The 144,179-nt window shown below is 42.5% G+C and overlaps 6 protein-coding genes across 8 annotated transcripts in view; all 6 read right to left on the bottom strand.

Annotated features, from left to right (window-relative positions):
* Positions 1-1,505, bottom strand: part of LOC142489569 (uncharacterized) — a 51,667-nt gene extending 50,162 nt beyond the window's left edge. For both annotated transcript variants that reach the window (XM_075590578.1, XM_075590586.1), the window contains exon 1: positions 1,225-1,505. In XM_075590578.1, the coding sequence (XP_075446693.1) occupies positions 1,225-1,303 (79 nt within the window). In that variant the 5' untranslated portion in view covers positions 1,304-1,505. The remainder of the gene's footprint in view (positions 1-1,224) is intronic.
* Positions 1,506-9,394: 7,889 nt separating this feature from the next.
* LOC142469168 (G2/mitotic-specific cyclin-B1-like) lies at positions 9,395-17,070 on the bottom strand. Its single transcript, XM_075576129.1, has 9 exons — positions 17,050-17,070; positions 16,598-16,741; positions 16,396-16,482; positions 15,554-15,733; positions 12,425-12,583; positions 12,021-12,257; positions 11,275-11,415; positions 10,894-11,004; positions 9,395-10,250 (listed from the first exon to the last, which is right to left on the bottom strand). Exons 1-9 carry the CDS (start codon positions 17,068-17,070, stop codon positions 10,149-10,151), a joined length of 1,182 nt encoding a protein of 393 aa, XP_075432244.1. The 3' UTR covers positions 9,395-10,148.
* A 35,766-nt stretch (positions 17,071-52,836) lies between these two features.
* On the bottom strand, positions 52,837-66,121 carry LOC142468107 (G2/mitotic-specific cyclin-B1-like). The gene is made up of 8 exons (XM_075574683.1): positions 66,044-66,121; positions 60,385-60,501; positions 59,329-59,508; positions 58,128-58,286; positions 57,353-57,589; positions 55,386-55,526; positions 54,251-54,361; positions 52,837-52,938 (listed from the first exon to the last, which is right to left on the bottom strand). The coding sequence occupies exons 1-8, from the start codon at positions 66,119-66,121 to the stop codon at positions 52,837-52,839; spliced, it is 1,125 nt and encodes a 374-aa protein (XP_075430798.1).
* A 1,826-nt stretch (positions 66,122-67,947) lies between these two features.
* LOC142467432 (G2/mitotic-specific cyclin-B1-like) lies at positions 67,948-75,917 on the bottom strand. Its single transcript, XM_075573536.1, has 9 exons — positions 75,897-75,917; positions 75,231-75,374; positions 75,009-75,137; positions 73,820-73,999; positions 72,800-72,958; positions 71,994-72,230; positions 70,127-70,267; positions 69,021-69,131; positions 67,948-68,034 (listed from the first exon to the last, which is right to left on the bottom strand). Exons 1-9 carry the CDS (start codon positions 75,915-75,917, stop codon positions 67,948-67,950), a joined length of 1,209 nt encoding a protein of 402 aa, XP_075429651.1.
* A 3,737-nt stretch (positions 75,918-79,654) lies between these two features.
* Positions 79,655-96,991, bottom strand: LOC142489551 (G2/mitotic-specific cyclin-B1-like). Of its 2 annotated transcripts, XM_075590545.1 has the most exons (9): positions 95,183-96,991; positions 93,314-93,457; positions 93,150-93,227; positions 90,969-91,148; positions 90,232-90,390; positions 88,752-88,988; positions 87,721-87,861; positions 83,641-83,751; positions 79,655-79,858 (listed from the first exon to the last, which is right to left on the bottom strand). In XM_075590545.1, exons 2-9 carry the CDS (start codon positions 93,452-93,454, stop codon positions 79,757-79,759), a joined length of 1,149 nt encoding a protein of 382 aa, XP_075446660.1. In that variant the 5' UTR covers positions 93,455-93,457; positions 95,183-96,991; the 3' UTR covers positions 79,655-79,756. The 2 variants fall into 2 exon arrangements, with proteins under 2 accessions (XP_075446660.1, XP_075446669.1); XM_075590554.1 differs by lacking the exons at positions 87,721-87,861; positions 95,183-96,991 and having other exon boundaries at positions 93,314-94,035.
* A 7,216-nt stretch (positions 96,992-104,207) lies between these two features.
* On the bottom strand, positions 104,208-135,904 carry SLC30A5 (solute carrier family 30 member 5). The gene is made up of 16 exons (XM_075590530.1): positions 135,607-135,904; positions 131,660-131,782; positions 127,164-127,230; positions 126,579-126,664; positions 125,179-125,266; positions 119,774-119,861; positions 118,928-119,004; positions 117,113-117,283; positions 115,450-115,738; positions 113,124-113,332; positions 112,450-112,607; positions 111,285-111,414; positions 110,731-110,962; positions 109,568-109,794; positions 107,581-107,709; positions 104,208-104,860 (listed from the first exon to the last, which is right to left on the bottom strand). Exons 1-16 carry the CDS (start codon positions 135,675-135,677, stop codon positions 104,690-104,692), a joined length of 2,316 nt encoding a protein of 771 aa, XP_075446645.1. The 5' UTR covers positions 135,678-135,904; the 3' UTR covers positions 104,208-104,689.
* Positions 135,905-144,179: the final 8,275 nt, after the last annotated feature.

Genomic DNA, 144,179 nt, shown 5'->3' with positions numbered 1-144,179 from the left:
GACTAAAATCATACCAATAATTCTCAAAAAACAATGTTTTAAAGAATCAGAGGAGGGACTGACGAAGTTGAGACATTAGGGGGTCTGGCATAACAACATAACAGCATTTAGGATGAAGCCATTTTGTGTGAATATTTCAATCCGCCATCTTGTCTTTGTGAGTCTAATTTCTGTGTTTCATTTCTGTATAAACAAATGTGTGAAGCAGAGGAATGGAATTTTTGCTCCTAGCTAAATTTATTGACTCTTCCTCATCCAATCAGCTTCAAATTGAAAGTGTAAACAGGCTAAAAGTTATGAGAACCCATGAGATAAGTTTAGATTCTTGCAGTAGAATTTATTCTCATAACATATTGCTAGGCGACAGAATAGGCACATCCCATTTAACCCCAGAATGGTTTCTAGCTGACAGGTAGTTATACAATATTGTTATGTATTACAAAATGACATCAACTTTAATATTGTTATGTATTACAAAATGAGGTAATGTTTAGTGACGTGCAAGCCCCCCCATAAAGGGGTGGAGCTTTAGGATTTAGGGTATAAATATATGGCATATCGTGTTATTATTTAGAGAGCTTTTGTTTTGAAGCTGTCTCCGTTGTGCACTTGACTTGAATAAATTCACGTGTTATTCTGTTTCAAAATAACCTCACACTGTGTTTTTTATTTACGCTTTCCACAGTGAGTCTCAACATTTACCCCCTGCGCCTACCATCCAACTGAACTGGAAACCTGCGCACTGGCCTCTACTGGACTTATATTATTTTATATGTAAGTTTTTACTTGTTACTATTTTATTTGTATATTACATGTACCTTGACCTTTGGTGCGCTTCTGTGCTTTTTTTGCATTACTATCCGGCGTTGGAGTCTTCCCACGGCGGCTACTGGTGAAGGAGGGGTGCCTTCACACCACAGCAGCAGCAAGAGGGGAGAGCAGATCTACTTCAAGATCCTTTTTAGGAAGCATGAGCGCGGTTTGACTTTTCATGAAGCTTTAAAACAGGTAAACTACACTTTCATCTCTATGCGGAGTGAAGAAGATGCACTCTACAGCCTCTATACAGTTTGCTTTGGAACGGTCTTACCCTTGCTCGGGAGATCATTTAGGCTGCATTAGTTTCAAATTAATTAAAAACTTCCCGCACAAGTATGCATGTTGCCATTATGATACCCAGGTCATCTGTGTTACTGTACATATGCAGATAGGTGTTATACTTACAATAAACTGGCTGCTCGTTGAATGTAACTTTCTTTTTGGATGTGTTCATTCTGCGGGGCAGCTGGTGCATGCAATGCATATTTCCTCCGAAGTAAAAATACCAGCAGTATCTGACAAGTCCAATAATTACTGAAGGGGTTGGCTACGGTGACATCTCCAGTGCGTGGCTTCCTCATGCTATTAATAATGTGCTCTTGAAAGATGTCCATTCCAAGATCCAAACATTACGGTGAGAATAAGGCTCCAGTCTGGGGAGATATCATTGCCCGATGTTTGTGCTACTCAGGGAGTGCACTGTTGCTATGAGAGCAGGGAGTGCCCAGTTTGAAAGAACCCATCAATAAAAGTTGCCTAGCAGTGTTACAGTATCTCACACTGTATGATTCTTTTAACCTGAGATGCACCTTGTTTATCTGCTTTTGTTTGCTCCTGCTTCCTGGTATTTACATTGAGTTGTACCTGTGTTAACCCTTTGACTGCTTGTTGTGCTGTTCATTTGTGTAAATCAGGTTGCAAATGTTCACTGTGTTTTCTATTTTTTTGTAACAGTCAGAATAAAAGAAATATATATATATATATATATATATATATATATATTTATATATATATATATATATATATATATATATATTTAGCCATGATTAACAGTAAAACAAATCTTATATTTTTCAACAGCTCGTTATCTTTATTATCTTTTTATCAGTAGTTACAGAAATATTTCAGTTTAATTTAAATTGCCAGTCTATGTGTATATTCAAGAGTTTGCTTGTGAAAGAAACAGTGGGGGAAATTATGAGAATTATTTTGTCATTGGAAGTTTATTATCTGTTAAAAACGGAATGTAAAGAAATTATATTATGATGCACCAATTTATCTTTAATTACTGCGGAATATATGTAATGTACTAACTACGTTCTTCCTCCCAGAAAAATATTAATGCAGCCCATGGTAAATCGGTCGCTTTTTTCAGATTAAATTGTTGCACTGTGGGCCGTGTTACAGACATTATCAACCGCCACAAATGCTGGAAAAATGAAATAAGCTTATAGGTATCCATGTTTGAATGGACAAGAAGCAGAAGGTGACATACTGTGTGCTTATTCGCATGTCATGACCCAGAATCCCGGGCTGCAGTGGAAGCATTGTATGCTAAGAGATAATGGGGAATGACAGGGTTGTAGACCTGTTTGAGACAAGTAATTTGTCTTGTGTGCAAATGGCTACAGTTGTGTGAAAAAGAAAGTACACCCTCTTTGAATTCTATGGTTTTACATATCAGGACATAAAACAATCACCTGTTCCTTAGCAGGTCTTAAAATTAGGTAAACACAACCTCAGATGAACAACACATGACATATTACACCATGTCATGATTTATTTAACAAAAATAAAGCCAAAATGGAGAAGCCATGTGTGAAAAACTAAGTACACCTTATGATTCAATAGCTTGTAGAACCACCTTTAGCAGCAATAACTTGAATTAATCATTTTCTGCATGACTTTATCAGTCTCTCACATCGTTGTTGAGGAATTTTGGCCCACTCTTCTTTACAACGCTGCTTTAGTTCATTGCGGTTTGTGGGCATTTGTTTATGCACAGCTCTATCAAGGTCCAGCCACAGCATTTCAATCGGGTTGTGGTCTGGACTTTGACTCTGTCAAACACCTTGATTCTGTTCTTTTTCATCTATTCTCTTGTAGATTTGCTGGTGTGCTTGGGATCATTGTCCTGTTGAATGACCCAATTTCGTCCAACCTTTAGCTGTCGGACAGATGGCCTCACATTTGACTCTAGAATACTTTCCAAAGGTGGATTGAGCACTAAAAAAAAAATATCCGGCCGGATACATCCGAAGCCGCCATCTAATTAAAGCCGAATAGTTTTTGTGGAACCCGTGTTTGGATTTGATCTTAAATGAGAGACAGCTCTCTCGCTCTCTCTCTCTCTCTCTCTCAGTATATTTAAATGACTCACATCCCACACTTCCTAAAAGGATTTCCATAGGAACTTTATTGACAAATCATAGGCATTGTGAGGAATGGGGTACTGGTGTCCTCCTTGCTGCTGCCCTACATCTACTCTCAAATGACGCCGCAGACGTCATCAACGTGACAGCGCACGACATCGCAAAGTCATGACGTTATTTGACGTCGCGTTGGGGTGTCCGCGGAATCATTTGATGCTGGGATTCCAAAGCCAATGAAGGGGGAACGTGGGAACCTGGGGCAATTATATTAAGAGTAACCTTGTACTCGGTGCAGCGCCTCCACCTGCGATGGTTCCTAGCAGAGCAGGAATTGTTCCCCGCAGGACACATACAAATAATCACACACCATAGGTATGATAACTAATACCTTTACTTGGGAAACAGCATACAACACAAATACTGTCAACATAGAATAACGGGTGTCCCTCTCTAGAGGCAACACTGACTACGGCGTCATGCAGGACGCTTCCCCAACACCTGGTGATCCCACCCCGTGTCCATAGGATCCCCACCCAATGTCCCGCACTCTTGCAGAGAGAGGATATGGGTGACTGCGCAGTCACTATTAAGCTAATGGGCCCGTTGGTGCACTTCTGGATTTAAAGTACCTGCCGAGCACTCCAGTGCTCGGATCAGCAACGGCTTCGCAAAGGATCTGTCGCTCGGTGATTCCGTCTGATCCCAAGCTGGTTCCTTGCACGAGGACCACCAGGGGCGATCCCACCCTGGAGATAGTCTCTGTGGGCCCCGACTTGAGTCCGAACCTCTTCACGGGAAACGCAGCATCCGCTGTGTCCCTATCTAACTCTAGCGATACTGTGACAGGATCCCTAACCTAGGGCCTGTCCCTGTAGCACCACAAACTGGGGAGTGAGGACCTATCTGGGACTTAAGGGGTTAATAGCCTGCTCCGCTCCCCTAACTCTTCCCGGTCCTGACTCTAACTGATAACTAGCACTCGCAGCCACGCGCTACAACCTACTGGGTGCGTGCAGCAACCGTGCTGCACAAACCCTATGCCTTCTTGTCAGACCTCACAGCACGGACAGCCGTGACCCTGACAAAACAGCACACACACTCTCACTAAGGGCAGCGTCCCTAACTTGGGCCGTCCCTTAGCAATTACCCACTAACCTGGTGGGGAGTTGGGGCCTACCTGGGATATGGGGGACCTTACGCGGTGCAGGAGCTTCACTCGCTCCCTGCACCCTCCCTTCCCCTTCAGCTCCCCAGCTCCAACTGCCGTCTCGTGGGCTCAGCGCGCGAAATGTATCTCTCTGCAGGGAGATCTTAAGCCCTATTGGCTCCCTGGCGTCACGTGGGGTGTGCAGAGGCTCACGGGACTCGTAGTCCCTGCTCAGAGCCTTCCCTGGTAGGCTAGGGTTTCACGGGCTCCTATCTGTGGGCCTCCCAGTACTCCTAGGCCCTGCGCCTGTGCAACGCACTTCTCAATGGCGGCGCCCTGCTCCGCAAGCTGCTGGGACCCTAGCGACGCGACCGCGGCCTTAGCAATGGCCAGATCACGTCCCCGGCAACCGGCCGCATACCTGAAGAGACGCGCTGCTCCCTGCTCCGGCCCCCACCCTTGGAAGCAGCCGTCGGATCCGTCGCTGGCAATGGCGACACCCGCGACCGCGCTGCTCCAAAGGAGGGGGGTCTCCAGGAGCCGCTGGAGACCAGGGCTACATATATATATATATATATATATATATATATATATATATATTCCACTACTGTGTCTGTTATGTGAAATTTGAGGTACATGACAAGTGACCCCTGATCAGTGTCACTTATGTACCTTGTGTGTATCTTTGCTGATGGGTCCAGCATGTCCTTTCCCTCCAAGGTCTCCACACTCTTCCACCTGAATAGCCTGTGCCTGCCTACTATGTAATATTCACAAATCAATCTCCAAAACTATACACTTTGATGTCCACAGTTTGTATAATCAAAATATACCACAATTCCCTGAAATGTATACTAAAAAATAAATAAAAGTTACACCTCTCGTGTCCGAAGTGTGTGGGCACAAACCATCACAGTAAACATGAAATCTTAAATGTAGCACTGAAACAGGAATATGTCATGTATTAGCACACTTTTGAGTATTACTTTCAAATGTCATATGTAACGTGCCCTTAACTAACACTTGACTATATAAAGATGTAGCAGACACTATTACCCTGTTAACGTGATGGACTGTGCTAATGCTGGTGGGTTAACAGAAGGGGCATTCATGACAATGGTAAGGAGAGAACGCGTGCAATATTTAACTTTTTTGTGTGCGTTATTCCACATTAATGGGGGTAATGTTTGTTACAGTGCATCTCTATCTTATCAGTGGAGTATCAAAGCATAAGAATTTGTAGCACGTTTCTAAAGGAGAGAAGTGTATGCAGTCCTTACTTCCTTAAATTGAACTTGTTTGTAAAGGGATACTGATCTTTGCTTGGCAGTATGGCGCAAACAGGGGAATTATTGTTATCAGAACTGGCTCGACTGGTTCTGGGACATAAGTGTTTGCACACGTAAAGACTGGCTTGACTAGTACCAGCACATGACTTTGACTCCTGTTGCGGTCATTTATCTTACCCCATCTCACAGTACCACAATCTTTCTCATAACAGCACAGAGTAAGTGTACTTCTTGGTCAAGGCTTCAAAGATTACTTGATCAAACTGTGAAGCATCTTTATGCGGTCTCTAACTCCATGGCCAACTGCTGATAATGAATGTCTCTCAACTGCCTCTTCCATTGTGCATGCGTCACCACACTCCAGGATGCTGGCTCTCCGCCAATAACTATTTCAAGGTCCACCCCATCTCTCCTACAAACAACCACCATACTTGAAATAACTTGCCATGAGGAGTGCTGTCACAGCCCACAGATAGCGGCACATTTCCCTGTCACCACAAAAGATGTGATCTGCGTGTGAAATGAAAGTGAATTAAAATTTCATAACAGAAAGAAAAACATGGGATTAAAGACTCATGCAAATTGTTGATACATTGAATACAGAACTCAACAGGGGTAAAGCATTAGTCTGATTATACTATAAAAATACATTGTAAAATCTTTACTTCAATGAAAATGTGCTATGGAATGAGGTATTGCAGCCTGCAGCCCATGCTCAAGTAGCCGATTTTAAGTAGCAAGCAAAGTGGAGTTTAAAATGGAGTTCAAAAGAAGTGAACAAGTGGACAGCACCTACTAGCCCTGAATCCTGGATTCGATCTACGCTGGAAAGGAGGATATTATCTATCCCAAACTGCACATCTCAGCACTTTACTATTGTTTTGATGCTGCCTTTACTATTTATATTTGATATGGCCTCACTTATTTTCAAATTATGCACTTCCTTCTACCAGCCTCATTATGTCTCCAACAGTATTCATATATATCTCCATTTCTTCTCTCTTCGCCACTTCTCAGTTCACATGAACTCCTTTCTTACCTGCGCCCTCTGACACTACACAGCTATATCCCCTGCACTAAAATACACCCCTACAAATCATCCTCACTCATTCTCTTTCTATCCATAATTATCCTCCTTGCTTCTGGAGATATCTCTCCCAATCCTGGTCCCTGACTTATCTCTACATGCTCTCATCCACACCTGCCAAATTAAACTTCTACTCATTCTGGTGTCAACCACTCCAAACCTCATACCCATCCCCTGCCACCCTCCCTCCTTTCTCCTGTGCCCATTGGAATTCTCGCTCCCTAACAAGTTCCTCTCTGTGCATGACTTCTTTCTCTCTCACTCTCTGCTCCTATTTGCTATATCGGAGACCTGGCTCACTCAGTCTGACTCTGCTCTGGAAGCAGCCCTCTCTTATGGTGGCCTTTCTTTCTCCCACACTCCACGCCCTGATGGCAGGGGTGGAGCTCCTCCTCTCCTCTCTCTGCCGTTCCTGAACCCTTCCTATTCCTCCCTCTCTTGCTTTTCCCTCCTTTGAGGCTCACACTGTCCAGATCTTCTCTCCTGTCCACGTAGTGGTCACCTATCGCCCACCTACCTCTACTCGTGGTGCTTTAGGTCCCTTTTCCAGAACATTTGATTTTCTCTCTGGGTGAGAGTTTGGGCCAGCTGCAGGGAGAGATTAATTCATTGATTTATTCAAGATAGTCATGTGTATATTCTGTTATCTGTTTAGAATATATTTTTTGCGCAATTCTGTTTTCTTTATTTAGTTGCCATATTGTATATGGACAGGAATCGGGATTGTAAAGCGAGTGTCTAATGTACTTCCCTTCATTAAATATATTGCCTCCCCTAATGACCAGAGAAAATCTTTCTACACCTCAAAAAAAGAGACATGATAAACTAGTATTACAGTACACGCGGTGATGAAGTGTTTGGCTGCGCCATATCCTTGTTCTCAAATATGAAGTGTTTGCAGTGCCTCTCCTTTAGAGAGCATGGGGTGCACCCTATGTATGGTGTCCTGCCAGTACACACATTTGAGTGGATTACCAGTGTAGCCCTGGGTAAGTTTGGGCTATGATGCTTTCTCCTCCTGGCAGTAATCATCCCTGGTAAGGGCAGGTTTGCCAGGAGTAATCATGGGTTTCCCCCACACATGCTGACCATATATAGAGACACTGCATTTTTACCTATACCTCCTGCCTGAGATTGGAGTATATTAGGAGGGGAGCATCATTCTTTTGCAGATACTTCACCCCATACATCTGGGGGCTGCACGAGATGGAGGCGCTGCACCAGTAAGTATCGGGAGAGGTTTTCAGCGTAACAGAACTGGAAGATTAAGGAGTACACTTCCAGATCAAGTGCTGAGGAAGGAAGGGCATATAGAATCTAGGGGTAGTCAGGAGAGGAAAGTCCACTCGCAGAGCACACCCTAGGTGCCCTTAGAGTGTTTAGTATATCTGGACACAAGGCTATAGCTTTCCTAGTCACTTTGAGGCAGATAGTTGTAGGATGCCTAGGGGGTAGCCTCGTTTACTTGGGACAGGAACTTCTGATAGGCTCTGCACTATGAGTGGCCAAAAGTAGGTCGACGCCCAAGTACTGGAGGGAAGCCCGAGTACACTAGCCAGAACACTAACCGCAGAGTACTTGCAATGGACCGTCAGCATGTGCGGTGTACAAGAAGAGTTTTGCCAAGCCAGGGGGTATGCCATGATTTTATCACTGGTTAGAGCTGAAATGGTGTAGTTTGTACCCAAATGTGAGTTGCCCTGAAGGTAGTGAAAGTTGCGCTACTGTGAGCCTAGTGGGTTCAAAGACGTCGGCTGTATGTAAAAGTGCCCCACAAGGCACAGAGGAGTTTAAGATGGTGACTGCTGTGTCAATGCAGAGAATCCAAAATAGCGACTCCCGCCAAGCCTAGATCATGCTGCATGCAGACAGGCTGTGAGACAAGTGTTTGCAGAAATTTGCACGGGTCTGTGCAAAAGCCAGAACCCCACCGGAGGGAAGTGCGAAAACCATGGCCGCGCCACCCTGTCATGTGATTGGACCACCAGAAAGTAACCGTTACACAGAGAAGCCGAGTACCCCTCCTCTAATCTCCAGAGGGAGGGGGCACGACAAAAGCCAATTATAGCGTTCCAAAAGTTGAAGGAACAGGAAGTGAGCAACAGAACACTCACTCGTTTGGCTGGCGACAGAGGGCACAAATTGTCAAGCTGATTGATTCAACCCCTGTGAAAAAGATGGCCGAGTGAAAAAGATGGCCGACTAATCTATTTACATTTGTAGCTCCCAGGAGGCTTCCTGGTTGTGGAGGTTGAGGGCCGCGAGTACCTTCGGTGCCTGTGTCTACAGTGCAGGTTACCGGGGCCAACGCCAAGTACTACAGCACGATGCCAGCAGTGTGGCATATTCTACCTCTAAGACATGCAGTCAGAGCAGTATGGTCCTAGAGACAACTCTGAAGGAGACAGGGCAACTAATGAAGTCTTAAATTGTTTTGTCCTGTAAGACCTGCGAGAGATTACGATAGACATTGACTTAAGCAATCATGCCTCACGAGCAGTATAAGGGCCGTTCTATACTGTGTGCGGCATGCTGTGTGTAGGCTGTGAGTGAAGGTAGTATGTGAAGAGATTGAGTTATGTATTAAATAGTTTAAAAATAAAAAAAATAAAGTTGTAATAAAAATAATTTTTATTTTTTTAACTTTGACACTGTACAAACATACATAACAGCACGAAATCATTCATTTCCTCATCTACTCCCTAGTCGGTCTTCTCCAAGCTCCCTGCCCTATTATAGAATGGCTGGCTATCCTCAGCCAACTAAAATTGCCGTGTGCGCAGCATAGCACACCCGCACTATAGAACCAGCCTAAGGTACCAGTGCTCGCGGCTGCACACAGTGACTACAGCCACGATCCTGCCATTGGCTTCGTGCCATCACATGATCACGGCACAACAAAATTCTTGTCTTCCTGCCAGCGTACGCATCACAGCGCTTTGCGTGCCCACAGCCACTGGGGCCTGCCCCATTGTGTGGTGCGCACACTGGTGCTACTCAGCCTAACTGTATATATGAGGGATTTTGAACTTTTGGCTTAATAGGGCGCTTGGACTCTGCCCATACTAGTTGCTTAATAAATGTTTCACACTGAAAATCACTTTAAGTAAAATCTATGGTACAGATTAGAAAATGTTAGCAAAAATGTTGAAATACATTGCAAGCATCTAAAATGATATTGCAATAAGTGCGTAGTTGTACAAGGAATAGAGGGGCTGAAGTGACAGTTTCTTGTAAACCACTTTACAAAATATAACGTATCTGCTGGAAAACAAACACAATTTACCTTATGTCCAATCAAACACAGTACATGCGAATACCAATTTTAAAAGTGGAAGTTAAATAATTAAGACTGCAATTAAAAGAAAAGTAAGAATGAATAAAAGTGTTGCATCAAGAGCATAAATCACATTAAAACGTCTAAAAATGTCAATTTAATTCACAGATTTAGCCAAATTTTCCATGAGCTCAGACTTCAGCTGTGGCAAACTGCTAATCTTCATCTGGCGACATCCGGCATATTTGTTCTTGACAGTCTATAAGAAACCAGGACAATGATCAAGACAAGCTCCCAAAAACACATTGGCCATTAGTGCAGTCTTGTATGGCCCAAAGGATTATGTAACTACTGTATACCAGAACAGGCCACACATCTATAGTAAAGGTTTGTGCAGTTAAGTCAGATTTATGGCACAATTTTAATTACAGTGTACATTAGCAAGTTTGATTAAAATCTTAGCCACAGGTTGTTAGTATCTATACCTCATTCCTTCATTTGAATATTAACCAATCTTATTTCAATGTGATCAATGGACAGTTCCTTATATTGGCCATGCCCAATCCTGATGAAGTGGCTTTTTTTTGGTGGTAAACAAAGTTGTAAAGGGCAGTCTGCACCCACAATTCTGAACCAGAGAGAATTACTGTGCCAACAGCAGAGCGAGGAGCAACTCAGCTGGCACACATCAGCTAACTGCACAACAGTACAGCATCTCCTTGTTAGTGTGCCTGGAATGCAGAAATGCTTGTTAAAGAATGACGGCAGGATTTGTGACAAGTTGTTTTATTCTTAGTGTGCATGCCTTACCTCGTCTAAAATTATACTACACAATGAGCTGGTGCGCAATTAAAAAAAAAAAATTTGACTTGGTGTTCCCAAAAATGTTGGATGTTTCTTACCATGTGCCTTGTAAGTCTTCTATTCACCTTCACAACATTCTTGGCTATCTGCCGCATAACAGGGACAAGGGAGTCTTGTGCGTAAAACATGTAATGCTGAAGCGTAGGAGTCTGCAGAAAGATTAACAGTTATGATAGAAAAGGGGAAGGACATACTCCAAACAGATGAAAACATTTTAGTGACGATTAGTGTTTAGCAAGACATTCCTTTAATTCAACATTTAAAAGATGAAGTAATAACTGACCAGCGTACAATCAGGGCTCTGGTTCGCAACAGCCAAACAGAGGGGAGGTGCAGGTATATACAGTAGTACCGCAAGTGTCAGGTAACTTTTAAAGACTTAAATTCTCATCGACAATCTGATCACAAGACAAACTCACCCATTCCCCAACACCAAGAACTTTCAGAGCCAGACAGAAAGCTGCCGCCGCCACTTGTGATGGAGGGATGTGCACCATATTGTAGTCAACCATAACCAGCTCCATCAGATACTTGGCTAGGAGGTGCAGTTCAGAGTCCACCTATAAAATGAAGTTCTATGTATTGAACCAACTGCAATATGCCTACATATCAACCCTCCCTATTTTAGGGGGGACTCCACAAATTCTGGGGTCAGTCTTCTTTCCCTGCAGAGGGCAAATCAGTAGGTCTCATTCAGGTGTAATTGATCTCCAAATTATAGATTAGGCCTGCCTGTAGCACACCAGATGGAGAGGCTAGTACGAGTGACTTTTTTCGTGCAATGTTAAGGACAATCTGGAGGCGGAGTAGAATCAGGAAATATTGGCATGTTTGAACTTGCAAAAATATAAAAATTAAAAAGCAAACAATGCTATCTGTGCTGGAAGTAGTGTTTCTGCATCACTTTACCAGCAGGTGAATACTAGTTAAAACTTGTATATTGGAATCATTTAATTTAACGACAATAAATTTTATGCAGTTATTGCAATGAATAGCTGCATTTTAGACATGATGCAAATGACACCCATTAAGGTATTTGAAAATCCAAGAGTCTCACAACTACATATGCCATGTAAACCAGGAAACCTAGCAAACCTTCCCATGCCCACATCAGGATGTAATTCTCATATATCTTCATAAAGATGCTCTTATTCAGTTACCTCACCTCCATAATTTTGGATGCCCTCCTCAGGAAGTGCAGGGGTAAGGGTCTCCCAATAGCAAAACCGAGCACTCTCAGGATCTGCATTTCCATGTTTCGGATCTGGGCCGTGGTGTAAGTGTGATCAGTCACAAAGGCAAAGTCACCGATGACTGGTGGATACATCTCCTCATATTTACATGCAATGAACATTGAGGTTACGCCCACCAGTTGCAACAGCTTCTTTGGCACAGGGTTTGCCTGTAGAAATGATATACCCTGTTAAAATCAACCAACATTCTTTAGTTGTGTAAATAAGTGGAACATGGTAGTTGATCCAGTTGTACAAGTACTTTCAGATGCCGTGTAACCAGCACCTGCATATACCCACAACCTGCTGGCAGAGGGTACCATTTCTATAATCATACCTGCAGAAACTGATCCAGAATAGCCACCGTCATAAACAAGGTCTCCTGCAGCAGCTTGAATCTCACCTGGACCTGCACAAGCCAGTCTACCAGTATGGCTCTCATGTGGCCAGTAACTTCTTGGCCTTCTAGGTAGTTTGGCCTGACTCCCTGCTCCATCTGTAAGAATAGGCAACAAGCAAACACTAGTAATGCCATAAAAATTACAGATATGAGGCTGTGAATATTGCTAGAGATTTGTATGGCATTTAAAGATGTATAGTTTACACCAAAAAAAAAAAAAAGTAAACTTCTATACAGATATTAAACTAATGTGGTGGGTGGATAAGACCACCATTGTGAAGCAATTACAAAATACATACAGTATACACAGCCATACCACCAACTAATGTTGGTGTAACCGAATTTGACCCCCCCCCGACAGGGCACACATTGTTCATTTGAATGGAGACACTCCAAAATATCATGTTACGAATTTCACATGGACCAGGGGGTACAACAGCTGCTACATCTAGTAGTACCTTATTGTCCAACAGGAATTAGTATCAAAAAGCCCCTTATCGATGTAGCCAGGTCTCCTTTGTCCCGCGACCCCCTCTCTTACCTCCGCTGCCGGGGGTCACTCGACAGACCCGCCGGCACTACTGGAGGGTGGGGGCCAGTGCAGGGAGCGCTTTTGCCGTCTTCGAGTTCCCGACGGCTCCCGAGCAGGGCGCCGCCATCTTTGTTTAGTTCACGCATGCGCCGTGCCACAATTCATGCGGCGGCCAGCCACATTGCGCATGTGCAGTGATAACGTGTGAATGCTGGCCAATAGGGAGAGGGCTCTAAGCAGGGACTACAGCTCCCATGAGCCTTAGGAGCTCCCACATGACCCCAAGGGAGCCAATAGGGCAAGAGTATCTCCCTGCACAGAGGGATTGATACATTTCGCAGGCTCTGAGCACGTTAGTGAGTCAGGACCAGGAAGAGCTAGGGGAAGGTGGCGAGTGCAGGGGTCAGTGACCCACTGCATTGGGCCAGTAACCCCCTAGGCCCCAGATAGGTTCTGAACTCCCCAGCTTGTGGTGCTACAGGGACAGGCCCTAGGCTAGGGACCCTGTCACAGTAGTACTAGTGTTAGATAGGGACACAGCGGACGCTGCGCTCCCCGAGAAGAGACTTGGGCTCAAGTCTGTGCTAAAGAGATAGTCTCTATCTCCAGGGTGGGATCGCCCCTGGCAGACCCTCGTGTGAGGAAGCATTGGATGACAGACGGGATCACCAAGTGGCAGATCCTTTTTGAAGTTGATTGCTGGCCTGAGTGCAGGAGCGCTCACCAGGTACCTTCCTAAGTGCACCAACGTATGTATGTATGTATATTCATTACACATAGTGGCAGCGCTGACCACGGGACAAAGGGGTTAGGCTGTGGACACGGTGTGGGGATACACAGTGGTGGGTAGGTATGCTCCTAGTGGAGTGAAAGACACTTTGGACCGAGTTATATTTGTGGAGTTACCCTCTAAGGGAAGTATTACTATTATCAAGGTGTGTGATTAACCTGCATTACAGTAAAGTGGTTAAATACATTCCTGTGTACAGGCATACCCCGGTTTAAGGACACTCACTTTAAGTACACTCGCGAGTAAGTACATCTCGCTCAATAGGCAAACGGCAGCTCACGCATGCGCCTGTCAGCACGTCCTGAACAGCAATACCGACTCCCTACCTGTACTGAAGCTGTGCGAAAGCGGGGAGACTATAGAGCCCGTTACAAATGCGTTATTTACATCAGTTATGCACATATATGACGATTGCAGTACAGTTCATGCATCGATAAGTGGGGAAAAGGCAGTGCTTCACTTTAAGTACATTTTCGCTTTACATACATGCTCCGGTCCCATTGCGTACGTTAATGCGGGGTATGCCTGTATGTGTTTATTGTATATGTGGGTCCTGTGTAGGCAACCTTCTACATTTCTAGAACCCTACACAGGTGGAGGCGCTGTGAAACAGATCGAGCTGAAGGTCTCACCCCAGGTTCCCAGCAAGCAGAGGCTTAGGTCTCTTGTGAACCTACAGGTATATGCACCACACCTGGTAACACATAGGTTCCCACACACACACTATATCTGTGATTGGGCTGGAGGGAATAACCGTTACATCTATGTTGTCTGAAGTTGCCATATGGACCAACTGTGGCAAAAATAAATATCCCAATTGGTCAGATATTTTACCCACTCCCCAAAAACAATATTTTTGCTATAGTCTCATGCTGTAGTTGAGACAAGATTGCTCTTCCAATGATGGGCCAATTAAGCAGAAAAGCACACAAATAGTATTTCTGTCACAGGTGCAGACTGGGGCATAAAGTCCAATCTATATTTTTAATATATAATTTAAAAAAAAAAACCCTGCCCCCCTTTACCTCGTGAAGGAACATGCCCTATATAGTTAGCCCCAATAGTAATGGGCCAAGATTAAACTCCTGCCAAGAACCTGCATGAGAACTGAGTAGTATCTGAAGCATAAAATAGGATCGCCCTACCGGAAGGTCCCTAGAAAAACACCCAATCTGATATGCAGGAGATTGACAATCTAAGGCTGCGCTTATAGTGCCAGCAACATTGCTCAAAAACAAATGCATTGTCACGTGCGCGTATAGTAAGCGCGACGGAAATTTTTGAAGCTGGTCAAATTTGATTTTTCAGAGGCTGTCGCCACATGTGAGCCTCTGAATCAATCAAAGACCTGGTCGCCCGCGACGTCGCCGGAAAGCGAATTACAACTGTTGCTAGCGGCGACGGGTGACGTCACCGGCACTATAAGCTCGGCCTAACCAATACTAAAGGGAAACGAGCATAAATACCTCCCCAGTTTATGAGTGAGGAACCAGGGGAAGAAGCACAGAGTAACCATGATTTTCCTCCAGTAAAAATGTTTAGGGTGAAGTCTGTCCTTGTGGGGTGAGCCTTTAACGGAATACAAAGGTTTCCTGGTAGCCATCCGTCTAGCTGTGCAGGCTGGGTGTGGATGGGAGAATGAGCACTGCCATGTATATATTCAAGTCACTGTAAGCTACTTTAGAGCCGGGCAAGGAGGGTTACTGAAACATTTGCTTTTCTCAACTGAAGTATTACTACAAACCTCCAGGCGTCTCAGATAGCTGTATATGTCCTTCACATAGTCACTGCACAGCATGGGGTTGTCGGCATCATCTGCATCCACATCCTTCACCTGAATCAGGATATTGGAGAAAGCCTGGGACAGTTCTTCTGCTGGAGAACAGTCAGAGGTCTCCATGGGGCTGGGAGAGGCCAAGATTGGCTAACAAACAAGGATTTAGATAATTCCCGCTCTGGCCAACAATTTTGTCACTAAAACTTTACATATTGTCAGTACCCATTAAAACATTAATGTAACAATAAGAAATCTTAAAGATCAAAAGGTTTCCCCAACATGGGGGCTTGATGTATTAGAGCAGGCCTGCCCAACTCCAGTCCGAGGGCTGCAAACAGGACAGATCTTCATGATATCCCTAGTTTAGTTACACTGAGTCACCAATTGAGCCAGCTGTGCTGAAGTAGGGATATCCTGAAAACCTGGCCTGTTTGCAGCCCTCGAGGAATGGAGTTGTGCAGGCCTGTGTTAGAGTGTCAAGAATTATAAAGGAGGCCCACTGTATTAGAAGTGACACTGTATAAGCTAGAGAATAAGCTATAGAAAGTGGTAGAGTAAATGTCATTTCCCTGCATCAATCACCCAAATGAATATATTAAATATACAAAGTGAAATATGTATTAAACACGAGTGGGGGAGCGAGACCCATTCCGTGGTTATCTAGCATTGATGAGTAAAAATAATGGGGGTCCCAAAAGTACTTTTTGTGCAGTGGGAGGGGGGCAGAGAGGCAGGGCATTTAAATGGTTTGGAAACCACTATCCACAAACTGTACAGAGCGTGAACCAGACAAGCATACACTGTAGCACCTTTGCAGCTTTCTTAGAAACATCCTTCTCTAATATAGCGAGTTTTTCCTGTCTTTCTGCAAGAGGCTTTTGAACAACTTTTGTTTCCTGAGGGAAAAAATAAAAAGCCCTAGCTAAATATAGCCAACATACATGCATATATTATAGACTATGTATCTAAACACAAATATTACACAGAATCAGATTTTCATGGAGTCTTTACCTTTTTCAGAGGTACTTTAGTCTTTCCTATTTGGTTCCCAATGTTCCCCAAAGCAGTTCTGGTTCTCAGTCTAGGTTTGGGCACCACCGGTTTCTTCCCAACCATGGCCAGCTCCATTATATTCTCAGAGTTCAGCCGCATACTCTGAGCAAATGGCAAATACTACTGGTTAAAGAAGCATGGGAAATATGCTGCACTAGTAACTGCTCCAGGACTACAGAATAGACAAGTCTAAGGGGAAGAGGTGCAGGGAGAAAGCACACATTTCTAGCACTACAGGTAGCATGGGGCTGAAAGGTTAGGATCATTAACCACTACAAATCTACATTTCAACTACATACATTTAAGCTTTAATATAATCTATTTCCAAGAATGATCTAGTCACTAAAACCCAACCAGCTATAGACAAATCTATAGCAACAGTCCAATGTTAAAAACAAGTTCTTGATCACCCTGGTCATAACTGCTGCCATGACTGCCAATCTGCTCTTCTAGACCACACAGCAGCACTGCAAGAACTAACTATCAAGCTTCCCTCTCCTGCTGCTTAAATCCCAGAGACTGGCCTCCTGATTGGCTCCTTCAGACCATCCATCTATAGCCCACCAGGTGATTTATTTTGTAATCATTTACTTTTGACTTAACAGTAATTAAGGCTAAATGAGAGTGTTTAAGCATAAAGGCTTATTTACATTAGCTCATTCAATGTTAACTGCACATAATGGAGTGTATTCTGTTATAGAATTGTCATGTTAATATCTCATATCCTGTAACATTAAAACGAATCTCTTTTGTTCATGCATTCAACAGTGATTACCCTCTCCAGGGCACTACTAAATGATGAGGATTTGAGAGATTTCACATGGCTCCAGATTGGGATCAGACACTCAAGGTTTTAACCCCTGCAGAGGGACCTGCAGTGCAATGGCTGATTGGAAGAGAAGTTAAACTTAAGTGGGGAATTTGCAAATCTGAACTTTTTTTAAAAATCTGAATTATGTCTCCATATTCTAATCTGTATGGATTAAAATGTCTTTTTTTTTTTTTGTATGAAGACCTGTGGAGTGCCAGTTCCTTCTTGTTTTAGGAGGATGTGTCCTCCATATTCTGAAATACAGCTTCAGTTAGATTTTTATCTTTAAACATGATCAGCTCATTGGAACTGCTAAAAAAAAATATGGAACTAGGAGAATAACACTTTACTTAGTCATAATAAACTGGCGAATGTTATGTTGCACTTCACCACATTTGGTCTTTGCATGTCATTTCCCAGAATCCCTTGCTGCAGTGGAAGCGCTGTATGCTGGGTGATAATTGCAGACCTGTCTAAGACATGCAAATGAGCACGCAGTAATATTTCCATTTGCTATATGCTTTGCTGTGGAGGGTTTTTGTCACTTTTTTTACCCACCATAACTTAACCAAGTGTGGTCTGGAAGCAATACACACAGTTTTGCTGCGCATTCTCTCCCACACGCTTTTGTTTATTTATTTTTATTCTTTTTACGACACTACAATATCCCCCCATAATTATGAATCTCGCCAGTGTTTCCTTGAAACCTTTGTATGTACTGCATGGATGCATAGCTTTATTTATATAGAGCTTCACAGCAGTAACTCAAGTGACATAATAATATAACATATATTAGGAGTAAGCACCAGCGGCATACAAGTAACAACAGGAAAAACAAGTCCCTGAACCGAAGAGCTTACAATATCTGTTATCAGAGACATGTAAAATTCATGTACATGAGCAGGCTGAAATTTGGCAGTTTGGGAGATTATAAGAGGGTCATTTATCAGACACCTGGCCAAAAAAAAAAAAGAAAGATAGTAAAACTGCACCAAATTTAGCAATAATATTTTCCATTGAAGATGGAAATCCAAAAGTGTACTGTTTTCCCCCTGTTTTGCAGCAGTGAGATAAAGAACCCCCTGAATGATTTGCCAAATGTAAGGAAGTTAAGGTTTGTAGTTTTACATAATTTTACATGTTTTTGCAGATCTTTAGTATCCATAATAAATGAGCAAATTGTTACCAAATAAACCCTGTGATAATTGAAAGCTGCACAGGAGGGTGTGACCTGCTCATTATCATTCTATTGTTTGTGACCGGTTTGGTCCTACTAAAGTTTGCAGAGGTGATGGCTGCATATGTCACCAGGGTCATTTTTGCTCAGAAATTATAGTATTTGCGTTGTTTGTTTCAAGCAGCAATATTAGTTTAAAAAAACCCCCATATAAATCCATAAAAAGTCAGGATTTAATTACATTTGGTGTACAATTGAATGTCATTACTCAACACCTCTTTGCTAAGCAAGCTAAGCTTTAACAAGCTGTCGCTCTTAACCCCTTCAGTGCTGAAATGTCCAGCAGCACAAGGAATGTGCACTGTGTTGCTGACCCCATCAACACCCAAAAGGGTTAAATGTAGCTGCTGGAAATGAAATGTCAGTTAATCTTTATCCAATGGTGCATGTGACTTTACTATCTGTTCACTGAATTGTCTTGCTTTTGATTTATTCTTTCCGACCCAAATAAAATAATGACTGATCAGCTTTAGTTACAGAGCAACTTTAATATTTCCTGCACTTTAGATTGTTTGACAATTTTATGGTCTGTATCCGTTGGCAGATACAGTGAGATCCCTATTGTGGCGCACCGCAGACCTTTATATTATACGTGTTAGCAAAAGTTAGCAAAAGAAATGTATCTAAAATCAATTTTATTCGCATTCATATGCAGTATTTAAAAATAGACATATATGAGTCTATGTGTTCTACTGTAGTCACCTAGCAGATCCTGATGGTTTACGGATGAGATACGGATTGTTTTATTAGATGCCATCCTGATATATTTAGAGAGTCTTTACTGCTGGTTGTGTTGCTGTTGTTGCTGTTTTTGCTGTAGTTATTTAAATAACTAGTGCCGGTGGGAATGGAGCTCAAGTACTAAGCAGCCATTCACCTCTCTGTCGTCACATGACCGCCCGCCATGGGTTTTCTTAACCCTTTCCATGATAAAGTGATCAGCAACACATTAGCATAGATAAAAAAGTAGAATTTGACAGCAAATATGAACTACTTAATCTACTACTTAAACCCACAACTACTTAAAACCACAGATCCTATTTGATCATTGACTTTTCTTACATTTTTGGGCTACCCTTACGTTTATCCTACACATTGGCTTTATACTCTGTAGTGCAGCAATGAGCAGAATTGAGAATGCCACTCAATGCACAACTTGCCACATGTTGTCAAGTTGGCAGCAGCTGGTCCAGGGAGCAAACGGCTGTGAGAAGTGTGAGCAGGTGCTCCCTTGGGAGTCTCAGGCCCGGGCCATAAAGGGGTGAGGAGAGCGGAGGCGCGCTAACGTTGAGGCTCGCCTGCTTCAGTCAGCGCAATTCCACGGACTTGCAGGCGAGCCAGCATGCGCGAAGGGAGCCGGGGGGAGGGGGTTGGAGGCGGGGCAGTGACGTCACTGGGCCAATTACCCACGACGCACTGACGTCAATGTCACGGCGCCATGACGTTGACGCTGCTTAAGGCTGATTGGATGTTTGCAGCCGACAGCACGCTGAAAAACAGCTTGGCGCTCGGCTGAAAACTCCAAAGCCTCCGCACGCCTGCAGACGCTCGCGTGAGCCCCCTCTCAAGGCATCCTCATTGAGGATGCAGGGGCTCAGCGCAGAGCGTCCGCACGCCTCAGCGCTGCTTGTCCTTCTATGGACGCAGCCTCAGATTGCTGATTTGAAGAGGCAACTTGCAACATTGAGGGACATTGACAATCTTGAAAGGAGTTTAGTGCTCACTGAGCAGGCCCTGGCTCGGACTAGTGGTGCAGAGCTGTAAGTGAGGACCAGGAACAGGTAGGTAGCTGGGCAACAGAAGGTGAAGCAAAGGGAAGAGGAAGAGGCAGGCCAGTTTTGAGCTGACCCATTCCAATAGATTTGCCACATTGAGTGAAGATATTGGGAATGTCAGGACAGGAATGGCAGGGCTGAGGGAGACTGATTCCTCTTGCAGCCAGGGAATAGTTCCTCTGGGACCGAGGGGATTCGGGATACTCAGGGACCAAGAAAGGTTGTGGGTAGGGGACTCCATTATTAGGAGGGTAGAGAGCGCAATCTGTTGCCGTAAACGCATGAACTAAACAGTTTGTTGTCTCCAGGGGGCTCGAGTTTGGTACATTGCGATTGAGTAGACAGGTTGTTGGGAGGAGCTGGGACTGACCCGGTGGTCGTGGTACGCGTTGGCCCCAATGACAAGGTTAGAGAAAGATGGAGTTTCCTAAATAATGATTTCAGGGATCGAGGCTGCAAGTTTAAGGCAAGAACCATCAAGGTAGTATTTTCTGGAATAGTACCAGTGCCATGCGCTACCCCAGGGAGACAGTCACAGTTTAGGGAGGTCAATGTATGGCTAAGAAAGTGGTGTCCGAAGGAGCGTTTGGGTTTTTTAGAGCACAGGGACTCCTTTTCTGAGAGGTGCTATCTTTATGGTAGGGATGGATTGCACCTCAATGAAGAGGGATCTTATATGCTAGGGGGGAGAATGTTAAAAAGGTTGGAGGAGATTTTAAACTAGGAAGGATGGGGAGGGACAAGAAACATATAAGTAACTAGGCAGAATAGATAGGAATGGGGAAATAGCAAGGGGTCATAGAGGTAGAATAGAGGAGAGTGGGAGTTTGGCCAGCAGGGAGACACCCCTATTAAATACAGATAATACTGGAAAACGTCTAAAGACTAAATCCAATTGGAGTAGAAAGGCCGGAGCAGATAAGATAACAATAGCACAAACTGGTAACAACCGTAAATACATGCTTGCTAATGCAAGAAGCCGGACAGATAAAATGGGGGAGCTTGAATTAATAGCTACAAGGGAGCAGGATGATATCATAGGCATTACTGATACATGGTGAGATGGTCAGTGGAGGCGGAGTATGTTTGTATGTTAAACCGGATCTAAAACCTAATATAAGGGAAGATGTTTATGAAGGGAATTATGAAAATGTAGAGACCTTGTGGATAGAAATTAACAGGTTAGGTAAAAGTACAAAGAAAATGTTTGTAGGGATATGCTACAAACCACCACATGGAAAAGAGCGACCCCCACTCAGCTAGATAATATGTGTGGGGAGAAGGTGCACCTCTGGGTAGAGGGGAATATAGTAGACCCATTAGGGAGCTTGATATTCTATAAACCACCAGATATCTGTCAGAAAGATTAAGCCAAAATACATTTGGAAATGGAGAAGGCATCAAAACTGGGTCATGTTTGCATAATGGGTGATTTTAATTATCTAGACATAGACTGGGGCAATGAGATTAGCCTTACAACTAAAGGAGGTTTTTGGCGGTACTAAAAGACAATTATATGACACAAGTGATAGAGGAAACAACCAGGAGAGGGGCAATACTGGCTTTAGTAATATCAAAACATGTAGAAGTAATAACAAATATGTACATCCGGGAACATTTAGGTAACAGTGATCATAACATGGTCTCAATTGAAATAAAATATCAAAAATCATATTATATGATTTCAACAATGACTTTATATTTTAGGAATGCAGATTTTAATAAACTGAGGAATAATCTACAAGATATAAATTGGGATAATGTTTTTGCACGGAATGTGGAAGATAAATGGGCAGTCTTTAAAACATTGTTAGAAAAGCACACATATCAGTGTATACCCTTGTGTAATAAATATAAAAGAAACAAGTCTAAACCAATGTGGCTAAATAAACAGGTAGGGGAGGAAATGGAAAAGAAGAGGCAGACGTTTAGATTCTTAAAGTCAGAAGGGACAGAGACATCGTATCAGAATTATAAGGAATGTAATAAAAGTTGCAAAAGGGCAATCAGATTAGCAGAAATGAAAAAAGGATTACAATAGAAAGTAAGATCAACACGGAAAGGTTATTTAAGTATCTTAATAACAACATTACAAAATAACAAAAAGGGAGGAAGACGCGGACGGTGATATCCATTACTATCAGCACCGGAGACCCCCGGCATGAATCAGATGCATGAAAAATGCATTTACAGGCAACTTCATTACTTTAGCGGTTAACCGCTAAAGCAATGAAGGGATTAATCACCAGTGCCAGGCTTATTGTGGTTAGCGGGTGTGGGTGAAGGTAGTATTTGGCCCTTGGTAGGTGTTTAGGCCTTGCGGGGGGTTGCAGGTGAACCTAACCACTTCATTACCTTAAGGTTAATACCACTAAGGTAATGAAGGGGTTAACACCTCCAGCTACCCACCCGGTAGGCCTAAACAGCCATCCTTGGGGCTAATACCCCCTTCACCCACCCCCGCTACCCACAATTAAAAAAAATACACACAACAGCCCTACTACACACCTCCTAGGCCCCCAATAAATCATTACAATATCTAATAAACACAATACACAACCCACCCCTTGTGCCCCCACATAAAATCATAATTTATTTTTGTACACTCACAATTAATACCCCATGCTGGTGGGGGTCCCCAGGTGGTCCCGACAGGTGTGCGCAGGCCCCACAGTGCACCCCAAGGGGTACCCATGGGTGTCTGGGGGCCTTTGGGTGGTCCCCGCTAGGCTCTGTAGGCCTCCAGGTGTCCCCGCTGGTGTCTGTGGACTCAAATGGGGTCCATGGGTGGTCCTTGCGGGTGTCTGGGGGTCCCCAGTTCCTCCCCGCAGGTGTCCGTGGGTCCTCAGGTGGTCCCCATGGGCGTCCGAGGGTCCTCGTTGTGGTCCCCGTGGACATCCGGGGGTCCTCGGGTGGTCCCTGTGGATCCCCGCAGGCCTGCGGTATCATTCCTGTATTTAAAAAAACAAAAACATGGCCTACATTTCAATAAATACACCCCCCCCCCCCACAAACACATATAGTACAGTAATGGGCAAAATACCTATTATCCAGATATGGATAATAGATTATTTGCCCATTATTAAACACAACTTTAGCTAGCCAGCATAAATAAAGTAAATAAAATAATTTCTACTTACCCCTGGCAATGTGAGGGGCATCCTCGTCAACTTACTGCAGGGCCATGTCCTCCGATGTCAGCAAGAATACATAATAAATACAATCTAATGGTCCCTAGCCCTTAAGCACCGTAGCGGTTAATAACCGCTATAGTAATCAAGGGGTTAATCAACCCTGCCCCACTACCCACCCGGGAGGCCTAACCACCCACCCTGGACCCACTATACCCACCCTTCACCCATTCATTGGTACAGTGGGTACATCATGCTCAGTGGGTCCCTGAGCTGAACCGTTTTGATTTCAGCCTCAGGGACCCCGTGATTCCCGAGTTACAGGCCCTGGTATGGGGCATCGGGTGCCGGTACCGCCGCCATTTTTAAAGCGTCCACGTGAAATAACCAGGGGATTTAAATACCAGGGCCTGTAACTCAGGAAGCAGGGGGTCACCGAGGTTGAAATCAAAGCAGTTCAGCTCAGGAGACCCCCTGCTCCCACACACTATTAATACAAATTACAATAAAGCAGCTGCATTACAATAGCAGATAGCCGCTATTGTAACAAATTTTTAAATTGTTTAAATTTGTGTTTTAATACTAGTGTAGATGAGCAAGTGGTCTCCGGAGCAGAAACGCATTGATTTCAGGTCCGGGGACCCCCTGCTTCCAGAGATACAGGCTCCGTTATGGGGTGCCGGTATCTCCTATACATTTAAATGTCCCGCGTCACGTGACCGTGGGAATACAAAGCATAGGAGATACCGATACCCCATAACGGTGCCTGTATCTCGGGAAACAGGTGGTCCCTGTACATGAAACCAATGCGGTTCTTCTCCGGAGACCCCCTGCTCATCTACACTATTATTAAAATAGTAATGAAAAAATAAAACATTGCCGGGTAAGGCCTTTTCAGAGGGCAGATCCTATCACCGCCGTCTACTCGCCATTTGCCCAGGACATTCTTGAAAACGAGAGGTAACTCTCAATGTATTACTTCCTGTTAAAAAATTTGTGCAAATGTTGTTATCACTGGTATTCGGGCCTTTTTGCATACCGTGATAGCAACACTGCCAAAAATGGGGATTTATTTTTTCGGCCTTTACTGCATGAGGCCCTAAATTGTGTAAGGTAGTAGAATCAGAGCAGGATGTAATTTCCCTCCAGAAGGACTTGGAGAGACTCGAAATTTGGGCAGGTAAATGGCAGGGGATGTTTAATACAAATAAATGTATGGTTATGCATTTGGGAAACAAGAATAAACAGGTGACTTACAAATTAAATGGGGAGAAATTAGGAGAATCCTTGATGGAGAAGGATTTAGGAGTGTTTGTAGACAGCAGGCTAAGCAATAGTGCCCAAAGTCATACAGTAACTGCAAAGGCAAACAAGATCTTATCTTGCATTACATGGGCAATGGATGTGTAGCCGGGATTCCTTTGCGCGCATGTGTTGTATTACAGCAGAGCAGGGAACGCTCCGGTTATTAGAGGTTCCGCGTTGAGGGCGCCGCCATTGTTGGGAGTTGGTGCAGGCGCAGAAGGTGTGCAGGAGGAGGTTGTGCATGCGCGGGTATGGCAGCAAGCCTGCGAAGGAGGAGCAGCTCTCATTGGGTGAAAGAGGGGGAACTACGAGTCTCAGCAGCCCCTCGGGGACATGTGGCGTGTGAGGACCAATCGGGTGAGAGGGAAGGAGAGTGGATAGGGGGAGAGGGCGCGCACGTTGGGCAGAGCGAGCGAGAGGAGGAAGGAGACGGAGCTCCAGGTGTAGGGAGGCCATCAGCCCCTACCTAGGCCCTATGCCCCAGGCCCAGTTAGGCCCTGAGCCCCGGTAGTGTGCAGCAGAGATAGGGATTGGCCCTAGATAGGTTCCGGTTCTCTTATTGTGCTGCCAAGTGATCGCGTGATAGACAGTGTGTATTCTGCAGGAGCTCTGGGCTCAGACCCTGCCGTTGTTGCTACCGTCTGTCTGGGTGGGATCGCCCCGGACGCCTATTGCTGGAAGTCACCGCGCATCTGACCCTTTGTAAAGATCCGTGGCAGGCCTGGGCACTGGAGTGCCCGGCAGGTAATCAACAAGTGCACCAACTATACCATCATTACACAGGACACAGTGGCTGCGCAGTCACCCGTACATATTCTTTACCTCACTGGAGGGTGGGGACATAAGGTGTTGGGGAACTGGACACGGGGTGGGATCACCCAGTGAAGGAGGGGAATAAGCATCCTGCGAGACGCAGAAGGTAGTGTCACCTCTAGAGAGGGATACCCGTAATATATATCTCTGCTTTTGCCAACAAGTAAAGTCATTCGGTTGTTATATGCTGTGTGTGTGTGTATTGTTATACATATTGTCCTGCGAGGAACCACTCCCCCTCTGGTGGGAGCCATCGCAGGTGGAGGCGCTGCACCAAGTATCAGGTATCATTAGTATTACGTGTGCCCCAGGCTCTCCGTGGCAGAAGCTTAGGCCCTGTGAGCCTACAGGTTATACAGCATATGGTAGCGGTCTGTGTTCACTAGGAAACAGGGCTACATTTAGAGGCGCTGCTGAGATCTTAGACCTGGGGTGCCTCCCATACATGCATACACCACCATGGCCCTCCCCTCGTGCCAAAATGTGCGCGAGTGGGCACAGCAAATGCAAACGCCCGCCCGCCGCGTGGTGGCCGTGACCCAAGTACCAATGGCCTTACCACTAGAGACATTGCAAACGGCCTTACGACTACTGCCTGGTTTTGCCAAAGCTCGCCTGGTAGACGTCCTCATAGACAAAGACGCTAAGTGGAACACATTGCTAGTTGATTGCCGGCGAGATCTGGTGGTTCTTGAGCCTGCCGTACCTCAATTCCTGCAGCTTCCCAACTCCCCCCCCCCGGCGGAAGTCCCTTTGTCTACCCACTCAGAGACCCCCCCCTGGAGGAAATGGGTGATGGCTGCCCAACCCTCACCTCCGCTCCCTACCCGGCTAGTGAAGCGGGCAGTTGTCGGTCAGGATTTAGCTATCAAGGGTCTAGTATCTCTGAAGAGGCTGAATCGTGTAGTGAAATGTTACAAAAACTCACTGACAAGGTAGGCCAGTTAACCGCTCCACCCATCTTACCACCGCGAGTAGAAGCCCTCACCCTGGGCACGCATTCTCAGAATTATCGGAAATTGAAGGCCTTCTCCGGGACCCTACCCGTCCCGACGGGAGAGGATGGGATAGACCTCTGGAAGGAGCACACCCGGGGCGTGATGGAAGAATGGTCCTGTACCGACGCCGTGAAGCGTCAACGCATCATGGAGTGCTTATGGCCCCCAGCATCCACCCTGATTAGTATTCACAGAAAACAGCATCCTGATCTGACCTCTCGAATGATGGTCGAATTCTTAACCGAAGCCTACGGCGTGACCGAGGATGATGGAGCCCTGTGGGCCAAATACTTTGCCATCAACCAAAAAGATGGAGAAGACTTATCTGCCTACATCCACCGAGTGCAAATTGCGTTGGGGCCCTTACTTCACCATAAGTACATAACGGCCTTGCAAATGGACGAGTATCTCCACAAGCAATACCTGCGGGGCTCCAGTCCCAACCACCCTATTGCAAACATGATCCGCGACAACCTCACTCGCGGGAGCCCTCCTTAGTTTACCAAGCTATTGCAGCAAGTCAAGGAACATGAGGCACATCTAATGCTCCATTCCCCCCAGAAAGCTAAAGTCACTGGCAACCCCAAACCCAAAGGGGGTAGTGAGAAAAAGGAAGAACCTCCAGACAAATCCGGCCATGAGCGACCGAAGTACGCCGGCCGAACCTTGCCTCCTTACAATCGCCGCACTCCGCCGAGGGATCTGTCCTGCTACAAGTGTGGGAAGAAGGGTCATATATCCTATGATTGCTGGATGGGAGAATCCCGTGATTGAAGTCCCTCACCCAAGAAGTTCACGCCTAACGCTATGGTGTGTGGTGCCTATGCGGCAAGCGTAGACGACCCGGCAAGCGGAGACGACCCCTTTACCAACCGCAGTGGTGAAGGTCCCAAGGATGAGAATAACCGATTGGGGCCGGTAGCCCTTATACGGGTGCTAGTAGACGGCATCTATTCCTCCACCCTGTTGGACACCGGATCGCAAGTGACCATCATCTATCGAGGCTTCTAAGATCAACACCTCCAGAAGCGGCCACTGAAGTCGGCCGAGCATATCAAAGTAAGAGGGCTGAGCAATGAAGATTACCCCATTGATGGCATAGTAACAGTGTCCCTGGAAATTCAGCAGCTCAACACCGGGAAGACTCACCCCATGAATGTAGATGCTCTGGTATGCCCGGAACCCAAAGACCTGCCTAAATACCCGATCATTCTGGGCACTAATGCAGACATTGTACAAGCGGTCATCCGGGCCTATCTGCAAGAAACCAATGAATTACCCATGTCCAGTCTCCATTTGCAGCTGGTCCAGACACAACCGAGCCCCCCACCTCCAGTCTTGGAAGATTATGGGCTGCTCTTCTGCGGCTGAGCGGGTCTAACCAGAATCTTGCCCGGGGAGATACAGAGGATGCCTGCCTGGTGCGCCTACGCAGAACGGGTACCCACAGAACAGCTCTTCTCCCTAGAAAGTACAGCGGAAGAAGATACCCACAGAGGATACCGACTAGTACCTGAATTCCGGGATTGGCCGTCCGCCATTCCTCGCCGCATCTATGTGATGGTTCAGAATCTATCCCCCTTCCCCATGGACATCGACGCGGGTCAACGAATAGGCAGAATTTACCCCGTCAGCTCTGTGGATGAGGTTGGGCATGTCAAGGCTACCCGAGTGGAATGCTCCGGCGCAAGACTGGACTTTGACTTCAGCTCGGAGGGGTTACCCGAGGAGTGGAAAGAGAGGCTGCGAGCCCAATTGGAAGAATGGCGAGATGTATTCTCTACTGGGGAAATGGATGTGGGGTTCAGTCGCAGCGCCCAACACACTATTCGGATAAACGATACGAAGCCCTTTAGAGAACGTTCCCGCCAGCTCGCCCCTAGAGATGTAGACGATGTCCGGGCCATCCTACAAGATATGGAAGAAGCCGGGATCGTCACCGAATCACGAAATCCTTACGCCTCACCCATAGTGGTGGTGAGAAAGAAGAATGGGATGGTGAGGCTATGTGTGGATTACAGGACACTGAACAATCGGACGGTGCCAGACCAGTATAATCTTCCCCGCATAGAGGAGATCCTGAATGCTCTCCATGGAAGCAAATGGTTCAGTGTGCTGGACCTGTGGTCGGGGTATTACCAGGTACCCATGAGCCCAGAGGATCAGGAGAAAACGGCATTCATTTGTCCCCTAGGGTTCTATCAATTCACCCGCATGCCCCAAGGTATATGTGGGGCCCTCGCCACTTTCCAACGGCTAATGGAGAAGACGTTAGGCGACTTAAACCCCCGAGAGTGCCTAGTGTATTTGGATGACATCATTGTCTTTGGGAGGACACTGGAAGAACATGAATCTTGACTCCTGAAGGTACTTGACTGGTTAGCCCGAGAGGGGCTCAAGCTCTCCCTAGACAAATGTCGATTTTGCAGAACGTCTGTGACCTACGTGGGACACATAGTGTCCGCGGAAGGAATTGCCATTGATCCCGCTAAAATAGAAGCCGTAGTAAACTGGCCTCGACCCGACAACGTGGGGGAACTGTGCTCATTCTCGTTTTATTTATTTATGAAAAATTTTACCAGGAAATAACACATTGAGAGTTACCTCTCGTTTTCAAGTATGTCCTGGGCATAGAATTTCTGACAAGCAGACTTAGGGAGGATTTGTTCCTGTAAAGTACACCTAGTTTGGCATAGGTTTTGGATGTCAGGGTATCAATGTGCATCCCAAATGTTAAATGGGAGTCAAACCATATGCCCATGTATTTAAAACTAGTAACAGGAGTTAGGGTGGTGTTAGTGTTGGTTCTAATGTGGAGCTCAGTCATTGGAAGCTTTAAAATGTAGCCTTGGTCCCAAATACCATTGTTACAGTCTTGAAAAACAAATACAAACCAGCGCCCACAGTGATAGTGCAATGTCCACTGAGTCCAAGATAAAAAGTCCAATCAGATGTGATGTACGATGGAGCTCCACTCAGTGGATTCATGACATGTGGAAAAATACAAGAAAGAAATTCATAGTGCGTATTGTAAACACAAATTACATAAAACAATACTAACTAACAACAACATGGAACATGAAACACAGAAGCTGATAACATAAAACTAATTTATTAAAACAAAGAAGACTGTTGTAGCGGATCATCAGGGGTTAAAACCCAAAACCCTACTTACAACAGGACCGGAACATCAGCGTGTTGAACACCAAACAATGGCAAACAGTGGCAAATCTTCTGGACGGGGCAAGTCCCTTGCGAATGCCCAAACATCAGGAAGTGACGTTATCACGAAACGCGTAGGGTCAGAGATCACGGCGCCTTGGAGGAAGTCGGAATTGCATTACGTGTTGAATTCACCTCACAGCACACGTGGCCTGGGCAGGAGAGGTCTCCCTTTACTACGGCATCATTGCTGAGGTCTAAAGACAGCCGAGGAAGTGCGTCGCTTTCTCCTGCTGGTTTGGGCATTCGCAAGGGACTTTCATATCCATGTTGTTGTTGTTAGTTAGTATTGTTTTATGTAATTTGTGTTTACAATACGCACTATGAATTTCTTGTATTTTTCCACATGTCACAGACCCACTGAGTGGAGCTCAATCGTATATCACATCTGATTGGAGTTTTTATCTTGGACTCAGTGGACATTGCACTATCACTGTGGGCGCTGGTCTGTATTTGTTTTTCTGTTTTGCCTTTGGTACTGGTTCTACCAGTTTTTTTCCTGACTATTTTATTGCATATATTGTTATAATTCTACTATTGCCTGTATATATTGTGTTATTGCACTGTATAGGGATTAGCGCTGTTAAGCACATCTGTGGCAGGACAGCCTGTAGCCGAGGTCAGGGAATAGTCCACATGGGTACTTTCAGGTTAATGAAAACTTTGAGTGGCTTTATTTTCTCCACAGCATAACATAACATGTGGGCACACTGTCCCTTTAATCACCAAAACAAAACCTGCTCCACATTGGGAGAACTAACTAACACTCCAGGCCTACCTATCAGACTGGCTTGCTACACCATTTACCAAACCGTAAATGTATATTAAGCAGTCAGGAAAACAAATTAACAATTCTTACTTTGGTTGAAAGAGTTAGTTGGGAAATCCGTCTGGCTAGCAGCTCACATAGCAGAGTTCTGTGATTTGAGGCAGCAGCTACTACCAGTAACAACATTCTTATATACCCTGCTGGTTATCAGGTGTCTGCTTACATCCTGATTACCCAGCTTCTCCTCCTGAGTTAACCTTCTGAGTGCTGGATGAAGCACTCAGATGTATGTCTCCCAGGCATAACTGATAGGGGATGACTTCACCCTGTCACATACCTCCCCTGTTTGTGTGTGGCTAGGGCCCCACATGGCTGAAGCCCGACCCTCCACTCCTTCTCTTGACAAAAAATCGGAATTTCCATGGTCCTTCCCAGGCCTATGCTGTATCTCAAAAGAGAAGGGTTGGAGGGCCATATACCACCTGGTCAATCTTGAGTTTGTGTCCTTCATGGTGTTTAACCATTTCAAGGGCTCATGGTCAGTGACCAGGGTGAAGTGTACTCCGGCAACATAATGTCTCAGGGCCTCAATTGCCCATTTTACAGCGAGGCACTCCTTCTCAATGATGGAATACCTTACTTCCCTTTGGAACAGTTTCCGGCTGATGAACAATATGGGGTGTTCAACACCATCAAATTGTTGGGACAGCACTGCTCCCAGTCCTACCTCGGAGGCATCCGTCTGGATTATGAAGGGCTCTTAAAAATCTGGGCTCCGAAGAGCGGGGCCCTCTGACAGGCACTTTTTTAACACGTCAAAGGCGTTTTGACATTCCCAAGACCAACTAGCTTGGGTCGGGGCACTCTTTTTTGTTAGATCTGATAGGGGTGCAGTAATTTCTGAAAAATTTGGTATAAACCGCCTGTAATACCGCCTGCTAACCCCAAAAGGGAGCGGACCTGTGTCTTTGTCTGTGGGGTGGGGACTTCCTTTATGGCGGCCACCTTGCTGGCTAGTGGCCTTACTATCCCTCCCCCAATGGCATAGCCCAGATATTTTGTAGTGGCTTTTCCCAGGGCACATTTTTTTTGGATTGGCAGTGAGCCCTGCTTCTCTTAAGGACTTTAGGACTGCCCTTAACCTTTTTATATGGGACTGCCAGTGCCTGCTATAGATGACAATGTCATCCAAGTAGGCTGCGGCATAGGCCCTATGGGGTTGTAGCACCTTATCCATTAACCTTTGGAATGTGGCTGGAGCCCAATGTAACCCAAATGGCATAGTGACGAATTGGTATAAACTGAGAGGGGTGGCGAAGGCAGTTTTGCATTTGGATTCTTCCGCTAAAGGTATCTGCCAATATCCTTTCGTGAGATCTAGGGTGGAGATATACTCTGCTTTGCCAAGAGAGTCAAGCAATTCATCCACCCTATGCATCGAATCTGGATACAGCATTTACCTTTCGGCGATCCACGCAAAAACCTCACCTTCCCATCTGGTTTAGGAACCAATACTATAGGGCTACATCATTCGCTGTGGGACTCCTCGATCACGCCCAATTCCAACATGTCTATTATCTCCCTCTCTACCAGGTCTTTTCGGCCCTCTGGCAATCTATAGGGACGGGACCGTACTTTTATGCCAGGTTCTGTCTCAATCCTATGGGACACTAAATCAGTCTGCCCTGGCAGCTAAGAGAAAATATCTGGGAACTGGTCACATAATTCGTTGTTAACTGCCCTCCCATGGGAACCTGATGGTCATTGTAAGTACTACCCTTTGGAGGCTGTGGACCCAAATCTGTCTCTCCTTCCCGAGGGTGGATGAACAGCGATCTCATCGTTTTCCAGGGTTTTAGGAGGTTTACGAGGTTTTGTTTTCCCTTCCTGGACCCTGGTTGAGAGATCTCATTTTTCACCTCCCCGGTGCGGCGGAGAACTTGGAAAGGACCGTGCCACTTCGCAAGGAGTTTACTCTCTGATGTCGGTAGTAGTAGCATCACTTGGTCCCCAGGTTGAAAGACCCTCAAGCGGGCATTTTGGTTATACTGCCTCTATCGACGTTCTTGAGCAGATTTGAGATTTTCCTTAGCAAACTGACCTATCATGTCTAGACGGGTTCTAAGGTCTATGACATACTGAAGGGTATTCTTGGAGGGGGAGGGCTCCTCCTCCCAGGATTCCTTCAGTAGGTCGAGAATACCCCGAGGTTGGCGTCCATATAGGAGCTCAAACGGGGAGGAGCCTGTGGATGATTGGGGAACTTCTCGTACCGCAAGCAACAGAAAAGGGAGAAGTTAATCCCAAGCTCGCTTTTCAGTGTCCACAAACTTCCTAAGCAAGGTTTTGAAAGTACGGTTAAACCTCTCTACCAATCCATCAGTCTGAGGATGGTAGACTGAGGTCCGGACGGATTTAACCTCCAATAACTTCAGGACATCCTGCATTAACTTCGCCATGAAATTTGTTCCCCGGTCAGTTAACATTACTTGGGGAAGTCCTACCCTAGAGAACAGCTCTAACAGCCTGTGAGCAACCTGTTTAGCAGTGGCTGATCTCAGAGGGAAGGCCTCAGGATATCTGGTGGCATAATCTACGACAACGAGTATGAACTTATGTCCCTTCGCAGAGGTTTCTAAAGGTCCTACCAGATCTACCCCAATCCTCTCGAATGGGACTGCTACCAAGGGCAGAGGGACCAAGGGAGCCGGCTTTTGTCCTTTTTGGCTAGTTAACTGGCATTCAGGACGTCTCACATAGTTTAATGATGTCACCATGTATGCCTGGCCAGTAAAACCGGGACGAGATGCGGTCCGTGGTCTTATCTCTGCCCAAATGACCACCCCATGGGAGAGTATGGGCTAGGGTAAACACTGTTTTAATCAAACCTTTAGGGACTAGCATCTGTCGAATGACCTCCCCTGTTTGTGTAACCTTATTCACACGATATAGGATGTCATTCAATAGTTCAAAATGTGGAAACACTCTTACACCTTGTTCATCCATTATCTTGTCGTTGACCCGTACCACCTTCTCATATTGTCTAGCCAGAGCTGGGTCTTCCCTCTGCCTCTGACGGAAGTCAGGAAGATCCAGGTCTGGCAAAATTCCCGTATCTATCTGTCCTGCCACACATGGCAGTTGGGGTCATTTCACACCGGAGCCGAGCAGGGAAGGAGAGCAGGCAGGGGGGCGCAGTGGGAAAAGATTGCACACCCCTGGTTTAAGGTATGTCCTGTGTCATTTGTACTGCCCTTAGGATGAATAGTTCTTTTGAAAGCTCCTTGGATGGACCCCAAAGATATTTGTATATAGTTATCATATTCCACTTCTGACACCACCTGTGGCAGGACGGCCTGCAGCCGAGGTCAGGGAATAGTCCACACGGGTACTTTCAGGTTAATGAAAACTTTGAGGGGCTTTATTTTCTCCACAGCATAATATGTGGGCACACTGTCCCTTTAATCACCAAAACAAAACCTGCTCCACATTGGGAGAACTAACTAACACTCCAGGCCTATCTATCAGGCGGACATTGCTTTGGTTGCTATTGCTGGTTGGGAGTCATCACTTGGGTATTGAGAGGACGCAGTGATTGGAGTCTCTGGATCTCCGAGCTCAAAGTGGAAGCAGGTGACCGCCCATAGTCCAACCCCCTGATCGACGTCACGCGCCGACGTCACGAGTCAGCTGACGCGGAAGTGGAGTGACTACCGATCGGAAAGAGGAGGAGGGCTGAACATCACCGTACCCAAACGAGCAGAAGAGTCTAAGCACCCCTGTTCCTGCGGTCATTATTGATACCGAAATGCTTGTACCAACCTTTTTTCTGTGAGTTTTTATAACCGTTTTTATTTGACTATAAACTTAACTATACTACTCTATGGGCCTTGCGCTTTTTTCTTTTCTCTTCCCCTATCTATCAGGCAGGCTGGCTACACCATTTACCAAACCGTAAATGTATATTAAACAGTCAGGAAAACAAATGAACAATTCTTACTTTGGTTGAAAGAGTTAGTTGGGAAATCCGCCTGGCTAGCAGCTCACGTAGCAGAGTTCTGTGATCTGAGGCAGCAGCTACTACCAGTAACAACATTCTTATATACCCTGCAGGTTATCAGGTGTCTGCTTATATCCTGATTACCCAGCTTCGCCTCCTGAGTTAACCTTCTGAGTGCTGGATGAAGCACTCAGATGTATGTCTCCCAGGCATAACTGATAGGGGTTGACTTCACCTTGTCACAACATCCTTTTTGTATAATCATTGTTACAGTCTTGTCACTGTTTAAAAACAGTTTGTTTTGGGAAATCCAATTTTCAAGTCTCAAAAAGTCATATTAAAGTATGTGTTCAAGGTCGGAGAGGATAAGGCTGTGTGCATATAAGATTGTGTCATCTGCATACATGTATATTGAAGCTCCCTTACAAGCTGTAGGAACACTGATGAACACTGAGAAGAGTAGGGGCTCCAGAACAGAGCCTTGTGGGACACCACAGGTGATATTCAAGGGGTCGGAGTTAGAGCCTGAGATAGACACATGTTAGGATCTACCTGATACAGTAGGTAGGAATGAAACCAGTTTAAAGCATGATTCCCTATTCCAGAGCACTTGAGTTTGTTAAGCAAGATAACATGATCAACAGTATCAAAAGCCTTTGCAAAATCTAGGAATATTGCACCAGGGGGTTGTCCCAGTTCCATTCCACACTGGAATTCATTGCAAACGTTTAGCAGGGTAGTTACCGTGGAGTGTTTGGGGCGAAAGCCAGATTGGAATTTGCTAGGGAACATGGGAAGGATGTTGATCCAGGGAGTAATCTTGGAGTCAGGAGCCAAATATTGGAGTAAGGAAGGAATTAATTTTTCTCCTTATGAGATATCATTGGATGATATGTCACTGAATAAGTATAGATATAGGATAAAGTATCTGTCGTCTAAATTTAGCATAGGTTGAACTTGATGGATACGTCTTTTTTCAACCTTATCTACTATGTAACTATGTAACTATGTAACTATATAGGACATGTCGATGCCAATTTACCCAAGGGGGGTCCAAATTTGGATGCTGACACACTAGACAAAGTGGCGGAGACCCGGATGCTTGACCCATTCCTAATTAATTTGGCCAATTGGGCTCACGAAACAGCTGGACATAGAGGCACACAGACCACATGTGAATTGACCCAACGGCGGGAGTTACCTATAACCCTGGATATGTTAAAAACTGTACAGAATCAATGTCCTGTGTGTGGTGTTCTGAAGCAATGGCTGTTGGAGAAAAAAGTCCAAGGGGATTTGCGAAAGGCCTCTGGCCCAGGCCAGGTCTGGCAAATAGACTTTATAGGCCCACTGCCAAAAGGCCAGGGAGGACTACTCTACTGCTGCACAGCTGTGAATACATTCTCAGGACTTGTAAAAGCACTGCCTAGCAGAAAAGCGGACCTGGCCGCTACTCTGTGAATGCTACAGCAGATGGTGACTGCGTACAGTATGCCCGAAGAAATTCAATCAGATCAAGGAACCCATTTTACTGGCCACATTGTACAAGCATGGGCTAAGGACTGTGGGGTACAGGGGACATTACATATCCCGTATCATCCATAGGCGGCTGGTTTGGTGGAGTGGAGTAATGGGTTGTTAAAAAAGCAAATTCATAAACTCACCACAACACAGACACTAAAGGGGTGGGATGGAGTCCTTACACAGGCATTATTCTTATTGCACACACACCCAATAGGGTTAAGAAGTACCCCATACAAAAGAATGTTGGGACAGGGGGGAGCCAAACCCCATACACAGTCAAGTCTAATGTTCGAGGGCCAAACCCCCTGGTGCTGGCACCACAACTGGTATGAAGTTAGAAACAAAAAATAGGGTAGAGGCGGTCAGAGCAATTGGAGTCCATCCAAAAGATGAATGAAGATCAAATCAGCTTTAATAATACATGCTGTACATCACAGCAGGGGAACTCTGACGCGTTTCGTCCCTGTCCGGGACTCTATCAAAGAGTAAAGAACCCTTATCACACAGACTCCTTAAATAGGTGAAAACTCAATGTAATTGGATATTCTTAATCAGAGACCTGTAGAATACAATCAGACTAATGAGCTGACAGTCTTTGAGTGAAACCCATTCAGTGAGTCTGCGTGAAACAAATAGTATAAAACACAAGTGATAATAAAAACACATGTAACACAAACATTATTAAAAACAAGAAGAACAATGTGATATAAAGCATGATCAAAAATAAGATATTTAGAAGTAAACACATATGGACCTAGAATAGAAAAAGGTATATATAATATAACCCATAAAGAAGGATAAAGATAATAAACAAACAAATCATTCTATAATAATAATTGAAACTTATAATAAATAATAAATAATGAATAAATACCATTGGTGAATGAAACTGTATATACTATCTAGAGACAACACCTATACAGATCATGGAAGGGGTTAATATAATATATGTGAAGTATATATAATAGAAAAAAAGGAATATCGATATGCGGAATACATAATGTATTGGCATACACTCTCCCTACTCTTCCAATCCTCGGTTCAAAGGAAGTGTTTTAACTCCCAATCGGTGTTCATTCCGTATGGGTGGAGAGTATCGAGAGTGTATATCCAATACATCTCTTGTTTGTTAAGTGTGTTCTCTCTATTGCCCCCCCTAGGGTGACAATGAATGTGTTCAATAGCAGAAAAGGTGAAATTTGCAATGCCTCCCTTAAGGCATCTTGTGAAGTGTCTTGCTACCTGATGAAGCAAATCACCTTTCTTAATGAGGCGTACATGTTCTGCTATTCTGACCTTAAGATGTCTTGTAGTGCGACCCACATATCTTAGTCCACACTTGCAATAGAGAACATATATGACATTACTAATATTGCAGTTTAGAAAGGTCTTAATATTATATTTCCTTGAATTATTATTAAACATTATGCATTTGGTCGGAGACGCATATTGGCACATTGTGCATTTGCCACATTTGAAAAATCCTTTTGGAATGCCTCTGACATTTGGGAAACTGGACCTACTATCGTACATGCTTGGTGACAGATGAAAGGCCAGCGTTTTGGCCTTGCGGTAGGTGAATCTCAGTCCACCTTTAACAATTGGGCGAATGTCACTGTCCAGCAGAAGGGTATGCCAATGCTTGTGAATGATATTACAAATCTGTTGTGATTGTTGACTATATGTTGTAATAAAATAAGGACTTTTTCCTTCATCAGAATTCCAAACATTGGCCTTCCCCCTGTTGGGCAGTGATCTTTTATCGTTTACAAATAAGAGATTTTCTGTCTATAACATTTGCCTTATCAAAGGCTGCTGATATATCTTTGGCAGAATAGCCCCTGGCAAGGAACCTTTTGGACATCTCTCCTGATCGAGACAAGAAGACCTCATTGTCAGAGCACAGTCTTTTTAATCTCATAAATTGCGCCCCAGGAGTATTCCTAATCAATGACCGCGGATGACAACTTTGTGCGCTGAGGAGTGTATTCCTGGAGTTCTCTTTCCGATAAATATCTGTTTGTATATGCATATTGTTGTCAATGTACAGGACCAAGTGTAAATAGTGAATATGATTAAGATTTTGTTCAAAAGTGAGTTTTATGTTTACATCATTAGTGTTTAAATAGTCAATAAAAGAAAAAAGTGTATGTTCATCACCCCTCCAAATCAATATATAAAAGACAATATTTTGATGAAAAGAATTGTCACTGTGAAAAATAAACCGAGACTCCCAAAACCCATAAATAAATTAGCATACGAAGGTGCGAAGCTTGTGCCCATTGCAGTGCCTAATAATTGTAAATAAAAAAGTGAATCAAACATAAAATAATTGTGAGTGAGTAAAAATGAAATAGATTCTAATAAGAAAGTGCAATGTGAAACAGAAACAGAGTGGAAAGATCAAGATAATATTCAATAGCTGTGAGTCCATGCTTGTGTTCTATAATAGAGTACAGGGAGGCCACATCAAGTGTGACCCACCTGTAATCTTGGTGCCACGTGAAGTCCTGTAAATTGACAATCAAATCTGCTGTGTCTCTGACAAATGAGGGCAATTGTGCTACCAGGGGCTGTAGGAACCTGTCCACATACCGCGACAATCCATCTCCCAAAGACCCAATACTCGCTACTATTGGTCGACCAGGAGGGTCAACCAGCGACTTATGGATCTTCGGGAGATGGTGGAAAATGGGAGTCACGGGGTGTGGACAGTTAAGGGATTCAAATTCCTTATAACTGATAACATTAAGAATTCTGCCAAATTCCAACATCTCTAATAATTCACAACGATATTTAGATATAGGATTGCCCACAAGACGCCGATAAGAGGTGGCATCCTGCAACTGTCTCAATGCTTCTTTTCTATACTGATTAGAGGACATAATTACAAGTGCACCCCCCTAATCAGTGTGTTTAAGTACAATATCATAGTTCTTTTTGATACAATCAATCTGTCGGATCTCTGTGTGAGTCAAATTACCAGAATTTACATTCGAACAAGTAAAACCTTGAGCTAATAAACGTAAGTCCCGTTCCACTAAATGTTCAAACATAGTAATGGAAGGCCCTCTGTTATAATTTGGGCAAAACAGTGATTTCTTACGATAGCCCGAATCTTCATGGCCAAAAAATGGTTGAGTGAATGTAGATAAATGTTCACCTTGTGACTCAAGTAATGTGTCCAAGTCAGAGAGGACACAACATTCTTGAAAAGTCAATACGTCGGGCTCATTGATGGTAGACAAAGGTAATGTTACTGGTAAATTACCACTAATATCAGATTTTTCAAAACCATTTTTTGAACCAAATATTTTCTTTAGGGACAATTTTCTGGTAAATTTCTGGAGATTGATCACTGTCTGAAAAAGTTGGAAATTTTGTGTAGGTGCAAACCCAAGTCCCTTATTGAAGAGTGTCAATTGATCAAGTGAGAGGTCTATACCAGACAAATTAATAACATTACCGGGATCCATCACTCGTATTTCTTCCGCTTGGCCTTGCCTTGTCCCTCGTTTCCTTTTGGATCTCCTTGTTCTCCCCGCCCTTTGGGGCCTGCCTGTAAAAAAGCTGAGGAGGGTTGACCTGAAGATTTAAACATTTTAGTTTGGGAGGATGAGGTTGAGGCTTTGTTGTCATATTTGGAAGCTCCCCGGTTCTCTCTAGAGTAATCCACAGACCTATCAAATGAGACTATATGAGATCTGTATTCTTGATCCGAAACATCGGAATCAAAGCTAGAGGTCTCTGCTCTAGAATTTTTTAAGATAGATTTATTGGGAGGATTTTTTGTCCTTCTCTTTTGGTGGCGTTGTGGGCCTTTCGGTGTACTGGAACCAGTAAATTCTTTAATAATTATGCGCTTCTGCCAACAATATATTTGACCTTTGCTGTAGTCAACACGGTCTCTTTCAAATTTCACATGTTTTTTGTCACTAATAGTGTCCTCAATTATTTCAATATTAGACAATAAGGTCTTATCATTTTCAATAAATTGTTCCATTTTTGAAAATGGCTGCAATTTAGTCTGAAGTGTAGTAATTTCCGACATTAATAGTGATTTTTCTGCAGTCTTTTGCTGAATAATAAGATCCATTAGTTGCAATGAGCAAGTATCTAAAGCCTTAACCCAGTCCTGTTCAAATTGTTTATTCAGAAAGCCAGAAGATGGTACTTTTTTGATTCGTAATCCTCTAGGGATTCTATTGCATCTGATGTAATTCTCTAGTGAGGTAATATCCCATCAGAGCCTTAGATTCTGAACCAAAAGTTTCTCCAGCTTAACAAAATGATGGGTTAGGTCCGATGGTTCATCACATAAAATGTCAGAAATACCGTCAAAAAGATGAGCAGCCTTTCTAGATCTTCTTTTGTTGTCACCACATGTGTGTACATAAGAACTAATTTCAACATCTGATATAACATTTTCATCTCCACTAGATTCTTCCATAGTGTTAAAAATATTTATGAAAAAAATTAATTAATAAGTAATAAACACAAAAAGTAGTCTTAGGCTGTAAACTCTTGTTAGTGGATTAGGTTAAATGTAAATATATCAGAAAAAGGGAAGGGGAAACACAAAATGAATGTGCCCCCTAAAAGAATTCACTAAACTGCACACCAACAAAGTGTAAAAGTTAACTTTTAATAGATTTACTTAAAACATATATTACCAAAGAGTTGTGTACTGTGAGTTTAAAAATATATTAAATCAACACTACCAAGCATCCGTGTCATCAAATATATGATTATGCTATCCCAGTTGACAACTTAATGTTGGTGGGATATAGAGGACAGGGGATGCTGTGAGTCAGGGTATTAACCCCTCTGGAGCAACTGTGAGACCAGATGGTAAGTGTGTATATATATGTACAAGTCAGCGACCGGTTGATTGAATAAATATCCAGCTATCCTGCTATATTTGATATCACTAGGCACTTCAATGAAAAATTAACAGTGTGTTTAAGTGCAAGTGCTTAAGTGATAGAGCTGCACATGCGGTGATAATGATAGTAAATTCACAGCATAATGAAGCTGACAACCACAGCAATATAATGGTGAGTTCACAGTAAAGGTTCTGTGAAAACACCTGTCATGGAGAGCAGGAAATGCAGGCACACTGACTGTGGAATTAAATAACTGACTCTTGGTATTCGTAATAAAGCTCTATCCTGGATCTCCTCTTACCGCTCCCATCGTACTTTCAGTGTCTCTTTTGCTAACACCTCCTCCATTGATCTCTCTGTGGGGGTACCCCAGGGCTCTGTCCTGGGACCCCTTCTCTTTTCACACTCTCTCTAAGTGACCTAATCACATCTCTTGGGTACAAATATCACCTCTATGCCTCATACTTCCTCCCAAGCCCTACTGCCCCTTCTCCTACAGCACTATCATACACCCAGAGACTGCGCCAAGAGAGAGTGAGAGACTTTCAACCAGTGAGTCACCGAAACATTGTGAGATGGGATTAGCATCTTACATGATGCGGAAGCACTCTGCGCTGGATACCACAGGTGCTGGACACGGAGGCAGTCAAGCAGAGCAGACTCCGTTCCGGTTACTAAATAGTGATTACTCTGTGCACTATCTACCATCAATTTGTGAGTGCAATGTGCATTTTTTATGTTTTAATATTGTATTAAATCGGATTAGACTATGGTTTGCCTCTTGCCAAATCTCTTCATATATACAGTTATAAACCTCTGAGATGATGTCCCATAGAGGGGAGATAAAACTCAGCAGTATCGGTGTCTTATCTAATTAGTCAAATCACCTGATCAAGACGAAATTCTATGCAATTGGACCATTAAATTGGGATTACCCATTATCCTTCCAGGCTATACTATGTTCTATTTTCTTTCTTGCACGCTATAGGGTTTTTTTTCCTGGATTCTATCACAAGTACGCTGCCTAGATGTCACATTTGATTTCTCCCTCACATTCATGTAGCCCTCACTGCCCTGCTCCCTAGGGAGGTTACATCAGTGTAGTGGTCTATTGAACATTAACATAGATTTACCTTGGCTCAGGGTGCTATCTGTGGTCAGCTGGGAGATGGAAAACAACTGTCACACAAATAAAACATTACAGGTGTAGGGGAGATACGGTACAGGCATAGGCAATACAGGCAAGTTTTTAAACATTTTCTCTGACGGCTGGGCAAAATTCTGCCACACATTTTATGCACAGCCGTCATTTATTTATTTATTTTTAAGTAAAAACACACCTCCACTTATCGCACTACTTTACCATTAAAGAACACATTAAGATATATATTTTGTTAGACAGGAAAGGCGTCACTCTGGTCACCCCTGCGGTGAACATCCAGGATGCTCTTCACCTCCTCCGCAGGTTCAGTTTCCCGGCAGTTTTTACATTTTAAATAATGCACACGGGAGGAAGTTACAAAAATACGTTAACCGATTTTACATTGCGGAATGGATTTTGCAGGAAAATCACAGGAAATTGATAGAGTGTTGAAGGCAGCAGAGAGACCCTTTGTGCGACATGAACCTTAGACTTAGCTGCGTCGTAGGTCTTTGGCCAGAATTTAAAGACAGCATGTACTTGGCCCACTAGTACGCCCCTTTCCTTTGTATTAAAATGTCACACCCCATTTGATCTAATATTATCTAGGATAGCCATGTCTGGTCCAAGCATTTTATTCAACTCTTTAAAAAAAAAAAGGGGGAAGGAAGCGTGTGCCCTCAGTGCAATCATTTATTATAATTAGATCAAACTTTTATTTTTTTAATCTTTGTGCACTAATGCTAGCACAGATAAAAGCAAGACAAATGAACAGGTAAAATGCATTTTTTAAGAACAAAGTGAACAACTGCAACAATCCAGAAGCTGAAGAAATAGGCTTTAGGCTTGGTCCATAGTGTCGTAGCACATGCGCACGCCCATCGCCTTAGCAGTCGGCGGACACAGATCGCTCGCGACAGGGAGGCGTGGCCGTCATGAGTCTGCTTCGCCCTCATTGGCTGAACCATTCACGTGACACGAAGAGACAAAATTTGTCTTTTAAACAATCTGCTGCGCCGTCGTGCTTCCTCGTGTGCACTATGGCTGGCCCCATAGATCTACTGCATTTTGTTTGCATCGCACACGCCATCGCTCACACTATGGACGCAGCCTTACTTGGATGTTGCTAGTTCACAAGCATGAGGTGGAGATCTTTCTCCAATGGTGACTGATATCACAGCGACCCCAGCATTGGTGTCCTGTGGTTGACCCGTTAGACGCTCGATGTCTCACAGCTGCCTCATCTAACGCTTCCAAGAGGCCGCCATAGATCGGAGGGGTGACAACGAGATACATAATGAACATCCCAATGCATTTCATTGCCTAGCAATATCAGGTGTTTAAGTTGCTAGTCAAAACAAAACACGTTGGGATGTTCATTATGTATCGAGTCACTGACGTTGACACCCCCTGAACTACAGAGAGGACGGCCCGTTGGAAGCGTTAGATGAGGCAGGCGCAAGACACCAACTGTCACGGTGAGATTATGGCAGGCTGTATAAGTCACACATAAATATATATAACAGTTGATATATATTTATCACTGGGTCTGAACTGGGACGAGACTTAGATATGATAAAATATAATTTATTCCTTGATAAACCTTGATTGAACACACAATAATGTACAAATAACAGGCAAAATATAGACACTTACTTAAAATGGAAATGATGAAGCAGTCATATCTGGACTGGCAGTTCATATAGCACTCTTCATAGTCATCAAGACCCCAAAGACATGTAAAGACCTCTGGCAGGAAGACAGTGCATAGCGTTTCTCTCAGCAATCAAGATGGTATAGAACAGACTGAACACTTGAAGAACTTGAAGAACATGAACAACACTGGATAAGGGCTTGACCACAGATTATATACCTTTTGTGGCCCTGTCCTTAACCTTAAGTACAGGTGATTGGCTTTCAATTACCTCCAGCCACTCACTAACGTGGGAAAGCATTCTGACCCATGCCCCCCTGCTAGTTAGCACATGCGCAGTAGAACTCTGGGGTCTCATTTCTGAAGCCCCACATTTGCATCAGGAATGCCAGCCAGTCTATCCATTTGGATCTCTGGCAGGAAAACCTTTGTTGGAAGGTGTTAAATGGGACACTTAAAAACTGCTCTGGTTTGAGCCTTCTCCGCCCTCAAATAAACAGGGAGGGTGACAAAACACTTTGAACAATACTTAAGTCCTAGACATTGGGTTGCCTCTAGGGCCATCTGCTACCCTGGTATGCAAAGGAATTTCCTCTGCGTTTTTGTCATACGTTTTTGTCCATACCTTGGGACACAGTATTAAACATAAAACATAAACGTATTAAAATATCCGGTTCCGTTGGGTCTAGCAGGTCCAAACTGCTGACCATATGGTCCAAAAAGTGACTTGCTACGACCTTCGGAACCGGAGATACACAAATGCACATTAAATCATTTTTCACTTTAATACAAAAATCTCCGCTAAACGAAATCTCAGCTTTTCACTAAATCCCCATTGAAAACAACGGGCTCCGCCGCCATGGGTTTCAATGGAGCAACTCCGCCGTTGTAGTCAATGGGGTTTCCTGCCATAGACTTTCAATGGGGAACCGCCGCCATTGAAGTCTATGAGAAAATCCACAAATCTTTACATTCGTCCATACTCCGTCTGGTTGATCTGAGGGGGCTGGAAATGGGCATGCATTAAAGCCGGAACCTTGGCTACATGTCACCCAAATCCCATCCCTCTGGGCATTCAAGAACCGGAGATATGGACTTACACATTTCAACATTTTACACTTAGTCATTTTTTCACCATGCGGCTTTTCCCCCATTAGAATCAATGGTAAAAGTCCCGAAATTTCAAGGGGGTCCATACTCCGTCGGGTTGGTCCAAGAGGGTCAAGGATGGTTCTGCAGTAATGCCGGAGCAGTGACTACAGATACCCCAAACCTTGATCCTCTGGTCCCTCCGGAACCGGAGATATGGATTCCTAAATTACAGCATTTCACACTTAGTCATTTTTCGGAGCTGTTTCTGCCGCCGCCATTGAAGCCTATGGCGCGACCCGCTCTTCTTGGTTCGACCCTTATCGGGGGTTCAGGATTCGGGGACCCGGTTGTGGTTGAGTGGAGGGAAGCCTAGGAACTAGGGGCAAAAAGAATTTTATTTCTAGGTGCTCTAGAACTGTTTATTCCCACGCCACTTGTCGTTAAACTTGACTTGTAAGTGATCAAAGCTCTCCTATTGAAAATGTATCCGCTTTGCGGTTAAGCGGTTTGGAAGACAGCCAACTCGTTCCTGAAAAGCTCTTTCGAGGGTTTCTCCATTGAAGTCAATGAGCCCATAGACATTCAATGGGAAACCGCCGCTCTCCCTCTCGGACGCCATCTGCTGGTCTTCTCAGGAACCGGACTTCACAGCAAGATTCACCATTAAAAAGCATTGAGCCCTAATGGCGGCTTATGGGAACCTGCAAAATGGTGCCTGAAAAGGCGGGAAAATTACACAAAGGGCTATAATCTCTATATCCCTATTAACCCTTGTGCTCCCAGATGGATCCCAGTGTGTGTGATGCAGACACTGATTAACAATAAAACATGGGGGAACAGGGAATATACATTTTCAGGTTATGACAAGGGTTAAATCACACGTCTGGGCCTCAGCCCAGTTAACCCCTTGTCTCCCTGGTGAGGTTAGAGGGTGGCCAATTGGGGTGTAACCCCTTTAATCCCGGGCCAAATCCTCTCCATCGTCACACCGACACAGCGCACCTAATGGGGCGACTGCAGGACATGAACGCTGGGATGCCATTCTACGGCCCACCATGGGGGAATTCAAAACCATTGGCGAAAGATCTCCACCTCATGCTTATGAGCTAGCAACACCAAGTAAGCTCCTGGATTGTTGCGGTTGCTCGCTTTATTCTTAATACATGTTTACCTGTTCTTTATTTATATATATTTTTTTATCTGTGCACAAAGATCAATTTTTAAAAATCTAATTATAATGAGATTTATGCACTATGCAGCACACTTTTTTACTTTCAGATTCTGTTTGGATCTGGTTGTCACCCGGTGAAGCAGCAGCAGCAGCCCCCAGTGATTTACCATTTGGGAACCCCACCTGATGTTCTAATCTAGGGGTTTAGCATTTAGAGCCCTCGCTCTCTTCCCCAAGGCATTCAAATTAAATGCCAGGGGATTGCGAGAGGCCGACTAACTCCCCTTACCTTGGGTCCGGCAATGAAGGGTCAAATGACCCTGTGTCGTCATGCCGGAGACAAGGGGAGGAGGTAAAGCCGACTGACAAGTTTGCACACCCGTTCCAATCCATCTGATCAAGATTTATCATCAACTTAGATTGTAAATTCTTCAGGGCATGGATTTCCTTTCCTATTGTCTGATTTTTCTGCACTTATTGTATCATAATTCCCTGTACTGTATTCTTTGTGAAGCACTGAGTGCACTTTGTGCTATATAAATACAGACAGTATAACTAAAACATTTAATTGTATTCCTCATTTGATTGGAATACTTTTTATTAATTGGAACTGTTAATCAGGACCATCTTCTAGAGAGACTGTTACAATACTATTGGGACTGAACATTGCATAGATTACCCTACTTTTCCACTTTGTTTCTTCTATAACATAGTTACATAGTTACATAGTAGATGAGGTTGAAAAAAGACGTACGTCCATCAAGTTCAACCTATGCTAAATTTAGACAACAGATACTTTATTCTATATCTATACTTACTTATTGATCCAGAGGAAGGCAAACAAAAAACCCCATTAAGGGGAAAAATTAATTCCATCCTGACTCCAAGAATTGGCAATCGGATGAATCCCTGGATCAACATCCTTCCCATGTATACTTATCTGGTATATCCCTGTATACCTTTCCCATCTAAAAAGATGTACCTTTTTTTGAACAAATCTATTGTATCTGCCATCACAGTCTCCATGGGTAATGAATTCCACATTTTAACTGCCCTTACTGTAAAGAACCCTTTCCTTTGTTGCTGGTGAAATTTCCTTTCCTCCAACCTTAAGGGATGGCCCCGAGTCCTTTGTACTGCCGGTGGGATGAATAGTTCTTTTGAAAGCTCCTTGTATTGTCCCTGATTATATTTGTATATAGTTATCATATCCCCTCTTAGAGGCCTCTTTTCTAATGTAAATAAATCTAATTTAGCTAGCCTCTCCTCATAAGTTAGAATGTCCATCCCCTTTATTAATTTGGTGGCTCTTCTCTGCACTCTCTCTAGTTCCATAATGTCTTTTCTTAGGATTGGTGCCCAAAATTGTACTCCATATTCAAGGTGTGGTCTTACTAATGCTTTGTAAAGGGGCATAATTATGTTTACTTCCCTTCCATTGCCTGTTTGATGCAAGATAAGATCTTGTTTGCCTTTGCAGCTACTGCATGACATTGGGCACTATTGCTAAGCCTGCTGTCTACAAGCACTCCTAAATTCTTCTCCATCAAGGATTCCCCCAATATATCTCCATTTAATTTGTAAGTCGCCTTTTTATTCTTGCATCCCAAATGCATAACCTTACATTTATCTGTATTAAACCTCATTTGACATTTACCTGCCCACGTTTCCAGTCTCTCCAAGTCCTTCTGAAGAGAAATTACATCCTGCTCTGATTCTGTTACCTTACACAATTTAGTATCATCAGCAAAGATGGAGACTTTGCTCTCGATCCCAACCTCAAGGTCATTAATAAACAAGTTAAAAAGCAGGGGTCCCAGTACCGATCCTTGAGGTACTCCACTCACGACTTTAGCCCAACCTGAAAAAGTTCCATTTATGACAACCCTCTGTTGTCTGTCCTTTAACCAGTTTTCAATCCAGGTGCATATATTATTACTGAGTCCAGTTTTCTTTATTTTGTACACACCTCTTGTGTGAAACCATATCAAAAGCCTTTGCAAAATCTAAGTAGACCACCTGCATTACCCTGGTCTAAATTCCTACTTACCTCCTCAAAGAAACAAATAAGGTTAGTTTGGCAAGATCTATCCTTCAGAAATCCATGCTGACTATTACTAATAATTTTGTTTTCCATTAGGTATTCCTGAATATTATCCCGTATTAAACCTTCAAGTAGTTTCCCTACTATTGAAGTCAGGCTTACAGGTCTGTAATTCCCCGGGTGTGATCTAGCTCCCTTTTTAAATATAGGCACCACATCTGCTTCACGCCAATCTTGTGGTACTGAGCCTGTGGAAATGGAGTCCCTGAATATTAAATTTAATGGTTTTGCTATTACTGAGCTTAACTCCTTGAGAACTCTTGGATGTATGCCATCGGGGCCAGGTGCCTTATTTACTTTAATTTTTTCAAGTCGCTTATGAACTTCTTCCTCAGTTAACCAATTGGTCATTAATATGGAAGTTGTGGCTTCCTCCTGTGGCGCTACTATTGAACTTGATTCTTCCCTGGTAAACACAGAGGCAAAGAATTTGTTTAATACCTCTGCTTTTTCCTTATCTCCAATAATCTTCCTACCCATCTCACACTGAAAGGGTCCTATATTTTATTTTCTCATTTTTTTGTTATTAAGGGACTTAAAGAACTTTTTTAGGGTTGATCCTACTTTCTATTGCAATCCTTTTTTCATTATCCATTTTTGCTAATTTAATTGCCCTTTTGCAATTTTTGTTACATTCCTTATAATTCTGATACGATGTCTCTGTCCCTTCTGACTTAAAGAATCTAAACGTCTTCCTCTTCTTGTCCATTTCCTCCCCTACCTGTTTATTTAGCCACATTGGTTTTGACTTATTTCTTTTATACTTATTACCCAAGGGTATACAGTGATAAGTGTGCTTTTCTAACAATGTTTTAAAGACTGCCCATTTATCTTCTACATTTTTCCCTGCAAAAACATCATCCCATTGTATTGCTACTAGATTAGACCTCAGTTTATTAAAATCTGCTTTTCTAAAGTTTAAAGTCTTTGTTGAACCTAAGTAATCTGTTTTTTGATAATTTATTTCAAATGAGACCATGTTATGATCACTGTTACCCAAATGTTCCAGGACTTGAATATATTTGTTATTACTTCTACATTGTTTGATATGACCAAATCCAGTATTGCCCCTCTCCTGGTTGGTTCCTCAATAATTTGGGTCATATAATTATCTTTAAGCACCCCCAAAAACCTGTTTCCTTTTGTTGTAATGCTAATCTCATTGCCCCAGTCTATGTCTGGATAATTAAAATCCCCCATTATGCAAACATGACCCAGTTTTGATGCCTTCTCTATTTGCAAAAGTATTTTAGCTTCCTCAATCTCACAAATATTTGGTGGTTTATAGCATATTCCCACAAACATTTTCTTTATACTTTTACCTCCACTGCTAATTTCTATCCACAAGGTCTATACATTTTCATCACCCCTTATACAGTAATAGGTTTTAGATCTGGTTTAACATATAGACACACTCCACCTCCCCTTCTATTTGTTCGATCCTTCCGAAAAAGAGAATACCCCTTTAAATTAACTGTCCAGTCATGAGTTTCATCCCACCATGTTTCAGTAATGCCTATGATATCATACTGCTCCCTTGTAGCTATTAATTCAAGCTCCCCCATTTTATCTGTAAGGCTTCTTGCATTAGCAAGCATTTAAGTTTTTTTTTTTCAGCCTGTACTATCTTATCTGCTCCTTCCATTCTGCGGCCACTTTGTTTAGTCTTTAGAAGTTTTCTAGTATTATCTCTATTTACTATGGGTATCTCACTGCTTGTCAAACTTGCACTTGCCCCCATTCTACCTCCATACCACCTTGTATCCTCATCTATTCCATTTAGTTCATTATCTGCTTCATTCCCCTCCCCCCTCCTTCCTAGTTTAAAATCTCCTCCAACCTTTTTAGCATTCTCCCCCTAGCACAGAAAATCCCTCTTCATTGAGATACAATCCGTCCCTAGAATATAGATGGCACCTCTCAGAAAAGGAGTCCCAGTGCTCTAAAAACCCAAACCCCTCCTTCCTACCCCACTTTCTTAGCCATGCATTAACCTCCCTGATCTCTGACTGTCTCCCTGCGGTAGCACATGGCACTGGTAGTATTTCAGAAAATACTACCTTGGAGGTCCTTGCCTTAAGCTTTTGGCCTAGATACCTGTAATCATTTTTTAGGACCCTCCATCTTTCTCTAACTTTGTCATTGGTGCCAACGTGTACCAAGACCGCCGGGTCAATCCCAGCCCCCCCAACAATCTGTCTACCCGATCCGCAATGTGCCGAACCCGAGCACCCGGGAGACAAACTGTTCGGTTCATGCGGTCATGGCAACAGATTGCCCTATCTACCTTCTTAATAATGGAGTCCCCTACCACCACAATCTTTTTGCATCTGAGCATCCTGGGTCCTCACTGTGCTGGAGGAACTATTCCCCTAGCTGCTAGAGGAATTAGTCTCCCTCAACCTTGCCATTTCTGCCCCAACATTCCCAATATCTTCACTCAACATGGCAAATCTATTGGGATGTGTCAGCTCAGAAACGACCTGCCTCTCCCTATTGCCCCTGCTTCCCCTTCTAACTGTCACCCAGCTACCTACCTGCTCCTCACTAAAAGCGCCACCATCTGCACCACTAGTCGAAGCAAGGGCCTGCTCAGTGAGCTCTAATTCCCTTTCAAGATTGCCAATGTCCCTCAATATTGCAAGTTGCCTCTTCAGATCAGCAATCTCTGATTCTAAAGAGACCACCTGCTAACACTTCTCAGTGGTATGCTCCTTGGAACAGCTGCTCCAAGTGCACATACATGTGGCAAGATGTGCACTTGGAACAGCTGCTCCAAGTGCACATACATGTGGCAAGATGTGCATTGAGTGGCATTTTCAATCCTGCTCATTCTAGCAACTGAAGTTTAGAAGTACTAACAGTAAGCTGTACATCAATAAACAATACCTTGTTTAACTGCTTCCTTGTTCAAACTGCTTCTGGTAACACCATTAACATCTATGTATTATCTGTTATTTGATTACCACATGTATTACTACTGTGAAGCGCTACGTACATTAATGGCGCTATATGAATAAAGACATACAATGTAGACATGCCATCTGTGGCTACTAGTCTTCTCTCCTGGCAGAGAGCCCTGCTACAATCAGGCTGCAAGTAGTTATGGGGTTTTCCCCTCCTTGATGCTGCACTTTAGTGACAGCGGGAGGCGGTGACATCAGGCCTGGGCCTGTGTAATCATGAGACCTGGTGCCCTCCTGCCTGGCTGTACTCAAGGGCAGTGCCACCCCAAATTCAGCAGTGCCTTTCCCAACTAGAGAAAGGCAAGTCACACATTATAGAGGCCTGGTATTGGCCTTCCAGTCCTCTTCCCTCCAGGAGAGAGGGTGGACCATACCTCTGCTAGAGAGGCAGGGAAGAGCCAAGATGGCTGCGGGTTCCCTTGGCCTGTGGTGACGGTCCAGGAACCATCCTTCAGTGGTAGCTGAGTTACTGCATTGGATAGAAGCCCGCCTTGGTACTGTGCTGTACAGAAGAAAAATCATTCCTGTTATACCTCCTGCCTGACCTTACTGGGGGGGGGGGGGGGGAGGGGGAGGGGGGAGAGAGAAAGGTTCTACCGTGGGTGCTGCACTGCTAAAGAGATGTAGGGTATACACCCGTGTCATGTGTCCCCACTACCACCGGCATACATCTCAGCCCTCCTGTTACCAGCAGGTATCATGCACCACACTATCTGTAATGGCCACATTATATGGGAAGGGGGGAAAAAAAAACTGTTATACATCTGTTTTTCCTTGCTATACACTTTTTGGTAATTTATACAAAACAGTAAGCTTGATAATTAGCACACATTTTTTGAACTACAATTGCATTTGTCTACTGCCTGTTAGTAATCTTTCCACAAATACAATTCCAAAGTGTGGGGAAAACACACAGGTGAGGTGAATCCTACAACAGAGTGCAGGTCTCTTCAAAGACAGATACAAAATAGAGATCTACTCACAGGTTCATAATGAAGTTATTTAATGTGACAGCCAGGAACAGTTTCAGGTTGATGAAAGGTCCATATGGACCTGAAATGTTGTCCCACTGTTCTTGGCTGTCACATTAAGAACTTGTGACTAGATCTCTACTTTATATTTCTGTCTTTGAGACCTGCACTTGGTGGTGTATTTGGAATTAACAATTTCCCCTCTTAGATAGCCTGACACTCGTTTAGAGCAGGACTTCCAGCACTCAGCTGAAATATGCTGCCATTCGGACCTGTACTTTGTAGAAGCCCTTTGATTTGAAAAGTTTGATCATATTACTCTTCCGTCTCCCCACCACGCTGTAGATTTTGAAGTCCTGGTAAATGTTGCAATTTAGACCATGCACGATTTTAGTAGCCATTTTTTGCATTCTAATTTAGGTCTTTCTGGTTTGTCCAGAACAACTATTTTTGGTGAATGTGGATTGTCTCCAAAAGTGTCTTTACAGGAAGAGCTAGCTGATTTATGTTAAAAAAAGTTAGCAAGTAAAATTTAAGAAATTTATTCAAATTAAAAATTACATTTACAGTATTATGAGCATAAAATCACATTATAAATACAGGTTTATAAAAAAACAATAGTCCAACTCAGGACACTGGCAAAGCTAGATTCGCCACGAGCTTGGATGTCAGTTGTGGCAAGCAGCTCATCTTCTTCTGTCGACTGCTGGCATATTTGTTCTTGACAGACTGGAGGGTGAAGAAAAAACAAAACCCCCACGTTATCAGGACATTGTCCATCTAGAGATTTCACCAAGTTTGACTGCTCTGGTAGGCACCAAGAGTGCATATCTGGTCACCCAGTCGTGATCAAAATTGTATAGTATTAGTGTGCAAATGTACTATATATTGCCCCATATGTGTCAGCTTTTGATGTACCAAAGCCATTTGAACGTTTAATGGTGTCAAATGAAATGGAAGGTACACATTTAGATGCAACAACATGTCATGGGTATGTACTGTACAATGACTATGTAATAAGAGCTTAGAAAAGTGTTAGGTCATGTCCCAGATTTAAAAAAAAAAAAAAAAAAAAAAAAAAAAACACACTTCTGAACGGTTTCAGATACCCTGCTCTAGAAATTGTAATCCAGTTTGGTATTCACTGGTCTGAATAACTATATTAAACAGCTAATTTAGAAGAGTTTCCTCTTGATCTACTTGAACTCTGGTAGTCTGGTAGTCTGGTAGTCTGCAAGCAGATTAGGTTTTGACAGTTAATGTCTAGAAATAGTCTAGCTTTGCACTAGAACTGTTCAGTTTTCTACAGTCAAAGATCCACGCAACTGGCATTTACAGCTGCAGTGGCCGTTATTCTAACAAATCACAACGCCGATTTAGTGCATTGCTGTACTCCACGCGGCCAATTGCCCCAGGCGCTGTGTTTTAATTTAATGGATTCTGTTTTTGGTTGCAATGAGATGAATTAATTGTAATGTGTCCAGTACAGGTGGTGTTTAAAAACCAGAACTCTAAAATGCAATTTTCTGCACTTGTGTCTTAAGGCGAGAAGGTTGGAAGAAATCATGCGCCATGACATGGGTATTCCGATGTATACACTGCGTGAAGTGTTCCAATAACGGCCGCTGCAGATGTCACTTTACTGTACTTTCTTGGAAACATAACAGGTAACAAGTGCTTCAAGCAGTCTCAATACATTGTTTCATACGCATCTGACCAAAAAGGAGTGAAATAATCTGAGACGCCCCCTGTCTTTACATACCCTGTTGATACAGGTCAATCACCTACTTTCATGAGCATCTGTCTGACTAAACCTAGCCTACATATTCCGCAATACCTTAGTCAGATGCACAGGCAAGTCAGCGACTCATGGCACAAGTCCGTTTCTTCAGCCGATTCCCATTGCCTGGCATCGTCGCATGCATTTAGTAGATTCACTTTTCCCAGAAAATAAAATTCCACAATGATTACATGAAATTAAAATAGAACTGTAAAATGGCCCGATTAAGTTAGAAAGCATTATAAATGGTTAGTTCCTTACCATGTGCTTCGAGAGTCCTTGATTCACCTTCAGAACATTCTTAGCCATGTGCTGCATGACTGGAATAAGGGAGTCTTCTGTGTAAGCCATGTAATGCTGAAGAGTAGGCGTCTGGGGAGGGCAGGTGGGGAAGAGTTAAAGAAACACTCACAAGTTTAGTTAAGGAATCAACTGCATTAAGCTTCTAATGACACCATCCTTCAGGATGAGTACACAGATGCAGTACAACTGGAATATGAATGGAACGGGTAATAGGTCTGTGCTGAACATTTACTCTTTCCATACTTCCTGCACACAACACTTTGCAAGCTTCACTACAATGGGGGTAATGAAGAGGCAGGAAAAAAGTCAAAAGCCATCTCTTGTAAAAGATTACTTTAAGAACGTTGGTTCTCTGGAGCTGAGCCATGCCATTTAATTCCAGCGATACCCTTTTTGTTTTGACCCCAATTTGGGAAATAAAGATAGCTGCCAAATGCTGCAGGCCTAGAAGGAAGCTGCAGCTTCCTACTGCATGCCAGGGCATCATCTTTGAAGAAGTAAAGCGGCAACTAAAAGCAGTAAGCATCTCAGGAACCAGGGTGTTACCAAAGCTAAAGTAGTGCAGTTAAGATAGAGGACCCCATTTGTTCAAATTATGTATAGTCCCAAAGTGGGCAAGATTGCCATTTTAAGCATGTTACAAGTCATCCCTCATGTGAAAGGTTTGCAAATATAATGCACTTTACGGCAGCTTTTGCATGTCTACATCCAAATATGAAGGCAACTACTTACAAAGAAGAAACAAAGATTATGACTTTACTATGGCACCTATAGAATATACTGTTGTAAGGCCTCATCCTGAGCTGGATAGGTTTGTCCCATACATTTAAGTACCACTGAAAACTGCCAGCACCAGCAATTAGCTACAAGTTGTAAAAATCAGCAAATGCATGGTTACCAAAACACCAGCATCCCAAATCACAACTACTGGTCGTTTTGTTTTAATATATATCCATCTATATAAAACTAGTCTTCGTTCACTTTGACAGCCCACCTACATTGTAAGGGATTACTTTAGAGATCTTGTCCCAGCAACTTAAGGACACATTTAAGGCATTAACACATACATCCTAATACATACTGTAAAACTCACCCATTCTCCACCACCCAAAACTTTCAGAGCCAGACAGAAAGCTGCAGCTGCCACTTGTGATGGAGGGATGTGCACCATATTGTAGTCAACCATAACCAGCTCCATCAGATACTTGGCTAGGAGGTGCAGTTCAGAGTCCACCTACAAGTTAAAACATTGTTACATGGTAGAGGAGCCAAAGGTGACATTGTGAGCAATGTTGTATTTCAAAGTAATTAGTTCTAGACTCCAATCCAGTAGAATCAAATATGCCATTTAAATAATATTCTCATTAAGAACTGTACTTTAAACAAAAAATGTCACTTTGCAAACAACTTAATGCCATGACTAGTAATTACCAGCCTCACGTGACAATCAGTAATCAGCTAAATATGAGGCCAAAATTACAAGACAAGTGTCCTGACAAGTCTGGATGGGAGTAAAAAAAAAAAAAAAAAAAAAAAAAAAAAAAAAATATACAATGAATCTTGCTGAACAAGAGTACAAAGTCAGTCAGAATGTGATTAGTGTGTCTATATAGGCAGAGAGTACACAATGTTTCAGGGTAACATTGTCAGGGTTAAAAAAATTTTTTTTTTTTTTTTAAAGTAGTTACCAACAATATGTGTGTTAATGTCCCTGTGGAAAATTGTGGGGCAGACCTGACGACCAATTAAATTAACGTTATATGAAAACAAAATGTGACATTAGGAACCAAAGTAATGAATCTGCAGATCTGAGATACTTTGATCTACTGTACATAAAACAATCTCAAGTTTGTATTGTTGAAGAAACCAGAAAGAGTGGATAAGAACATTGTTCAAAGAGATGCCAACTCAATTCAATGAAGGGCATGAACAAAGAACGTTCCTTGCTTTAGAGTTGAATTTGAGGAACTCCTGTGAAGAGATCCCTGGCTGGAGTTTCTTGATCTACATAGAAGGGACCTACATACATATATGAGGGAAGCCTTCCAGGGAAAACAGCCTACACTTACCCGTGTCCTACCTTTCGTAGTATTTAAGCCTCTTTTAGAAGGGATAGCCTCTACCAAGGATAGCTTTATGAGTCCGAGATCACTTAATTAGAAAAGTTCTAATGCTCCAACTAGACAAAAACCACTGGATCAGTCCTCTAAGTAAATCACAGAAAGGAAGGAAGAAAAAAATAAAAGTGCAATGTTTCAAGACCCCCTGGCCCCATCAGGCTTAACAAAGGGGCGATAAGGCCTGGAAACATTACTCTATTTTGCACATATAAGACTGGTCTGATTGTTTATTTTTTGCTACTTTTGATATAAAGAAACCTGGTGACACCAAAAAGGAAAATGCAAGTCTTTGATTTACTTTGAGTGCAGGTCCAGTTTGTGTTTTGCATAGTTATATGCATCTTGCGGTATAGATGCTGGACCATAGCACCATCATCTAAATTGTAGTAGACAGTGCTAGTTTATTCTATATTTTTTTTCCACACTCCAACAAGAGGCTTATACTGTATTGTCCTATAATGGACAAGGACAATTACAAGTTACGATGCCCTATGTTTAAAATGACATGTAGGTCACGGACCTATACAATTCTAAGATCTACTTTATGAAGCAGACTTGTGTAGAGGCCCTTCCAATTATTACTTCCCAAGGGGAGTCAACTCCTTGTTACATATGGGAATTGGTATATCCATAAAATATATAATTTGGGACAACTATTTTGATGGCCACTAGGTTTAACATGACGAAGGTATTATCCCAAAATGTTATGCACCATTGGAATAGGTAGGTGTGTGTATGTGTAGAGAGAATACACACATTCTGACTGAGAATGTACTCCAATACAGAAGTATTAATTGCATATTGAGCGGAGGCATTTTGTGGATTCCCACCAACAGTACTCACCATTGTAAGAAACTGCCATTGCCACCATTTTATTCAGGGATGGGGAAGAAAAATAAGATATAAAAAACAGACTATAGTACACGTATTCTTAAATCACCTCCCCAATTTTGGATGCTCTCCTCAGGAAGTGCAGGGGTAAGGGTCTCCCAATAGCAAAACCGAGGACTCTCAGGATCTGCATTTCCATGTTTCGGATCTGGGCCGTGGTGTAAGTGTGATCAGTCACAAAGGCAAAGGCACCGATCACTGGTGGATACATCTCCTCATATTTACATGCAATGAACATGGAGGTCACGCCCACCAGTTGCAACAGCTTCTTGGGCACAGGATGTTCCTGAGAAGAGCCACAAATCTATCTTAAGCAAGAATTGGAATAAGCCAACAACTTCCAACATACTGAATTGCAGAAATGCTTGTTTAGAACAAGCTATTATGTTGAAGGATTTTAGTTAACACCGAAAAAAACACCAATACTGATAATGGAAATAAAACATTCTATTGAGTTGTTACTCTTGTAGCAGCTCAGCCACTAACAAATACCTAAATGGAATTTGTATACCACTGATTGATCTGCCATCTATGTTATTTTTAAGCATAGGCATATACTACACTATACACAACCTTAAACTGCTAGATTGTCTGGTCTGACATTTAGGAGGGATGTTTAATGATTCACTGTTATTTTAAGTGCAATTAGGACTTTTTATCCAGTTTTATTTTAATTTGGAGAACTCACTCTGAATTAGAGTGCAGCTCATTAAAGGGGTACTTGAGTTCTGAACAGCTCGTAATTAAAAGTGCATTAACAGAAATGCAGGATTAAAGCTGCACAGACGACTTACTGAAAGCAGATCACAGTTCCATGCTCTCACCTGCAGAAACCGATCCAGAATAGCCACTGTCATGAACATGGTCTCCTGCAACAGCTTGAATTTCAGCTGGACCTGCACAAGCCAGTCTATGAGTATGGCTCTCATGTGGCCAGTAACTTCTTGGCCTTCTAGGTAGTTTGGTCTGACAGGTTGCTCTGCCTGTAAGACATTACATTTGAACACATTTACACAAATGCAAACTCCATCTCTTCCCCCCCCCCCAAAAAAAAACCAGGCAAATGGGGAATTACCGCTTTCAGAATGTGAAATTAAGGATTTCATACACCAGAAGTAGATATTTGGTGTAAGCTCATTACTGAACATCTCTTGCCAAAGCTACAGATGTAGCAAAGGTTATTGCACTCAGTGGCTCCATAGTGGGATGTTCTATATCGCCACTTGCATTGAAGCCTATAGAAAATTGTGATTTTTGTATGATAGTATTTCAGCATTAGCATGTGCAATAACCTTTGCTGCATATGTAAACAAATGTAGGGTTCAAGGCTCATTTTATAGCCATTTTTGCAAGATAAGCTCATAGGTTTTATGAAACGCAATGTACATTGCATTCACCCAAAAGCAGTTACTTCCCAAACACTAAATACTGGTTTCAGGGGCATAGCACCAATATCAGCAATTAAGCAGGTCTGCTTACAGGTTCTGTAATTGAGAACTGTACACAAGCATGCATAGCTTTTTGTGCACGCTCAGGTGTGGGCAGTGTGTTTAGACTATATGCATGAAGGCACATGTGCAACAGTCCTGAGGTGGCAGCCAAAGGTTGTCATCTGTTTGCTACCGTTGGAGATGTGCTGTTACAATCTAATCCCCCTGTACCCCATTTTTTCACTTGCCCATTCTTATAGATTGCAAGCCCCTTGGGGCAGGGCCTTTTTACCTAGTGTTGGTATTTCAAGGTTATTTCATTGTTTTTCATGCCCAAATCCTAATATACTGTGCCACAGAATATGTTGGTGCAATATAAATTATAACAGCAGGTTAATCAGTTAAGATTTACAGTGGTTTTTAGGAATATCAGATGCTAGCATTGGGAGGGCACCATGTCTAGCAATTAAGGTACTCACCCTCCGTCTCCCCCAATTCTCACAATTAAAAACACATTTTGGCGAATACAGTTTACAATGCAGGCAACATGGTCATGTTTAGCACAGCCAAAGTGCAAAGATGAAGTCACACAGACCTCCAGGCGTCTCAGATAGCTGTATATGTCCTTCACATAGTCACTGCACAGCATGGGGTTGTCAGCATCATCTGCATCCACATCCTTCACCTGAATCAGGATATTGGAGAAAGCCTGGGACAGTTCTTCCTCTGGAAGACAGCCAGAGGTCTCCATGGGGCTGGGAGAGGCTGGGACTGGCTAAAAGCAGAAAAGGTGACCACAACAGCAGTTTTACCATTTTGATTTTCCTCCACTTCTGAAAATTGTTACTGGCACCTCAGTTCCTTATGCCAGCAGACATACAGTAATAGATCTGCCTATGGTAGTGGATATTCATACACCATCGCTAGTAAAAATGTGATGAGACCACACCGATATATCCAACATTTCAACCTATGGCATTCTCCTGCAGTTGAAACAGGTTGGGCCCACCCCCTTTAAACACAACTGATTAAAAAAAAAAAAAATAATAATAAAAAAAAATAATGGCTGCTACTTTGTGGACATACCACAGGTTACAAAGTCATTAACCTGTACGCCTGGAGACAGTTATATGATAAATTAAAATACATTGTAGTGAACACTGCCCCCAGTCCTCCTTTGAAACTGAACGGTAGTAAAGACTCATGGGTCTATTTTTTTATTATTATTATATTATATGGAGTGGGGAAAAAAAGGACAAATTCCCCATGTAATACAAAACAGTATAAGGATATGTAGAAGGATTAAGAGACCAACCCTCACCCAAACAATTCTCAATAGGTAAAAAAAAGCCCCACAAAGACCATACAACAACAATTGATTTCTTGCAGTCAGTGCTTATTTTTCATACACCTGTATTACCCCAGTTCGAGCTAAAAGGTTTTCATAAATAGTGATACAGAACCTTTACAGCTTCCTTAAATTCTTTCACCATCACAGTGGGTTGGTTTGATCTTTTTCCAGGGGGTTTCAATGGAGCTTTGCCTTCCTTTAAAGCAAAAATATATATAAAGCAGCAGTTTGATTGAAATTGGTCTCATTCTGACAATTTGAGCTCCTTTTGAACTTTTTCAGCAGTACTGTCATCTTTACCATTTGGTTCCCGATGTTCCCCAAGGCAGTTCTGGGTCTCAGGCCAGGTCGGGACACCACAGCTTTCTGCACAGCCATGGCTGGCTCCATGCTGTTCTCAGAGCTGCACATCATAGTCTGATGAGAATAAATATTTGGAATAAAAGCCTTATGCACCAATGTAATAGAGCAGCAAGTCCAAGGCAACATGTTACTCAAACTGTCTGGTAACTAAATCACTCCCATTGCTGTAAAAAGCAATTCAACTGAAAACCCAATACCAAGTAATGGTTGAAACACCAGCTTGTGACTGTGCTATTAATGTACAATACAATTGACCCACACAAATTAAATGCTACAAACTCCAGATATACACTTCTAATGCACATTTTACTTCTGTGGCTACAAAGAGAACACTTAGATTATAAACTATGGGGCAGGGTCTCAGCATTGTTACTCATATTCTCATTGTTTGTAGTGTACATTACCACCAATTGTAATGTTAAGCCCTGTATACATGGTTGTCACTATATAATTCAAATTATACATACAGTACATTTAAAAAACTGCACATCCAAAGAAGTGATAAATTCCATAAGCAGACAGACGATTTAAGAAATCAGACGTTGAATGGACAAATAGAGAAGCTACATGTGCAGACAGAATTTAAAAAACAAAAGCCACATGCTCTGCTAAACGTTAGAGTTACCCATATAATCTTCCAGATAACCCATTCACAACAGTTTTCAAAAACATATTGATAACCAGATAAACTATAAGCTTCATAAAAGTTTATCCATTATTACCCTGGTGGTATAGACAGCCATCACTTCTGACTGATCCCAAAGGAAATCACTAACTAATGATGCAGCCTTCCCATGTGGTTTAAATATCCCAGACTCCTCTTCTGATTGGCTCCTTTGTAGCACCCTTCTCCCAGGTGATTGTTCTTAATGAATTATTTAATTATCTAATTATAACTAATTGTAGGCGCACTATACACATATAGAAGGGAATGAGGGGAGAAAGATTTAGCACTTTCAGTGATGGGGCTTCGCAGTGTGATTTATTGAATTCTAATGTTTCCAAGCAGGCTAATTAATTAATTATTTATCTATTAATTGCAGATCATTGGCCTCTCACATTCATTACTTTACTCCAGATTGAAAAACTCACACAGTCCCGGCTGATTTTATGGGAGTTTATTATCAAAGTCTTACTGCAATGTAGCCTCATATTTATAAATCACTAGTTTCAAAGCCAGTTTCCCTCGGTTATAACAGGTCCATTTTGGCACTGTTCTTATACACGTTTTGCAGAGTTTGATAAATGCCTTCATGGTTTTATTTTCCACTGCATCAATTAGTAGTAGCGTCGGAGATGGGTTAACCCTTTCACTGCCGGAAGGGAATGCAACAAATTTCATTGTATGGTGAGTTCATACAAAACAATTTGTACATGAGATTAGTGCAGAGTAAAGGAGTACATCAGCATTAGGTGAGACCTCCTTATTTGGACTAACAATTTGTATTGTATTTTAAGACAAGCTTTCAAGAGTTCTCTCTCTTCCTCAGGTCAGCAATATTGATTTACAAAGATTCCAGGAGTTAAACACAGATGCAAAAAAACAAACAAACAGGACAGGAAATGTGGAGAACACAAAATAAAAATGTTTTACCAGGAAATAATACATTGAGAGTTACCTCTCGTTTTCAAGTATGTCCTGGGCATAGAGTTATGATGACAAAAAATACATGGTTACATAAGTGAACAGGGTTATACATTATATACATACAAGGCATTGCATGCACAGTTAAAGATCATACATGTTATAGGCATTTGTAACAGTTACAGACCAGATTACTATGTGCGACAGATTTAGTTTTGAAGGAACTTAGACTGGTGGCGGATGTGAGAGTCTCCGGTAGATTGTATGTACTGTGTGTATGTATGTATGTATGTCTTCATTTATATAGCACAATTAATGTATATAGCGCTTCACAGCAGTAATACACGTGACTATCACAAATAACACGTTCAGGGAAGAAGTGCTTCAGACATAAAAGTAATTGTTCAACTTGTGGGGTGCACGGTAGGAGAAGGTGGAGTGGTTGGATACTTTGTTGAACCTTGGGACCATGAACAGTCGTTTGGAGTCAGATCTCAGATGATAAGTGCTGCATGTGGTAGGGGTGAGGAGCTTGTTCAGATGGGTTGGTAGCTTGCCCAGAAAGTATTGAAGACAAGACAGGAAAGATTAACTTTGTGCCTAGAATCAAGGGATGACCAATCTAGTTCTATGATGATTTCGCAGTGATGTGTTGCAGTTGCATTGGAGGACAAAGCGGCATATTGAATCGTAGAGGGTATCAAGCTTGCGGAGATGAGTTTGGGGTGCTTGGCATTAGCATCTACTGTGCGATGCCAATGGCCCCAAATACCATTATTACAGTCTTGTCAGTGTTTAAAAACAGTTTGTTTTGGGAAATGCAATTTTCAAGTCATAAAAAGTCAGTTTGAAGTATGTGTCCAAGGTTGGAGATGCTAGGTCTGTGTGCATATAAGATTGTGTCATCCGCATATATGTACAGTATACTGAAGAAGCTCCCTTACAAGCTGTGGGAAGATTATTGATGAAGGCTGAAAAGCATAGGGGCCCCAGAACAGAGCCTTGTGGGACACCACAGGCGATATCCAAGGGGTGGGAGTTGGAGCCCGAGAGACACATGTTGGGATATACCTGATAGGTAGGAATGAAACCAGTTTAAAGCTTGTTTCCCAATTCCAGAGCACTGGAGTTTGTTTAGCAAAATAAGATGATCAATCGCATCAAAAGCCTTTGCAAAAATCTAGGAATATTGCACCAGTGAGTTGTCCCCGTTCCATTCCACACTGGATCCAATTGAAAACTTTTAGGAGGGTAGTTACCATGGAGTGTTTGGGACGAATGACAGATTGGAATTGGCTAGGGAAATTTGTCTTGATATAGTAATCTCTTAATTGGGAGTGAACAATTTTTTCCATAACTTTGGATAGTATGGGAGAAGAGAGATTGGCCTGTAGTTTGAGACAGAGTTTTTGTCCCCACTTTTAAAGATTGGGACAACTCCGGCAGTTTTCCAGGTTTTAGGGATATGGCCCTGCAGACAGAGTAGAGTTGATTAGGGAAGTTGTAGGAACTTAGATTGCAGTAGGTCAGGTCCACATCGGTTGCTTAGTTTTAAATTGAGAAGCGCTTGTGTAATCTCCTCTTCAAATGCTGGGACAAATTGAAAATTGTGGGCAGTGTTGGGAGAAGGTGGGGCTGTAGGGGTACTGAGATATTGGGAGAGCATGTAGGACCATATATCCATCAGCAGTGTGAAGGGGGTGTGTGCAGCGTGGGAGAAGGGTTTGGAATGAAAATTAAAGCGGTAGGGAGAAACATTACAAAAAGTTCTGATGGTTATAACAGGCCTGCACAACTCGTAAAGCGAGAAGGGCCGAACTGCTCCAAGGAAAAGAAATTTGGGCCACACGGGTAAAATCATCATCATCATCTCTACTCCAGCACCTCTCATCATCATCATCCTCATATATCTCCCCCAGCACCCCCATCATCATCCTCATATCTCCCCCAGCACCATTCATCATCATCCTCATATCTCATCCAGCACCCTTCATCATCATCCTCATATCTCACCCAGAACCCCTCACTATCAACCTTTGCGATACTCCCCATCTATCTCTCATATCCCCATCTCTCCCCCTCACCCACACACATAATACTCCCCCTCCACATCAAACACACAATACCCCCCTGCACACCACACACATCCCATCCCCCCTGCACCTCACATCATTCTCCCCCGTGCACCTCACATCATTCTCCCCCCTTGCACCTCCAATGACCACCCCTGCACCTCCAATGACCCCCCTGCACCTCCAATCACCCCCCTGCACCTCACATCACCCCCCTGCACCTCACATCACCCTCTCCCCCCCTGCACATCCCCCTCTCCCCCACTCCACATCACATCTCCCTCCCCTGCACATCACCCTCTCCCCCACTCACCCTCTCCTGCACCTCATATCACCCTCTCTCCCCCTGCACATCACATCACCCTCTCCCCCCTGCACATCACTCTCTCCCCCACTCCACATCACATCACCCTCTCCCTTCCCTGCACCTCATATCACCCTCTCCCCCACTCCACATCACATCACCCTCTCCCTCCCCTGCACCTCATATCACCCTCTCCCCCACTCCACATCACATCACCCTCTCCCCCCCTGCACATCACCCTCTCCCGCACATCACCCTCTCCCCCACATCACATCACATCACCCTCTCTCTCCCCTGCACCTATCACCCTCTTCCCCCACTGCACCTCACATCTCCCTCTGCTAGAGCGTGGGGGGCGCTCCTTTCCTAAGTTGTCGGCAGGCTCAGGGGGAGGGGGGGAGAAGGAGTGCGTCACCATGCTGGCGCTCCTTCCTCATGTGTCGGCAGAGCGGGAATTGGTCGGCAGAGCAGGCTCGGGGGGAGCGCGTCACCATGCTGGCGCTCCTTCCCTCCTGTGCCTGCAGAGCTGTCTCGGGAGGGGGGGGTGCACAGGGAGCCATCGCGGGCCGTATGTTGTGCAGGCCTGGTGTATAAGAAACCCCATTTCGCTTTCATTTTCATTCCAAACCCTTCTCCCCCATACACCCCCTTCACGCTGCTGATGGATATATGGTCCTACATGCTTTCCCAATATCTCAGCAATCCTTCCATCCATGTATTGCCCTGCCTGTTTATTTACCCTCTGCAATGTATTCTCCACTTCTCCTGTCTTAGATTGTGTTAAACTCATGGAATCTCTGTTAATCAGTATTGCTCGACCAGAGGAAGAGAGAGAGAACGCTCGAAACCTTGTCTTATAGTATCAATTGTTAGTACAAATAAAAAAAAGTATTAACTAATGCTGAAGTACTCATTTACTCTGCACTATCGCAACTTGATTAACAATAGCAATAGATATGATGACAGAAATCCCTATTGAATGACAATGTTTCCTAACCTGTGGCACACTTATCACTGTTACTGTAGTTCAAAAAGTCCTATAAAAGAGGCTTTTTACAATATTGTGACTGACTTTGGTGGCCACGGGGAGAAGACAGAGGCAATGAGAAAAGATTATTCTCACTAAAAGGTAGTAATAATTAATAAAAGGTCAGGTAAATGTACAGCTATTAATACTTTTGTACACCTGTAAATAGGCGATGGAATCCAGAATTAATTTACGTTGTTAATAAATAAACTTGGTAACCCTAATGTTATATGTTGCTGAGATTTTACAGGCTTGCAGAACCTGTTACCCAGGTAGATACAATGTTCACAATCTTCTGTCTTCACTTTAAATGGTGGTGAGATTTTATAACGGTTTGCCTATTCTAATCTTAATATGTCTAATTCAGGGTTGGGAAAACCTTTTTTTAGGTGGACAAATAAATGGACACTTTTGGGGGTGGGGGAGTGGGGCACTTTCCTTGCCTAATTGCTGCTGTCAGACAGCAGCAGCTGGGTACGACGGCTGCTGCGGAGCGGGCAGGGCCGCCGACCGCTTTCCGTGCTCAGGACTAGAGTTTTCACCTGGGTTCCCAGTGAGCTGCTTCCATCCCTCTCTCACCCCTCTCCCCCCCCCATATCTTTGTTTACCTCTTTTCTCCACTCCATGTATTTCTCTCCAGCGTCTCTCTCATTCTTCTCGTCTCTCCTTTCACTCGCAAACCTCATCCTATTCTCTCAATTCCTCACTTAAAATTCCCCCCCCCCCCAACCCTTCACACAAATCCTTCCCCCACCCGCTCCACTCAAATTCTTCCATGAATGGACGTGCTTTAATAAAGAGCTGCGTCTTCTTGAGTCTGATAGAAACTCTCCTCCTTTCCAGCACAGTTCAATTCAAGAAGCCAGGCCCAGTACATGTGAAGTTTAACTTCTTTTTTACTTCTGTTGAACTCCACATTGTATGCCAACTAAAAAGGGCCACTTTCAGGAAGGTGTTTTGCCACTGCAGTAGGCAGCTCCCCTACGTCTAAGAAGTCCTCTGACTCAATTAAGTTCTGCCCAGTACCCAGTTTTCCAACTTTATCTTTCCGTGATTTGACTGTATAACCATGTTCTTTTAATGTAACCATATATTTCTTTTATAACTCTGTGCCCAGGACACACTTGGAAACGAGAGGTAACTCAATGTATTACTTCCTGGTTAAACATTTTTATAAATAAATAAGAAAGTTACTCATTTGTATTTCACAACGTCTTTATATATTCGTTGTGCATTTGTAGGAATTCATGTTGACAACCCAATGTTAATGCTTTAGATGTACTTAAAGGTTGATTGCGGTTTTAAGTACATTTCTTTTTACTGACCTGAACCAAAAACAGCCCTTTGAAGATGATCTGTGGACCCCCAACCTCCAAAATTAGCGGGTTAGTGTGGGAGGCAAACATAAAATATCAAGATCCTCTCCCACTGATGTTGGAACAGCAAGAGAGCGCCCTTCACACCATCAGGCTGCTGCTTTAATATTATAATCCAGAAACTTACTAATTTTTTTTTATTCAGCAAAGTCAGAGTGCAAAAGACCAGAACTGAGGTCTGTTTGATTTGTCCTAATATTTTTTGCATTGGGAAGATAGTGTATGCAATTTGAATAAGTGCCTTAAATACTGTTTCTAATGTAATGTGTATAATTATTTTTTTTGGGGTTGTGGGAGGTTTGGTGAAGAGAAGAAAGAAGGTGGAGAAACACAAACCTAATACAGTAATTAAGTCACTAATTAAAGCTACCAAATAGTCTATGTTTCTGGGTACAAAAACCATCTCCCTAAGCAATTTGAAGATCTGTTAACAAAGTGGTAAAAAAAAAAAAAAAAAAAAAAAAAAAAAAAGTAAACTCAAAGATTCATTTAGTTAATTGAAAACCAGAATAATCACAAGATTAGAGACATTACTACATTAAAAACAGCCAGGTATTTAGGGCTCTATTCCATTGGTCAACTAAAAGACCACCATACACACACACACACACACACACACACACACACACACACTTCCACTTCTCCATCTACCTGATAATTCAATGTGGCCTACGTCCTGTCAGAGATACCAGGTACAAGTTGCAATGCACTATACACCTAGGTAGATTTACACTATTATACAAGAGGGGGGTGATCTAGACTACCCTTTGGGGGAAACACATCTTCCCCAAATACACCATTGTCTTACATTTCCCCCAAAGTCTGCCAGTCTGAGCACAACTTCTAGCACTTTGCTTCCATCCTGGCCTGTACATGTTGAAGTCCTGATCAGTGTTGCGATTTAGACCATGCAGCACTTCTTTGCACACTAATGTAATGTCTCTGGAGTCTCTACAACCCCACACTATTGTAGGTGACTGTGGATTGATTCTCAAATGTGTCTGTAAGGGAGGAGATAGCCAATATATTCAGGAATGTAGCAGGTAAAATGCAAGTGCTTTATTAAAATTGAATTACATTTACAATATTAAAAAAGGAATCCCTTAAAAAACAGCAATTAAAATACAAAAGATTTGCTAAACCAATATCACAAGCTCAGACTTCAGTTGTGGCAAGCAGCTTATCTTCATCTGTCGACTGCTGGCATATTTGTGCTTGATAGACTGGAAAAAAAAACAAAAAAAAAAAAACACATTATCAGAATTTCGTCCATCTAGAGGGTTAACCACGTTTTAGACTAATATGGTAGGTGCCAAGAGTGCATATCTGGTCACCATATCACAAGCACCTGTATGATAATCAAAAATTGCACTAGTGTATCAAGGACATTTTGCACCACAAGTGCAAGCACCCAACCTAATTTAGGATTTAATCTGGTACCAAAACGTTTCTAGCCAAGTCAGGTAGAAATGCAAGAAAGCTAATGTAGTAAATCAGTTTCATTATATTGTATTTGTACATAGACACACAAGAGTTTAGGAAAGTTTGTCATGTGCATAAATACATATAGAACATGCATGGTGTTTGAATCAGTTTTGATCAACAGTTTCAGATCCCCGTTATAGAAATGGAAATGCAGTTCGGTACTGGACTGGTACAAGTTTAGAGAACAAACAGCTACTTTAGAGGGGAGGTCTGGTAGACTAAAATAGATAAAGTTTGACGTGCAATTTATAGATCTACACCATTTTTACTACATTCAAAAAATTTTTTAAAAAATTTAAAATTCCTGCAACTGTCATTTTTCTGTGGGGGAACGCGCCAGGTAAATACTTAAAGCACCGTGTCAGGTTTAATTTCATCCTCTCACATACATCCGACTAAAATGCAATCCAGCGATAGAAACCTAGTCTGAAACCTGTCCCAGCATGACGCTTTGGATACAATGCAAAACTTCCCTCTCCTTCCATGAGCATCTGTGTCGAACAAACCTATTCAAGGCAATATCACTCGATGCAAAGGAAAGGCAGTGCAAATCTCTGCACGAGAGATTTGAGCGAGTCGATTTTCATTCCCCGTCATCTTCATTTATATTTAGTAGATTTTTTCCACAAAACATAAGAGATTTCACAACAATTACATGGAATGAAAATAGACCTTTAAAATGGCCTGATGAAGTTAGAAGACATTATAATGGGCGGTTCCTTACCATGTGCTTCGACAGTCCTTGATTCACCCTTGTAACATTCTTAGCCATGTGCTGCATGACTGGAATAAGGGAGACTTCTGTGTAAGCCATGTAATGCTGAAGAGTAGGAGTCTGGTGAGGGCAGGTGGAACAAGAAGAGTTAAAGAAAACCCGGCAACAGTTGTGTTAAGGAATCACGTGCATTAGGCTTCTAATGGTCTACCATCATTAAGGATATGAAGCAGTGGACAGAGCAACCTAGTCAATTCATATTGCAGTACTTTTGTGCTAAACAATTACCCTTTCCATACTTATCGCATAGAACACGTTACAAGCTTCTCTACAGTGGGGTTACTGAAGAGGCATTTCCAGATAACAGTAGAATTCATGGCCATCACCTTTTGAAAGTAATATTTTACAGACCTTGTGTTCCTGAGATGAACCATGCCATTTTTAATCTCAAAGATATTGTCATTTCAGCCACAATGTGAGAAAGATGGTTGCCAAATCCTGCTGGCCTGCCAGGAAGATGCAGCTTCCCCTTCATGCCTGGGCATCATCTTTGAAGATCTAGATCTCAACTAAAATCAGTGACCAGGGTGTTCCCAAAGCTGAAGTAGTGCAGTTTAGCTTGAGAGGTCCCCATTGATCAAATTCTGTACAGAGTCCAAAAGTGGGCATGATTGCAATTTTATGCATATTACAAGTCATCCCTCATGTGAAAGGTTTGCCAATATAATGCACTTCTGGGGCCGAATATGAAGGCAACTACTTACAAATGGAGAAACAAAGATTATGACTTGTCTATGGCACCTATAGAATATACTGTGAAGCATCAACCTGATCTGGATAGGTTTGTCCCATACATTTAAGAAGCACTGAAAACTGCCAGCATCAGCAATTAGCTACAAGATGTAAAAAAAAGTTTGCTAATGCACCTACCAAACTACACCAACATCCCAAATCATACCTACAGGTCAGGTTTTCTATATACCCACGTGTCTTGGTCCACTTTGATATCCCATTCAAGTGCCCTCATTGTAAGGGAATACTTTATATAGATCTTGTCCCAGCAACTAACACATTAACACCAACATCCTAAAAATCGATACATAAAAAAAACTCACCCATTCCCCAGCACCAAGAACTTTCAGAGCCAGACAGAAAGCTGCCGCCGCCACTTGTGATGGAGGGATGTGCACCATATCGTAGTCAACCATAACCAGCTCCATCAGATACTTGGCCAAGGTGTGCAGTGCAGAGTCCACCTACAAGTTAAACCAATGGTACATGGTAGAGGGAGGAGCCAAAGGCGACATTGGGAGCAATGTTTAATTTAAGAATTGGTACAAGACCCATATTCAGTAGAGCCAAATTTGTCATTTAAAATTTACATTTTCACACAAATAATTGCAACACTAGTTATAGCATTACCAGCACCACAAGTCAGAATTAGTAACTAGCTCAAACCAAGTTCAAAAAGCACAAAAACATGTATCCTGACAATTTTGTACTGGAGTGGTCAAAGTGACCCAAATAAGCACAAATTTGGGGGGACCAAGCCTAAATATGGAAGTCAAACGGGAACACCCTTTACTGAAGTAGAAAATTATAGCCATTAAGCAATACTGGAAAGTTCATTGAGATGGGAGGAGTCCAAGTTTTTTTTTTTCTGGGGAGGGAGAAGAAAAAATAAAAATAAATAAATCTTGCTGCACTAGAGTACAAATTCAGTCAAAATGCCACTAGTATGTCTATATATGCAGACAGTGCAGTGTCTTGGGGTAATCCCTTTGTCAGGTACAAAATAGTAGAGATCAACAATGTACAACTAGTGGTACTGTACATACAGTGCAGACGAGGTGAATCCACCCCCTTAATAGGCAACTAAATAGGGTATTTTCCCATATGTAAAGATGCATATTAACTTGTGAGAACATATGATTAAGTGTAAGTATATACATATGGATCCCCACAAAGGTACATCCCTTGTTGGATTTGTTCCTGTGGGTAATGGTGGGAAAGACCAATTAAATTAAAAAAGTTACAAATACAAAATGTGACATTAGGAACAAAATGAATCTGCAGTTGCTAGATACTTTGAGCTACATAAACACAACGCCTCAATTAAAGTTTTTATTGTTGGAGAAATCTTGAAACCAGAATGAGCAGATAAGACAGAGACCCTGTTAAGAGGCATGGTAGATGTAAAAACTCAGTACAATGTATCTGCAGGGCATGAACAAGGATAATTATCTTCATTGCTTTATGTAGGCTTTACATGTGAGGAACGCCTGTAAAGAGATCTGTGGCTGGAGTTCCCTGGACCATTTACTGTATATGGTAGATGCAGCCCCTCTATGATTGAAGTCTCCAAGGTAAAAAAAATGTACACTTACCAGTGTTCTAATTTTGGTAGCATTTAAGCCTCTTCTAGAAGGGAAGCCGAATGCATGGCTCATATCCTCTACAGAAGGATAGCGGTATGAAAGTCTGAGATAACTTAATTAGAAAAATGTGCCTACTCTAACGGGACATGAAAATAGTTGATAATTACGAATTACCATTTCCTGTAGACATAGTAGATATTGGTTTGAAATGTTATGCATGTCACAGACCTATACAATTCAAATATCTACTTTACAAAGCAGACTTATGCAGAATGGGCCTCAATACATAAGGGTAGTCAAAACTCCTTGTTACATACAAGAATTGGTGGCTACCTAAATCTTTCATCTATTTTGGACAACCACTTGTGTTTTCAACCTGACGTGATTACCCCAAAACATTGTTCACTGTCTACACATAAAACACTCAGATTACCAGAATGTGTACTCTAGTGCAACAGGATTCATTGCATATTGAACAGTGGCATGTTGTGTATTCCCACCAACCTATTCCAGCATCAACAGTACTACAGTGTAAAAAGAAACTGCAATCGCCCCCATCTTACTCAAGGGGGAAATAAAATTGGTACATGTATTCTTAACCCACCTCCCCAATTTTGGATGCCCTCCTCAGGAAGTGCAGGGGTAAGGGTCTACCAATAGCAAAGCCGAGCACTCTCAGGATCTGCATTTCCATGTTTCGGATCTGGGCCGTGGTGTAAGTGTGATCAGTCACAAAGGCAAAGTCACCGATCTCTGGTGGATACATCTCCTCATATTTACATGCAATGAACATGGAGGTCACGCCCACCAGTTGCAACAGCTTCTTTGGCACAGGATGTTCCTGTAAAGAGCCACAAATCTGGTTTCAGCAAAAATGTAGGTAAACAATTTCTAAAATACTGAACTGCAGAAAAAAAGTCCAAACTGTATTATGCTTAATTGTTTAAGTTTTAACCAAAACAGTGGGAAAAAAAAACAAAAAACAACAACATCAGCTGATCTTACACTTGTAATCAACACTGACAAATGGAAATAAAGCATAACTTACAATTGGGTTCCTCCTCCTGTAGCAGCGAAGCCACCAACAAAAAATACCTAAATGGAATTTCTGTCACTGGGGGCACTCTGGACTGACATTTAATGCACGGTTATTTTAAGTGCATTATTGATTAGGACTACCCAGTTCCATAGATTTAATTGTTAGAACGCATTTTCCATTAGAGTGCAGCGCATTAGGGGGGTACTTGGGTTCTCTTAACTTACAACCCAAGAGTATAAAATAAATCAGAAAAACAAATCCCTAATTATGAACAGCTCATTATTAAAAACTCTTAACAGAATTTCAGGAATATAGCTGCACACGGCTCCTACTGTAGGCAGATCATAGCCTGCACAGCTCCATGCTCTCACCTGCAGAAACCGATCCAGAATAGCCACTGTCATGAACATGGTCTCCTGCAGCAGCTTGAATCTCACCTGGACCTGCACAAGCCAGTCTATGAGTATGGCTCTCATGTGGCCAGTCACTTCTTGGCCGTCTAGGTAGTTTGGCCTGACTGCTTGTTCTGTCTGTAAGATATTACATGATTACACCAATGAAAAACCACCCACAAAAACAGGAAACTGGGGAATTAAAATGGCTGCTTTTTGGAGTGCGGTATTAAGGATTTAAGCCAACAGGAAAACAGCTTTCATATGCTTGTAGTAAATATTTGGTGCAAGCTCATTGCTGATCACCTCTTGCTTTTGTCAAAGCTACAGATGTAGCAAAGGTTATTGCGCTCCTTATTGCGAGATATTCTGCATCGCTGCCATTGAAGCCTACATAATGGACATTTGATAATATTCCAGCATTAGCAGGTGCAATAACGTTTGCTGCATATGTAAAGTGTAGTTTAAAGCCAATTTTTTTAGCAATTATTTTGCAGCATGATCAGTTGGTAGTTTTTACAAAACGCAATGTACATTAGTTCACCCAAAAGCAGTTACTCCCCAACTACCAAATAATGGTTTCAGGGCCATGCACCCATATCAGCAATTAAGCATACTGTAGAGTGGCTTATAGTTTGCCATTGAGAACTATACATAAGCATACATTGATTTCTATATGCGCTCAGGTGTGTAATGAGTGTTTAGACTTCTGCATAAAGGCATGCGCAACAGTAGTTTGATCAGTTAATTAAGTTGTGCGGTGGGGTTTGGAGCATCAGTTGCCAGCATTTGGAGGACATCATTACCCTATTTGCTGCTAGAGGGACCCTGCAATGCAATGTCTCTGGCAATGAAGGTGTTCAGATTTGTGCTTTGCAGTATTAGCCCCCTCAATCCTAATTGCCACGATTTGGTTATTACCGATTACAATGCAGGCAACAGGAATTCATGTTTAGCACAGCCAAAAGGACAGCATTACAAAGATGAATATTCACAGACCTCCAGGCTTCTCAGATAGCTGTATATGTCCTTCACATAGTCACTGCACAGCATGGGGTTGTCAGCATCATCTGCATCCACATCCTTCACCTGAATCAGGATATTGGAGAAAGCCTGGGACAGTTCTTCCTCTGGAGAACAGCCAGAGGTCTCCATGGGGCTGGGAGAGGCTGGGACTGGCTAAAACCAGAAAAGGTGGCCACAACAGCAGTTTTACCATTTTGATTTTCCTCCGCTACTGAAGATTGTCATCAGCACCTCAGTTTCCTTATACCAGTATAGATACAGTAATAGATCTGCCTATGGTACTGGCTTAAAAATAAAATTTCATACACCAGCTCTAGTCAAAAATAACGAAGGGATACCTCCAACAGAAGTGCAAACTGTAGTAAAATGTGAAAGCTAAACTGCCAACCCAGTCCACTTATGCGGTGCATGTCCATTTCTCTTCTGCTCAACTCAGAGCTCCAGCAAGCCAAGCAGAGATGGGTTATTCAAGGCTCTACCATTTTAAGCAAGGATCCCACCCATCAGCAGTAGGATACACCTGGATGGATCCATGCTCAGGCACACCAATAGTCAGCACCAACTCACCGCCACTTGTTCCCATCCAGATGCTCCTACCACTGATAGGCAACATGCCCGAGAACCCCACTACAGAATGCATCCTCCAAGCACACCGGAGCCCGGAATTCCCCATGTCTGCCTAGCATGACGCAGAAGCTACGCATATTTAAGTTGCCTATTATACCTTGCGCCATTTAACACTATTAGGAGCGCTTTGCACTTTTACTCTTTCCATTTCACCAGCTGTAATCAAACATTAATATTCCTTTTTAAACAGTTTGCCAATTCTCTGTAGAAAACACGCAATGAGCTCTACAGGAATAAAGCTACCCATGACACAAAATGGACAAAGGAACATCAGGTTACCAGGTGTTTAGTTTAAACGTAAAAACCAATGGTTCAGTTAACAGTAAGATTAGAGATAAGAATTTACAATCAAGAGCAAAAAGGGACATCTTAAAAGCAAAAACGTGTAGGGCATTGTGGTCCACAGCTTTCGAAGTCAGGGCCTGCAGTAATACATATTCACCATGAGCACCCCAAGAGGGGCGCTACTGCAAACTAATGTTATGCACCAAGTTGTGCGGGTCCCTTCCAGACTCTTGGATAGATATAAAAATACCATAACCAATTGATTCCATGCAGTCAGTGTTAAGTCATACAGAACCTTTACAGCTTCCTTAAATTCTTTCACCATCACAGTGGGTTGATTTGATATTTTTCCAGGGGGTTTCAATGCAGCTTTGCCTTCCTTAAAAGCAAAAATATATAAGCAGCAGTTTGTCAGAACAAGACCCACTTAAAAAAAAAAAAAAAATCTGTATTTATCCGAGCTCATTTTTACCTTTTTCAGAGGTACTTTTGTTTTTCCCATTTGGTTCCCAATGTTCCCCAAGGCAGCTCTGGGTCTCAGGCCAGGTCTGGACACCACAGCTTTCTGCACATCCATGGCTGGCTCCATGCTGTTCTCAGAGCTGCACATCATTCTCTGAGGAAAATAAATATTGGAGATAAAACCCTTATGCACCAGTTAATAAAGTTGCAAGTCTAAGGTAACGTTACGCAAACGGTCTTTAACTAATCACTTCCACTGCTATAGAAAGCTACAACTCACCAAGTGAAAGCCCAACCCTAAGAGGAAATGGTTGAAACTCCAGCTTGTGCATAAGTGCCATCATATACTGTACAACTGAAGTAACCCACATTAACATCATAAATACAAACTACAGATGCACTTGGCTTTAGCAATCTGCACTTACAATATTGCACATTTTAGCCCAAATGTTTCCTTTAGTTTGATCTATGAGCAGAGATTACAGGATGTTTTAAGTGAAAGAAGCTGGATGAACAAATGCAGATTCTACATGTGCAGTCTGACAACTTCCAAAACAAAAACCACATGAGTTGCTTGAAAGTTAGAGTTAACCATATTATCCATTCACTACTGTTTCTCAAAGACACATTGCTAATCAGATGAAATATAAACTTCCAAAAATGTAGCCATTATTACCCTGGTTGCATTGACAGCCATCACTTCTAACAGATCACAAAGGAAATCACTAACTAATGATGCAGCCTTCCCATGTGGCTTAAATATCCCAGACTCCTCTTCTGATTGGCTCCTTTGTAGCACCCTTCTCCCAGGTGATGGTTCTTAACAATTTACTAATGACCTAATTGTAACTAATTGTAGATGCCCTATATACATATAGAAGAGTATGAGGGGGGAAAGATGGATCACTTTCAGTGATGGGGCTTAGCAGTGTGATTTATTTTATTCTAATAATGGTTATAGTGGGACATATTAATTAACCATTTATCTATTAAAGGATCAATTACTTGGCTCCAGATTGAAAAACTCACACCGTCCAGGCAGGTTTTATGGGAGCGCACTAGCAAAGTCTTACTGCAATATAGCCTCAAATTTATAAATCACTAGTTTCAAAGAAGGCCAATTTTTGCAGTTACTTATACCATTTTTGCAGACTTTGATAAATGCCTTTTAAGTTTTATTTTCCATAGGGGGAAACTGCATTGATCAGTTGCAGCATCTGAGACGGGTTAACCCTTTGACTGACAGAAGGGCCTGCAACAAATTGTATTGTATGCTAAGTTCATACAAAACCATTTGTATATGAAAACAATAACATAATAATATTACAGAGCAGCAGATATGATGATATAAATACCTATTGTATGACTGTGGTTCTCAACCTGTGGTACAAGTATCTCTGGTAATTCTCAAGGTCCTGTAGCAGGGTTCCCCCTGGGCCCCCTTACCTGCGCTCAGTAGCGGGGACCCCCGTGGCATGTCGGGTAGTTGCGGGGACGAGTGTGTCGCCAGAGGCTCCCGGCGACATCGGAGGCAGGGCGCCGCCATTTTTGTTGTGTCCGCGCATACGCAGAGGCTTGCACATGCGCAGACGCGATGCGGCAGCCATTACAGAAAGGGAGGCAGGACCCAGATGGCACTCCGTAGTGCAGGGATCCCTAAAAGTCGCGCATGCGCTGTTAGGGCGATACGGCGGCCATTACATGGATGCGCAGGGACAGGGAGACTCGCGCATGCGCAGTACACATCGCGCATGTGGCCCCAATGATAAAGAGGGCCATGGAGAACTACAAGACCCAGAGTACTTAGGGGCAGACAGGCCACCTGACTCCAGGGAGCCAAGAGGGCTTGCAGCTCCTCCTGCTGGAGAGATACATTTTGGCACGCACAGACAGGAAGAAGTTAGTCAGAGCTGGGAGCAGGTTAGGGAAGGGTGTGTGTAGAGAGCAGTAGCCCCTTCACTAGGGCAGGTTAACCCTCCCCCCCCCCCCCTAGGCCCTGAGTCATATTCTAGATTGTGGCTGCTGCAGGGAAGGCCCCTTCAGTTAGGGACCTTTACCCTTTATTCGTGTGTAAGTTCAGGGACAAAGTTCATCTGCTGTGCAGCCCTGATTATCGTGTCTGGACGCAGGCCATCGCTCAAGATAAAGACTATCTTCCTGCTGGGATTGTCTGGCGGGACGCCACCCCACGCGTCAAGAGCGGAAACATCGTGGATCACGCTTTCGGATCCATCAGCAAGTACAGCATCTACGCGCACCTCATATTAGTGGGCAGCGCTGTTCCACACTTTTTGTGGGACTTTTGAGACACTTGGGTGGTTGGTGGTGGGGTTGAGGCCCAGTGAGTCCAGGTTAAATGGTGACACTACTGTGATGCTGTTGATGTTATATTGTGATGTGTTATAACTAAATTGCATATAGTAAACTGTTATATCCATAACCTGGTGTAAGTACTTACTGAATGTGGTTCCTGTGTCAGGGGTTATTATACACACTAGAATCCCTGCACAGGTGGAGGCGCTGTAAGCAGTATGTTCCAGGATACACCCCGGGCTCCCAGTGGTCGAGGTTCAGACCTCCTGTTAGCCTGACAGGTAATGCACCATACACCTGGTAACATATGTAGATTTCCTGCACATGGTCCCTATCTGCAATTGGGGGGGGGGGGGGGAGTGTGTTATAGTCCTATAAATAGACTTTTTACAATATTGTAACTGACTTGGATGGCCACGGGAGAGAAGACAGAGGCAAGGAGAAAACAAGACTATTCTCATTGAATACACATCAAATGGTCATGACATCATCGCGTTGACGACTGCAGAGGCACGTGATGAACCGCCCCTACCCTCGTAGAAACTGGTTGTATACCGCCGCGTTGCATTACATCAGCTAATATATGAATTATAATCTATGCGGATTGGATCATATACAATTACTAGATGACCCCCACCTCTTCTCCAAGGTCCAATTCTAGTAATGTTTCTACTCTATTCAAATGCTTTCTCTCCCCCCCACTGCAAGTAAATCTTACATTTTATATATGCCTTTTCAGAACACTGTTCAATGCACCCAAAGAACCACTTTTGGGTGATTACATACTTGTATTCACTAATATATATATATATATATATATATATATATATATATATATATATATATATATATATATATATATATATATATATATATATATATATATATATATAAAAATTAAAAATGTAACAGGTAAAATGTCCTGAAATGTATTTTTTTGTGTATTTTTAAACTAGGGTTTTCAAAGCCTGCCTTGTACTTTGCATCCTCTCATCTCCTTGTGCTACCTGAAAACACTGCACTGGATAATGCATTGGGGTTATACACTATTTACATTTTACCAATACATCCAGGAAGGAAAAGCCATGTTACATAAAGAATGTGAAACAACCAATTCATTAAGTAGAGCATTTTAGTCAAATTGGCACATTTATCAAGCTTTACTGTAGGTCATATGTACAAGTCGCATTACCATGCGCATGCCATATTAAGCATGTGAAGGAATGTTTGTATAAAAAAAAAAAAAAACACCTGCATATTTCACAACCCTAGCTCACATCTCTAGATCTTTGCATGAGAACATGTAATGACATTTATTCCTTACTTGAGAACTGTTCTTGCCAAATTTATTGAAAAGTATTGTTTCTAGGATACACTAGGGCAGGGGTTATTTCACAGAAAATTTGTATGCATTTAGCATAGGGACCTGCTACTGAGACTTGCCTTTTTGGTTAGCAGGCTTGGCATTATTTGATCGAAGGATGTAACCAAGTCTCTTTTGTCTTACAGACTTATGTTTCACTATGTATATTTCCCCATTTATTGCTATCCCAATGGGAGAAGCACAGGGATTCACTTTGTTTTTTCCTATTGCCCCTATGCCTGCCACTAGTCTTAGTAATCGTGTTCTAGCATTTCTTGAAAATATGCAATAATAATAGCATGTTTTTGTATAGCGCTGCTAGTTATACGTAGCGCTTTACGGAGACATTTTGCAGGCACAGGTCCCTGCCCGGTGGAGCTTACAATCTATTTTTTTTGGTGCCTGAGGGACAGGGAGATAAAGTGACTTGCCCAAGGTCACAAGGAGCCGACACTGAATTGAACCAGGCTCCCCTGCTTCAAACTCTGTGCCACTCAGTGTCTTTTACTCACTGAGGCACTCCCTCTCCCATCCTGACCTGTATTTTGTTGAAGTCTTTGATGAACTTTAATAGATCTCCCTTCTCCCCTCCAAAAACTGTTGTGGTCTTGTGATTAACACCATGCAGGATTTTAGTAGCCCTTTCTACACTCATGCAAGTTTCTGGGGTGACCAGAACTGACTTAGGAGAATCAATCCACATTCATCTAATGTGCCAGAAAGAGAAAGGCTCAATGCATGTTGAAGGGAAAGACAAGTAAAATGTAAGTGCTTTATTACAATTAAATTACATTGACAGTATTAAGAGCATAAAATAAAATTATGTAAAAATAAATAAATATAGGTAGTCTTTAAAAAACTCAGGATGTTGTCTTGGCAAGAGTCACAATGAGCTCTGATGTCAACTGTGGCAAGCAGCTAATCTTCATTTGTCGTCTGCTGGCATATTTGTTCTTGACAGCCTGGAGGAAAGAATAAAAAAAAAAAAAACACACCACATCAGGACATTGCCTAAAACAGGATTCCCCCTCCAGAGGGACAATGTTCTGTTAGGCACCAAGAGCACGTCTGGCCACCCTATTACAAGTCTTGATAACCAACTGATGCTTCTGCAATTTTGGTAATTTACCAAATCTATTTTAGGGTTTAAATGGTGTCAAAGGTATCTGGCCTCAGATTAGCTAGAAATACAAGACACATTTAGATTTAACAATATGGTTGTTATATTATCAGACCCACAATCTTAACATAAGCCTTCTGCTCAAATACATGTAGTGACAGTAACAAAAAAAAAAGTGGCTTTACGGCACTCCTTATTTAGGGTAGTTAAATAGTGCCAAAGTGAAGTGAATAAAATGAATAATCAATAGTGCAATTGGTGATATTAGTTCGTGAAAAGAACTCAAACACAAATAAAGTGATAGATGTGAAATGCTGCTCAAACCTCTTGAAGAAAGGTTTCTATTTTCTTCTTCTGTGTACTGGATTCGGAACTTTGGGGAGTTCAGATGTCACCATGAAATGAAAATAAAGACTACACAGTGTAATCAATTCCCAATTATTCTTAATCTAGGATATCAGCCAAATGAAAACTCACCCTTTCTGCAGGATGTATTAAAGCCTTTCCCACTATAAATGTGGTGTAGATGATAGAGATGAGGTATTTGTCTCATTTAGTGTGCGTGGTCACTGGGTGATGTGTCCTCGATAGGAGAAATTATACAAATAGTGTAATTCTGTAGTAAATCACATCTATATTGGTCACAGTATCGGCCTTACATAAATCCCAGAAGTGTAGACACATAATAATTAAAGATGAGTGGCACGATCGGTAGCGCTCCTCTAACCCGGTCTGCGTCTCCATCCTGTTTGACGGGTTCCCGGTGAGCGGTACGTCACATCCGGCGTTGAACAGTTTCTCCAAGTGAAGCACAGCCCATTCGTCTGCACTAGGCCTCGTTCAGTGTGCCGGAGGCAGGAGTTGGAGGGCGGGCGGCAGTCTGCTGGGCGATGTGTGTTCATCCTCCCAGCAGACTTTTTCTTCAGGAGTTCAGGAGGCGGGGAGGGGGCGGGGCTACAGACCTGAGGTTAGGGATCCAAGTTGCAGTCTGGAAATCATTCTCAAGAATGATTTCATTGGCTGCCGAGGTCCCAGTGATGCTGCTGCAGCTTCAAAAAACGAATTGGTTTATTGAAACTGTAGCCAACGTCAACTCCGTACTTCGGAGACAGTGCAGCTGCTACCCTGACAACCAGTATTCAATTTGAATACATTGTGTCCCACGGCAGCACGCCCTCCCTCCGAAGCCTGCACCCTGAATGAGGCCTTATCCCGACGCCGGAGGCACCGGAAGTGACGTGGCACAACACCGGATGTGACGTACAGCTCATCGGGAACCCGGCAAACAGGACGGAGAGACGCAGACCGGGTTAGAGGAGCGCTACCGATCGTGCCACTCATCTTTAATTATTACTAGCTGATATACCCGGCGTTGCCCGGAGGCCGTGAGGGGGGGTGTGAAAGGCGGGGGGGGCGTGAAAGGCAGGGGGGGGGCGTGAAAGGCAGGGGGGGGGACACACAGTGTCACACACACACAGTGTCACACACACAGTGTCACACAGTGACACACAGTGACACACGTCACCTAGAGCGACACACACGCGACACCTACCTCTACTTCCGGCTGCCGCCATCTTCTCACTCGGCGCCGCGAGGGAAGAAGGGTGTCCTTCCGGTTGCGCCGCTATCTTAGGCGCCGCGAGGGAGGAAGGGGGTCCGCTGCCTGTTCCTCCGCCGGGGATGGAGATGAGGGGAGCGCCGGGAGAGGTGAGCGGAGGGGGTGTAATGTGCGCGCGTGTGCACAGGGACAATAAAGGTAATGGACGCGTGCGGGCGGTGTAATGTGCGCGGCGGGCATATATGAGCGGTTTAGACGGGCATGTGGCCAGAGAGCGGCCGGTGTAATGTGTGCGGCGGCAAGAGATGATGTGCACAGGGACAATAAAGGTAATGGACGCGTGCGGGCGGTGTAATGTGCGCGGCGGCGGGCATATATGAGCGGTTTAGACGGGCATGTGGCCAGAGAGCGGCCGGTGTAATGTGCGCGGCGGCGGGCATATATGAGCGGTTTAGACGGGCATGTGGCCAGAGAGCGGGATGAAAAAAGATGATGTGCACAGGGACAATAAAGGTAATGGGTGAGTGTGAATGTGTGGAATATGTAAGATGTGTGTGTACACAGGGGTGAGAGTGTGTGTGTGTGTGTACACAGGCCTGACAGTGTGTGTGTGTGTGTACAGGTTGTTTGACAGGGGTGAGTGTGAATGTGTGTGTACACAGGGGTGACAGTGTGTGAGTGTGTGTACAGTGTTGAGTGTGACACTGAGTGTGTGAGTGTGAGGGGGTGACTGTGTGTACAGGGTTGTGTGTGAGTGTGGGGGGTGACAGTGTGATATGTCAACTTACCAAGGAGTCCTCAGAGGTTCTGGGCGTGTGGTGTGACTGCAAGTGTGTGAGAGTGAAGGAGGTGATGTCACAGTGGGGCGTACCTCTTGGCCAATGAGAGTCACGGACCAATCAGATTCACCGCAGATAGCACTAACCTCACTAACCATTCGATTTTATATATTAAGATGTGCCTACACTTCTGTGATTTATGTAAGTGCGATACTGTGACCAATATAGATGTGATTTAATACAGAATTGCACTATTTGTATAATTTCTCCTATCGAGGACACCTCACCCAGTGACCACGCACACTAAATCAGACAGAAGAAATACCTCATCTCTATCATCTACACCACATTTATAGTGGGGAAGGCTTTAATACATCCTGCATTTGGCTGATATCCTAGATTAAGAATAATTGGGAATTGATTACACTATGTAGTCTTTATTTTCATTTCATGGTGACATCTGCGCTCCCCAAAGTTCTGAATCAAATACATGTAGGGCATGCATTGTGTGACTAGAACTTCGGAATGGTTTCAAATCCCCTGCTCTGGAAAAGGAAAGTCAATGTGGTATTGGATAACCAAAACAAACACCTCAATGGAGAGGGGAATAGAGATGGGTTAAATGTTCAAAATACGGTTTGTGGCATTTCACGAGGTTTCCATTCAAAATCTGGTGACTGATTGAAACTAACAATCTGTGCGGATTAATCCAAAACCACCATTTGATACAATACAATCTGGATTCTGCAATCTGTTAGATGATTTTACCAATCCTTTTATTTAGCAAACCACTAGTGGATTTTAAGAACCCAATCTGGACTTCAGAATTCATGTATTGGATTCTTAAAATCCACCAGTGGTTTGCCAAATCCACAGATTTGTTCGGTAAAATCCTTCAATGGATTGTAGTCCTTGGATGGGTTTTTTTTTTTAAATTTGCCCATCTGTAGAGGTGATTTTATGTTCTACTAGCAGACTGCAAGTAAAGCAAGTTTGTAAAATTCTAGACCCAGTCTAGATGGTTCCCTCCCATCCAACAATTGATAGATGCTCTTGGAAGGTGACTTAATGCACTGTCATGAGAAACCTACGCGATAAGCCAATAATGCAGAGGGAGTCCCTACATGTCATTTGTTCTTCAGTTCATGTCAAGTATATGATTTTACATGTATGGTTTGTACAAAAATGAATCTGCTAAATGTACAAGATTCCAAAATGGTTACTTGGAAAGTAAATATAACCAAGGTTGCCTGATTAAGTTAAAAGGCATAATTGTCAGTTCCTTACCATGTGCTTCGAGAGTCCTTGATTCACCCTTGTAACATTCTTAGCAATGTGCTGCATGACTGGAATAAGGGAGACTTCTGTGTAAGCCATGTAATGCTGAAGAGTAGGAGTCTGGGGAGGGCAGGTGGGGAAGAGTTAAACTAAAACTCCACAAGATTAGTTAATGAATCACTTGCATTAAGAGTAATGATCTACCATCCTTTAGGATAGGAGGTAAAGGGCAGCTACTTTTTTAGCTCCAGGAGATGCCATTTGTTTAGTTGCAGCTCCAGTCTGCATTTCCAGGAGAACCCAATGATATATAGTTACATAGTAGAGGAGGTTGAAAAAAGACGTACGTCCATCAAGTTCAACCTATGCTAAATTTAAACATCAGATAATTTATCCTATATCTATACATACTTATTGATCCAGAGGAAGGCAAACAAAAAACCCCATTAAAAAGGGGAAAAATTAATTCCTTCCTGACTCCAAGAATTGGCAATCGGATTAATCCCTGGATCAACATCCTTCCCATGTATACTTATTTGGTATATCCCTGTATAGCTTTCCCATCTAAAAATATGTCCAACCTTTTTTTGAACAAATCTATTGTATCTGCCATCACAGTCTCCATGGGTAATGAATTCCACATTTTAACTGCCCTTACTGTAAAGAACCCTTTCCTTTGTTGCTGGTGAAATTTCCTTTCCTCTAACCTTAAGGGATGGCCCTGAGTCCTTTGTATTGCCCATGGGATGAATAGTTATATATATTTAAATTAAACAATCCTGCCCACTTTGGTTATATTAACATTCTTATCCCAGCCTTTTAAGATGCCTGCTGTGTGAATCCTACCCAGCTGCATCAGTCTAAGATGCGCATTGAGTAGACTGAATCATTCATTCTTCCTGTGCACCTATAAACAGGCGATCATGCAACTTTTATTTTAAAAATCACAGTATTGAAGCAGGGAGTCTCCAGAACTGAACCACATTTCAGCCTCAGGGAACCCATGCTTCCAGAGTTACAGGCCCTAGTATCTCTGCATTCTTTAAACGTCTCAGTCACGTGAGAATTTAAACATGGCCGAGATACTGGCACCCCATACTCCAAGCAGGGGATCCCAGAGGATGAAATCTATGCAGTTCAGCTCTGGAGACCCCGCTTCAATATGGTGTTAACAGAAAAGCCACGTGATCACCTGTTAGAAACGCAGGGAGTGACGGATTCTGTCCACTCGCAATGCACATCTTACAGAATGATGCAGCCAGTAGGATTCCCAACATGGGAGTCATTCAGAAGCAGGGATGCCTGTTGTGTTAATCCTGATGGACAATCCCCCTGCCATGAATGCTCAACTGTTCGTGGTTCACCAACTGCAGCTGCTGCTAAATACATCCGTATATGTACTTGAATGTTTTGCATACAGCACAGTGCCAACTCAAAAGAGGAGAAAATGGGTCTTAGAACCCAATGGCGTTGAGGATGGAATTCTGGGGGAGAGATTTTGGGAATGTCCACATGCAGGCTGCAGAAGGGGAGGAAATATTTTTAGATATGAGCCACAAGGATTCCAGAAAGACTTCTCCCCTGACCATAGGTCGACTACCATGCCTGCGAATTCCCCCTTGAATGCCACCAACGATGAGACGGAGTAGAGTGGATGCCATCATACAAGGTTGTGACAGAAACCAGAACCATTGGGCAGTGTAAACAGCACTAGCTAGGTAACCTTTTCCATCACTCAGGCCCCTATACTCAGTAGGATTGCACGATGGAATCTCTGCTACACCCCCAGTTTTGGTATGAATGTTTTAGAATGTACAATTGTACTTTAACACATCAAGCCTGCAATGGTAAGCTGGTTCTTCACACTAGTTTTAGTGTACTATTACCACCCCATAACCATTAACCTCATCTGTGGCGTTACTGGACTATGTTCTAAACAGTGTCGGGTTACAGAAATGGTTATATTGTTAGATGTAATCGGGAACTACTAAATATATGCATGTCATTATTACATAATCACCTCTGCTAAGAAGTTCATATCATGGTTAAGAGAAAACTATGTGGTCTGCATTCCAAGTACTATTATCTATTCTGTATCAGGTGTATTCCTGTAGGGGAACCATGGAGTACCATACCTGTACACTCGGCCCCTTGTAGGTGAAGGCACACCATAGTCTAACTAAAAGGATATCCTCCCTGGGTGCAAGATACCAACAGGTTAACTCAGGCCCTGAGGTTAAATGTACTTGTCGCTTGATTTTTGTAACTAACTGAAGCATACAAGGCCTTTAGAACATGGGATGCAATTACATTATTGAGCTGGTGAGGTTTTAGTCCCATTAATTTACCTGGATCGGAAAACGTTGGCAGTACCAAGAATGAGATACAAGTTATAAAACCTGCTCAGCATTAGCAAAACCCTGTCAGGTTTCAAAAATCGCACACTGGGGAACATTACTGAAGGGAATCCTGATAGATTTCATCCACTATAAATGCATGCCCTTTCCTTTCACTTATACAAACTGTCCAACCATCTACATCTATTTGCTACTCCCTTCTCTGCCAAACCTCCTTTTTTATCCTAACAAATTGAGACCTTGCCACCTACCACAGACATTTCTTCATAGCAAGCACCACCTACCACCCAAATCAAACCTTAGCGCTCCTCTCCCCCTACAATCTGCCCCTTGATCCTATTCACTCACATCTCCACTCCCTTTGATGCACTGAGCCCCACATCTTTTAAACATGCTCAAATCCATTCTAAACACTTGACCCAGTCTCCCTCTATGACTACTGCCCTCTTCTCCCCAAGCTACTTGTTTCAGAACTGCTTCACTCACTTTCTCCTCCAGCTCCCTCCTTGACTTTGTAATCTGGTTTCTGCCCTTTACATGCCATGGAGACAGCACCAACAAAAGTGGCTAATGACCTACTCACAGTCAAGTCAAAGTGTGACCTGCAATCCTAGATCTCTACTGCCTTTGATACGGTTTATCTCCACTCCATTGGCCTGTGACTTAGCCCTCCCTGGTTCACATCCTACCTATACAAAACACTCATCCAGTGTTTCCTTCTCTGGTGTCTTCCATTTTTTTTGTTGGGGTCCCACAAGCCCATCCGTGCCCTCTGCACTTCTCACAAAACCTTTTGATGAAGCAATACAATTGTTTGTCTCCCAGTATCATCTCTATGTAGAAACCCAAATGTGCCTCTTCCCCTCGTTTCATTAACCATTTCTGCATTTCCAGAGAGCCAATGATCCCATTTATACTGCCACCCCTATACCCAAACTCTCCTTCATCTCAAAATCCCAAGCCTGTTGTCCAAGTCATTTTATCTCCCTCATATTCAGTGCCTCACCAAGTCCTGCCGTCCCCACTGCCAAAATATTGTCAGGATATGCCCTTATCATGCATCTAAAATAAGTATTTTACTCACTCACGTAATCACACCTCAACTACTGCAACCTCGTTATTGGCACTCCCTTGTCCACCTATCCCAAATGCTGGTGCCACATTATGCTACCTCACCCACCGGTACACTGCTCCATTACACAAACACCTACACCAGCTTCCCATAGCCGCAGTAAGTCAGAGCTAGAGCTTTAAATTTGATTCTAAAGCCCTCAAGACTGCTTGTCCACAGATATCCCTAAATGCCCCCTACATTCTGCCCATGATAATGAAACTTTCTTCCTCACTCCTGCCTACAAGACTTCATGCTGTACTCTGGAAATCCTTGCCACATACCAACAGACCACCCCAGCTATCAGACATTTAGAAACACCTTGAAGGATTCCACTACCTCCCCCACCCCCCTTTATTCCCTCTGTTGTAAGTTCACAAGCAGGGCCCCAATACTTATCTATTTGTGCACGTCTGCTCTTGGTAAGAAACTTACTTCTGAACCGCTAGAGAACAGTGCTAGAGAACACACACTTTTGTCTGAAGACCCACCCTTCAAGGGCCCTCATAAGGAAGCCTTTACATAGATTTGGTATCAGAATTTAAAGTACACATTTAATGCATTAAAAACAATCTGAATACATATAATAAATTAAAAAAAAAAAAAAAGAGAAACCCTCACCCATTCCCCAGCACCAAGAACTTTCAGAGCCAGACAGAAAGCTGCCGCCGCCACTTGTGATGGAGGAATGTGCACCATATCGTAGTCAACCATAACTAGCTCCATCAGATACTTGGCTAGGATGTGCAGTTCAGAGTCCACCTACAAGTGGAGCCAAAATGGTAAAGGAAGCCAAAAAAAGTGATTGGAGTAATCTTCCATTTCAAAGACTAGTGGTACTATACCCATATTCAGAAGAGCCACACAAAGTTAAATATGCCATTTAAGTTGTGAAGGCTTGTACTATATTCACCAAAAACAGCCACTTTACCAGCTATAACATTGTAATTTGCAACCACCACCATCTTCACAATTCAGAATCAGTAACCAGCTCAAAACAAGTCAGAAACTAGTTGTTTGGCAGCTTGTGATACTGTACTGGAGTCAGTAAAAAGCAAACCAGTAAGCACAAGTCTAGGGATATGATTAAAAGGAAAGAGCCGTAGGTAATGTGGCAAAGCAAATGGAACAAACCTAGACTGCTTAAGGGAGAGGAAAAAATAAAAAGCCACACAAGTCAGCATGACCAGTAATCCATTAAGGCTCCAGGGGAACATGGAAGTCAAACTGGAAAACATTTTAATGTTGAAATATATTATGGCCATTAAACAATATTGGAAAGGGCACTAGAAATGCTTGACAGGATGAGTACATATTCCAAAAAACACAATATTTGAATAAATAAAGACTGCAGTGCATGTATTCTTGGGCCGCGTTTAGTGGCAGCGATGGCATGCGCGTCACGAACAAGCTTTGTCTACGAGGCAAACTATATATAGAGCGTGCGAGCAATGAAGCGCGACCCTGGAGAAGACAAACAATTTTGTCTTTGCCGCATGATGGCTGGGTTGCGTGCTTGGTTCAGCCAATGAGGGCTAACCGCTCAAACATGACGTCACAGCCACACTTCCTTCGCACAAACCCAAAGAGCAGAAATTGCTTGAGCGACGCCATACACTGTCGCGCCCACTATAAATGAGGCCTTAACTCACCTCCCCAATTTTGGATGCTCTCCTCAGGAAGTGCAGGGGTAAGGGTCTCCCAATAGCAAAGCCGAGCACTCTCAGGATCTGCATTTCCATGTTTCGGATCTGGGCCGTGGTGCAAGAGTGATCAGTCACAAAGGCAAAGTCATCGATCTCTGGTGGATACATCTCCTCATATTTACATGCAATGAACATGGAGGTCACGCCCACCAGCTGCAACAGCTTCTTGGGCACAGGATGTTCCTGTAAAGAGCCACAAATCTGTATTCAAACATTGAAGAACTAACATACTGAATAGAAATGCTTGGGAAGTCCACAAACTATTCTTGGGGGGGTGGGGTGATGAATGAATTCTGGTTTTAAAAATACCAGATTTTGCACCTACCGTTAAAACCAATAAATGGAAATTAAGCGTCAGGAGGGCACAGTGGTTAGAGGTCCCGTGCTCTTCCCCCAAGGGATTTAAATTAAATGCCGGGGAGGTCTCTAAATCTCTTACCTGGTCCGAGCTGCCTCTTTGGCGACATGTCACCATGACAATGCGGTGTCAAAGCTCAGAGCCAGTAAGGGAAGGGGGCCGTGAGCAAGGGGGAGAGCACAAACAGAAAAGTGTGTGCACCCCTGGTCTAAACCATATTATGGCTTACACTTAGCCATCAACATAGTACCACTTTCAGTAAAAAGGATAAATGATGGGGGGGGGGGGGGGGTGAGAAAACCCACACACCATTCCTACAGGTTTTTCTTGTAGCAGCTCAACCACTAAAATTCCATTTAGTTCTTGACCTACATCTTAGATTTGTTATCTATGATGGTCACATATTACTGCTGTGAAGCGCTATGTACATTAATGGCAATATATAAATAAAGACATACAATACAATCTAGGAGTTCTGTTTGCTGCCTTATTTTTTTTATTATTGTTTATTGGGACTGTGTCCAGTGATTAAAAGATGCTTTAACAAGAATTATTTGAATGCAGCACTTTCAGGGGGCATTTAATGCCTCTTAACTCAAAACGTTTTTTTGTATAATAAAAATAAACACTGATATTACAAAGAAAAAATAAATGAACCTTTAATTATGCTCAATTGATAAAATCTCATAACAAGAATATCAGGAGTATAGCGGCACACAGGCTTGTACAGTGCTCAGATCACAGTATAGAATTTAGCCTGCAAGGCCAATTTATTTATTTATTTATTTAGACAGGATTTTTTTTGATTGTTATTTTAAAATGTTTCATTTTGATGAGTACTTTATCCGGTTTTAAAAGTGGTTTGAATTTGGAGAACATTATCCATTAGTGAATCATTAAGACTGTAAGATAGTGGGAGAGAAGTTCCCCTGACAGGCACCCTACAGCAGGTCTCATCTTGTGCTTCTCCCCCCAGGGAGCAACAGTACACTGCGGGGGAAGAGAACAGGAGGGGCCCTGAACCTTTAATTTGTCAGCGGCCCTGCATACAAGGTTCCATGCTCTCACCTGCAGAAACCGATCCAGAATAGCCACTGTCATGAACAAGGTCTCCTGCAGCAGCTTGAATCGAATCTGGACCAGAACAAGCCAGTCTATGAGTATGGCTCTCATGTGGCCAGTAACTTCTTGTCCTTCTAGGTAGTTTAGCCTGACTGCTTGTTCTGCCTGCAAGATTGCATTTAAAAAAAAACACAATTACACAAATACAAAAAAAAACAAAAAAAAACAAAACACCCACACAAACTTGGGGAATGGGATTAAGGATTTAATGCAATATCAATATATTTCATGTGCCAGAATATAAATATTTGGTGCTACTGTAGCTCAATATAGTTAATCATCTCTTGCAAGCTACAGCTATTGAATCATCTCTAGAACTTGTGATATTTCATGTTCAAAGCAATTATATTGCTAAAAAGGTTGGTTTTGTTAACTAAACCCAAAACACATTGAAGTCACCCAGTCACTAATGGTTTCAGGGGCATGTCACCCATTAAGCATGTTTCAGTAGCACAGAACTGTATATAAGCATACTGACATGCAACATTAACCGTTTATACTACATGCATTAAGGAGCATGAGCAACAGTATGTTTACCAGTTAGAGAGCTTTGGCAATGTTAAGAAATTGTGCTTACCAAGTATTTGGTCACATTGGTTATTACAGTTTACAATGCAGGCAACATGTCATGTTTATTAACGATCACGCATTGCAACATGTATGAATTGAATGTTCACACAAACCTCCAGGCGTCTCAAATAGCTGTATATGTCCTTCACATAGTCGCTGCACAGCATGGGGTTGTCGGCATCATCTGCATCCACATCCTTCACCTGAATCAGGACATTGGAGAAAGCCTGGGACAGTTCTTCCTCTGGAAGACAGCCAGAGGTCTCCATGGGGCTGGGAGAGGCTGGGACTGGCTGAAAGCAGAAAGGTGGCCACAACAGCAGTTTTACCATTTTCATACACTACTGGATATGGTCCCAACTGGGAATATATATCTATATCTTAGTCCCCAGCACATGCATTATTATTATTTTTTAAAGACAAAGCTTCTAAGAAGTTCAGACTCCTGTGAGCTGCTGCATTCTAGGTGGTGATAGACTACAATAGAGGTGCCGATTATGGGTGTGACCAGACATGGACCCATCCAGGTGCTCCCACCACTGACAGGCAACATTCCTGAACACTTCCACCACGGACTACATACTCTGAAAATGTTGGAGCCCTGAATACCCCATTTCTGCTTAGCCTCAAATACATATAACCATTGCCTTTTGTAGGGCTTTATTTCAAGCACCATGCCATTTAAACCATTTTACACTATTAAGGGTGCTCTGTTTTCAGGTTAGCAGCCCTAGTCAACACCAATTCCTCTTCAAGCATTTGCGAAATCACTCAAGGAGACCCAGTGACCATTGTAGGAATAAAGTCTACAGGCATACAAATGGACAAAGCATTATCAGGCGATCAAGTGTATGAAAGACACATCTGACCGTGCCAACTATTTTGTTACTAGTATGAGAAGTTTATAAATCAGAAGGAAAAAAAACGTTTTAAAGTAAGAACTTCTATGAGGTCTTAATTGTAGGGCATCAGAGCCCATAGCATTAAGAGTCAGCGATAGCTGCAAGATCAATACACCAATTCATTCATGGAGCACCCCAGACAGGTGGCAGAGATACTTTACTGAAAGTAGATTACACCACAAGTCTGAAAAGGACATATACAGCACAGTGTATAACATCCATATGGCATTCAGCCACTGCTAAAGAGCATAGCTTCTAGGGATAATATGACTGACAATGGAAAAAGAAATTTGCAAACTTAAAAACACTCATTTTTCTTGCAGTCAGTGCTTATTTCACACACCTGTATTACCCCAGTTCTAGCTAAAAGGTTTTGATAGTCATACAGAACCTTTACAGCTTCCTTTATTATATTGTATGTCTCTATTTATATAGCGCCAAAAGTGTACTCAGCGCTTCACAAAGAATACAGTACAGGAAATTATACAATAAGTGCAGCAAAATCAGACAATAGGAAAGGAAATCCCTGCCCCGAAGAGCTTACAATCTAAGAGGTTTAATTGGAAACTTACAGAGACAGCAGGTGAGGGAGTAAGTGCTGTAGATGGCAGTGCTTGGTCACAATGGGTGATAGGAGTGACTGAGTGTGGGACATTAGCCATGAGGGCAGGCTATTGGGATGCTTGATTTGTGGGGTAAAATTTAAGGAAGGTCAGTGTTAAATGAAAAGGTTAACACCATTTACAGGGGAAGAGGTGGCAGGGAGGCATGAGTGAGATCAGGTATGCATGTCTGGCTTCAGGCTTAGGGAAGATCCCCAGCAGCAGGAAAGAGTAGATAGAGGGTGTAAATAGAGGATTTGTGTGGGTGTTTTTTTATTGAGGGGTAAAGAATTTGTTGGGAGAGAGGTGTATAAATAATGATGCGGTGGGGAGTGGAGATGTTGTAGAGAACAGAAATGCTCACAAAGGATTGAGGAAACAGTAAACAGAAAAAGAAATAGGGAGGGTATAGTGAGATGCAGGGGGAGAAAGTTCCAAGGTACTGGAGGATAAAAGTGTACAAATAAATCACAGATGTTAAAAGTTAATGTCTCACAGTGGCAAAGTTGTAATGCAGAGTCCAGATCTTCACCTCCAAAATTAACTCTTGTAGACACTTATGATGTGACGCTTTTGATGTTACACAGCCATGCTACAGTGACTTAAGTACCCTATTCACATGCATTTGACTAACACTTAAGGGAGGGGTTTGGCTAATCAACTCAGATTTACAAAATAGTTAGATCATCATTTCTCTCTCAATTGATAGGAATCAGCTCACAAACATACCCCAAAAGCCAATTAAATCTTAATTTCTCTGGTTGGTAGAATGCAGCTCAATGACACATACCTGTTCCTTAACTTCTTTCACCATCACAGTGGGTTGTTTTGATCTTTTTCCAGGGGGTTTCAATGCAGCTTTGTTTTCCTTAAAAACAAAAAGATAAGAATATAAGTAGCAGTTTGCCAGAATTAGACCTATTTTAATAACTAGTTACCAGAGCTCCTTTTGACCTTTTGCAGAGGTGCTTTTGTCTTTCCCATTTGGTTCCCGATGTTCCCCAAGGCAGCTCTGGGCCTCAGGCCAGGTCTGGACACCACAGCTTTCTGCACAGCCATGGCTGGCTCCATGCTGTTCTCAGACCTGCACATCATACTCTGAAAATACACAAGATTTGCAAAATAAAAATGCCTTATGCAACACAAATGCAATAAAGCAGTGTAAGAGGGAATGGTGCTCAACTCCTGTCCTCAAGACTCTCCCCCTTCCCCACAGAAACAGGTCATATTACAGGATACACCAGCTTCAGCACAGGTGGCTCAGTCCAATACACTTGTGCTGAAACAGGGTTATCCTAAAAACCTGACCTGTTTAGGGAAGGTGGGGTGTGTCTTGAGGGCTGGAGCTTAGCACTCCTGGTCTAAGGTAACATCCTGGTCAGACTAATAAATCAGTTTACGTCAAGTTCTGTAGATACACTAAACTCACCAACTGAAACCCAACCCCTAGTAAATGTTTGAACCACCAACTTGTCCATCTGTGCTATTACATGCTGTACAATACAAATAATCCACATTGAAGCCAGACTGAGTTTTCCATGGTTTTAGATATGCCATTTACTAGCAGAGATTACATGACATTTTAAATTAAATAAATGATCGGGACAAATTGAGACCCTCTACAAGTGTAGTCTGAGCCTCTAATACAGAGGGGCGCAAACTTTTTCCCCTGCGCCCCCCTGCCGGCGGTCCCCTCACTCCCGCACCCCCCCTAACCTGAGCTCCGGCATCATGACGTCACGTTGCCATAGCAACGTGACGTCACATGACCTTGCGGCGTCATTTTGACGCCGTGTTGCCATGTCGATGCAGGAAGGAAGCCGCCGGAGCCTAGGTAAGTAAAGGTTTACAGAGGCCCTGCAGCTCCCCCAGCACTTAATTTAAGTGCCTGCGGGAAGCACGCGGGGCCTCTGTAAACCCCTGGCCCCCCCGCCGGCAGTCTCGCACCCCCATGGGGGTCGCGCCCCACAGTTTGCACACCGCTGCTCTAATACATGAAACAAACCTTTTCAGGCTCTGCTTTAAAGTCTGTTAGCCATATAATCTACCAGATAACCCATTCACCAAGACAGTGCTAAACTACAAGCAATTACCCTGGTTGTAACAGCAGTCATAATTGCTAACTACTTCTACCGCTCAGAAAGGCCCAAACCGTGCAGCTCAGCAATAACTAATGCTTTAGCCACCATGTGCTTTAAATATCCCAGACTCCTCTGCTGATTGGCTTCTTTGTAACACCCTTCTCCCACATGATTGTTCTTAGACAATTATTTAATTATAACTAATTGTAGGCGCACTATATACATATAGAATAGTGTGAGGGGAGACAGAGATAGCACTTTCAGTGATGGGGCTTAGCAGTGTGATTTCTTTTATTATAATAATGTTCTCAAACAGGCAAATTAATTAACCATTTATCTATTAATGGAGTTTGCAGATCATTGGCCTCTCACATTCGTTACCTGACTCGATTGTAAAACTCACACAGTCCCGGCTGATTTTATGGGAGTTTATTATCAAAGTCTTACTGCAATATAGCCTCATATTTATAAATCACTAGTTTCAAAGCCGGTGTCCCTCGGTTATAACAGGTCCATTTTGGCACTGTTCTTATACACGTTTTGCAGAGTTTGATAAATGCCTTCATGGTTTTATTTTCCACTGCATCAATTAGTAGTAGCGTCTGAGATGGGTTAACCCTTTCACTGCCAGAAGGGAATGCAACAAATTGCATTGTATGCTAAATTCATATAAAACTATTTCTGTATACGAGAACAATAACATAATAATATTAAAGAGCAGCAGATATGATGATATAAATACCTATTGTATGACAGTGGTTCCCAACCTGTGGTACAAGTATCTCTGGTAATTCTCAAGGTCCTGTAAATAGACTTTTTACAATATTGTAACTGTCTTGGGTGGCCACGGGAGAGAATACAGAGACAATACCTTATACATCTTAACTAAGACAGTAGTTACTGCGGATAATTTTGATGTATTGCATATAGTGTTAAATTGTGCCATCGTTATGGTCTCAAGTGAAACTATACACGTGTTTAGTATCAAATATACAGAATAGATATGCACAAGAACTCCCATTGCGTCCATTTTTATAAGGGCTTTGAGTGTATATAGCAAGAGTTAGGTTCATATTTACAAAGTGTTACTTTGCCATAAGACACCTTACAGACTATATAAGTGAATGGGACAAAGTGCCTTGTAACGTCGGTAGGTGTCTTATGAAATAGCACCATTTAGTTAATATACCTAGCACCTTATAAAAAATAATGGGCATGATACATATTGGCTTCAAACGTGAATGTTTAGAAATGCAGTTACGTGTCTCGCACACTTCTGCTACATTGTTAGTGGCGGTGTACCACTTCCAATATACTTTGCATAAATTACTCAATGTTTATGATGCAATAACTCAAATCTCATTTTAAAATTTGCAAGCAGGTGTGTAGCAATCAAGACATAGAGGATACATACAGGCACACATAAAATTAATATTTAAAATAAACATTTTGACACTGGGTCTATATGCATCCACCCCACGAGTGGACAATTGGAAGTCTGGGATCAGGCACCTTGCTTGTTTTGAGCTGGGGACTGGTGTGTCTCATGAATATCATTCTTAGGACATATAGCAATTATTTTGCAATCTGCAGATTATTTTGTAGGTTCCAAGTTGCAAAAATGGCTGTTGCACAAGGAAGCTGTAAATTTGTAGTTTTTGTTCAACAAACAACCAAGGCATAAATTACATCAGAAAATCAGGTGTCACAGGAACCCTTGTTAAAATGAAACCACACTCTTCTCCTTTCATCTAAGGATTTACTGTACATACTTTTTTTTTTGTATTAATTTAGGACTTTTGGAGATTTAATGATCAAAACTGCATATATTGTAACAGAGATCACCCGTTTTCCGGCCCGTCAATCTCTAGGGACTGAAATACTGTTTGTGAAATTTAGGATTTCAAGGCTAACAAATGCCATTTTATTACGAGAGTACTATTTTTAATCTGTCAAGAAGGCAAGTGATTGAGAGAGAGAAAAAAAAGTCAAAACCAGTAACTGACTAGAAAATTAATGAGAGCTAATGTGCGAGTTGTATGTCTAGAACTATATGTATATCAGAATATAAAATGTAAAAACGCCAGTATTTCAAATGTTAGTGAGTTGAATAGCTTGTTTTTATAGCAAGGCCCATGTTTCATAAGCATTTTTAAACCAAAGCCATTATTCCTCCAGTCATTAAATCACAAATGATATCGCAACTCTGCTCTGGAACTATGTGTTGGAACATCTGCGGCCTGAGTTACTAAGGCCTCGTCCAGGCTGAGAGCGAGCGTGCTCTCGCTCGAGCGTCGTGCCGTGAGAGCAGGGGTGATTAGTGTCCAATGTAGTCACGTGTGCGGGGGGGGGTGGGTGACATCACGTGAGCGGTTCGCCCTCATTGGCTCATCCGTGCACGTGACCAGGGCAAGCAGCTGAGCGCGGAGTGCTCACGGGGACATGCGCGTGCACTCAGGACAACACATTGTCGCAATGTGTTTGACTGCGCAGAGCACGAGCGTGCATGCACACTCAGCTTCACCCTGGACGAGGCCGAAAGTGCCAAAGTTTAGCCCTTCTTAAATCAGCAGTTTTTAGCATATTTTTAAAAAAATCTGATGCTTTGTTCAGGAGATATATCCTGGTTCTAAATATTAAGTGCAAATATCCAAAAGTGATTGGTGAAGGCGCTTAAACACACAAGTCAAGTTATAAATATGTATAGTGATATAATTAGTGATTCAGGTGAATATACACTTTAAATGTGCAGTAACAAAAATGAATACTGCCTGTGACAAAAAGAGGTGTGAAGATAATAAATCTAATTATATCATTAAAACGTAATATAAAATGTTAAGAAGTTATCTTGGTGAATGGCAAAATCGCAGGACCTCTAGTGGGAATTTGCTTGAATTCCCTTTAGCAAACACCTTGTTCCAGAATTCAGAGGGAGAGTCTCTCTAAAGCACCGCAAAAAAGAAGAAGAGATATATAGTGTAAGATAGTTGAAAAGGGGAGGGGGTCTTGGCTCCCTCAATTAATCTACTTACAGTGTTACTGAATAAAAAAATGCAGATAGCCTGTGGCAAGTGGTCTCAGTCTTTCTTGGTCAGGTATGTGGCAGAATGCATGAATATCTCGGAATGAGAGAAAACAAACAATAGTGCAGACAAGTATGGATTTTATCTTCCAAATAAATAGCAGCAAATGTACAGGATAATAATAATAATAGTTTGTTCTTGTATAGCGCTGCTAGTTTTACATAGCGCTTTATAGAGACATTTTGCAGGCACAGGTCCCTGCCTCGTTGATCTTACAATCTATGTTTTTGGTGCCTGAGACACAGGGAGATAAAGTGACTTGGCCAAGGTCACAAGGAGCCACACCAGGAATTGAACCAGGTTCCTCTGCTGCAAACTCAGTGCCAGTCAGTGTCTTTACTCACTGAGCCACTCCTCCTATGACCTATGTACTCACATTGTGTTCATTAGACATACACACATAATGGTTTGTTGGACGCCTGCAATCATGCGCCGTGGAGGAGTGAGTTTCTAGCCGTCCTCTGTCTCTCCGTGTTGGTTCCGGGTACTTTGGCTTTGTATAGGCAAACTGGGGCGCTCTCTCTTAATGATACAAGCAATAATAACACAGTAAAGAATAAAAGACCAACACGTAATACTGGCCCAAAATGTGTGGTTGCTGCTCAGCCCCAGGGAGGATCTTCCCACGATCCTCGTAATAGAATATGAACAAGAAAGTACAGGGGGGCGCAAAACAAATAGAAGTGCAAAGTCAGAAATGGCACTAACAAATAAACAGCGGTCAATAGTAAATTAGGTGCATGTGATATATAATATGGTATAGTGTTGTGAGAGAAGACAATACCACAGATACAGGAAAAAGGGTATTTTTTTTATTAAAGTAAAAAGGTAACTGCACATGGCCACCGTAGTCAGCCCAAGCGCCTCGACTGCAGTCCTGACCACCGGACGCGGGATCAGGAGAAGTGCCGAAGCCGGCTGCGTTCAACCATGTGAGTTAATTGTTACTCACCTCTTTACGTTAATAAAAATACCCTTTAGATCTTTACGTTAATAAAAATACCCTTTATATCTGTATCTGTGGTGTTGCCTTCTCTCACATGTATATGGTATGAGCACTGAAGTACAGTAAACACCTGTGAGGCTACACTTTTGACGAACCAGAAAGGGAGCATAAGCTGACTGCGGCAGTGAAGAAACAGCACAGATAAAGATACCATTCCCTGGACTTAGTACCGCACATGGCCGTGTGAGTACAACACTATACCATATTATATATCACATGCACCTAATTTACTATTGACCACTCTTTATTTGTTAGTGCCATCTCTGACTTTGCACTTCTATTTGTTTTGCGCCCCCGTTCTTTCTTTTTCACCTTGGCTGTGTAGTTCGCGTCACATCCAATGAGTCAAGACCGGAAACGATCATCATGCGGCTGGTAGGTGAATCCTTCTGGCGTCTCCAAAAGACTGTGTGAATAGCTTACGCGTTTCACTGATTGAATCAGCTTCGTCAGGAGAAATCTCATTTACTCATTGGATGTGACATCAATCCACCCGGAAGTGACATGGATTACACAGCTGAGGTACCCGGAACCAACACAGAGGACGGCTAGAAACTCACTCCAGGGCGCGCGATCGCAGGCATCCAACAAACCATTATGTGTTTATGCCTAATGTACACAATATGAGTACATAGGTCATTTATCATGTACATTTGTTGCTATTTTTTTTTTTTTTTGGAAGATAAAATCCATACTTGTCTGCATTATTGTTTGTTTTCTCTCATTCCGAGATATTTATGCATTCTGCCACATACCTGACCAAGAAAGGCTGAGACAACACTTGCCACGGGCTATCTGTATTTTTTATTCAGTAACACTAAGTAGATTGATTGAGGGAGCCAAGACCCCCTCCCCTTTTCAACTATCTTACATAGGTGTACAGTGTGTGTGTGTGTGTGTGTGTGTGTGTGTGTGTGTGTGTGTGTGTGTGTGTGTGTGTGTGTGTGTGTGTGTGTGTGTGTGTGTGTGTGTGTGTGTGTGTGTGTGTGTGTGTGTGTGTGTGTGTGTGTATATATATATATATATATCTTCTAAATATTAAGTACCTGGGAGGTTAAAATGAAGGTTCTCCCTTGATGTCAAAAGGTTTCCATGGTAACCTCTGAAGCTAGAGATTACAAACATCACATTTTTTTTAACACTAGAAATGTCATTGTGTAAAGAGCAGGATGTGACACAAGATACTAACATTATGAGTTGAACTCCGATATGCTGCTTGGGGGATTGCTGTTTTAACTCCAATAGATTTGAATGGGCGTTAAGGTGTGTCAAAGCTTAGCACCCTCTAATAAATCTGGTCTTATATACTATATGTTGCTAAATATTACATATGACAGATTACAAAAGTACAATAATGTGTTATTCCAAAATAGGAATGGGAGAACCATGACATTCTTGCTGAAGGAGCGGCTCAGTGAGTAAAGGCGCTGACTCCAGGGGAGCCTGGTTCAATTCCCGCTGTCAGCTTCTTGTGACCCTGGGCAAGTTTATTTATTTATAAAATGTTCTACCAGGAAGTAATACATTTACCTCTCGTTGTCAAGTATATCCTTGGCGCAGTACATTGTTACATAAAGTGAACAGGGTTACTGTATACATTATGTATAAAGACATTGCATGAACAGTTTACCATATTTTATCTTTTAGGCGTATGACAGTTACAGACCAGATTCAAATGTGAGACAGCTTTAGTTTTGAAATAATTTAGACTGGTGGTGGCTTTGAGTCTCAGGTAGATTGTTCCAGGTGTGGGGTGCACAGTAAAAGAAGGAGCGGCCGGATACTTTGTTGAACCTCGGGACCGCGAACAATCGTTTGGCGTCAGATCTCAGGTGATAAGTGCTGCGTGTGGTGGGGTGAGGAACTTGTTCAGATAGACGGTAGCTTGCCCAAGAAGTATTTGAAGGCAAGATAGGAAAGATGAACTTGGCGATTAGACTCAAGTGATGATCACTCTAATTCTTTGAGCATTTTTCTGTGATATGTGTTGTAGTTACATTGGAGGGTAAAGCTGTACCATATATATGTCCTCATAGTCTATCATTGGCATTAGCATTTGCTGTGCGATGCGCTTTCTGACCAGCAGACTTAGTGAGGTTTTTTCCCTATAAAGTACACCTAATTTCACATAGGTTTTGGCTGTCAGGGTACAAATGTGCAACCCAAATGTTAAATGGTAGTAAAACCATATGCCCACATATGTAAAACTTGTAACAAGGGTTATGATTGTACTAGAGCTGGTTCTGATCTGAAGCTCTGTCATTGGTAGCATTAGAAATTTAGCCTTAGTCCCAAATACTATTGTTACAGTCTCGTCAGTGTTTAAAAACGGTTTGTTTTGAGAAATCCCATTTTCAAGTCTCAAAAATTGAGATTGAAGTACGTGTTCAAGGTGAGAGAGGTTAGGGCTGCGTGCATGAGTGTGGCATCCGCATCATTGAAGCTCTCTTGCAAGCTGTAGGAAGATCATTGATAAAGACTGAGAAGAGTAGACGCACCAGAACAGTGCCTTGCGGGACATCACAGGTGATATCCAAGGGGTTGGAGTTAGTGTCCGAGATAGACACATGTTGGGATCTACCTGATAGGTAGGAATGAAACCAGTTTAAAGCTTGTTTCCCAATTCCAGAACATTGACGTTTGTTTAGCAAGATAACATGATCAATAGTATCAAAAGCCTTTGCAAAATCTAGGAATTTTGCACCAGTAAGTTGTCCCAGTTCCATTCCACACTGGATCCAATTGCAAACTTATAGGAAGGTAGTTACTGTGGAGTGTTTGGGGGCGAAAGCCACATGGAAATTGCCTAGGGCAGGGGTCTGCAACCTTTCAAGGTAGAAGAGACATTTTATAAAAAAAAACATTTGTCCAAAATATTCAGAGCCGCAACACATACATGAATATTACACCCCTACAAACACATACATATACTGTACATACACTAATAGGTATATACTGTATAGGCATTAACATACAACAAACTTACATTAAACAGAATTAGGGAAAGGAAAAAAATATTTGGGAGAATAAAATGCATCTCACAATAATAAGTCCCTTTATTTAGTCCCCCCCCCCCCCATTATTTTCCTGTGCAAAAAAGTTTGTCCTTTTCAAATACACAATACAATCATACACTAATCCCCCAAATACACATACACCCCCCTAAATACACTACACTACCCCACCCAACACCCATGCACTACACTACCCCACCCCCATGCACTACATGACCCAAATACACATACACTACCATCCCAAATCCAAACACACAAAGTACACCCCCCCCCAATGAATATACACACACTAACCCCCCCACCTCTCCCAAAATATACACACTTACATTGGGCCTGCTACTCTCCCTCACTGTCTTGGGTTGATGCTCCCAGCTGCTGCCACTCCCCCACACTGTGCTGAGGGGGACACCGGCCGGCGCTGGACTCGGGCCTCTTGTTGCTGCCGGGCATCCCACCAGCTATGGGCCTGCCTACTACACTGTCCCACGCTGGGCTTCACTGCATGCGTGCGCCGGCATGAAAGGCCCAGCGTGGGACAGTGTCGGAGGCAGGCCAGCAGCTGGAGAGAATCCCGGTGCAACAAGACACCAGAGTCCAGCACCGGCCGGTGCCCTCCACAGCACAGTGAGGGAGAGGCAGCAGCTGTGGGAGCAGCAACCCAGGACAGGGAGGAGAGCCGCATGTAGGTGCGGAAAGAGCCGCATGTTGCAGACCCCATGGCTAAGGAAATTGGTCTTGGTATAGTAATCGCTTAAAGCTGCAGTTCAGTCAATATCCTGCATGTGTGTTTTTTTTAATAAATCAGTTCTGTAGTAAGAAAAAATACTTTTAGCATTTTCTGTTTTTAAAAAAACAACTTTTAAAGACCAATTTTCTTGTATTCTATTTTAACAGCCATTTGCTAAGGCACTGCCCCTTCATGTCCTGTCACAAGCTCTGGCACACCCCTTTGTCAGCCCTGCCCTCCCTCTAGCACTTGTCAGTGCAGGATTGCTCATGAATATTCATGAGCTTCCACTGACAGACAAGCAGAATATAAACAGATCCCTTCACTAATTATGTCACCAAATTTCGACCTATCAATACATGGAGAAGGAATTGACCTGCAGCTATACAGTTCTTTAGGTAATTAGAGATTGCACACATAAAACTATTAAAGTAAAAAAATAAATAAATTAAAAAAAAAAAGACTGAACTGCAGATTTAATTGGGAGTGAACACATTTTTTTCCATGACTTTGGATAGTATTGGGGAAGAGAGATTGGCCTGAAGTTTGAGACAGTGTTTTTGTCCCCACTTTTGAAGATTGGGACAACTCTGGCAGTTTTCCAGGTCTTAGGGATATGGCCTGCAGACAGGATAGAGTTGATTAGGGAGGCAAGCGGTTTGGCAATGGCTGGGGCACCAAGTCATAGGAACTTAGATTGCAATAGGTCAGGTCCACATCAGCTGCATAGTTTTAATTTGAGGTGCACTTTTGTAATCTCCTCTTCAGAGACTGGGACAAATTGAAAATTGTGAGCAGTGTTGGGAGGGGGTGGGGCTATAGGGGTACTCTCAGATTGAGCTTCATGTTTGTAGTTCAGGTTACGTTTTGCTAATAAGTTAGTAGCATAGCTCACAAAATATTAATTGACTGCATTTGCAATGTCAGTGGATTTGTGAGAGTAATATCCTCCTTAATGGTTGTTGACGGCTAGAAGGCTGGAATATATTGTTGATGACCTTCTAGAAGTTTGCTGGATTTGATGTATTCTAGTGAAGATTTTCAGAGTAATATTGGGCTTTTGCATGTCTTGTTTGCCTTGTGCACTTTATCTCCATGTCTCTGGAACAAAAAAAAAACAGATCTATGGGGCAGGGACTCATATCTGCAAAGTCTATGTACAGCTCTGCATCCACGGTCAGTGCTATAGAACAAAAATATTATTCAATTTGCAGAGTTTTTCATGATACATTTCCCGTGATCTAAACCCTCTGCATAGTGCATATTGTTTTAGCACACACTAGGCATTCCCAAAGTTTTAAGCGCTTCTCCTTGTCATTTTTCTTTCTTTAGCAAATCGTTAGATTTGTACCAATAAAATATTGAAACTTTCTTTCATGGTTTAAAATATCAACAGGTGACCAGAACTTTGCATTAGTTCTAAGTTATTTCCTGACCACAGCACCATCCAACTTGTGTCCAGTGCAGAAAATGTGCAAACAAACAGGTTCTGAAAGTCCAAAACTAAAAAGGTCTTCTAATCTATATGCACAGAGCTTTCAACAGATGATAGTAGTCTTTGTACCTTTCCCTAAATTGGTGCTGTACGCATAAGCTTCCAGGCCTAAGACAGCTGGCTATATGCTCAACCAAAACGTGAAACCGACAAAGACCTTAGTTCAATATGCAGTGAAATTAATTTCAACAGGGCAGACTTCTCCGACAACGAGAAGCGACTTCACAGAACATTGAGTAAGGGCCAAAGCCGCAAAGAGCACTCAGGCGGAATATAGTCTCAAAAAGAAGGGCCTTGTTCAGCTATCTTTTTGGTTGTAGAAGAAAACCATTTACCAAATTTGTTGCACAGACTGAAGGCAAATTGCAATTGTGCATCAAGATTGATAACAATTGTTAATAGAGCTGGAATTTAGTCACAAAGATTTACCCAAAGGCACAAAGAAAAGAAAAAAAATATTTATATCAGATCCAATATATCAAAATCATTTTAAAATGTCAATACCTGCAACAAAAAAAAACAAAAAAATAATCAAGAAACATTCCAGATCTCTTCTTCTACTGTACATGGTCTCTTCACCTTTTATTAACAGGGTGTATGGTCTATTACTTAATGTGTAAACTAATGATTTCAGGAATGGTGAAACTTGTGCCCGCTGCCCAGGAGAGATCATAATCAAGATATATATTTAATAAAACACAGCATCTCATATGGATCTCAAACTCCCATTATTTCCAGATGTAGAACTAAAAATCCAATCTTTGTTATAATCCTATATAAAAAGATCCAGCCTCCAAGACAGAATAAATGTGTCTTCTAAAATCCAGATCCATACAACATCTTCTTTCTGTACATTTATGTGCAAGTCTCTTTTCGCTCGATACAAAACACAGCATAAATACTGGGTGGAAATTTTGGTTCAGATCACATGATGTAGGTCCCATCTTTGTAATATTTTATGGAATCCATCTGCTTTGTCATAACGAGGACATCTTGAAATCCCGTACTAAGGCCAGACATGTGTTGAAAATAAGCTTCTTTCTCTACTTGCACAGTAAGGTTATTCACTCCGGCATCTTTCAGAACCGATGTTACCTGGCAGTGAAACAAATAACACTTACAGTTAGGAAGATTGCATTACTTAAAATAAAATCTATTTTAGGTTAAATTGCATTTATTTATGTAAAAACAAAAAAAGTGTATATATTATGTCGCTAAAGTGTTTCAATGCAAAGTAGTAAATAGCCTCATCATAACCTGTAGTTAAAGAGATACAGGACTGCTTGGCCAATGCTTATTGCAATTTAGTAGATGAGGTGCAGATGAAAGTACTTGACATGTCATTCTTGTGAACATACTGTAGCTTAGAACTGATTCTACTAGAAGGCACATTGTAGGAGTTTGGAAAGTGTTCTGCATGTAAAATTTAAACGAGCGGTTTATCTGCTGACTTTGCTTAAATCCCATATTTCTGCCGATTCCCGTTACATTGCTTGCAACCATTTCTTTTTACATATTTTTCTCTCCAAATATTACATTAAAAAAAAAAAGTGTATTAAATGTAATACTGGAATATTATAATCGATGATATATATGAAGCTGTGGTTCCGTTAAAAAAATAAACTCACTAGCAGCAATAGTATTTTTACATATATAAAAGTAAGTGACTTGGGGGATTTGTAAAGTTAAAATAAAAGTTGATCCTGTTACAGTGTCGCAATATATAGTTAGAGGATTATACAGTTCTTAAATAGTTGAACACAGCTCCTAGCATTTCTTTTTCATAATGTGCACCTTTTAGAATTTTTATTATTTTTTTTTTTTATTGGAATCATTGTGCACATTTCAATCACAGCAGATTTAACACATTTTTATGGTACGTTATACATACATATTAATCAATCAATCAATCACTGTCTCTTCTCATAGCCTAAGAAACCACATTATAGGTTAACAATACGAGTTAATTTCTCAGGTTACATTTCTGTTTGTGGTCCTCATGGGACAACTTATAGATTTCTTGTTAAGAGACATTCGCTTTTAAATGTCAGTCATTCTGGCTTGAATTTTTCTCATTTGATTGACTACTGGTTTATTGCCCCCCCCCCCCCCCCGACCCCCTTAACTACAATGTCTATCTTTGTATTTTATATATCAGTTATTCAAGTTCATCTTTTGTTCTCTAGGGTTTGTCCCCATAGAAGTTATCTGGTTAAACACCTCGTGCAAACACTTTTTCTATGGCTTTCTTGGTCTTGTCCGATAGTTAATGAACCCTACCCATTTTTGGAAAAAAAACATGTTGGTCTTGAGCTTTTTGGAAGCTTGTCTCTGTTTGGTCCAAAGACATCAATTAAAATAGATATGCCTGGACTATATCTAATGTTGGAGGAGATGGGGATATCCATTGCAGCATGACTGTTTTTCTAGCTGTTAGTAGCACCATTTCAGAAGCCCTGACTGCTCTGGCTGTGATGTCTTCCTTGTTCAGCCATGATTCTATGTTAGCAAATAGTAACACCAATGAAATCTTAGAACAAATATACATACATACATTACATACAGTCTGCTATTGCTCTTTTGGTTTATGTTAGATGTGAATACTGTAACAGTAGGGGTAAATGGGACTGCGTTTAATAAAGGCCAAGCCCTTCATTACCCCTACCTGTCAATAATACAGTTGTATTATGTGTATGTATATCTATGTATTAAGTCTTAGGCCCGGGCCATAGAGGGGTGAGGAGATCCGAGCCGCGCTGACGCTGAGGCTCGCCTGCTGAAATCTGCGCGATTTCATGCCAATGCAGGCGAGCCAGCGGGCGCGATCGGAGGAGGGGGGAGACTGAGGGAGGCGGGGCAGTGACGTCGCTGGGCCAATCGCCCGCGACGCACTGACGTCGAGGCGCCGTGACGTTAACGCACTGACGTCGACGTCACGGCGCCGTGACGTTGACACTGCTGTGCTGTGATTGGAGGTTTTCAGCCGACAGCGCGCTGAAAAACAGCTTGGCGCTCGGCTGAAACCTCCAACTCGTCAGCACGCCTGCGGACGCTCGCGTGAGCCCCCTCTCAAGGCATCCTCATTGAGGATGCAGGGGCTCAGCGCGGAGCGTCCGCACGGCTCAGCACGGCCTGTCCTTCTATGGACTCGGCCTTAGCCTAGTTCCAGCATTTCAGGGACCAGGGGTTAATTTTGGTTTCAGGAGGAATGTTGCAAAAGTTGTCTGTGACCTTTCCCTGTAACAGTTTTCATGTACCTAAAGTTATGTTGCATTTCAACCCACCAATCAGGGGCTGGGGCATATTGGCAGCACATAGCCTTGAATGTTTCAATGCTGGGGCTTAGTGTATAAAAAAGGTGGGGAGGGAGACCCCTAGCTAGTCATAAGTAGCTGTTAGCTTTAGCTTTAAGCTGCAGCTCAAGTTTTATGTACCAGTGGGAATTCCAGCTGCAGTGTCAACTCCAGTGCTGGTGCCAGGCCTGGAGTCCTGTTCCAGAGAACACTGCAGGGAAGAAAGAACCAGGGGAAATCTCTTTAGGGAGATCCCTGCACCCAGAGTTATAGGGTACCCCAGCTTCCCCAGTTGCGAGTATGTGTGTTGTCTGTTTACCCGTGTATAGTTGTTTTTTTTTTTTATAAACGGCGTGTTTCTGTCTGGCGAATTGATCCCTGGTGTTATAGTCCTGGTTTCTCACATGACAAATACCTTCACTGCTGGGCCAGCCTACAATGCTTTGCTCTATTCTAAAACGCATTAGGGGTAACTGTCGTGCAGAGTGGACAGCAAGTCTTGAAATTGAATTTCTGGCTTACCTGCTGAATAATCCTTTGCTCTACAACATCTGACATTACTTGCACATGTATAGTCCCTGCGACAACAGCGGCAGAGTGACGCCAGAAATGAGGATCCCGGTAGGAGATCAGACCGTCAGTTTTAGAAATCTTAAAGAAAAAAAATAAATAAACTGGTGGCTGATGTGAATAAATACATTAGACAAAATGTTTTTAGAAAATTGGCTTAGATATGCTATATACAGTATACAGATCTATTACCTAAACCAGTGGCTCCCAACCATTTTTACATGGTGCCCCCCCCCCCCCCTTGATAAAAATATATATATATTTGTTCTGCTAGTTAACTATTGTTAGCTATTTGACCGATCCCATGCAGTATAGAGTCCTGAGTTTGTGGGGGGAATACATGCTTAATAAGGCCCCAAACTGCACCTCAGTGAATGGGTGGTATAGCTGTAAATTCCGGCAGAAGCTTACGAAGTCAAGCCCCAGAATACCTTGCTGCTGTGAATGCAAACCATTGTAGGGTGCGACTTTGGAAGCTCCATTTGTAATTGATGGCTATACTACCCATGGTAAGGTGCAGTTTGGGGCCTTCGTAAGTGTGAAGTCTCCACACAGGCTCAGGAACCCATTATACTGCCTGAGATCCGCCATTACATTTTTCATTGGTGAACCTCTGGGAGACACCTTGCAAACCCTGTCTGACATTTACTTATTGAAAGACATTTTAAAGAACATCTGCGAAAGCCCTTGTTTTCTACTGCTCACAAACGGATTCCAAAGTACTTGTGACATATGGGCTTAGTTCGGTTCTTAGGCTAAACGGAGCTCAAATACAAAAGGGAAAAACACGCTGAAAAAAAAATACCACAACCATCATACCGACATGAATTAACCAAATATTTAGTTTTTCTGGAGGGAGGATTTGATGTGCTTCAATATTTTATTGGATCTTTCAAAAGGTAAACTTGTATTTGTCAGTGTAAGGAACTTTTGTGCTTGATTTGCATACAATATATAGCTTTGGTATTCTTTAAAACTGCTCATGCTTGTCCATTACTCCGTATAGATGTGCCATTTCCTCTTTCGGTTTGTAGGAATAGATAAAAATAAATGACACAAAACACTGCCCGAATGCTCTCCAAAGCTGTGACCACCTAATACTTGCACTTTCCAGTGAACAACAAATACTAGAATTCTAGAATTACCAGTTTGTCAATTCTGTGTAAAAATCTATATTAAAAAGACCGTGTTTAAACTCTACACATCAAGATTCTGGCCATTAATATGCCCCTTTTGACAATGACTGTCTAATCAGCTGCATTAAGTAGTTAAGTTGTTGATGCTGTACAGTACTTCATTAAGACTGAACACGTTTAGGTAACCTGTGTGAGATTAATGGATGCAGAGTCTTTACTGTGCTCTATATGGTGCTTGTATCAGCTTTAACCACAACAATGGCTGTGTCTGACTTGCTACCAGCTTCAAAATGAAAGTCCAACCACCAATTTTAAAAATCGGGAAAATGATTTTCTTCAGTGGATTGTTTGCCCTCGGGTTCATCATCCCTGACCCAGAAATGTGATCTGTGTGTTCTCATGAAGGAGGAAGCCAATATTCAAAAACCGCTTGGTTCTAAGAAGTAGTAATATCACCTGTACTACAAGATGTTTTAAAATAGTTCAAAGGGTTTTAAACATAAAATTGCTTTATTAATACAGATTTCCTTTTGATGTAATTTTAGCATGAAGGATAACTTTCTTACTCCACTCTACTTAGAAAGGGAAATAGAAGCATATATTTTGCTACCACTTGGCTAATACTTATTTATGCAGCAACAAAGAGCAACATATCTTAATAGTTAATGTTTTCTAAAAAGAATGAGGGCAAAACACAGTTGACATCTGCATTATTGTTAACTGATAAGCAACAAAAAACAGCTCATGGGAGGAATTCCAAAAACAAAAAAGTACATTTAAAGCCAGAAATACACTTTCCCAACCTTTTCAAGAGCCATGTTTATTCCTTTCTCGGTTTCTGGTGGTATCCGGAGGAGAATCACCTGGCAGGAATCTTTAAGTAGAGGGAGAACACTGCCAAATATTAAGACAGAAATGAAGAGTGAACACAGGGGGTCAGCTATCAGCCAGCCAAACTGCCGAATCAGTATTGTGGATACAATCACACCCACACTGCCAAGTGTGTCTGCCAGCACGTGGAGGAAAACACCTATAAAACAAACCAATGATATAGTCAACGCCATCTCAGAAGTTTATTTGCTACCCTCCAAACGAAGAACAGGCACAATAACAAAAACGGAGAGCTACAAATGTAATTATAACTTGCAAGAGATATATATTTATTTATATTAGGGGGAATATACACACACACACACACACACACACACACACACACACACACACACACACACACACACACACACACACACACACACACACACACACACAACTTGTAAAGAATAGATCATGAGATAAGAAAGCACGTATTGGTTGCTGAGCTTCAACAGCAGAGTTGAGTGCGATGAAGTACTGTAACCAGAGAAGAGACGGCATAAGAACTTATCCAACACCAATTCTTCAACCTTTGAAGTCATAGGGGTCTGTAATGCAATGGTCTTGTGGCCCCTTAATGTATGCGAGACCACTTTCACTTAAACCTGCAAGGAGCACAACTTATTTTTTTCCCATCCACCCCTTTCAAATGTTGAAACCGTTATTGTGCATATGATGCCAGTCACCAGTGAGTTACAATGGGAGGTGCAAGAGAAGACAAAAAATTATATTTCTGTAAACGGCCGCTTGCAGAGATTTGACCGTTACTAGACATAGGGGGTTATTCACTAAATGCCGGACAGGCAGTACTCCAGGAAAACGCCCTTTGAAGTAAATGAGAGCTTTCATGTGGTAATGACGTACAAGCACTACTGCACTTTAATGAATAATCCAAACAGAGTAAGTAACCCTCCCCCCAAAGGGGGTAAATCACCCAAGTAACATTGTAACCGTTAGCCCTGTGTGCTTTATATTTGTGTTACTAACTTACTTCTGTATGCATAGCTCCTATTTCTAGCTAGTTTGATAGTCAATGGTTTTGAGCATTTCTGTAACATGAGATTGATATGGAAAGGTGGGAGGGTGCACTTGCCTCGCATGTTTGCATTCATGCCTCCGCCAGTAGACCCATGAGAATGCCCATTGTTGTGAGCATGTCCATGATCACCGTGTGAGTGGCTATGGCCATGTCCGTGACTGTGTCCATGATGAGAATGTCCGTGATCGTGAGAAGGGCACGCTCCTCGAGAAGCCCCATGGGTGTGGGCATGGCTAAAGGCACAGATACCAACAAGGTTTACTATCAGTCCTCCAACTGAGACTGGCTATCAAAAAAGGGAGAAAATAACATGTTTCAATGCTTGCAATAACACATGGAATACAGAACTACACTTCTCACAACTTCTAAATGTTTTTTTGTGGCTACGGCTATATTCACTCTGTTACAAATTATTACAACAGCTGGTGTGCTTTCCTGAAGGCAACGAGGAATGATAGTTCATGTGAAAAAAGGTAATGGAGGGGTACTAGGACCACTGGTGGCTCACAGATCACAGTATGTGCAGATTATAGATTCTCAACATAAAATTGCAAAGACCTAGAATAGACAAGAATGTCTACACCAAGGAAGAACAGTCTCACACTTACTGTTAACATATCTGTATTGATGTCTGGAGGGTCAAATATTCTGGCCACCGCCTCAACAAACACAAAAAAAGCTATTACCACCAAGAAAAGCCCATTGATAAATCCAGACAGAATTTCTACACGGCCGTACCTAAAAAATATATGGAAACAAGAAATTAACCTCTTTCTTCCTTTAGATCGCTTACGTGCCTCCTTTTTGAAAGTCTGACAATACTGCTAAAATTGCTAGTTGCTGTAACTAGACACTTGCTAAAATAATATTATGACACCGTGCTCAAAGTTAAATACATAATTTGTAGAAAAACAAAAAACGAAAACCTTTCATCAAAAACTCATGGAGAGTCCAGCATCACACAGTGCTCCAGATGTATGTGCACAAAGGCATGTAACCTAAACTAGGTAACGGTCACAAAACAATTGCAAAACAGACCTGGATCACTACAATGGCAATATGACTGGGCTAATAAGAGTCTTGCATATATAATGCATTTAATAATAAAAAAGGATGTGGAATTGGAATGGAACTACTGAGAGCATTGGACTTTCTAAGGTCTGTAGACATGAATGGCAACAGACATGAATGGCAACAAGGCAGATCGCTGCATACTGTAGTAGTAATTTCCACATAGAGGTCCATGAACAGGATGCTTACTCCACAATGCCACCTAAAGGAAAGTAGTAATACTTAAATTCGGTTAACTCTATGGTAATACTGTAACATTAAGGTCCAGATCCACAAAAGGGTGCCAAGCACAAACAAGCCTTTGCTCAGTCACATGAATGAGAAAAGGTATGCTAACACTTAACACCCTTTTTTTGATCTGGCCCTTATTGTGCTAGAGATTTTGCTTCATTAAATCAATATTCGTTACAGTAAAAAAAAAAGTAACGGTTATAAACTTAAGCCTCATTCTGGAACGCTACATACCTTTCTTCAACAGCTTGAAAAGACTTGGTGAAATGCTCAAGCACAAATACTCATGGACATGCTCTTTGGAGCAGCAATATGAATTTGCATTGCAACTACACTGGTATTTGGCTAAAAGGCGGTCACAAACAGGCTTTTTAACAGATGCATAAATATATTTCTAATTTACTAAAGATTAAATGTGAGCTCACATACAGTACAAACACTGCCAGCTCACCACAGAATGAAAGCACTTACCCATAAGAGAATATGCGCGTTGCTTTCCATCGACTCATTAATGCAGCAATAAGTCCCATCACTAGTGCAGAGCAGTCAAAAAGCATATGGAACCCATCAGACATTAAACCCAGACTATTGGTCCACACTCCATAGAATAGTTCCACAAATGTGAAAGCCTACAAAGGAAAAAAAGAAGGTCCAGTTCCAAACTATGTAACCATCCCATTGTCAAGTAAAACCAGAATTAATGTGTGAGAACAACTCTGCCATGGATACTACCTTGATAGCATATTTAATTTATATTTATTTATTTCAGGGATTTCATCTCAAAAGAAAGCATTACCTTATTATACTGAATACAAAAAAAAGAAAAAACAAAAGTGTTGCATGTGTAAGCCACCAAACTTATTTCAAATGTAATAACAACCCCAGACACTTTCTAAAAAGTACAGTGGCACACATTCAGCACTGCACCATTTTTCAGTGCAACGTTTTGCCAATACACACGAGTTAGTGTAAATGTCTTGTTCTTGTTGCATACTTTGAAGAGCTTGTTGCCGTTTAACGAGTAGCAGAGTACAGCGCAAAGTGATGGTTAAAGATTATGGTTAAACATGATAAAAAAAAACCCAGCTGCTTGGATCTCATGTTAGTAAGCATCAATGGAACCCAAAAACCGAGAAAGCACATACCAGATTTAGACACAAGAAATAGAAGATCTGCCTGGAGTCATACTCTTCAAGGATTTGTTTCAGTGAATCCTTAAGAAACCTGGGCATGGATGGGGCGGTGCTGTGCAATGTGTCCCCCATGAAGCTATACAGCGGCGTACCTTCAGGTGAGTAACCAACCAGAGTGCCTTTCTGCCCTTTCCTTGAGACCGATGATAAGATATTCGCAGCTGCAAGAAGAAACATCTGATTCAGAACTTAACACTTTAGTAGAAGACATACCTAATATGCAATAATAATCATAATCAACAACAACTTTATTTATATAGCGCTTTTCTCCCAAAGGGACTCAAAGAACTTCACAGTTATTAAAAAAAAAAAAATGCACATGTATTGCAAATCTACCTTTTGATCCAATTTGGGATCCCCAAAAATGACATTAATTGATAATGCCCATATAAACCACCAAACTGATGAGAAAACGGGGCAAAGGAGGAAAGGATGTTGATTAATAACACATCAGAGTTCCGATAAATGGATGAAAACAAAATTCAACAATAAAAATATAGTCCAGGTGTAGGTATTGTGAAGCTAAATAAAACCAAAATCAATCGAAGACTCCACTACCGAAAATAAAGAAAAGTGCCAACTGGTCACCATTAACAGGTAACTTCCTAAATAGAAGATAGGAACACCAACAAAATACAGCATTCATGACCCTTATACAAGGGGTTTAATTTCCCTGATCCAATTAACAGGACACACTAGATCTTGACATTGCTCCATTGTGCATACTTCACCTGCGAGTTAAACATCTTTGTGACCACTCAAACGTGCACATGTGGATATACTACATAGATCGTGCACAAGTACTCAAACTATGAGGTTTGAGTACTAGTGCACGATCTAATGTGATCTGTTAACACAATTCATGTATACCTTATGTAGCTATCGCCCCTGTAAAAATACATATAATGGCAGCCCAATTGTCTGTTCTTTATATCAATTCACCAGCACATGCACCTACAGTATTGTACAAAAATACTGGTTAGTTAAATGGTTAAATTCCTATATAACAGATAAAGGAGTTGTAAATAAATAAATAACCACCTCATCATTCCAACAGTTTGGGTGGTCAATGGTTTATCACAATTTACTCCCCACCTCCCCCAGGAAAAAAATCAAGTTGTGTAATACAGATTTGCAATATTACATCTCAAAAATGTAATTTGTCGCATGGGCGAGGACGGCAGTCAAGTGGTAAAACAGCACCACCACTCGTGTTTTAATGCTGCATCTGGGAAATAGTGTGGACATTTTGAACACTGACCACTTTTGTTTTCTTACTCTGGGATGTGTAATATATGTTCTATGAAAGAATAAGAAAAATACCTTCGCCCATATTTTGCTTAGTTCAAAAAGGTGAATTATTTCCCCAGCTAGATACCGGGGGTGCTATTGTGTTAGAACAGGGCTGGGCAACTCCAGTCCTCAAGGGCCATCAACAGATCAGGTTTTAAAGGTATCCCTGCTTCAGCAAAAGGCTGGATTTTCCCACTCCTGTGTAAGGCTGCGCTTATAGTTTCGGCGACGTTGCGTCTAAACAAATGCATTGCCACCGTCGCGCGTGCTTATAGTAAGCGCGGAGCGACGGCTTGGTCGTGATTGCTGGAAGTAATCTCAATTTGATTTTTCCAGCGACCGCAGCCTGATGTCGCCGGCACTATAAGCGTAGCCTTAGAAAATAGAATGCATCATATTCAGCTGAAGTGTCTCTCCAGTTACATCACTACAATCCAATAAAAAAACCTTCAGAGCCAATGCAGTCGCACTGGTGGTGTTAACAGTGAAGGGGTGAAATATAACCACCAAAGAAACAAGTCAGAAAAACATAATAAAACACAAGGGCGGTAGGACATATAAATCAGTAGGTCCAAGGACATCACATGAAATATTCAATATAGGCAATTATAAGAGGCTATGTGCAACATCTAAAACATGGAAGCAGATGGCACAAGTTTGTTGTAAAAGACTCATTTCCATGATCCTGAAAAAGCTTATCAGAAGGCAAATGAGCCTACCTGCATTTATTGGTTAAATGCTCCTGCGAGTTATTACTCAATTACCTCTCTTTACAGCAAGCAAAGATGATAATCAGGATTATACATTTATACTCGAAATGTCAATTTGTATATGCAAACATACATGTTAACTAAAATGCTGAAGAAACCTACTACGCTACGTTAAAAAAAAAAAAAAAAATTAAAAAGAAGGGTATGGTTTTCAAATTTCATTACAAACAAATGCTTTAACACACCGATTACATGTGCATAGTAGAAATACTCACACAAGATGAAAAAGACGGCGCTTACTACAACCCCTCCAGAAAGCACATGCTCTGTGCTCTGCTGATGTGCTGGTTTATTCATGGCTCGAAGCTGGTCGGTAATTGGATGCGTCCAAAAATTTCCAAGCAGGAGAGCGCTAATGAAAATGAGGAAGGAGCCGTAACGAGCGCACTTTGAGGGTTCCATTTTGACTGAACATATGGACTCCACGTAAAAATCCAGGACCATGACGGCAAAAATGACAGTGGTGAAAGGCATGATGAGAGAGGACCAGGACTCGACTTTACTCTGAAAGGAGCACAGGAGATGATCACACTTTAAAGGCCATGCGTCAGCAGGCACAGAGACACGAAATATATCTCAGAGGCTACGGTGTGCAACTTCTAAAGCATGGAAACAGATGGCATTACTTTGCAGCAGAGGGCAAATGAGCCAACCTGCATTTATTAGTTAAATACTCCTGCATGTTATTACTCTCAATTAGCTGTTTTTACGGCAAGTCAAGACAGTCAAATGATCATATCCGAGATTAGTCTTCAGGTGACGTTTTACTGAAATCATGGGTGGATTTTATATTGCTAGTCCATTTTTTTCCCCTCACTTGTACAGCTGAAGCGGCCGTTATTCGAACAAATCACGGCGCCGATGTCGTATGCTCTGCTGTACTCCACGCAGCATGAATGCGGCCAATCGCCCAAGGCACCTGCGCTCATCGCGATTGCTTTGCTTTAATTTCATGGATTCTGTTTGTTTGGTTGCAATGAAATGAATGAATTGTAATGTGTACAGTACTGTGCTACTGTGTCAATTTCAGGTGTTTAAAAACCAGAACACTAAAATGCCATTTTCTGCACTCGCCGCACTCGCGTCTTAAGGCAGGAAGGTTGGAAGAGATCACGCGCCATGACTTGGGTATTCCGATGTATACACCGCGTGAAGTGTTCGAATAACGGCCGCTGCACCTGTCTGACCAATACTTGCATCACCATGGTGATTTTCTACAAATGACCCCAAATGGCCACACAAAAAATTCATGATTTTTTTTTTTAAGACAAAAGAATTGGATGATTAATGATTTAGTAACATTTATAGCAGTTTACAAATGTAAGCACATCTAGCTTTAACAACCGTTACTTAAATAAACAGGGATTCAGAACGAGATTCAATACACCAAAATACTTTCAATTTTACCAACCACAAGATTAGCTTTAGGCTCCTGAAGCTGAGCAGATAAGGATTTTTCTTGACTAGGACACATTTGGGCCTGGATCTAATTGTATGGGTCTCATGCCAAATCACGTCATTGCTGGAGTATGAAACACAGGACATAAAGTTGCAGTTTCAAACCATCTCTAGCTCTCGACAATGCCTGGATCAATCGCAAAGCAGCATAACTAACGCTCTATGAAGCCCGAGTGCAAACGTTTCCCCTTGCTTTTACACTAATTACATTTCACGGTATCAAAGCGCACACCCAAATTCGGTAAAGCAATGTAGACGGCCTGTTTATTTTCTTTTGAAATTAGCCTAATGTAATATTTTCTATAACAGCGTATTAAAGAATGGTCTAGATTACATCTAAATAGAACATAGCATGAAGTCATGCTTTTACAAAATGTCCTGGATACAAAAGCTACTTGTACAGACAGATATGCCCATTACCTCGGTAGTTGCAGTGAGGACGATGACCCATGGGCACAGTATTATGACAGAGACAAGGTGAGACAAAGCCTGAAGACGCTTGGCTCCACCGATATCTAAAGAGAGCTTTCTGGAAGCTGTGTGAAAACCAACATTGAAACATAAAGCCAACACAAGCAACAGTACTCCTCCCTGAAACCAACAAGAAAACAGATGCACTTTGATTAATAGACAACCCATTATACTGTAATGTCAAACTATCAATAAAAACAGTGCTAATTCAAGGACATGTTAATTAAAACAAATGTTACACACAAATCTAAAGATCAAAACAGTGCACGTAACCCTTGTATACAGACAGGACACCATAAACGTTTTAAATACTGTATGCCTTTCATCAGGATCCATCCCCTTTTGGCACACTAGTTAATAAAAAAACAAACTAGACTGGTTCAGCCTGGTGCTATATATGGCCAGTGTGGGGTAATGTGATGCACAAATGGAGATCTTGCATGTTCTTACAAATTTTTTACATATTTAGTAGTTACAAATATTCGTTTAGATGGCTAAGGAACACATATCTATGGATATACATGCACGCTAAGTATATTATACCTGTTTTTTTAATTAATAAAAAAAGTCTGAGCCATCTCTATGAAATTATCAGTTACACGGTAGATGAGGTTGAAAAAAATACACATGTCCATAGAGTTCAACCTATGTTAAATGTACTCTATTTGCATTTACAGTTTATTGATCCAGAGAAAGGTAAACAAAAAAACAGTGAAACATTATCCAATAATGTCTTTTTAAGGGGACAGATTTCTCCCTGAAACAACATCTTTCCTGATTTTTTTTTGTTTTTTAAAGATATCCATTGTATCTGCCACCACAGTATTCATAGGTAATGAATTCCACATTTTAATTTCCCTTACTGTAAAGAACCCTTTACTTTGTTGCTGGTGAAATCGCCTTTCCGCCAACCTTAAGGAATTACCCCTTGAGATGAATAGTTCTTTTAACATTGTATTAACCCAGAATATATTTGTAAATAGTTTTTATATCCTCTCTTTGATGCCTCTTTTCTAATATAAACACATTCAATTGTCTAGCCTTTCCTCATTTCATTTTCATTTTTTTATGGAATGAAACACAACATTGTACTCCATTTTCAAGGTGTGGTCTTACTAATGATTTATACAGTAGCATAATTATGCTTTCTTCCCTTCCATTCCCCGTTTAATATAAGATAAGATCTTATTTGCCTTTGCAGCTACTGCATGACATTGGGCACTATTGTGAAGCCTGCTGTCTACAAGCACTCCTAAATCCTTCCCCATCAAGGACTCACCTAATTTACTGTAGTCACATTCAATTTGTAAGCTGCCTATTTATTCTTGCTTCCCAAAAGCATTACCTTACATTTATCTGTGTGAAACCTCATCTGCCATTTACAAGTTTCCAGTTTATTGAAGTCCTTCTGCTCCGATTTTACTACCTTACACAATTTAGTGTCATCAGCATAGACAGACTTTGCCCTCTATGCATGGTGGATAGCTGCACTACTACTTTAGCTGTTGCTGCTGAAAGGGTTAAACAATTATTGTACTGTTACAACCCCTTCGGTAATAATAATAATAATAAAATGCACGACACACAGGTAGTTCAAGAAAGTATGAACCGTAATGGAGAACTGATGAAATGTTAAGAACACACAGTAGTTGTATAAAAGGGGGAAGAAATAAGGAGACTTGGGGTAAAATGCACGAACACACAGATTTTGCAACATCCTTCCCTCCCCTATTTCTATATTGTTTTGCAGAGTGAATCTCTTACCTTATGGTCTGCAACTCCTAATAGGGAGAATGCTGTGTAAAGGAAGTGGGTGAGAGCGCTGTCATGATGTCCTTCAGCTAATCGGAGAGTTAGGGAACAAAATGACAAATAGGATAGTCAAACTGAACAGGAAATTAGTCTTCAAAGGAGTTATGCGGCCCTTCTTTTTTTTTTTTTTTTTTAGCTTGCTGTAAGTCATATCGCAAGCAATTAATAAAATACAGATGAAGCCTGGTGTGACATGTTGTGAAATTCTGTGCCAACATACATGGCCAATGAATGCTTTGGAAAGTCTGATATTCTTAGTTAGAAAAACAATGTTACTCGCTACATCTTTAGGCAGCAAAACCTCTCAGTTTTGTTAGAACAAAAACAGCAGACATTTTTTGGGATTATATACTAACACAGGAAAGTAAAATCTGTCCAATTAAAATACAGGATTAAAATGATCAAAAGAAAAAAAAAAACGCTTCGAAAAAGTAAACAAATTAAAAGCAAGATTTATTTTACAGAAAATATAAAAAGTTATTAAAAAAAAAGGGTGTATGCCAATTTTAAAAAAAGGCTTATATTATGGAGACACATTCCAAATAATGAGATGCACCTAATAGAGGACACGCACACTGACACACTGACACACTGACACACTGACACACTGACACACTGACACACTGACACACTGACACACTGACACACTGACGTTGGACTAAGTTCTTAATTATTTTCATTTTAATTAAACCGATTAACTTCCATTAACTGCAGACAAACGTATTAAATCGCACAGCCCTGCACGGTTGTCTTTTCCTAAACATACAAGCAAGGGTTTAACAACTCTGTCAAGGATACGGTGCTCAGCAATTTTGGCCATCATATCGTCATTGTCAAAAAGTAACAAGCAGATTACAGCAATGATGAAAAAAGCAGCACCTCTAGTCTGTGGGAAGACAAAGAATAAGTTAGAACTGGATTTGTCACCTTAAATTCTGTGTCACAGACTAAAATGCAGTTTAAGATGCTAAATTGGCCCACAGGGACTTTGCTCAAAAAGACATGAAGAACATAAAAAAAAAAAAAATCAGGCTACTGTAGACTGGACAGGGGAAAAGATAGTCACTTAATCAGTGCACAACTGTTTAGAGGTCAAGATAATCACTAAGGTTATAGGGATTAATGGTCATATTCCCAGAGGTATACACCAGGGGTGGCCAACACCAGTCCTCAAGGGCCACCAACAGGTCAGGTTTTCAGGATATCCCTGCTTCAGCACAGGTGGCTCATGACAGCCACCTGTGCTGAAGCAGGGATATCCTGAAAACCTGACCTGTTGGTGGCCCCTGAAGACTGGAGTTGGCCACCCCTGGTATACACAACCATGGCAGTGATTAGTCATATTCACAGAGAGCACTGTTGGGCTAATGGCAACGTCAATTAAATAAACAACAAGGTATCTCCGCAGTATTGGAGTGTGGTACAGTATATTAAAGTTTGTAGGCAGTAAAGACACAGAGAATCCTGGTCAGGGAAATTAGCACAGTGTCATTCCATAACGCAGCTATCGTGGCTTATTGCTTAACTTATTAAATACTCCTAAAAGATACCCACAATAAGGCCGCGTTTATAGTGCCGGCGACGTCGCCCGAAAATAAATACATTGCCGCCGCGTGCGCTTATAGTGCAGCCGCCGTCGCGAAAACCTGAAGCCGGCAAAATTTGATTTTTCAAGGGCCGTCGCGTCACGTGACGGCCCTTGAACAAATCAAAATTGCCGTAATCCCGCGACCCCGCCGAAACATAACTTTCGCCGGTGGCGACGGGTGACGTCACCCGCCATCGCCAACGACGGCACTATAGGCACGGCCTTAGTGGGCATTATATTTTTTTGCAGCAGCTCTCTGTCCTAAGAGATGCTCCAATACTCCAGAGATACCTGGTTGCATACGGATTTTACATTGCCTTTAACCCAAAAGGGCTCCAAGTGGCTTATTCTGCAGCAGTCTCTGTCATAACGAACACACCACTTTAGTTTCCACCTTTCTCCTCTCATACAGACAGTGGGGTGCTGCCCAACGGATGGACTAAACATTTTGAATCGCTTATTTATTCTTATAGATTATGTACCAAAAGTCCAAGTCATTCTATTATGAGCAGTTGACTAAAAGTTACATTTTATTTCACTCACTGACCACACAGCATCACAACTTTCCCTCGGATTCACCAGTATTTTACGCATCACGTCACTTATACTGCCACGATTGTGTATACTTCTGGGAATATGACCCACTAATCGCTGCAATGATTGTGTATACTTCTGTGAATATGACCCACTAATCGCTGCAATGATTGTGTATACCTCTGGGAATATGACCCACTAATCGCTGCAATGATGGTGTATACCTCTGGGAATATGACCCACTAATCGCTGCAATGATGGTGTATACCTCTGGGAATATGACCCACTAATCGCTGCAATGATGGTGTATACCTCTGGGAATATGACCCACTAATCGCTGCAATGATTGTGTATACCTCTGGGAACATGACCCACTAATCGCTGCAATGATTGTGTATACTTCTGGGAATATGACCCACTATTCACTGCAATGATGGTGTATACCTCTGTGAATATGACCCACTAATCGCTGCAATGATTGTGTATACCTCTGGGAATATGACCCATTCATCTTTAGAACCATAATGATTATCTCGACCTCTAAGTAGTAGTGCACGGATTAAGGGACTCTATCCCCTCTGGTAACTCCTTTTTGTTCTACCTATCCCTTAGGTGCACCTACAAGGCCATATCCACACATTAGGGTGAGCGGTGGGTTTCTTTAGGTCTATAGAGAGACTGGACAGGTGGTAATTAACACGCAGTGGCCAAAGTCTTACATACAAGTTGGAGAGGGTTGCGAGTTCTCCAAAACAAAAAGGAAGTATTAGGGCCAAAAATACAGAAAAAAAAAAAACTTGCTCTACCTGTAGGGTGCTACTTAAGGATATTCGCTTCCTAGGAAGCTTGCTGTATATATAGAGAGAGGGAGAAGAAGAGATATCCTTGTGATTGGTGCACTCCTAAGAAATCAGAAGTATGAGCTGGTGTATATATTAAATTGACACTTTGCTAGTGTTCGTACCAGCTGAGCTATCTCAACAAAATATCTTACTAAACATTGTTCATCATATCTAGGGATGGTGATGGCCTGACAGGTGGGTGCTAGATTAAATGTGTAAGCACAAATACCTGAATGTATAGGGTATTCGTATGATGGATATAGAACTAAGACTAAACTTTAATACATCATGAAATAAATACACTCAAACTTTTAAAATCAATTAAAATTAACACATGCAGGTAACTGATGAGTATATGCGGCTGATACAGGCGCTGCTAATGATGGATGTATATAATCCTGTTGTCTAGCTTCAAAGCAATAGACCAGACTAAAGCCTGTGACTAATGTTACTGTAATAGCTTAGTGAGCGATGTATGGTCAATATAGTTAATGAGTATAAGTCAGCTTTATTCAGCTGACAGTATCAAATGTCAGGTTTGTACAGGGGTGTTGATCAGATCGCCTGTATGTAAAATACTGGGCAGGGGAATCTAAATCTCCTGGCAATATGAGCCCTTTGCAGAGATATTAAGGGTGTCTGGTGGAAGCTATTCACAGCCGGTTCTATTAATTGGAGAACCTGCCTATAGCTTAATGGTCCACTAGTATCTCAAAAAGAATTATTAATAGCAGTCTGGTTGCTACTTTCTGTTAGTATACGGTAGTGCAATTGTTTTGGAAACACTTACAAACTAATCTTCTAAGCAGAGATTAAGTTGCCAATTAGTATCTGGCTTAATTGAAGTAAACACGTGACAATTGTTTTCTCAATTCTCTGATTTATTTATTTATAAAATATTTTACCAGGAAGTAATACATTGAGAGTTACCTCTCGTTTTCAAGTATGTCCTGGGCACAGAGTAAAACAAATAATACATGGTTACAAGTACAGTTACATAAATGAACAAGGTATACATTATATACAAGACATTGCGTGCACAGTTAAAGAAAATATATATTATGAGCGTATGAAACAGTTACAGACCAGATTAAAATGTGAGACAGCCTTAGATTTGAAAGAACTTAAGCTGGTGGTGGATATGAGAGTCTCTGGTAGGTTGTTTCAGTTTTGGGGTGCACGGAAGGAGAAGGAGGAACGTCCGGATACTTTGTTGAGCCTTGGGACCATGAATAGTCTTTTGGAGTCTGATCTCAGGTGATAGGTGCTGCATGTGGTAGGGGTGAGTAGCTTGTTCAGGTAGCTGGGTAGCTTGCCCAGAAAGTATTTGAGGGTGAGACAGGAAAGGTGAACTTTGCGCCTAGACTCTAGTGATGACCAATCTAGTTCTTTGAGCATTTCGCAGTGATGTGTGTTGTAGTTGCATTGGAGAACAAAACGACAAATTGAATTGTAGAGGGTGTCAAGCTCACAAAGGCTAACTAGAACTGATATTGCAGTCTTGGCTGCCCAGAGAGATCTCTGTTGACTTGGGTATGAATATAATATTGTAGATAGTTGATCCAATAGATCTGATTGTAGAAGACCCTATTAGAGATACATAGTTAATGTAAGGGTATGAATCAGACCGCCTGTATTGTGCAATAGTAGGCAGTTGATTCTAATTCCCCTGACTCAATGGGTTTTTAAACAGCAGAGATAAGGCCCCTATCAGACAGGACGCTACGTGACGTGCGCGCGCACATTTGGCACCCTTGGTTTGTTCAGTGGAAGTTTTCAAATTGGAAACGACTCCAGGCGGCGCAGTGCAGTGTTGACGCAGCTGCACTTGAAGGAGACAACTGAAGTTGTAATTTCAAGCGGCAGCCGTGTCACGTGTATTCTGCCAGCCAATTTTTTTTAAAATTATTAAAGTATTAGTATCTGGCTTAATTTCACACAGAACAAACCAAGAGAGTGCCGAATGTGCGCGCGCACGTCACGTAGCATCCTGTCTGATCGGGGCCTTAAGCTCTGCTGTTTCTAATTCCCCTGGCTCAATGGGTTTTTAATCAACTGCCTACTATTGCACCATACAGGCGGTCTGATTCATACCGTTACATCAACTATGTATCTCTAATAGGGTCTTCTACAATCAGATCTATTGGATCAACTATCTACAATATTATATTCATACCCAAGTTAACAGAGATCTCTCTGGGCAGCCAAGACTGCAATATCAGTTCTAGTTAGCCTTTGTGAGCTTTCAAATCAGAGAATTGAGAAAACAATTGTCAAGTGTTTACTTCAATTAAGCCAGATACTAATTGGCAACTTAATCTCTGCTTAGAAGACTCTAGTTTGTAAGTGTTTCCAAAACCATTGCACTACAGTATACTAACAGAAAGAAAGTAGCGACCAGACTGCTATTAATAATTCTTTTTGAGATACTAGTGGACCATTAAGCTATAGGCAGGTTCTCCAATTAATAGAACCGGCTGTGAATAGCTTCCACCAGACACCCTTAATATCTCTGCAAAGGGCTCATATTGCCAGGAGATTTAGATTCCCCTGCCCAGTATTTTACATACAGGCGATCTCATCAACACCCCTGTACAAACCTGACATTTGATACTGTCAGCTGAATAAAGCTGACTTATACTCATTAACTATATTGACCATACATAGCTCACTACGCTATTACAGTAACATTAGTCACAGGCTTTAGTCTGGTCTATTGCTTTGAAGCTAGACAACAGGATTATATACATCCATCATTAGCAGCGCCTGTATCAGCTGCATATACTCATCAGTTACCTTCATGTGTTAATTTTAATTGATTTTAAAAGTTTGAGTGTATTTAATTCATGATGTATTAAAGTTTAGTCTTAGTTCTATATCCATCATACAAATACCCTATACATGCAGGTATTTGTGCTTACACATTTAATCTAGCACCCACCTGTCAGGCCATCATCATCATCCCTAGACATGATGAACAATGTTTAGTAAGATATTTTGTTAAGAGATACCTCAGCTGGTACGAACACTAGCAAAGTGCCAATTTAATATATACACCGGCTCATATTTGGAAGTGTTAGGGCTACAAAATAAAAATCTCCATGTCATGGATAAACATAAAAAAATACAATATGATGTATCTACTCTTAATATACAAGCCTGACACTTCAATGCAAGTACACTTTTTACTAAGTTATGTGTAGATATATTTGTACGTATTATTTTAAAACAGAAATTACCTTTGATGGTCCTCCCCCAGAACCAGTAAAGAGCACAGTAAGCAAAGAGACTACAACAATATCGCTATGTTCAAATAGCAGCAAGGTTCTGGAAAACAGACATATCTTTATCAACAAAGGATGAAATACAGTACCTCAAATGGTCTAATGCAGCAGTGGGCAACTCCAGTCCTCAACAACCACCAACAGGCCAAGTTCTCAGGATATTCCTGCTTCAGCACAGGTGGTTCAATCAGTGATTGAGCCACTTGTGCTGAAGCAGGGATATCTCTAAAAACCAGACCTGTTGGTGGCCCTTGAGGAATAGAGTTGCCCACCCCATGTCTATTTGCCACTTGATATAGATATAAAGAGATATAGATAAACAATAAGAGCAATTTAAAGCATCACTATAAACCCAGGGTATTTTCAGGGATGATTAAAAACTTCCAAGCACCTTACATGTTAAAATTGCTAAAAAGCACAATCACTACAATTATGTATACTTCAGAAAAAAAAAAAAAAAGTTATTCTCAATCTGCCCCGACCCCTAAAGCAGGACTGCCCCGACCCCTAAATCAGGACTGCCCCGACCCCTAAAGCAGGACTGCCCCGACCCCTAAAGCAGGACTGCCCAAGGCACTTGGGTAATGCGTTCCAATCTTCAGTCTGCTCATAATGGTTTCTCTAGTGTAGAAATGCGTTATTTAAAAGGGTAGCACACCTCTCATGATTGAGACAAATAATTGGTAAACAACTGATAAAGCCATATTTGGCGAGTCAGTGAGAAAGTCGCTATGACAAGAGGAGAGTCCCCGAGACACATTGTTCCCTATGACAAGAGGAGAGTCCCCGAGACACATTGTTCCCTATGACAAGAGGAGAGTCCCTGAGACACATTGTTCCCTATGAAAAGAGGAGAGTCCCTGAGACACACTGTTCCCCACACTTGTTGACCATTATGGCCAACTCACATTTACGATTTATAAAGTGGGTTCCCAGTGAAGACCAAGGCAAAACTACTCTACGGTGACCACTTCATTTAAGAGCGATGGAGACACATGCAGTGATTTTATGCACCCATGTACTAAAGAAAACAATGGAGATACTATGGCCCTTATTCTGTCAGTTGCGATACTGCCGAACTCAAAGGTGCTTTGCGTGCGATACCACTGGGTCGGCGATATCAAAGCTTGCAGAATAAAGGAAGATTTAAAAAAAAAAAAAAACCCAAGATAAAAGCAATATAGTTTCCTTTTCCAAGAACCAATTCCCGTAATCTGATACCGTTAGCATGTTTTATCCAGAGTCCGGGCATTCAAAGAGTGACAGAACAGGATTACACATGACTTTGAATACAAAGTGAGACAGCAAAAAAGAAAAAAACATTGAAAAATAGACTTCTAAAGAATGGCAATTACCTTAGCGGCCCACAGAGAGTGAGGCCAAAAAACCACAGAAGTGAGATAATGCAGCCAGCCAGAGCATGTTTCACAATACTGATCCACTGAAAAGATAGACACGTTAGAAAGTTGCGTTTGAAAACTACAAATGCCAAACTAAAGATGTCAGTTTACACAGCATCCCTAGTTGAGAAAAAGGGATCTAATACAGAATGATCCAACAGATGCAGCCCATTCAAAGGCTAATACCAATATTAGAAAAAAATTATATTCCACATTCTGCGCATAGATATCGTGCTGGACCAATTTTGTTGTTGTTAAATATTTGCACTGTAATTAATTAAAAGACCCAAACTACAGTATATTGTAAAGACATGTTCCAGCGCTTACATTAAGTGTGCTGTTTGTAACATGTAACTTCTAACTCTAGAAACCTTTCTACAAAGCCTAGTACAAGAGAGGTTGCTGTTTATTCTTTTAATTAATTTCCCTTTTCATTTCCAAAACGTTATCAGCTGCTGAGTGACTAGTAAATAGTTTGTTATAAAAACCTCCATTTAAGTCCCCAAATGTCAAAACTGTGAAGTGTGGAGCTAAACTCACCTGGCGCCTTGTAACTGTCTTCGCAGAAGAAAATGGCTTTTGAAACAAAACCGTGAAAAATGCAGACCTGTTGAGAGTGAGTTGATAAGTTTAATTGAGCTGCTTAGTTCCTGTGTTTGTACATTTGTGTGGCATAAATCAAGACTTTTCAAATCTTATGCACATCAAAAAGTCTTTAGCCAACTTGTGGTGCTGGTGACTTAAACATGGCCATCTCATTTCGCTTATAAAAACCCTATATTTTGTAAACAACTTAAAGCTGCAGTTCAGTCAATATCCTGCATGTGTGTTTTTTTAATAAATCAGTTCTGTAGTAAGAAAAAATACTTTTAGCATTTTCTGTTTTAAAAAAAACAACTTTTAAAGACCAATTTTCTTGTATTCTATTTTAACAGCCATTTGCTAAGGCACTGCCCCTTCATGTCTTGTCAAACGCCCTGGCACACCCCTTTGTCAGCCCCGCCCTCCCTCTGCACATGTCCGTGCAGGAGTGCTCATGAATATTCATGAGCTTCCACTGACAGACAAGCAGAATATAAACAGATCCCTTCACTAATTATGTCACCAAATTTCGACCTATCAATACATGGAGAACGAATTGACCTGCAGCTATACAGTTCTTTAGGTAATTAGAGATTGCACACATAAAACTATTGATGTAAAAAAATAAATGTAAAAAAAATTTAATCTAAAAAGACTGAACTGCAGCTTTAATGTAATTGACTTTCATGAGCAAAAAAAAGGTATGATCGTAAAGCAAATATTTAGGACCATATTTTCCCAAGTTGTGCTGAACAACATAGCACCTTCCAGCCATTAGATACCCCATGGATAAGCACGACTTAGAAAACATGGCCTGTAAGCAGTTACCCCAGATAATGGCGAGTCTTAGAGAAGCCGTCTAACCCTGAGCCTCTCAGAAGTCCAAAGAGGTCACAAAGTGAAAGAGGCTCATCATCGATTTTAATTCTGGTTTTGGGCTAATTTCTTCAGGAATAAAACCAATAATGATTTACTAATTTACTCTGCACTACCGCAACTGGAGTAACAACTAATTCCTACTTACAGCAAGTCATAACAGAGGATAGACATCTTCAACCCCACATGCAGGGGGAACTGCACCTTAATGTTATTGTGGTTGTTTTTTATTTATTTTTTTTAAACAGAGTTTTCTTTGCTCAGTTGGTATGCCAACAATGCATCTGACAATTTATCCTCAACTATTAAGCTACACATCTATGTCAAAAGACCAGACAGCACGAGGAAAGTGTGTGTGTGTGTGTGTGTGTGTGTGTGTGTGTGTGTGTGTGTTGTCCTCTGCAACACAGCGATATCACAAATGGAAAAGCACTAAGAAGTTGGCCCTCTTCCAAACATCAGCTTATCATGTTTACAAACTAACTTTCAAAATATAATTATAAACACTTATAAAATCACCCCGATTTGACTCCTAAGCAGCTCCCTGCTGTTGGTACATTCAGGTCTTATGAGAAACTGCACTTTAAGCAGGTTCTCTACAAGGTAGTTTTAACAGAATTTAATCTCTTCTTTTGCCATAGCAGTGCTTCAAAAGATAGTCATTATTGTACTGTATCACCATCTTGCCAAAAGGGCACAGATTCAGTGGAGTGTTAACATTGTCGGCTCAGAAAAAATATATAACTGTATTTACCATATGCACTATTTTGTAACCACGAGTTGCTCGTCATTGCAACGGAATCAACCATTAAAAAGAAACCTAGTTTAACATTTATTTTCAGAAAATAGTACTGTTTTAACAACTATTTTTTGGCATACAGCTACTAAAAATTAATTACAAGTGACCATACTGTAATTATTCAGCATAATAAACATTAAAACAGCAGTCTTTTTTTTTTTTTTTTTACAAGTCAAACTTTTTTTGCAATACAGGGAAGACCCTTGTGTGTCCGTGCTCAATACGCTCGCCCCGGGAAGTGGCTTTTCGGCACGTTGAATAACGACCTTACATTGTTTCTAAAGCTGGAGTCACATTTATACAACAAAAGACACAAATTCCCAATGCTATATCAAATGAGACAAAAATATACATAGTAAATACTTAACTGTATGTCTTCCCATAAGTAAGGGTAATTAGTTAAGCTCTTTGGCCAAAGCGTTATTAGCCTGCAGCCACGGCATGACCACTATGCAGGCCCTAACAGTAAAGTATCTGGGAAAATTCTCATTGATTTTGTTGCATACATTTGGTCACACCCAATAGCACTCCTTGGGACAAAAATATATATGATATGATGTGGTGGGTGTTGGGGTTAGAGCTTGCAGGGATTCTGTGTGTTTGAATCGCATTTAAAAGCAAAAAAACAACCCACAAATACTTGTGTCCTATACAGGTTACCCAAACCTTTTACAGCCCTCAAATATCATACTGCGTTTTATTTGCAGGTGTCAAGATTCTATTTGTGGACAAGTGAATACTTTGTTTCACCCCTTTTCAAAGCTCTTTCTGTAACTAGCATTGCACCTTAGCAAGTACCCGGGGCAGTTCAGTTGTTGATTCTGTTCAACTAGGAATAACCCAATGATGATGAATGAATGTATCTATAATGTAGACATACAGCTGATACAGTACATTAATGTGTTTCTTTTTCCAATAATTTGAGGGGTAGAAAACCACTGACTAAATCGGAGTAATAAAATAAAAAAAGGGTAGGGCAGGGGTAGCCAACTCCAGGTTTCAGGATATCCCTACTTCAGTACAGATGCACAATCAACGAGTGAGCCACTGATTAAGCCATTTGTGCTGAAGCGGGGATATCCTTAAGCTCCCGATGTTTGGGTAGCTCTTGAGGACTGGAGTTGAAAACCCCTGGGGATGGGTGCCATCATGTTATTGTAAATCTACTGTATGTTGATATGCGAGATTACTCCATCTGTTTTCCTCAACCCTGGAGAATACAATTAACGAAGCAACCCAGCTGTGCTCATGGCAGATCTGTGCTCTAATGCAAGGAGATGTCATTGTGCGGTGGGTTATGGAAGATTACTGAAGGATAATTTTTTCGTAGCGATGATTGAAAGTCAGCTGTTCAGGCTTTACTAAAAGCCCCTGTGACCACAATTAGATCATGTGTCTTGTTCCCAGAAATCTAAACATTATTTTAATGTGCACATACACACTGTAATATGCTTAAGGTTCAAAGCAACAATATGGTGTATGCAATTTTTGTATGTTTGACAAGGAGCCATGTAGGCTTAAAATGTCACAGATCTTAATTTTGTAGTATTCGATGGAATACATTTATATTTTGTATAATTGCCGAGTGCACGGATTTCTTGGATCGGACAGATATTCCTGGTCTATCCACTGGCACCCCAGACAGATGTATGTATGTCTTTATTTATATAGCACCATTAATGTACATAGCGCTTCACAGCAGTAATGCACGTGACAATCATATAACAAATTATATAAAAACACTTAATGGGAAGAAGTGCTTCACACATAAAAGTAACATTTACGAAAAGGAGTCCCTGCCCCAAAGAGCTTACAATCTAATTGGTAATTGGGAAGAACATAAAGAAAAAGTAGGAAGGTGTTCGGGTAAATCCTTCTGCAAGGGGCCAGATAAGTGGTTTCATCTTTATTCTATTTATTGGAGTGCTCCTAACATATATATTTTTGTTTGATGTATAGCAATGGAGCTAAAAAGCTACAGTGCCACCAACTCAGGGACATTAATAAATGTATTTTGTACCATTTTATGAAGAAAAACACATGGGAACGCAGCTTTTTGGGGAGTACAGCCATTATTTTATCTCAATATTTTCTTAAACATAGAAAAAAAATAATACAGGAAACACTGGGATATCAGAAGATAAAGCACAAATACTGTATCAAGTCGGATGCCCTCAAACACAAAAGCTGGAGCCCGCAATAACTCCAGATCTGCCTCTAACAGGGGGTAATCACTAACAAGGGATGATGGATGTTGGCGTTTTAACACATGCTTGACAACCTATAAGTCGCAGTTCCCCAATTTCTTTTACAACAGACATTTAATGCCAACTTGTCAACTAGCAAAAGGTCCACCATTGGGAATTTCCTGCAAACCCGCTTTGTAACTCAGCCCTGATCACTGCAGTGTTTGTCTGCAAGTAGTTCTGAGCCTTCGGTCTGACACACTTGGTGCTGGGCTGTCAGGCCTACATTGTACTGTAAAACCTAGAAAGTATGGACTAATAAATAAAAGTCCCTAGTGTGGACTTGAACATGAATTCCTAAACCAAAAGGTTACTAAATCAATTTCTAATTGCAGATTAGTGCCTGTTATTTTCCATACTTGTTCTACAGTGCTCTTATTATGAAACAAAGCATTAAAAGCAGCAGAGAAGGTGCGACAGCGTTTTCACTGTACGCCAACATGGAGCTCATTTGGAAGGCCCTTTTAACTCACTCAATTACCTGGCAATGTCACATTATCAATTCATACGCAAATTAAATGAACCACACTTACCCTAGTTTTAATATAAAGATAAACTGTACAATGTGGACTACTTTTAATAGATCGTACGACTCAAAGATTCCTACAGCCTTTAAGAACTTTGTGCAGCACAACAGCACAATGTATCGGGTCAGCCTACAAGAAAGAGGAAAGAAAAATATCAGCAGATTAGTGTGGAATTTACTTACATACAAAAAAACAAACCATGCATTTATTTGGATTACGAGATGTTTGTTTACAGTATATACTTTAACAGTAAAAGGTTTAACTACTGATGAGTGAAAAGGAAAAAAAAAATGTTCCTTGCAATGACGTTTTTCCACAAAAGGGCAACAAGAAGCTCTTTAACAATGTCCCAGTGTGTGACCTTATAGGGCTATTGGTAAAATCAGATGCTTTAAATATCGTGTGCAGTAGTTAGTTAACGTCCCTAAATAGGACATGTCGTTAATGCAGAAAGACCTCCTCCTGCAGGTTCTTGAGGTGCAACATTGTCACTGCTAGAAGAGCAGACAATGGCACCCCAGGCCGCGTCAGACCCTCCTACAGGACATACTTGAAAACGTGAGGTAACGCTCAATTAATTACTTCCTGGTAAAACGTTCTGTAAATAAATAAGAGCAGAGCTAAAATGAGAAGCACCCATCTATTGTCAGCGAAATGGCATAGCAAGGGGCACTGGATTTGTAGCCATATAAAGCTCACCACTTTGACCCAGATTTAAGCATTTCTAGATACTGAAGAGATGTGAATTTTGGGATGGGACAAAAAAAATTCCATTGCGGTCAAGATTGAATGAAAAGAAAAAAATCAGTGGAATTTTAGGGCTGTGGTCTCAAAACATTGTTCATGGAGTAACCCTGGCTATGAAGAAACTAGTTATGGGAATTAATGACCCCTAATAAAAGTCTATGGTGTCACCTGCTTATGTATACCACTTATCTCCAGTGAAGTCTATGGACTGACCTTATAAAATCATTAACCCCATTACAGTCTATGGGATAACAATCATACATATAACAATATCATTTTCCCAGTGGTCTATACAATTCCCCACAGACCACTTGCACAATTAGTCTGTAGTATCAGTCAATAACCCTACATTCAATGTATCTTAACATCTCATATCTTATGTAAAAACGTATGAATTTTATACTGAATGGAATCTTAAATAATCTGCATACAGTATACCATGTATCCCCTCAGTCTATAGTATCACATAGCAACGCTATATGTATATCTTTATGTAGTGCCACAGCTCTACTTAGTGCTTTACAAGAGACAATACAGTACAGCAAATTTTAGTACAATATGTGCAAGAAATAAGACAATAGAAAAGGAAATCCCTGCCCCGGAGACCTTACAGAGACAGCAGATATGGGAGTAAGTGCAGTAGATGGCAGTCATTGGTAGGAGTGACTGTGGGTGTGGGACAGTAGCCATGAGTCGAGGCTAATGAAATGCTTCATTTAAGAGGCGAGTTTTAAGGTTTATCTTAAAAGGTGGGGAGCGATGTTGCTTGGCGTATACAGAGTGTGAGGGCGTTCCACAGGTAAAGGGCAGTGAGGGAAAAAGGTATAAGACAAGAGAGCAGTAGAGGTGAAAGGGGTGGAAAGGAGACAGCTATGGGTAGAACGGTCTCCTTTTCACCTGTACTGTACAGGAATAGGTATGCTATAGTTTACAGTGCATAGTATCACCATCTCATTTATTCCCCATCAGTCTCTCAGATCATTCAGTAATCAGTAATCAGTAAAAGAGTTTCTCATATATAGGCAGACGCTATAGTTACCAGGATGTTCTATCACCCTACAAGTTATTATATCCACTGAATCTACAGCAAAGCTCTTCAACCAGCTCTCCAAAGGGGCCAGATCAGAAAACATTTAGGTGTGTGTGTGTGTGTGTGTGTGTGTGTGTGTGTGTGTGTGTGTGTGTGTCACATGCACGTACAGACTGTATGTGAGTGTTTGTGTCAGTGTGCATCTGTGACACAGACTGACACACACATAGCATACTGTACTTAGAGAAAGCAGCACACTGAAATCCGTCCCCATGACACTGATTGAGAGCAGGGGGCAGGAAAATAGCTCTCCCCTCGCATGCTTCTGATCTCCCTTCTTCTCCCCCCAGCACTTCACACTGAGCAGTGTAGTTCTGTCTGACCTGTAAGTCACCGCCGTGGCAGTCACAGCGCTCCAGATCCGACTTTTATGCCGCGTGGTGACTCACCGCTCTGTGGCTCAACACAGGCGCTAGGGACAAACTTTTAGGTACGCGGGCAAATCCCATCCCTGATTTCCATTACCTTAACCTGCAGGTGAATTCCAATGTGAAAAAACGCACTTTGGTCCTGCTCATTTCAAACTAGTTGCTTAAGCCACATTTGGTCAGCAAGTTGGAGAACCCTGATCTATTGGACCATTCAGTATCAGTTAATGTAAATGTATGTATAGCGTAACAGCTGCTCAGTCCATGGAATCACCCGTAATTTGTCCCCCCATCAATCAATATACCTCGATAATTGCATCTTACAGTCTACTATACATATCTAATATGACTGATGCATTTTAGTTTATAGCGAATATGGTTGTAGAACACCATCTCACACAATGTATCCTCTCCAGTCTATAGGAGAGATGAGTACCCACATAAAATGTACCTGTAGTACAACCTCGGCTCAATCTATGGAACCACCAATCAATATAATTTATACAGTAAATTTATATCAGTCAGTATCCCCCTATAACAGCATCTTACAGCCCAATATATCATATAACCCATTCAGTCTATAGAAACGGGGTATCCCTCTCATATCATTTATCCCCTACCAGGTTAAACGATCAAGTTGCATGTCCAGTATAACAATGTATTGCTGGCCTCTCTGGCAGTGAAGGGGATATGTATGTACAGTATAGCGATGTGCTGCCGGCCCCTCTGGCAGTGAAGGGGTTATGTATGTACAGTATAGCGATGTGCTGCGGGCCCCTCTGGCAGTGAAGGGGTTATGTATGTACAGTATAGCAATGTGTTGCTGGCCCCTCTGGCAGTGAAGGGGATATGTATGTACAGTATAGCGATGTGCTGCCGGCCCCTCTGGCAGTGAAGGGGATATGTATGTACAGTATAGCGATGTGCTGCTGGCCCCTCTGGCAGTGAAGGGGATATGTATGTACAGTATAGCGATGTGCTGCTGGCCCCTCTGGCAGTGAAGGGGATATGTATGTACAGTATAGCGATGTGCTGCGGGCCTCTCTGGCAGTGAATGGGTTATGTATGTACAGTATAGCAATGTGCTGCTGGCCCCTCTGGCAGTGAAGGGGTTATGTATGTACAGTATAGCGATGTGCTGCGGGCCCCTCTGGCAGTGAAGGGGATATGTATGTACAGTATAGCGATGTGCTGCGGGCCCCTCCGGCAGTGAAGGGGATATGTATGTACAGTATAGCGATGTGCTGCTGGCCCCTCTGGCAGTGAATGGGTTATGTATGTACAGTATAGCGATGTGCTGCGGGCCCCTCTGGCAGTGAAGGGGTTATGTACAGTATAGCGATGTGCTGCGGGCCCCTCTGGCAGTGAAGGGGATATGTATGTACAGTATAGCGATGTGCTGCCGGCCCTTCTGGCAGTGAAGGGTTTATGTATGTACAGTATAGCGATGTGCTGCGGGCCCCTCTGGCAGTGAAGGGGATATGTATGTACAGTATAGCGATGTGCTGCGGGCCCCTCTGGCAGTGAAGGGGATATGTATGTACAGTATAGCGATGTGCTGCGGGCCCCTCTGGCAGTGAAGGGGATATGTATGTACAGTATAGCGATGTGCTGCGGGCCCCTCTGGCAGTGAAGGGGATATGTATGTACAGTATAGCGATGTGCTGCGGGCCCCTCTGGCAGTGAAGGGGTGACGTGTATAGCACAGCAGCTGCCCAGGTGTGAGGGAGACGACGCATGCGCATCACCTGGAGTCCGGCACTTCCACAGGCCCCAGCCTGCCGCTGCTCATCACATTGCTGCTGTACTTCTCCTCCATGGCTGGCGGCTCCGGCCTAATCCCTAGAGAAGGAGGCGAAGCCCCTCAGTGGTGCAGCGCTGCTACTAACACAAAGACATAACGTGCAGAGGAGACACGCACTCCCCGCGGGGGTAACCCCATTATTATCCCGCTCCCCCCTTCTCCGGCACTGCCACCTAACAACTGCACTGACGGCGGCTCTAGAATGGTCACCTGGTCCTGTGACGTCATCAGGCTACAGGGAGACGACTGGGACAAACTTGCAAACTTCCCACTGCCTAATACATTTCAGACGTTCCGTCAGAGGGGAGGGGAGGGGAGGGGAGGGGGGGGGGGGGGGGGTGTCAACACTTTCGCTGCCGGAGTGTGCTTGCAATGCACTGCAGCGCCCCTACCGGCAGAAAAAAGGTTAACACTGCTACAGTGGCATTGTGCTGTAAATAATATTTCCAGGTGCCACACACGATAGGATTGCTAATGTGGTAGAGAAAACACACAGTGTTGGAGGTGATAAATAAATAGATCGGGGTATCCCTATCATATCATTTATCCCCTACCAGGTTAAACGATCAAGTTGCATGTCCAGTATAACAATGTATTGCTGGCCTCTCTGGCAGTGAAGGGGTTAAGTGCATGTACAGTATAGTGATGTGCTGCTGGCCCCTCTAGCAGTGAAGGGGTTAAGTGCATGTACAGTATAGCAATGATTAATAGAAATGTAGCGGGGTATCCCCTGGCTACTATTGTACCCAATGGGCTGGCAGTAAACCCTGGTATTACAGGCTTGCCAGTAGTTGGTATGGAGTCGTTCCTTCACCTTTGGTACTGCACTTGAGTGACAGCAGAGGGTGGCACATCCTGTTGTAGCTGGGACAAAGGGGTGCCCGTCTTCTGGCTGTACTTGAGGGCAGGACCGCCCTAAATTTGGAGGTTGTTGCTTCCCTCTGGGGAAGGCAGGTCACACGTCTGGGAGCCTGAGATTGGGGCCTTCCCATGTGCTCTTTACTACGGGGAGGAGTGAGTGTGATGACACCTCTGCCTCCGCTAGGGAGATGGGGAAGTTAGGACGGCAGCGGGTGCCCTTGGCCTGTAGTGACAGTCCAGGGACCATCTCCAGTGATAGCTAAGAGTAAAGAAGAAGACTGCTGCGTAGCTGTATATTACTGCAAAGACTGCAGTAATAAACTGTTCCTGTTTGCAATATACCTCCGCCCTGGTGTGTGATCTAACTGGGGGAGAGTACAATTTCTACCATGGGAGATCATCTCCATATCCCTGGAGCCTACGGCAGATGGAGGCGCTGCACTGCTAAGTATTATCTGGGGTATGGACCCCAGAAGCCTGATCCTGTGTCGCAAAGTCATCGCGGCCCTCTTGTTACTAGCAGGTATGCACCACACACACCCTGTAATGGCCCCTATCTGCGATTGGGGGGAGGAGGGAAACACCGTTACAGATAGATAGATTAATAGCTAGATTAATAGGTAATTCTAACACCAAGTTTACGACACTCTTATTATTTATGACATGGTCTCTCGTACAATTGCTCCTATATTGAATAAACATTTTACAGATTTTGTTGGGATTTGGTTGTCACTGTCATTTATCATGTAAATAATGTTTCCAATTTTTCTTATTTTATTTAAATTAAAAGATGCGTATTTGGCTGTATTTCTATGTTTTTGGGACACCCCTGACCTGGGCTTGTGACACACAACTAAGATTGTCACAATATAGAACAACTGGATGACATTTTAATTAACAAAATACCTATTTAAAATAAAATACAATGAAAGAACGAATATATCTATATAGCCTCCTCACTAATTAGCCCCAGCCCCAGCCCGGCAAGAGCAGGCAGTGCTAGGGTTAATAGTTAACTAGTGAGATCACCTCCCCTGAGTTGCTAAAGTGTAGCAATTTTACAGGCACAAGTCTGGGATTGTGGAGTTGCAAGGAGAGGGGGAGGGATAGTTTGTCCCCTCCTGCTGTATGCTATGGTGTGGGTTCTGCAAAAGGCAGGAGTCTTTCCCTCACCTAGGAAAGAGCAGGTTCATTTCTCCCCTTGGGGGTGAGGACCAGGGACTGCTAAGAGAAGACTTCCTGGGAGGCACAGTCAAGTGGAAACTAGTATAGGGGAACCCCCGCAACTGTCAATGGAGTGGATGTAGGTGCTCTCTAGGTAGGTATATATGGATAACGAGCGGGGAACAAAAACCTAGATTGGGCACTCAATACATCTTGTGGGTGATGAATGAAACAAATTAAAACATACTTTTATTTACCACTTCAAATATAGGGGAGTAAAACGAGTATGAAACGCATGGATCCTAGGTATGAACATGCACCAAGTTCTGGATCACAAATATATTTATTGCCAATGCACTCAAAATAGTGTTTTGCAATCAAAAAACAGGTGGCTACAATAAACCACTTGTGAGAGTAAACAGAGGTAGAAAACTCTACTGCAGTATGTGTCAGTACATAGACCCTGAGATCAAAATAGAGCAACAAACACAATTACAGTCAAGACCAAGAGAATAGAAGTTAGCCCTTCCTGAGTAAGGCCTCGGCCATGTTACCTGACGCTCGCTCATGCTTGCCACTGAGCCCCTACAGCCGCAATTAGAGCGGCTTTAGTAGGGGCTCGCCTACGCTTCTGCAAGCGCGCGGAAGCGAAGGTCTTAGGTAATTTTAAAAATCAAGTGCTTGCCGGAGCGCAGGGCCGGTCACGTGAGCGGTTCGCCCAATGAGGGCGAATCAGCTCCGTGACGTAACTGGCCCGCCCCCTGACGGCGCGCAGGACAAGCAACCGCAAGGCCAGGGAAAGCACCCGCTTTCCCTGAGCCTCAGCGCGCATCAGCACGCAAGCAGGTAACATGGCCGAGGCCTAAGGCTGAGTCCCCGCTGGCGCTGAGCTCGCTGAGCGGGTGGCGCTTGGCGCGGTTACTTGTATGTATATATGTATTTATATATAAACAAAAGATCTTACCCTCCTTTCGTCAGGCAAAGAAAGAGGCAGCACTCACTTCCAAGATATAAAAAGTGTATTAAGGCATGTGAAGACAGACAACCAATCTGCTGCCTTAATTCTTTATTTATATATATGTAAGTTCAAGCTCACGCGATGCGCAATGGGCACACACGCTCGGCGCTTTTGTAAATAACATTTTTAAACTTTCCCGCTTGCTCAGATAGTTCGCAATTGCGTCCCCCCCTACGCGCACGTGCGCGCAAGTTGTAGGACACCCGACGCTCATGCTGTAAGCATGAGCGCACTCAGCGCCAGTGGGGACTCAGCCTAATATCCAGGCTGAAGCAGTATTTTGGGATGCAGTGTGCTAGGAGTTAAGAAGCCCAAAAGATTTGTGGTGGACTAGAGGCAAAGACTGACCCAGAAGTACTTACCCGAATGGGAAGGGGCACTGAGGGCACTTGTCCTGAAGAGAGCATTATACAGGGAACCTGTCTAATGAGGTATTCTGCTCTATATGATAATAATTGATCCTGTGCAAGCCTGGAGCTGGTGTGTACCTGTCAATAAAATACCTGTGAGTTGCAAAAGATCTTGGCGCCCTATTTCTTGTCCTGTCCTTCCAACCACCAACTATCCTCCATTACAGCCAAGGCCTGAACCTGCCAGAGGGAACCCTGAGATCACAGGTAATTGACCAAGGAGCTGGCACTCTAATCCCATGTACACCCTATCTCCTGCTGCCAGGGGGGATAGGGGTGTTACTGTACATCTAAAAAGTAATGTTGCTCAAATAAACCAGTGATATAAATCTACACCTAAGACAAACTTTATAGCCCATGCATGGGAGAAAAAAAATATATACAGTATATCGTCATTTTTTGCCATACATTTTTCCCAATGTTGCTGGAAATTACAGCTTAAACCGCGTCATAGTTCACAAGCGATTCGATAAGGCCTCGGTCCCGCTGCGCTCGGTGGCGCGGGCGGCCACACGCGAGTTCCCCACCAGCAGGGGAATCCTGAGGAGCCGGTCCCAGTCCCCCCTGGCTGCACAGCTTACTACACGCTGTGGCGCGTCAGCCGCTATGGGATACAAGAGAATGGTGATCCCTAGCGTTGACGCGTCACGTGGTGTGGCTGTGAGCCAATGGGGAGGGGAGGCTTCGGGAGGAGGAGAGGCATCGGGGAGTGGGGAGGAGTGTGGAGAGAAAGCAGCGTGAGTGCCTGTCTGTGTGTGTGTAGGTGTGTGTCTGAGTGCCTATCTGTGTATGTGTGTGTGTCTGAGTGCCTGTCTGTGTGTGTGTCTGAGTGCGTGCGTGCCTGTCTGTGTGTGTGCCTGAGTGCGTGAGTGCCTGCCTCTGTCTGTGTGTGTGTGTGTGTATGAGTGCCTGCGTGTGTGTGTGCCTGTCTGTGTGTATGTGTGTGCCTGAGTGCGTGAGTGCCTGCCTCTGTCTTTGTGTGTGTATGAGTGCCTGCGTGTATGAGTGCCTGCGTGTGTGTGTACCTGTGTGTATGTGTGTGCCTGAGTGCGTGAGTGCCTGCCTCTGTCTGTGTGTGTGTGTGTGTGTTGCTTTATTTACCCGAGCTGTGGAGGGAGGGGGAGAGAGTAGCGGGTCCCTCCGCTCAAGCCACGCCCCCCTCCCTGTCAAGCCTCCCACTCCCGCCCACCTCCCGCTCCGGCTCCCGCTCCCTACAGACCGCATATCGCGGTCTGTGTATGTTAGCGCCCCGCCTGTCTGCAGTGCGGGCGCGCTGACTCTGGGAGCGGGGCCTTAGCCTAAGCCTTTTTAAGGCAGAGATTGCAGACCCTGACATAGGCCTTATAGTGGATTGAGAGACTAATTTTGTAGAGGGCCTATTTACACCCTCTCTTTCTGACAATATTTCAGGGTCTGGAAAAAAGTTTGCTGGAAATGTGTGCTTTTTGCTAAATATTTAGCCACAAGGATACATGACTGTGTATGCATCTCATACAGTAACATAAACCAGTGTTCCCTCACTATGGTCAAAGCAGATCTGTGCTACTAAGTGCATTAGCTCCATCTACAGGTGGCTGGGAAACACACCGCCTGTACTGTTGGTATGTGATTATAAATTATGACATAAAGGGGGAGAGAGATTGGGGGAGAGGAAAGGGGAGGTGAAATCTCATACCCACTCCTTGCGAGACTGGATTCTCTCCTCTAGTCCCAGCATAATCCAATCCTCTGGCATCCTACCTGACATTTTCTGTGACCATGCAATAGTGTACTGTTTAAGGAAAATCAGATAACACCAATCAAGCCCTAAAGTTCTCCTCGCTAGAACATTTAGGAACTTTAACCCACAACAGTTTCTGGCTGATCTTACCAGCTGCAACTTAATTACCAACCCTCGTCTCTTTCCAATCCAAGTCCTTAAATTTTGTGATCATGCTACACTACGCAGAATTAGAGTACAGGGGTCCCACCAACTGAGCTTATGGCGCTCTACCATCTTAGGGATGTATTGTGGAAAAGCTACAAAGTAACTTGCACTACTAAGGATCTTAATACAGCAGGGCCCCGCTTCTCGGCGATCCGCCGATACGGCGGCATCGAGAAGGTAGCCGCCATGTTGGATCCTAAGTCGCGCATGTGCAGAATGGGCGGTTGCGCCCGGCGCGCATGCGCATACTGTAGTTTGCGCACACAGACCATAGTTCGAGCATGTGCAGAACGGCGAAAATGCCGGTTTGCGCATGCGCAGAACTGAAAATCGCCGGATCTGCTTTCCGGCGATTTTCACTATACGGCGGGCTCCTGGAACGGAACCCGCTGTATACCCGGGGCCCTGCTGTACCTACAGATGCCTGTAGAATATGCACAAGGCAAACAAGACACCGAAAAACACAATATTACTCTGACAATCTTCATCAGAATAATCAAATCCACCTAACTTCTGGAAGGTTATCAACAATATATTCCAGCCTTCTAGTCATCAACAACCATGTAATATCATTAAGGAAGAAATTAGCCTGGCAAATCCCACTGACATTGCAAATGCATTCAATGAATGCTTTGTTGGGTGTGCTTCTAATTTATTAGCGAAAAGCAACCCGAACTACATACATGAACCTCATTCTGGGAGTACCTCTATAGCCCCACCCTCTCTCAACGTTGCCCACAATTTATCCCAGTATCCGAAGAGGAGATTACACAAGTGCTCCTCAAATTAAAACTAAGCAGTCAATGTGGACCTGACTTACTGCAATCTAAGTTCTTACAACTTGGTGCCCCAGCAATTGCAAAAAACGCTTCCTTCCCTAATCAACTCTATCCTGTCTGCAGGCCATATCCCTAAGGCCTGGAAAACTGCCAGAGTTGTTCCAATCTTCAAAAGTGGGGACAAAAACACTGTCTCAAACTAAATACTATCCAAAGTCATGGAAACGTGTTCACTCCCAATTAAGCGATTCCTATACGAAGACCAATTTCCCTACCCAATTCAAATCTGGCTTCCGCCCCAAACACTCCACCGTAACTACCCTGCTAAAAGTTTGCAATGAAATCCAATGTGGAATGGAACTGGGGCAATTTACTAGTTAGGGGGTAGTGTATTGTATGGGTATTTGGGGGTAGTGTATGGGTTTTTGGGGGAGGGTGTAGTGTATTTGGGGGGAGTAGTGTATGTACGTATTGTGTATTTGAAAATGACAAACTTTTTTTGCACAGAAAAATAATGGGGGGTGGGGGAGGGGGAAACTAAATAATGGGACTTATTATTGTGAGATGATTTTATTCTCCCAAATATTTTTTCCTTTCCCTAATTCTGATTAAAGTCAGTTTGTTGTATGTTAATGCCTATACAGTATATACCTATTAGTGTGTACAGTATATGTATGTGTTTGTGGGGGTGTAATATTCATGCATGTGTTGCGGCTCTGAATACTTTGGACAAATATTGTTTTTAGAAAATGTCTCTTCTACCTTGAAAGGTTGCAGACCCCTGCTCTAGGCAATTTCCATGTGGCTTTCGCCCCCAAACACTCCACAGTAACTACCTTCCTATAAGTTTGCAATTGGATCCAGTGTGGAATGGAACTGGGACAACTTACTGGTGCAAAATTCCTAGATTTTGCAAAGGCTTTTGATACTATTGATCATGTTATCTTGCTAAACAAACGTCAATGTTCTGGAATTGGGAAACAAGCTTTAAACTGGTTTCATTCCTACCTATCAGGTAGATCCCAACATGTGTCTATCTCGGACACTAACTCCAACCCCTTGGATATCACCTGTGATGTCCCGCAAGGCACTGTTCTGGGGCCCCTACTCTTCTCAGTCTTCATCAATGATCTTCATACAGCTTGTAATGGAGCTTCAATATACATGTGAGCGGATGCCACACTCATGCACACAGCCCTTGCCTCTGTCACCTTGAACACATACTTCAATCTGATTTTTTGAGACTTGAAAATGGGATTTCCCAAAACAAACTGTTTTTAAACACTGACAAGACTGTAACAATGGTATTTGGGACCCAGGCTAAATTTCTATAGCTTCCCATGAAGGAGCTACAGATCAGAACCAACTCTAATACTATCCTAGCCCCTGTTACTAGTTTCAAATATTTGGGCATATGGTTTGACTCCCATTTAACATTTGGGTTGCACATTGATACCCTGACACCCAAAACATATGCCAAACTAGGTGTTCTATATAGGAACACATCCTCCCTAAGACTGCTGGTCAGAAAGTGCATCGCACAGCAGATGCTGATGCCAATTTTAGACTATGGGGACATAGTATATGGCACGGCACTCCAAACTCACCTTGGCAAATCTGATACCCTTTACAATTCAATATGCCGCTTTGTCCTCCAATGCAATTACTGTACAACACACATCACTGCGAAATGCTCAAAGAGTCTAGGCGCAAAGTTCATCTTTCCTGTCTTGCCTTCAAATACTTTCTGGGCAAGCTACCCGTCTATCTGAACAAGCTCCTCACCCCCACCACATGCAGCACTTATCATCTGAGATCTGACTCCAAAAGACTGTTCATGGTCCCAAGGTTCAACAAAGTATCCATCCGCTCCTCCTCGTACCGTGCACCCCAAAACTGGAACAACCTACCAGAGACTCACTTCTGCCACCAGTCTAAATTCTTTCAAAACTAAAGATGTCTCACATTTTAATCTGGTCTGTAACTGTTATATACTCCTATAATATATATTATCTTTAACTGTGCATACTATGTATTGTATATAATGTACTGTATAACCTTTTTCACTCATTGTAACTATGTATTTGTAACCATGTATTTGTCATTATAACTGTGCCCAGGACATACTTGAAAATTAGAGGTAACTCTCAATGTATTACTTCCTGGTAAAGCATTTTATAAATACAAATAAAAATAAATAAACAAGGGGAAGGGAAGAGATTGGAGAGGCAGGAGGAGACAGTAAAGGGGGGAGGAGAGAAGAGGAAGGGAGAGAGGACGGGGAAAGGAGAGTGGGGGGGGGGCGGAGAGTGGGGGGGGAGGAGGGAGAGGAAAGGGGAGAAGAGAGGGGATTGGGTG

The sequence above is a fragment of the Ascaphus truei genome, chromosome 1 (assembly GCF_040206685.1).
Source record: "Ascaphus truei isolate aAscTru1 chromosome 1, aAscTru1.hap1, whole genome shotgun sequence".
NCBI classification, from domain to species: Eukaryota; Metazoa; Chordata; class Amphibia; order Anura; family Ascaphidae; genus Ascaphus; species Ascaphus truei.
This window is presented reverse-complemented; position numbering and strand designations above follow the sequence as displayed.

Coding starts and splice junctions, on each gene's coding strand:
- LOC142469168 (XM_075576129.1), bottom strand. CDS start 17,070: ATGGCAGCAGTTATGACCAGG. Junction 16,483..16,597: donor CTAAAGTACCTCTGAAAAAG/GTAAAGACTCCA, acceptor TTTTTCCCTCAG/GAAACAAAAGTTGTTCAAAA. Junction 11,005..11,274: donor TTCTTGGTGTTGGGGAATGG/GTGAGTTTGTCT, acceptor ATCTTTCTGCAG/ACTCCTACGCTTCAGCATTA.
- LOC142468107 (XM_075574683.1), bottom strand. CDS start 66,121: ATGAGGTTTGCGAGTGAAAGGAGAGACGAGAAGAATGAGAGAGACGCT. Junction 59,509..60,384: donor GGAACATCGGGAACCAAATG/GTAAAGATGACA, acceptor TTCTGCTTTTAG/CCAGTCCCAGCCTCTCCCAG. Junction 57,590..58,127: donor TTCTGGATCGGTTTCTGCAG/GTGAGAGCATGG, acceptor GGCTCTTCTCAG/GAACATCCTGTGCCCAAGAA.
- LOC142467432 (XM_075573536.1), bottom strand. CDS start 75,917: ATGGCTGTCAATGCAACCAGG. Junction 75,375..75,896: donor TGGCTGTCAATGCAACCAGG/GTAATAATGGCT, acceptor TATTTTCCTCAG/AGAATGATGTGCAGCTCTGA. Junction 69,132..70,126: donor TTCTTGGTGCTGGGGAATGG/GTGAGTTTTTTT, acceptor TGCCCTCACCAG/ACTCCTACTCTTCAGCATTA.
- LOC142489551 (XM_075590545.1), bottom strand. CDS start 93,454: ATGATGTGCAGGTCTGAGAACAGCATGGAGCCAGCCATGGCTGTGCAG. Junction 83,752..87,720: donor TTCTTGGTGCTGGGGAATGG/GTGAGGGTTTCT, acceptor TGCCCTCCCCAG/ACTCCTACTCTTCAGCATTA. Junction 79,859..83,640: donor AAGGACTCTCGAAGCACATG/GTAAGGAACTGA, acceptor TCTTTCCTCCAG/GCTGTCAAGAACAAATATGC.
- SLC30A5 (XM_075590530.1), bottom strand. CDS start 135,677: ATGGAGGAGAAGTACAGCAGCAATGTGATGAGCAGCGGCAGGCTGGGG. Junction 125,267..126,578: donor ACTCTCTGTGGGCCGCTAAG/GTAATTGCCATT, acceptor TCTGTTTTCCAG/AACCTTGCTGCTATTTGAAC. Junction 109,795..110,730: donor CATGAATGCAAACATGCGAG/GCAAGTGCACCC, acceptor TTTGTTTTATAG/GTGTTTTCCTCCACGTGCTG.